This window comes from Bos indicus, chromosome 20 (genome assembly GCF_029378745.1).
Source record: "Bos indicus isolate NIAB-ARS_2022 breed Sahiwal x Tharparkar chromosome 20, NIAB-ARS_B.indTharparkar_mat_pri_1.0, whole genome shotgun sequence".
NCBI lineage: Eukaryota > Metazoa > Chordata > Mammalia > Artiodactyla > Bovidae > Bos > Bos indicus.
Window position 1 is genome coordinate 3115000 of NC_091779.1, and position 141949 is coordinate 3256948.

General features: G+C 48.8%; 3 protein-coding genes and 1 non-coding gene across 6 annotated transcripts; 3 read left to right on the forward strand and 1 right to left on the reverse strand.

Moving 5' to 3' along the window:
* Positions 1-1419: 1419 nt before the first annotated feature.
* NPM1 (nucleophosmin 1) lies at positions 1420-14339 on the forward strand. 3 transcript variants are annotated; one of them, XM_070774517.1, is made up of 12 exons: positions 1443-1591; positions 3369-3448; positions 3846-3907; positions 4005-4124; positions 4417-4510; positions 4711-4817; positions 4913-4983; positions 8458-8512; positions 8865-8948; positions 9702-9803; positions 11565-11639; positions 13967-14339. In XM_070774517.1, exons 4-12 carry the CDS (start codon positions 4059-4061, stop codon positions 14003-14005), a joined length of 693 nt encoding a protein of 230 aa, XP_070630618.1. In that variant the 5' UTR covers positions 1443-1591; positions 3369-3448; positions 3846-3907; positions 4005-4058; the 3' UTR covers positions 14006-14339. The 3 variants fall into 3 exon arrangements, with proteins under 3 accessions (XP_019838602.1, XP_070630617.1, XP_070630618.1); XM_019983043.2 differs by lacking the exon at positions 3846-3907 and having other exon boundaries at positions 1420-1591; XM_070774516.1 differs by lacking the exons at positions 3846-3907; positions 11565-11639; positions 13967-14339 and adding an exon at positions 10809-11132 and having other exon boundaries at positions 1420-1591.
* An 8173-nt stretch (positions 14340-22512) lies between these two features.
* Positions 22513-59673, forward strand: FGF18 (fibroblast growth factor 18). Its single transcript, XM_019983099.2, has 5 exons — positions 22513-23040; positions 23212-23248; positions 38058-38238; positions 50899-51005; positions 57883-59673. Exons 1-5 carry the CDS (start codon positions 23009-23011, stop codon positions 58147-58149), a joined length of 624 nt encoding a protein of 207 aa, XP_019838658.2. The 5' UTR covers positions 22513-23008; the 3' UTR covers positions 58150-59673.
* LOC109575028 (small ribosomal subunit protein uS8) lies at positions 48265-48724 on the reverse strand. The gene has a single exon (XM_070774515.1). It carries the CDS (start codon positions 48696-48698, stop codon positions 48306-48308), a length of 393 nt encoding a protein of 130 aa, XP_070630616.1. The 5' UTR covers positions 48699-48724; the 3' UTR covers positions 48265-48305.
* Positions 59674-135799: 76126 nt separating the features above from the next.
* Positions 135800-135904, forward strand: LOC139178099 (U6 spliceosomal RNA). Its single transcript, XR_011562523.1, has one exon. It is a non-coding gene; the product is annotated as a U6 spliceosomal RNA (small nuclear RNA).
* Positions 135905-141949: the final 6045 nt, after the last annotated feature.

A 141949-nucleotide genomic window follows, 5' to 3' on the forward strand; every position in this document is an offset into this window, starting at 1 on the left:
AAAAAGAGGGTAGGGAATTACTGCCACTGCTTTTATTCCTTACAGCACTTCTTTATTATTTGATCTGTTGACATAAAAAAGACAACTAGGGGAATCCTAGGCAAGTGTCCAGGGGCTGCGGTTGCGGGAGCGGTGGTCCTCAGTTTGTCAAAGCGTAGCTTGAGATGCTCATATCCAGGCTTACTTCCAAAGAGACTAATTAATAGGCATTTCTTACAAGTCTGATGCCTTCTTTACAGGTCAGAATCTTCTCAGGAATGTTAAAGACTAACAAGTGCACTGCCTCAGACCCTCATACAATGAGGGTCTCATATATGCACCCTCATATAATCTTGCGAGCTGTTTTAGATGGATGTTACTATTGAACTTGGAGCTAGAGAACCCTCACTTGTTTGGGCACCGGCTAGTTTCCTTGTTTGAGAAGTGGGGATAGTCACACATATCTCACAGAACCTTACAGACTCGACGTGTCCGAGTCTTTGCGACCCTTTGGACTGCAGCTCGCCAGGCTCCTTTATCCCTGGGATTTCCCACAGAAAAGCACTAGAATGGGTTTCCATTTCCTACGCCAAGGGATCGTTCCGGCGTCTCCTGAGTTGCAGGCAGATTCTTAACCCTGAGCCTTCAGGGAATAGCAGTTTAAAACCTTCCATCTGGAGAAATCACTCAGGCTTGGTTCCTGCCCTGCTCGTGAGGAATAGGCCGATTTGTCCCTTTTTGCCTCCAAAGGACATAATGAGGAAGGACAACTAAGGAGATGTTTCTTCAGAAAGGACAGGGCGATTAAAAACAGTTGAATAAGAGTGACCAGCAGCTACATCTTTTCTCTCCAACAGATAATATTCCATAGTTTACTCTATGTGGAACCGCAAGCTTTAACTTTGGGGAAACAATGAATTCTGAGCCCAGGTCTTCAGGCAAGTCAAATAAAAACCCGCAGTGGTTATGCCTGTGTGGAGGCCTACGAGGCACGAGGGGATGGAGAAAGGTGAATGGAGCCGCTCTCCGACCCACAACCAGCTCGCCGTCCAATACTTCTCGCCCTCCAGTACCTAACACAGCTCAGCGTTGCCGGCGCCATTTTGCTGGGTGGGCTGCGCAGGCTTTTGGCGCAAGGCCCGCGCGCCAGAGCGGGAGAGGACGTGGAGGCTTGAAGGAGGGGATCGCGCACTACCCGGGGAAGCACGCCTGCGCACCGGCCACAGCTGCTGCGGAGGGGTGGGGCCGGGGTACAAGTGCGCCTGCTCGGTGGGAGCCCGCGGAGTACCTGAAGGAGGTGGGGGGCGAGGTAGAAAGGAGTGAGGTTGAAGAGCGCTTGCGCGCGAGAGCGACCGGGAGGGGCGGGTGCATCGGAGCACGCGCGCGGAAACGGGACTTGAGGAACTCTCGCGAGATCTCCTGGGTGCTATATATGGACGCGGGGAGCCCGCGTCCTTTCCCTGGTGTGATTCCGTCCTGCGCGGCTGCTGGTTCCAATAGTAGTCGTTTAATTCCGTCCGGCTTCTCTCCCACATAAGTGCGTGCAGCCAACCCATGGAGGATTCAATGGACATGGACATGAGCCCCTTGAGGCCCCAGAACTATCTTTTCGGTAACTGCTGGGGGCTTGGAGCGAGGCCGCGGAGGGCCTGGAGGCTTTGATGGGGGGGTGGAATCATGTTGAGGCCTGGGTTGGCGGAGAAAATTAAGCAGGCTGGAGGTCTGAGGGAGTCGGAAGCGAGCTGCCAGGATCCTTCAGCCTGAGGGATGGGGATCCAGGAGAGTCGAGCCGGCAGCACGGAGAGGGTGGGAAGGAGGAGCGGCCTGAAGGCTGGGGCATGAGCGGTCGGGGCCTAGGGCCTGAAGTAACTTGGGAGCGACCGGTTGAGAGTTTGGCGTTAGCTGGCGTGGTAGAACTCCGGCTACAGTTATTCTGGGGGCTTTGTGAGTTGATAGGCTTCTGATTCCGGGCGGGTGCCTGATGCTGGTCTCCGGGTTTGTGGTGCAGGAGGTTGTATGGTTTCGGGGTGTGAGGCCTGAGCCTCCTTTCCTAACGAGAAGATGGATTGAGCATGGCGTTGTCATCGGGCCTCAGGGTCAGGAGCTGTGGGGCCAAGACTCGGTCCCGTTGCCTCGGCCGGTTGCACGGGGAGGGGAGGCGCGGCCCGGCCGGTCTTGAGGAGGCCGCGACCGCGGGGAGCACGTGGTTGCCACGTGGTTGGGAGGAGGGGGTGTGGGAGCTACATCCGGGGCTTTCTGGTGTCTTGTCGCCCCCGAGCCCGGCGACTCAGGGCTTAATTGAGGCTGGTGGGCGGGAAATGTTAGGTGAAGTGGTTGGTACAGACAGGACTCTGGAGGTCTTTGTTCAGTGCTTAACATCTATGTTGGTAGTACTCGTTTAGAGAATCATTTTTCTAATTTCACCGCGCCCACTTTACAGATGTGGTACTGAACTTAGAAGCGGCTTAAGGAAAATTAGACGACGCTTGCTTCCAGAACTATTGCATTACAAATGATTTGGGGCGGTAGAGGGAGACCAGCGAAGGCAGCCTTCTGTAAGGTTTTGGGTATTTCCCTCTCATGCACAGTGTAGCATACTAAAGGTCTTGGTTTTTCAGTCTCACTAAACTTAATTGTTGAAGCCATTTCCTTGTGTCAGGCTTTGAGGCATCTCTTCCAGTAACTATTAGATGGTAATTATTTAATTCTGATGGTATTTCAAATAACTGCCTATTCATGAATGGTAGTAGTAACATGCACTATATACGTTAAGGCTTTTATTCCTAGCATTTTGAAAAACTAGCTTTTCGGATCTATTTCTATCAAAATTTTTATGTTAACTCTATTGGAAATATCCTTAACATATTTCCATGTTTTAATTGCTAAGCAGAATTTAATGTACATAATTTCTGACACCTCAAAAGTGGAATGTTGACCCCTATAAGGAGTTTAATTCTACACTTGTAGTTTTTATGCTACAAATACAAGCTGTGGATGTAGGTGTTTGTGTAACTCTTGGCACTTCTAAATTTGGTTGGCACTTTTCTTGGGAATTTTGGTAGGTAATCAACTTTTTTAAATAGTGGGATTTTATCAGCATTGTTAGGATGGGTTTCAATTCCAGCTTTACTAAATTTTTGATCCTATTTCTGAGACTATGTAGTTGAGAATTAAATAGTGTAGGGGGAAAGTGAAATTTATAACGCTCTGTATGGATTTTATTTGATGTTGATAAACTTGTGTTCAAGAAATCCAGGGAGTGGTACCTCTTCCCTTTTGGTAGCTAGAATAGTAAAAATTCCTTTATGAGTTAATTCTTTAGTTACACACACTGAAGTTTCAGTGTTATTTTTCTCCTTGTTACAGTTGGTTTTGATCTTAATTTACAGGTTGTGAACTAAAGGCTGACAGAGATTATCACTTCAAGGTGGATAATGATGAAAATGAGCACCAGTTATCTTTAAGAACGGTACTTAAACTTTTAAAAATAAATTACATAACCTTTCTTGATTTCAGCCTCTTAGTTGTTATTACTTAAGTGTGCCTTAATACTTTATAGTAGTGTTTTTCTGAGTTATTGTACATACTTGATTTTCTAAATGTGTGTGACAGGAAACTTGGCCTCTTTACCACTTACTTGGCAATTGTAAAGTCCAGTCACACTGTTCAGCTTTGCTTATTTGTGTACTTCGCTTCTTCAGTTGGATTAAAAAGCCTTTTAAGAGAGTGATAGATACAGATATTACTTTGTTCCCCACAGACAGCCTAAACCTAACTTGTAAGTGTCTAGTAAGTGTTAGGTGACTTATACTTTGCATGTGTGATGACATAAACATCTGTGTTATCAAATGTGTTTTTCTGTTTAGATTTACTGAATCTTAGTCACATAAAACTTGAAGACAGCATTGTGCCCAAGTCAGTTTCTCTGGTCAGTGGTAATAATGAAAGGTTGTAATTGTCTGCTTTTAAAAACAACTAGCTTGAGGGGCTTATAGAAAGTTGAAGCACTGTTTTTCTCTTTACAGGTCAGTTTAGGGGCTGGAGCAAAGGATGAGTTACATGTTGTTGAAGCAGAGGCGATGAATTATGAAGGCAGTCCAATTAAAGTAACACTGGCAACTTTGAAAATGTCTGTACAGCCAACGGTAAGGGCGCGTTAGGACTTTTAGTCTAATTTTGTCTGATTAGATTTTATTCCAATTCTGCCGCATTAAGGTGGATATCATTTAGGTTACTCTTCTGTCACTGGGGTGACTGATAACTCTTGAACATGATGGTAGCTGCTTGTTCATGAAAAAACAGGCTCACTGATTTGTTCATTTGGCTGATGGGTTTGCTTGTTCAGAAACATTTTAAAGTTATGAACAGATTTCATACCAAACATGTAACCTTTTATTTTTTTTCCACAATATTTAATGGTTTATAATTTCTTTTTAGGTTTCTCTTGGGGGCTTTGAAATTACACCACCTGTGGTCTTACGGTTGAAGTGTGGTTCAGGGCCTGTGCATATCAGTGGACAGCACTTAGTAGGTATGTTACACTATTTATTCTTTTTAATGCAGTTGCTTTGTTCCCAATTTGGACTTTATAAAGTATGTTTAGTTCTGGTGCTACTGTCTGTAATAGGTTCAAGTGGGAACCTAGTAATTTATAACTAGAAAAGCAGTGTTTTTTTCCCTGAGTTCTTGCTGTTGAGTTTTAGTAGTGGCTAATAAAGAAATTTATTTTAGCCGTGGAGGAAGATGCAGAGTCAGAAGAGGAGGAGGAGGAGGAGGTGAAACTCCTGAGTATATCTGGAAAGCGTTCTGCCCCTGGAAGTGGTAGCAAGGTTCCCCAGGTATGGATGTAATTTACTACACAGAATGTATTCTTTCCTTTAGTTCAGTAGTTTGGATGAACACTTATGAGTGTATGTCCAATTGTTTTTTAAAGAAAAAAGTGAAGCTTGCTGCTGATGAAGATGAAGATGATGATGACGATGACGATGATGATGATGATGAAGAGTAAGTAGTAAGCCCTTAGAAACTTGACCTAGTCGTATGGGAGTGGTTATGAAAACCATTTATCAAAATCATCATGTGGGATTAAGTAACTGTTTTACACAAGAGGTGAATGGTCAGTGGTTGTCAGTTTGTGTTAAAGGATGAGGTATGTAGCATTTTCTAAATATATTTGACTAGGTTCTTTTTTTTTCCCTGAGGAGGATTTAGTGGATACATTACTGTATGCTGAGTCTGCTGTATTTTATTATTGTACAGTAATAAATGGGTTAGGCCTAAAAAGAATCTGAATAGCTCCAGCTGTATACATTTTGTAAGTTGTCACATGATGATTTTTTTCTCCATAAAGTATTTTGGCCCATGGTTGTCTGGTCCTTAGGAGAGAATTAGATTCTAAAAGGGAGAAGGGTTTTATTGGAGAGTTTAATGATTGTAAACAAGATTTGATATGTTTGTTAACTAGGTTGGACTATGGTAAAGTTACAAACATGCTATGGAATAAAATGCTAGTCATAATCAGTCTTTCCTAATAGCAATATAAAAACTTGTTACTATTGTATGTTTAATTGCCTGTCAGCTTTGTTCTTGAGTTCTCATGTTGGTGCATATATACTGAAACCAACTGAAATTGGAATCTAAGATAGACTCTGAGAGAACATGCACTAATGAAAAATTATATCTGCAAATCAGATTTTCAGTAACCTCAACTAGCCAAGCTGGTAGTTATTTAAAAAGGTCTTTGAGCATGATAATGAAAGCAGAAAATAGGAAATTTTAAATTAAATGCTTAAGTTCTAAGTTACCTGCATATCACACAACAAACACAGTATAGTTGGTGTTTGTTGTTACTTGATTATTCTTGGGCTTTCAGGACTTCCTGTCTTTAAAAGGGGTAATTCCTGATGTAACTACCGTGTAAGTAGTTGGTCTTCTTGTCTTCCATGTCTCCTTTAAGTTTTCCTTAGTTAGTTGATCAGGGAGGAATGAATAGTGTAGATGGTAACCGGGTCCAAATCAGGAAGATTTTTAGTAAAAGGGGGAAAAAGTATATAGTCAGATACATGAGTAAGTAGAGGCAGTTAATAGATCCATTGAGGGTACCAAGTTTTAGATTCTGTTGGTTAGGAGACAGTGATCAATGGGTCCTGTTTTGGGGGTGGAAAGGGTATGGTGTGGGGTTGGTTGACTTGCTGTTGATGTAAGCAAGAAAAGCTGAAGACCATTTAGTACATTAAAAGTTTAATATGGCCAACACAACACTGTTAACTATATTCCAGTATAAAAAGTTTAAAAGTTACGGTTTACAAATGCGGCCTTGGTAGACTATTGTTACTCTGAGGGGCCCAGGGAACTGTAACGGGTAACACTACTCTAAGGACAGTTTTTGGGGCCCGGAAAGTGTTAGGTACTCAAGCCTGGTTGACCTGGGCCCCTGGTTAACCAGGGGCCCAGGTTGGGCAAGAGTGGCCATTCTCCAAGTGGCCCGTGCTTAGGGCGGGGTCCTGATGCTCCTTGGGCTGTACTTCCAAGTTTTGGGTTTTCCCACAGGAGCCAGGTCAAGTGAGCGGGTGGTGGAGACTGTTCTGGTTCTGCATTGAGGTGGCAATGGGAAAAGTGGGGTTCTCCAGAAAAAAACACTGTCTCCACCTGTTTTATTAGGCAATATTCTGATAAGTGAAACTGCTTACAGTACTGGTAGTAGCTGTAGACAAATCATTGTCATCTTAGTTTTCATTATGGGATAGCACATGTAGTTTTTGTGTGCTAGGGCCTAAATTGATAAAAGTCACTGATAAAAGTCACTTAAAAGATTTTATATGCTTTTAGTGTAAAATGGTACTTCATGCAATTAACACAGCAGATGTTTTTCTCTGGTATTGGAAAAGAGGTGTTTCTTTGGTTGAACGTAGATAAAGTAGTCTTATTTTTGAGACTATATATATAATACGCAGTTTGTGAGGTAATTAAAATTTCAAGCAATTCCACTATTTCCTGTTTCAGACTTGTGGACTTCTCTAATAATTGGATTCCACCCCCCACCCCCTAGCTTGCACATTTAGAATGTACAATTCGGTAGTTTATGGTATATGCCCAGTTGGGCAGCCAGTTTCAGAACATTTCATCACCTCAGGATGGTATAACCCCTCATTTTCTCCAGCTCTAGTCAACCACTAATACACTTTTTTTTTTTAGATTTGTCTGTTTTGGATATTTCATATAAGTAGAATCATAATATGTGCCCTTTTCTGCTGGTTGGTTTCACTGAGCCTCAGTGTTTTTAAGATTCACCTTTGTAGCTGTGCCAGTACTTGTTTTATATTATTGAGCTATAAGAACTTTTGTATGTTTTGGAAACAATCCCTTAGAATTTACAAATGTTTTCTCCCATCCCATGTATTGTCTTCTCTGTGTGACAGTCCTTTACAGACAAGTTTTTTACTTTCATAAAGTCCAGTTAATTTTATTATTTGTGATTTTGGTGTCAAACCTAAGAAACCATTCCAGTTTTATAGTTTTGGCCCATGTTTGATCTTTTATCCATTTTGAATTTTGTATGTACTGTAAGGCAGGGGCCAGTTACTGTGAATACCCAGCAGTCCTAGCACCATTCGTGAAAGGTCTTACCCCACTGACTGGTCTTTACCCCCTTTTGAAAATAGTTAACTGTGCTTACATAGTTTTGCTTCTGGACCCTTCAGCTCCATGTCTGTCCTACCACTAGTAAAACATTCTGATTTCTGTTGCTTTGTACTTTTTATACCTTAGTTTGTAATTACTTAACATGAATGCTTCAACATTGTTCTTTCTCAGGTTCATTTTGGCTTCCTTGAGCTTCAATGTTAGTTTTAAGATCAGTTTCTATGGAGAAGCCACCTAGGATTCTTTTAGGGATTGTGTTAAATCTGTAAATTAATTTGGGGAGTTGCCATCTTAGTATTTACTGGTCCATGAATGTGGGATGTTGCTATTTTAATTTCTTTAACCCTATTTACATTTTTCAAAATCTATTTTCAGTTGTAAAAAATAACACTCTACCATCTTAACTATTTTAAGTGTGCAGTTTAGTAGTTTTAATCATAATGACATTTTGTTTAACAGCTTCAGCTCATCTTGTAATACTAAAAACTGTAACCGCTGAATAAAAAGTCCCCATTTCCACCTTTCCCCTGGCAGCCACCCATCTTCTGGTTTCTGTAGAGTGATTGCTTTAGGTAAACCTCAAATTAGTGGAATCACAGAGTATTTGTCTTGTGACTGTCTTGACTGTCTCACTGAGTGTAATGTCCGTAAGGTTCATCCATGTGCTGCGTTTGACAGGATTTCCCTTAAGGATTGTGCTTTTAGTTCTTTTGTCGACCCTCAAAAGTTTGATTTGCTTTGATTGACTAAACTTGTAGGTTCATCCACTTTTCTAGATAAGCTTTCTAGATTTGTTGAGTACATTGAGTAAGTAATAAGCACTTACTTCATTTGTAGTGATGATGATGACGATTTTGATGAGGAAGTTGAAGAAAAAGCTCCAGTAAAGAAAGTAAGTAAGATACAGTAATTTAAGATTGTTTGAAATAGTTAATAACAAAAGGTGGGGATTTTTTCATGCCATTGTTTGATGGTTATCAAAAATTGTCATAGAAGATGCTGATCTCCTACTTAAAATTGCTCTTGAGTAGGGCTATTTTGGAAACATTCCTAATAGTGAAGAATTAACTTGTTTTCTTTGTGTAATAGTAGCCTTCTCCCCATTAGCCCTTTTGTGAAAATGATTATTTTATCTTAACCCGACTGCTGCTTTTACATGGTTTGGGCAGTTTAATTTGCAGTAAGTCTGTTCTGTAGGGAGGGGCATTGATTAAGATTAATGTGATGAATTTAATTAATTGCAGTCTGTACGAGATACTCCAGCCAAAAATGCACAAAAATCGAACCAAAATGGAAAAGACTCAAAACCGTCAACACCAAGATCAAAAGTAAGTGGTAACATACATACTGATGCAAGCTTCATTGAAGTAGTTAGGTTCTACTGCTCTCAATGAAATTTGGTAGGTCTTTGGAGAAGGACTTTAGGGTGTCAAGAGAGCTAAAATGTGCTTATTTTGTTGGCATTCATCCTATACTGGACAGTTGACCCTTGAACAACAGTTTTAAACCGCATGGGTCCATTTATCACGGATTTAAGTGGTAAACACTACAGTAATGCACACCCGTGGTTGGTTCAGCCTGGACGCAGAGGGATCGCAGGTGTGGAGGGCTGACAGTAAGCTAGTAATACGCGTATTTCTGACCGTGGTGAGTGCTGGGGTCATCTGTTGACATTCACAGGTCAGCTGTATATTGCGGCTGGCTTTCTCAGAAGGGAGAAAGCCAACAAAGATTTCTGTGATACTGTGTTTTTTAAGGGTTCTTGCTTATATATAAAAGGTATATTTATCACATAAGGCAGTTTCTCACAGCTGGCTGCATATTGGGAGATTTTCTCTTAAGTTCTGTGGAATGGGCCCCAGGCATAAAACTGTAATACCTTCTATTCATTCTTGGGTGCCTTCTAGTTTCTTATTCGTTTCGTAAGGAATAATTTAAGGGCAAAAATAATTGTTCAGATGAAATAATTTATACTGGTAACTCAACTCTGGTGTATACACACTTTTTTACAGTAAAGGATTTAAGAATTTTATTTATTGAGAAAATCCAGATACTGTGTTGAAATTTACTTTTTCTTCCAGGGTCAAGAATCCTTCAAAAAACAGGAAAAAACACCGAAAACACCTAAAGGACCTAGCTCTGTAGAAGACATTAAAGCAAAAATGCAAGCAAGTATAGAAAAAGTGAGTAAAATAATATTCCTTAAACTTTCTGGGGATTGGAACACGACTGTTTCTCATTTTTTAATCCTAATATACCTGCCCTTTTGTGGTGTGAAATTTTCTCAAAAATGGCTTACTAGTTTATAATCTCTGGTGATTTTTTTTTTTGTATATTTAAATTTACATATGCTTTATTTTCCATTATAAAAGAAATACAAGTAAGTTGATTGTAAGATATATTCTGACTTTAGATGTTAAATTAGACCATGTCCCATTGCCTGTTCTCTGTTCATAACATGCCACAGTACCAGCAGAGGGCGTATGAGTCTTCTAAAATTGCGAACAGCTGGGAATGTAGTCTGGCTGTTACTGTTTTTTTTTTTTCAATTACTCACTTTTGACTAGTCAGAAACATTCTTCAACAAATGAATTATTTCTTTTTGCCTTTTGCACCAAGGTGTCACCAGTCAGTACATATGATACTTGAATATTTGAATGACAAACATGTTTACATTTAGTTATCTTTTGTCTTAAATAGTGGCCACATGTGAGAAAAAGATTAGCTTTTGTTCTACTTGCTTGATTTGGAGTTGGGCGAATCTACATTTCATGGACTTTAGTGAACTCTGGAGTATGGCGTAATTGATTTAAATGCCTTGAAACATTTGAGAGGAACCTTTAAAATTCTATGAACAATATTAATATTCTTAGACCTCAATTATTGAAAATAAATGTAGAATTGAGAGGAAAAGTTAATGACTCCTTTTCCCTTGATTTCTCTATGCCTTCTAGGTTCTGCAAGGCTTCGGTAGATTTCCTTTCCTTATGCAGTTATGAGTCAGTTGGAAAACTAACATTTTAGAACCAGAATGTATTTCTTGACTTTGTTTCAGTACTGCTGTAAACCTTTTAGCCTTCCTGGTATCACTGCTGTGTTTTTATCCTTTGCATACAGTGCTAGACTGACAATTTAGATATCCTCCCCCTCAATTTTAATATGGTCCTATCTCCTTGGTTTAATTGCAGGCTCATTGAACAGCCCTGGGCACTACTGATAAATTAAGCCCAAAGATGGGGAGAGGAAAAGGAGAGACACATATAGTCCAAACTGAGTATCATCAACAATCCAGACTGAAGTCTTCTATTTTAATCTCAATCCCCTTTCCTGATTGGCCGCCCACCCACACCCCTTCCAACACCCCTTCCAGGCTGGAAGCAATCAATTGATCTCCTAAAACACTTTGCCTGCTGTGATTCAGTGAACCTTATACTTTGCTTTCTATTTGTGCAGTTGCCTCACCTCTGACCATGTATTTCCCTAGCTGCTCAATAAATATTTGAATCAAATAACAGATGTGGCAGTAATTTAAAAGTGTAAATTAAAGTGAGGTTTATTTTATAGGTGATGAGGCAGTTAAGAACTCACCACACCTGAAACTCCTTTATCTTTCTAAACTGCATGGAAGATTTCAGGTTAACAGTTGTTGCCACTTGTGTATATGATACTCACAGGGGCTGTATGTTTTTTAGAGTGGCTGGGAGTGGGTGGGTGGAAGTCAGAAACTTATTCTGTATGGAAGACCTAGGTCCTAATACACTCTGCAAGTGTCTTTCTAGGCTTTTTTAAAAAAGGATTTATTCAGTATTAAAAGATTTGAAAGGACAAGGAATGATCACAAATAATCCCATGTAATAAATAGCACGCAAATCTTTGAGGAATTTCATAATGATCTCCCTCAAAAAATGCTTCTATACTTAGCCTTAATGCTTTTGTCTCCATAGGGTGGTTCCCTTCCCAAAGTGGAAGCCAAGTTTATCAATTATGTGAAGAATTGTTTCCGGATGACTGACCAGGAGGTAACTGAATTTTCTGGAGACATGACCAAATCCAGAATTTTTATTGTGATTTATTATGGTTGTTTAGTCTCTTTAGGTATTGGCTTCTTTTAAAAGGTTCCTAACCACAGACAACACTTCAGATTAAATACATGGAAACTCTTAAGAATTTAGTTGGCAAAAACTGAGAAGATAACTTTTTTAGTACATTTTTCCCAGCTTTTATATAGTTGGTAAATTATTTCTTGGTTACTGAACTCAGTTTGCTTTTGGTACTGTGTTGGCTAAGGAATGAGCTGTGGTTTTCCTTGCTGCTCCATTTGGCTCCTTGGGGCAGTCTGGTCTTTTTGCTTTCTTACGAGTTGGCAGAGATGATTTTCTCCATAGATGTTATGGGAAGTACATGTTGCTGAAATAGACCTAAGTGTAAAATCTGGAAGCAGGGAGCCAAATTGTACTCAATATATTGATTTAGATTTTGTATTTCTTAATATGAAGGTATTTTGTCAGTAAAAGAAAAATCATGCATTTATTTTTACTGTCTTCTGGTTGACGACTCAGGTTGTAAAGGAAAATGTAAAAGCTGTTAGGGTTGCTAGGCATTGTGTACATACAGGACATGGTCTGTGTTGTTTTTGTCAGGACTCCCTAAATCTCCTGTGTTCAGCTTTATTCAGTAAATTAAGAAATTTGTTATTAGAGCTCTTTTTCTGCCATAATATTTAGTACTTAGATCACTTAATGGCAACACTTTACGTGAGTTGAGCCTTCATTGCCATGGCCTTGAGATAATCAGATTGAATCTTTTTGATTCTTTTGGTTGCTATTCTGTCTTTATGTATATTTGAATTCCAGAATGCCAGTGTATATTCTGAATAGCGGGCATTTTAGTAAAAATAAAAGCCCTTTTAAAATGGTGCAGTAGATAATTATTAATTCAGTGTTGAAAATCATGGCAAGTGAGATATATAAATTATCATCTGTAACTGGTAAGCATAAGAAATACATAATTTAAGCTAATACCAAAGGAAGTGGTAAAATACAATTTTTGATTAAGAAAAATGCACATGAAGATAAGAATTGAAATCGCAAAGGCCTTCCAAATAGTATAATACCAGTCTTGTAGCTGAAATGACTGAACTCACTGCTATCAGAAGTATTTTCTGACTTCAAAACTGAAAGCATATTTTGAAGTGCCAAGATGAAATCCTGTAATAATGAAAAATATAACTCACTTCACTATTAATGGAAATTACCAAAACACTGATGGCATCACATTTTTATTGCATAGTTGCAGATACGAATAATCAGTGTATAAAATACCTTCCATTGCTTGTGCAGGTTTTCTTTCGAGTTGTTTGTGAGAATTAAGCTAATAAAATCTAGATGGGACCTGAGAAATAGCAACCTTTTGCAGAAACTCTTGAATTAGACTTAAGAAAATGTACTACCTTTTGAGGAAATAATTGCAGATAAAAGTTTTGCTGAATGTTTGTATAAAGGTGCAAACAATGTTTGGTCAAAGTTGAAGCATGAATTATTCAGAGGTCAGTATTCTCTATAAAGCAGGTCAAGGAACATCTGATAACCTTTTGACTTTTTCAAATACTATGAAATAGTTTGATATTTGTATTTAACTTAATGATTAGAGAATGACATGATATTCAGTTCCTGTTGATTTGAAGCACTGCAGTATTAGTTTTTAGGAATGGAAAGACAAGTCATGGAAGATGGTTTTATGTGTTTAAACTGGAAGAGCTTGTCTGAGTAACTAACAGAACATGTTATATATACTGCCTCATATGCCTTCTCATTAATAAAATTGGATGTGACCACTCTAGAAACTTCCAGTGTACCAAGATAAAAGCCTAACTAAGGAATTTGTAAGCAAATTCTGTAAAACAAGGAACTATTAAGATACATAGAGATAAAGGAGGCTATAACTGGTATATTTATATAGCTTATTTCAGGTAAATGTAATTTTTTAGTATGTGTCCCATGTACGGGTGCATGTTTTTCTCTGAATTTGGCTCTAAAGCAGGTGGCATTGAGGCAACATTGACCAAACTAGTCTTGATTTCCTTAGCTAAATGTCTAAGCTGTTAAGTGTATATTAGTATGAAAGTGAGTTTGCCTACAAGAATCATAAGATTTTATGTTCAAATTGAAGTATTTGAAATTAAATTATAAGTTTCCTTGAAATCAGTTATTAATTAACTAGAGTGAACCTTTTTGGTGGTGGAATGAAAAATAGGTATTTTGAATTGTACAAAGAGACGAGGTTTAATTTATTGGTGTCTATGAAGTGTTGTGGTTTTTCAACCACATTTCTTTTTTTTTTTTTCCAGGCTATTCAAGATCTCTGGCAGTGGAGGAAGTCTCTTTAAGAAAATAGTTTAAACAGTTTGTTAAAAATTTTCCGTCTTATTTCATTTCTGTAACAGTTGATATCTGGCTGTCCTTTTTATAATGCAGAGTGAGAACTTTCCCTACCGTGTCTGATAAATGTTGTCCACGTTCCATTGCCAAGAATGTGTTGTCCAAAATGCCTGTTTAGTTTTTAAAGATGGAACTCCACCCTTTGCTTGGTTTTAAGTATGTATGGAATGTTATGATAGGAATAGTAGTAGTGGTGGTCAGACAGATGGAAATGGTGGGGAGACAAAAATATACATGTGAAATAAACTCAGTATTTTAATAAAGTAGCCCTGTTTCTCTTTCTATTATCTTCTTTATACTTTGTTAAAGAAATACATTTACATAATCAAATGTTCCTCAGACCTTCCTACCACCCAACCTAGCCTTTCACTCCCAAAGAAAATCTGGCATGTTAAATAGCCTGCAGCGGCCTTCTCAGCCTGGCTTCTCCTGTGTGAACCGGAACAGAAAATGCTTTCTGTGGCTATCTTTTCAGTTTATCCAAAATAGTACATAACATATTTGAGATTCTTGGGGGAGGATACTTTATTGCATGTAGTGGTTACACTAGAGCATTTTGGGACTAATCCTTAGAACCCCTTTAACTGTCTTAGCAAGATTCAGTTGCATGACAGGGCGGGATTCCCCTTCTACCTGTTTTGCCGCCGTCTATCCTCCAATAGCTTCTAAGATTGCTTTATTGATGCTGCTCTGGAGTTTTATGTCTTGCAGTCTTCTGGACCCTGGGTGGACTGTGGGTCTAGTCTCGAGACTCAGGTGTTTTCTTGGGAGGTTTAAGCCTCCTACTAAACTCCCATCCATTCTTAGGCCTTCCGTATGATTCTTTGTTTATCCTCATTCCTTTTTGTTTAAACTTGGAGAGAGACTTTATTTTCTGTCTTCAAATTTGTGTTTTCTTTTTTTAATTTCCAAATGTTCTTCCTTGGTTCTTGCGATGTAGTATCTAGAGTCTGAAAAAGACCTTTCTTATCCATGCACTGTTTACTCATTACCCCGCTCACTCCCAGCCTATTAATTTTATATTTTATATTGATTAGAAGGGTGGTACTTGATGACTGGGTTCTAGTTCCAGATTATTTTGGTGGAGGTCTGAAGATACTAGCTTTTGGTAGTTTTCCAGAGTAGATTAATTTTGGAGGGTGGGAAAAAATACTGGGGTAGTACTGTCTTGTCTAATCTGTTTCCAAGTGTTAGGTTTCTCTTCTAGTCATTTACGTTGTGATTTTCTTCATCAGTTATTCAATTATATCCGAATAAGCTGTGTCTGCCCTTGTAGCTCCTCTCTGTCTTTATTTTAATGGAGGCATGAGATGGTAAGTGTTCAGTGTTCTCTATTGAAGTCACATCCATTTTAAAAGATGTTTAGGTACTTCAGATTTAAAAGATGGTCTGCTTTAAATTGATAGTAAAATCCCAAATCACTTAGCCATCCTATGTTGAAAAATTGCTGGTGTAGTGTTTTTTTATTACTGTTTATAGGAGTGTTAGGTAATTACTGGTATTAGTTAACATGTTCAGAAGTAGAAGTATGCTTGCTGATAGTAATGTCTGAAATTTTTATTGAGTTATGTTGTGTAGAAGTTAAACATTTGGTTTACCTGATGGGCACTTCTGTGGCAGGGAACCTAAAGAACTTCCCGCCATTCTGAGGGAAAGCGATTGGCCTTACTGATTGTTCTGTTCTTAGCTTATTCTGAGGGAGGGCAGTTGGCCTTATTGTTCTGTTCTTAGCTTATTAAATACAGCTAATCAGATCTAGAAGGCTGCTTTTTTTTGAAAGGACAGGAATTAAAGATTCCCTGTGCCTCAGAAGTCTGATAGTGCTATTAGATATCAGCCAATTAAACATAATAGTAATCTGGAAGTTAAATTACTGCTCCTCCCAGGCTTAGGAAATCGCTTTTAAAGACACTGACTTCCCTTTGTTCTGTATAAACTACTCAGTGAAATTGGTCATAAATCATTATTGGTATAAATGCTAAAAATAAGTATAGTTGAGGGAAATCCTATGGACAAGAGTTTGGTGGGCTCCTTTGTCCATGGGGTCGCAGAGTCAGACACAGCTGAGTATATGCAGCCAACTATAGAAAACAACTTAATTTTTTTACTTTTAAATCTCTATTGTACTGCCTCTACCTAATTTTGAAAAACATTTAATGTTTTCATTTATCAATTTGGAGAATGATGGTTGATGTCTTAGTGTACCTGAAAGTAACAAGTGTTCTGAATTCAAATTTTTTGTAACTTGAGTATTTTGAAAAACTTTAAAAAAATGTTTTGTTGACGTATAGTTGATTTAGAATGTTGTTACTCTGCTGTACAGCAGAATGATTGCGTTTATACACATATAGACAATTCTTTTAAAACATGTTTCCATTATGATTAATCCCAGGAATATAGTAAATATAGGACCTTGTTTATACATTCTATGTGTATTTTGCATTTTCTAACACCAAATTCCTAGTCCATCCCTCCCCTACCTGCCTTCCAAGCAACCACGGCTGTTCTGCTTCTGTTTCACAGATAGGACCATTTGTGCTGTATTTTAGATTCCACATAGAAGTGCTACATGGCATTTGTCTTTCTCTTTCTGACTTAGTATGGTAATCTGTAGTTGGGTCCATGTTGGTGCAAATGGCATTATTTCATTCTTTTTTTTAAATGGCTGAGTAATGCCCAATTCTCTCCTCACCCTCTCCAGTGTTTATAGACTTTAATGATGTCTACTGAATTCAGGTTTAAATACTTTTTCTTTATCTCAGACCTTTATCTCTTCCACAGAGCTTTGGTTCCTTATCTTAAAAGTGGCATTTAGAGATCACAGCCTGGGTGGGAGTTGATGGTTCATTAATACTGAGCTGATATTGTATAGCAGACCTAACCTGGATGATCAGATCAGACCCTTTGCAAAAAGAACATTTTTGAGTATTAGGAGGGCAAAGATAACACTTGTCTTCAGGAAGCTTCTCTTTTTGATACCTTTTCATTTTTATATCTTTAGGTCATGGGTGAGAACTCTACAGTTACCTTCAAACCTGAACCAGAGGACAAAATAGGTTAATAAGGGAGGCTATTCAAGACCTGTTCAAATTACTGGATCATACATATGATAATAAAATGAGGTTTATAGTCCTGTGTAAAACTTACAAAAGCTATTTCGTTAATGGGGAGGGGGTTGTGTATACATTGTCAGGATAGGGCTGTTTTTGTTTGAAATTATCTAAGAAAAGGTTAAGAGTCACAAAATTAAAGGTTAGTGGTCTGGGCTGTGGAGATACAGGGTTAAAGTTACTGCAGAAAGTCTAAGGCTACCTTCTAGCCAGATCTTAACAAAAGAACCAGTTGCTTCCTGACTCATGAACTTGGCAGTAGACATCCCATTTTAATGCTGTGAAAGTTCCAAGAGCTGATCTAGAGAAAATTTTACAGCTGCATCTGTGCTAAGGGTCTACTTTTCTCACTGAGCTACTTGATCCTCTTGAAGACTTGAGGCTGTATTTGTCCTATTTTCTTAGGCTGAAAGTTCTCTCATCTTTGTCTCCAAAATATATTCTATAGACTCCCTGAATTTTTTGATTCTTAGGTTTGGAAAGGTGGAAAATGAATTCTCTGTCCCAAAGCATCTAAGTGCTTACGATTAAACAGCAGGCAGAACACTTAACTGCCCTCCAGGGGTTCCTTTCCATTGGGCGAGCAGCCTACATACATTCTCAACTACCCTTGAGACAACCAGTGAAGTTTTGCCGATGAGATCTGCTCAGAAAGTTGCAAACTTGCTAGCCTAGAGCTGGGAATTTGAATGTACATGTGTGTGTCCAACTCCCCAACACCAAACCAGCACACGGCCACCTGGTCTCAGCTACCGTAACTAGCTGGACTAGTAACAGCACTTTCATTGGCCTCCTTAAGGCCACTGTCATTACGATGTATCCGTGCTGCATTAAGCTTGTTAAGAACAGACTGGACTTTGGCCCTTACTTACCAAGCCTTTGTTAAATTGACAAACAAATGGGCATATCCACATTGAGTACTGAAAATGTTAAGTTGTGTCCAACTCTGCAACTTTATGGACTGTAGCCTGCCAGGCTTCTCTGTCCATGGAGTTCTCCAGGCAAGAAACTGGAGTGGGATGCCCTTTTCTTCTCCAGGGGATCTTACTGACCCAGGGATTGAACCCTGGTCCCCCGCATTGCAGGCAGATTCTTTACCATCTGAGCCACCAGGGAAGCCACCGAGTCCTAGCTGGCAATAAAAAGGAACAGTACTAATAACAGCGACCAGATGGGACTTGCAGGTAGTTCAGAGGCTAAGACTCTACTTTGCAATGCAGAGGGCCCGGGTTTGATGACTGATCAGGGAACTGGGGTACCACAGCTGCACGGTGCAGCCAAAAAAGACAGGAGTGAGGATGAATCTCAGGCATGCTGAGCAAAAGAAGCCAGACAGCCAGACACAGAAGAGCAGGTACTGTGTATGGATGCATTTATGTGAAACTGGAATCTAGTGCCAGCAGATGAATGGTAACTTGAGACTAGGGATGGGTGTGGGGAGATGGCTCAAGAAAGGTGTTTACAGATGTATAAACATCTGTTGAACTCCAAGCATTTAAAAGTTGTACATAAATAGTGCCTTAAAAGGCCTTTTGAAGGCTTGTCGACTTAAAGCCACTGCCTAAAAGTTGAGAGATGTTACATTCGTTGGGAATTTTTAGGACTTCAAGCCTGGGAGACAGCGTCTCAAGTGACAGAACTGTTCGGAGGAGGTGGGTGGAGGAGTCAGGTTATACAGAAGTTTGCAACAAAGCAGGTAGTCTGAAAGTCAAAAGTGTTTCTGTGAATTAAAACCAGATACCTCAAGGAATTTAGCGCTTTTCTATATATGGGGAAATGCAAGAGTCTGGGCTCATTGAAATCATGCCTTACATACACATCTGGGCTATCTGGGGCCAGTAACCTGCCTTTTTCAAGCTCACTGTAGGGAGTTGGCTACAGCCTGATGGCTGCTGGATCGTAATTGTTGTTCTTCGTGGTTGCTTAAGGGGCTCAAATTCACATTTGGAGGGCCAAAGTCGCTCATCACTGTGACATCCTGGTTTACTGATCGGGCAGGAAATACTCCACTTCTCAGGCTTCTGATAGGTACCTACCCCCTTTTCACCCTCTTGGAACTCTTGGCTAACTTGCACCCATCCTTTTCCCACTTGAAGTTTCCCTGGAATACTTTGCATGGCTGGCTTTCCCACCTTTGGGTCTTAGCCGAAGTATTGCTAATTGGTGCTCTCTATCCCATTGTTTTCCTTCAAAGTGCTGTTAAGCTTGAATTTATCTCTTGGCTTATTTGCTTATTGCTTGTCTTGGTAGAAGTGAAGTCCTTTTTAAAGCAAAGGCTTTGTCTGCCTTCTCCCAGGGCCTGATGCAATAAATAGTGATTGAATAAATTGGAGAGAAGTGACTACCTAACTAGTGACCCATATTGCTACATGAACATGTCAAATTTGAATAGAAAAAGCTCATTTAAGATTCATTTGTATGGTAAATCAGTAGGTTTGAAGGTGTGAATGATGGGGAAAGGGAAGAATGTAAAAATATGATCTGGAGTAGGAAAATTCTTTTCAATAAATTGAGAATGATCCTGCTTTCCTGCTTCGTGAACAAAAAATAATGAGATAGTAACCTGAAAACCCTGATCAGGATTATTAAATAATAACTAAAACCTTTGAAACCTTCATTGTGAGCCAGACCAAGTGATCTCATTTGGTAACTCACAGCAACCCAACACTTGTTGCTGTTCTTAGATGTGGAAGATGTGGCTTGTAGATGAGGAAGCTTGTAGGAATTTATAAGTGTTGGAGGCAATACTCAAAGCCAGGACCTCTAACTCTTGAGTTTATGCTCTTACTCAGAACGTCTCTTCAAGTCAGTCCTATTTGTAAGTGTTAGTTGCTCAGTCGTGCCTGGCTCTTTCCGACCCCATGGACTGCAGCCCACCAGGCTCCTCTGTCCATGAGATTTTCCAGGTAAGGACATACTGGGGTGGGTTTCCATTTCCTTCTCCAGGGGATCGTCCCAACCCAGGGATCGAACCCAGATCTGCACTGCAGGCAGATTCTTTACTGACTGAGCCACAAGGGAAGCCCAATCCTATTTGGGTGACAACTTTGTGAAATCAACAAACACTATGTGAGCCTTAAAAAAAAACTGCAAGCATTTTAGAATATGAGTGATGATGTACTCATTTCATTCAAAAGTAATAGAAAATAGTATCGAAGTGTCGATTCTTAGCCAGGAGATGCTTCAAACACCCCACTTCAGCAGGCAGTAGGCCAAAACTACCTCTTAACTGGTCTCTCAGAGGTCTTAATAAAGTAAGATCAAGCACATGGTGATGTCACAGGACCCATTTCTGTCCATCTCTTTTGTGGTTGGTCATCGCATGCTATCTTGGGATTTACCAGCTCTAGCAATGAGAATGTCTTAAGTAAATTCAGCCCAGTGCTTCAAACAAGAACTTTCTGCATCACTCATCATCTGGCTTTGAAAGGGTTTTCTGCACTTGTGTTCAGTGCTGAAGCAGAGGCTGTTTAAGATAGCCTCAGCTTTGGGCTTCCCTGGTGGCTCAGTGGTGAAGAATCCGCCTGCCAGTGTAGGAGACACGGGTTTGATCCCTGATCTGGGAAGATCCCAGATGTTTTGGAGCAATTAAGCCCTTGTGCCACAACGACTGAGCCTGTGCTCTAGAGCTGGGGAGCTGCAGCTGCTGAGCCTGTGTGCCTAGACCCGGAGCTCCGCAACAAGAGAAGACACTGCTGTGAGGAGCCTGCACACCTCAACTAGAGGGTAGCCCCTGTGTGCTGCTACAAGAGAAAGCTGCAGCAGCAGCAAAGACCCAGCTGAGCCAAAAAGAAACCCATATAAAAAAAAAAGAGTATCTTAAAAAAAAAAAAGCCTCAGCTTTGAAAGGGAACTTAAAGCAGCTTGCAGGGAGGCAGGGAGGCCTGATAACCAGAACAACTGTTGATATTTATATAGGAAGTATTACTGTTGGACAGCGCCTGTGGCAACCCCCTCCAGTGTTATTGCCTGGAGAATCCCTTGGACAGAGGAGCTTGGCAGGCTACAGTCCATGGGGTTGCAAAGAGTAGGACATTACTGAGTGATTAGCACACCTCAGTTTCACTGTAAGTGAAAACCACAGTGAACATAGAAAACCATCAACCATGGCACAACCATGGCTCATAATCAATGACACAAGGAAATTTTTAACCAAATAGTCTGGATTTTTGGGCTTATTCAGTTGCTTTCCTACTATGACTTAGTAGAGCCTGGCTGTCTGGAGCTTCAGACCGTGCGAGGCACTTGTGTGTGATAAGAACATCTACGTTCTGAGGTTGGGAAGGACATGAGTGATGCCTCTGAGGAAGCAGAGGGGCTAAGAAGAGATGCTCTCAGAAGGGACCTGGTTAAGAGAGTCAAACTGCTTAGTATGCAAAGAATAGCAAATCTCAGCCTAGAGGCCAGAAGAGGGCCTGGAGTGGTCGCTGACCAGAGTCCTGCTGGCTCCTCCCGGGCCTGTATAGCCTGCCCGGGCTGGGCTGCAGTGAAACCTTGGGGACGCTAGGTGGCAGCCGTGCGTTTCCAAAGGTGGCTCGCCCATCAGAGAGCCCAGCTCCGAACCAACCCCGGAGCCCTGGAAGGGGGTGGGTGGGGGGCGTAAGAGAAACCCTCAATGCCCCCTCCCTTTCAACGGCAGGGACGGAGATTAGAAGGGAGTTCACTCAGGATGGCCAGCCTTCCCAGAGGGATCTGGGACACGCCACGATCCTCTGTGGACTCACAGGGTGGGTAAAAGAGACCCCCCCTTACGTGGAGCCGCCCCGAGGGTTGGGCCTGACCCGCCCTCTCCCTGCTCCCCACTCAGGCTCTGGTGGGTTTGAGTGCGAGGACGAATGTGGGTGAGGAAGGACATTGTGCACCTAACTGAGTTCTGGGGGACCGCAGCCCTGGCAGTTCTGGCAGCCTTTGCGCCGTGGCGCGGGTCATTGCGCCCAGGCGCGGAATTTCGACGGCTCCCAGCGCTCATCAGCTCCAGCCTCGCGGGCTCTGCCCCTTCGGAGCTGCTGGTGCCGTCGCCGAGAGTCTGAGCGCCTCCCTCCAAGCCGGAGCGCCAGGAGAAGAGGAGGCGGCAGTGGAGAGGCCGCGGCAGGCCCGCAAGCCGGCAGGGCCGCCTTTGATGTGGGCGCGGCGCACCCAGGCGAGCTGAGCGCCCGTCCGGCCGCGCCCCGAGGGGGGAGCCCCTGGGCCCCGCATCCTCATTGTGCCGGCTCGGGCCCGGGCCCGCCCCCGGCCCCCCGCCCCCTCGCCGCCCGCGCGTAGAAAACGCCCCGGCCGCCGCCAGTGGTGGGAGGCGGCGATGCGCACGGCCGGAGAGACGCGGAGGAGGAGACATGAGCCGGCAGGCGCCCAGACGGAGCGGCCGTGACGCGTTCGTGCTGCCGCCGCGCGCCCCGGCCCCGGAGCGCTGACCCCTGGCCCCGCGCAGCCCCACGCCCCGCCTGGAGAGTGCGCCCCAGCTTCCAGACCCTCCGCGCATGCTGCCCCCGGAGTGAGTCGGGCAGCCAGCCTCCCGCGGACGCCCGGACGGCCGGCCGGCCGGCAGAGAGCCAGGTTCCTCGCACCGGCGGGTGCCTCCTGCCCAGCGGCGGCCGCCTCGCAGCCCCCGCGCCAGCCCGGAGGGCGCAGCGCTCGGGAGGAGCCGCGCGGGGCGCTGATGCCGCAGGGCGCGCCGCGGAGCGCCCCGGAGCAGCAGAGTCTGCAGCAGCAGCAGCCGGCGAGGAGGGAGCAGCAGCAGCGGCGGCGGCGGCGGCGGCGGCGGCGGAGGCGCCCGGTCCCGGCCGCGCGAAGGGGACATGTGCAGGCTGGGCTAGGAGCCGCCGCCTCCCCCCCCGCCCAGCGATGTATTCAGCGCCCTCCGCCTGCACTTGCCTGTAAGCGCCCGCGCTCGGGGCTGCCCACCCTGACCGGACGTCTGTCCGTGTGCCTGTGGCTCTGCCCGCCCCGCCGTTCTTTTGACTTTGCGGCTGCGTATCTGTCTGTCTGTGCGCGCGTTTCCCTCCCTCCAGTCCCAATGACCTCCTCTCCCTCTCTCTCCCCCGCAGGTGTTTACACTTCCTGCTGCTGTGCTTCCAGGTACAGGTACGTGGGCTCCTGACTCTGACCTTCCCTCTGCACCCACCTGCCCCTGCCTCTCGGTACGCGTCGGTCCCCTTCCCCCGGGCCGCGCCCCCTCCCTGGGCCCCACCCCTCCTGGGCGTGGAACGGTGCACCTGTTCCCAGGGCCCCGAAGGGCGGCTCCGCGTGCGCCCAGCGCGGGCGGGGAACCGGCCAAGGGCAAGGGGTTCTGTTGCTGGACTCAGGCTGGCGCGGACCCAGTCCGCTTCGGCTGGGAGGAGACCCTCGTAGCCGGAGGGCTTAGTCGCCACAGTGTGCCGGGCTCCGAGCCCCTCGGCCCCGGTGAGGAGTTAGGACGGAGGGATTTTCTCTGCCAACCGTCCCTTCACCATCTCCGCTCGCTCTTCCAAACAAAAAGGCTCCTTTCAACCGAGTAGATTCCGAGTCCAGGGAGAAAGCTTCAGTTGTAAATTACTCTGTGGTTTCAGAGGCGTTTGCAGCATTGAGAGAGAGAGAGATGTGGAGCTAGGAGGGGAGACGGGGGAGAGGGCGCAGAGCGGGGCACCTGAGCCGAGGGACCCTTGCCTGCTAGGCGGCTCCGGAACGGCCCGCGCTTCGCACACCCTCGCCCAAGGTGGTGCAGCCCTCGGCTGCTTCCTCGCCTCGCTCCCCGCTCGCTCACTCTCCTGAATCAGAAGAGGGCTTGGCGCTCAGCCTGGAAAGCACTTGCTAAAATCTGATCTGTTACTTCAGCAGCTTTCAGACTCGGGAAGGTCTTGGCACGCAGACAGTTGGAACGCTGGTGCTTCCAAAGCCGTGGAAATGAAGGAAGAGGGTTGGGGTGGGGGGGCGGTGGCGGGAGGGAAAGAGAAGAGGGACTGAAGGAGCCGACTTCAGCCGATTAGAACCAGACCAGGCTGCTTTAGCTTGGGGTGGGGGGTGCGCAGAGGAAAAGGGACTAGGAAGTGCCAGCTGCCCTAGCCCCCCACCCACCTGAGCTCTGAGGGAGGGGCCCTCGAAGGAGCTGGCCTGGGGCCAGAAGAGACTGTCTGCCCCTGTCCCCTCTGGCCTGAAGGCAGGTGTCCTCCTAGGGCTAGAGAGTATGCTTAGGCCATGGTTTTCTGGATTCTTGAGGTGCCCTGGGGAAGCCCCGAGCAGGGAAAACGGTGGTTCTTCCAGGTGTGGGTGTTTTGTGCCGTTGGGCCAGCGGTCTCTTGCAGAGGGTGGTGGCTGTAGCTGTAGTGGCTGTGGTGAAGGGTCTGCTTGTCTCCCCTCCCCCCCAGGAGAGAGTTGTTACCATCAAGATGGACTTTGAGCTGCGGGCAGCTAGTTGGGACTGCAGGCAGGAAGCATGGATGGACAGACTGATGGGTTCTTTCCTTCTGTTGGCCAGGCTGGGGTCCCCGGTGACTCTTTGAATCAATACAACTGGAGTCAGTAACTTAAGACTGGCTGTTTGCCAAGCAGATGTGACCCTATGTGGTGGCGGGGGCGGGGTGGGGAATAGCTGGTGTCAGAGAGAGAGGCCAGCGCCTGGCATGGCCTGCCTGGTTTGCAGCTGAGTCCCCAGGCAGAGGGCAAGCCCCAGGGTCACTACAGGGAACTGCTTGTCCGACCTGGGTGAGAGCCCTTCCCCAGTGTCCTGAGCCTGGGGGCGGGGACAATGAAATGGGCATGAAGTAGAGAGAGATGGTTTCAGACCTTGTTGCCCAAGCCTCTTGTCTGCTGCCTCTTGGTCCTTGAAGCGGGGTCCAGGAGGGGATGCTCTGTGGTCTTTGTGTTTGCTGGGAGAATGTAAGGGAGGGAAGCTGCACTCTGCATCCCGCCTTCACGTCCTGGCTAGAGCTAGAGCCAGCCTTTGCGGGGAAGAAGCTGGGGTGGCCCGTCTGGGTTAAGTCTTCAAGCAGGTGAGGGAGCCTTCCTCCTCTCCCCTCCCCTCACTGCCCTACCTCTCCCCTTTGCAGTCTTTCCCTTTCTAAACTGCCTTAGGTCTGACTAATGTTTTTAACTCGTGGTCCATGTACCCTTGGGATGTCTAAGGATGGGATTATGGGGAAGGGGTTTGAAACAGTGTTCAAAATGGTGCCCAAATATGCAGTGTCTGAGAGAGTGTTCTCAGCTCCCCATGGATTTTGGAAAGCACCCATGATGGCTGAAAGATAAAGCAACACTACCCTAGGGAGTTACAGACAAGGTTGGCAGGTGCAAATCCTCCTGTATGCTCTAGGGCCAAGATGGAGTGGTCTTAGAGGTGAAGTTGAGGGTGGGTCCCCCACAGGAGCCTGCAGGAGTCTGGAGGCTGCTCCCCGCTGCAGTGTTGGCCACCACCAAGAGAGCAGCTATTTCCTGGACAGTGGGCATTTGGAGGGTGGTTGTGAGTGTACCCTTGGTGAGCAGGACCCAGTGAGGCTCCCCGCATGGTGGGAAGGCTCAGGAATCTGCCACCCTGTGGATGGGCCTGAACCCCAGCTCCATCTTTCCCTATACATGGACCTTTGTGAGACTTAGTTTTATTGTGGGGGGCCCTGAGGATGAGATGGCCTACGATAAGGTGTGGAAGAGGTTTTGCAAATTCTCATCACCCAGGAGGGCACGTGGCTCTGTCGGAAACTCTATATACTTAACGCCCTTCCCTCCCAGCCCTAGTGTTTTGGAGAACTGGTCCTTTATTAGCAATGGAGTTTCTGGGCTCCTGCCTCTTCCCATCTATTAGCCACCAAGCCCCCAGCGGGCCCCCTGCCCCCAGCCACATTTCCATGAGCACAGTCAATGCCAGACACTGCCCCCACCCTGCGACGTGGTGAGCCCCACCCTCCCCCACCGGCAACCCCCAGGAGCTAGAAGCTGGGAATTTAATAAAATCCTTTCTCCACACGACTTGGGACACCATGGATAGCTCAAATCGGAAGAATTTTAAAAATTTCCAAGGGGAGCAAGCGGCGTGACCAGTAAATTGCTTTTCTGCACTTGGCTGAGCGCTGACAATGACACCGGGCTGGGCCTTTCACGAAGCTCGGCTGGCACCTGCCTGACATTGTTCCTGCCGCTGGGCTCCGCTAGGTCCTGGCCTTCCCTAGACAGGCCGTGAGGCCGGAGCCCCCGGTCCCGCCTCCCACAGCGCTGCTTCCTCCCTCACCACGCTCGTTCAAGTCTGGAAGTGTCCTTCCAGGCCTTGGCCTGACCACCCCTACACCTGGCCCCCTCAGTGCGGTTTAGAAGCTTTCTTCCAGTTCACTAGGATGGCGAAGCCAGAGACAGAGTTCTCTGGAACCTCGAAAGAATGGAAAGCAGTCCTGTTGGGTTGCACTTTCAATTTCTCAAGAAGCAGCCTCATGCATCCGTTCGTCTGACCAGTCAGGTGTCCCTTCCTCACATGTTGGCCGCAAGCCTGGTTCTTGCTGGCCCTGGAGCAAGACCAGTCGCTTCCTGGCCTCATGGAGCCCCTGGTCTAGAGAGGGAGTGTACCAGATTCATAGGAGCTCCTTCAGCGCCCTCCTTTCTAGGATGTGAAGTGCTGAGAGTCAGGGAGTGGCCTCCTGGCTGACAGAGGGGGAAACCAAGGCGGGGGAGAAATGACCTGCCTTTGTTGAGCAAGTTTTGCTTATAAGAATTTCCAAGTGGCTCTTGCATCAGGAAGTTTGTTTCATTCTTGCTACCATGTGACAAGGGAGACCGAAGTAGGTGAGAATGATATTCCCATCTCCCAGATGGAGAAACTGAGGCCCAGAGTGGGGAAGCAGTTTGTTCAAGGCCACGGCTAAGCTTCAACTCTCTGAAATCAGGATCTCATATTCTTTCCAGCATACCAGGCAGACTTTTCGAGAAATACTGAAAGAATGCTGATGGGGACACTGAGTCTCCAAAGACATGCTAGGGGTCCTTAATGAGAGATCTGGTGATGGGTTGGATCTCCATGATAGGATCCCTGTAGTTGGGATCAGAGCTGGTGGGGGCCTGGGGGCTGTCTGTGGTTGAGAGCATCTGATCTGGTGTCTTCAGGCCCTGTTTGTCCTGGAATGTTCTGGTCTGAAAGGGTTTCTAAGCTAGAGGTGGGAGTTTTGTAGGGGGCACAGGGCTGGTGGGTTCAGCCCTTTCCCCACATGGAAGGGGAGAGGGGCACCCTGCCAGCCTTCCTGCAGCCCAGGAGTGTCACCTGCTCTGAGGCAAGGAGGTGGATTTTTAAAATTTCCTGTGGTTGGCACCGCCAGGGTCCAGCAAGCTCTGGGTAGCATGTCAGGGCCACAGCATTGCCTCTTCCCTGCCCTGGAGACTGTGAGGGCACAGTGGGGCCCCAGAAGGAGGTGGGAGGGGACAGGGAGGAGACTTTCTGCCCTCAGCTGGCCCTGATCAGAGATGTTCTTGGTGTGGGAAAGCAGGGTGCAGGCACGTCAGGCTGACACCTGACTGGGAGCTACGGACTCGTTATGTGAAGGACGGTTTCTCACAGCACCTAGGCTGTGCCTCACAGGCAGCCTGAGATTAGGAATTCTCAGATGAAGGGAGTGAGGCTCAGGGGCATGAAGTAACCTGCCCTCGGTTGCATGGTAGGAGAGTGAGGCAGAGTGGGATTCACCTCTAGCTTGGCCACTCTAGGACCCAGGCTTATGAAACAGCACTTTAGAGGCTCCGAGTCTGCCAGGTTCAGAGAGTCGCTCTGCCTTGTCTTTGCTGTGTGCTCTTGGGCAAGTTACTTAACCTCTCTGGGTCTCAGCTTTTGCGTGGATAAAATGGGAAGGAAACAACCAGTAAAACAGTTCCTCCTCCCTAAGGATGTGGAGCAGGGGGTAGTGCAGAGCCCAGGGCTCTGAAATCTTACCTGCATTTCACAACTTTGCTCTGGAGGACTCCCTCCACCACCCTGTGAGTGGCGTAAGCTCCACTTGCCCATGTCACTCTAGCTCCTGGTGACTGGGGAGAAGGAAGGGGTTGATTGTTTTCTTTCTGAGGGCAGGAGTTGTGTGATGGACATCTGTGTGCTCCCTATCTTGTGCTGGGTTGCACTTGCCCCTCACTCACAGGAACCCGTGGCCAAGCACTTAGAGGAGGGTAATGCCACGGGCCCTGCCAGTGAGGCTGAGGAGAGCCACCGGGCCTCAGGCAGGGCCGGCGCCTGCTGTTGGCTCCTTGGGTCTGAGCACTGGGATTTGTTCGGGAACATCGAAGGGTAAGCGGGCACTCAGGCTTTAGGCAGACTTGCTGATTGTGGCTGGGAGGTGACTGGCTCTTGTTTGCTCTGACATCCAAATGGCATAAGGCCTCAAGTCCATTTAAAATACTGCTTTGCTGAGGATGGGACCAGAGAAAAGCCCCCCATGGGCCACAGAGCAGAAACGTGCTGAGGATGCTTGGATTGCAGTCCTGGCTCCGTCCATGGCTCACTGGTGGACCTCCCTCACTGTGCCTCAGTTTATCCACCTGGGGGTCAGTGAATTGAGCTAGGCAGCTTCTGTGAAGCTTGAATATGTGGGCCTTGACATAGGAGAAGTCTTGGTTTGAATCCTATCTGTGCTGCTGAGCAGCTCTTTGGCGAATTTCTTAGCCTTCCACAGTTGGCATTCAGTTTTCCCCATCTGTGTAATGGAGCCATGGAAGGTACCTGCTTCCTAAGGGTCATGGTGAGGAGGACTAACTAGGACAGTGCACACAGAGCAGCTACACTCAGTAAATAACTGAGTCATTGTAATTGTTCCATGGATTATATGCTCTGTGTGTGCTGACATGCTGCACAGTGCTGGAGAAAGCCAGAAGGACCTGCTCCTTGCATCGGTGATATCAGGCCCCCTCTTGTTTAGGTCTGAATTGTATCCTCATTGCATCTCTCACTGGAGGCTCTTATCTCCTCATCAGCTGAGAAATAGGAATAGTAATACCACTCCTTGGGAATAGTCACTGAAGCCATATCATGAACCTGGTATGCAGTGGGCATTCAATTATGGTGCTTCTCATTGGCAATCATGGCTGACCCTGGACTGGGTTTTGAGCAGGATGAAGAAGATATCTAAGGCTTCGGCATTTTTCCTGAATGTTCTCTGTGAAGAGACGGCAGGTGCCTTGGGCAGAGTGGCTTTTTACCACTCTCGCCGTCCCACCTCTGCCCCAGAACCCCTTCGCGCTTTGTCCCTGCTCTATGACCAGTGCATTCTCTGCTGGGGCTCACAGGGATGAATAGGAGCTCAGGCTCTGGACTCAACCTACCTGGGTCATACCCCACCTTGGCCACTTGGAAGCTGCATGATTGAGGGAATTCTTGGCTTCTTTGTGGCTCAGCTTTAATATGAGCATCAGGGTGGGAGCCCCCCTGGGGTTGCATTGTGGTCCCCTGGGGGAAGCTCTTGCTGCAGCACCCGGCTCGTTGCCAGCGCTCAGTGACTGCGAGCTGCGGTGACGCGTTTGACTCTGGTGTGCCCCGAGTCCTGCCTGTCTGCCAGCCCCTGGTTCCTGAAGGCAGAGGAGGCCTGGCACAGACCGACCATGTGGCACTAAGTCAGGTCAGCGAGTAGAGGGCTGTGGGGAGCAGCTTCCCTGAGGGCCGGGCACCTGGATTGAACCCCTCAACCCTGTACCAGCTGGGGGCCACAGGGTATTCAGGACCTGTCCCAACACTCAGGAACTTGAGCGAAACCTGTGCAGAGGGTGTTCTGATGAAGGGCCTTGAAACTAGATTCAGGGTAAAGGGATAATCTGGCCAGGGAAGGAATTCCATTTGAATCTTGAAAAAAGAACAAGCTGGGTGAAGAGTCTGAGCCTGCCTGTGTGTGTGTGTGTATGTGCATCCGTGTACACACAGAACAGCCTTTGCAGGAACATGGAGCATTTCTGCAAGGGGCAGGGAACAGCCTGCTGTGCTCAGGGGACTCCACACTGGTTGGAGTGGCTGGTGCATCAAGTTCAGGAATGGGGCTGATGGAAAAGGCCATGATGGGCCTTGAATGCCGGAATAAAGGGCTTATTTATTACCTCTTTGACATGCAGGACCATTCTCCCCACCCAAGGGCTTCCAGGAAAAGGGACTGGAAGGAACGAGAAAGGGAGGAAAGAAGAGAGCGTGGGTCCGTAGGAGTCCTGCCCCCTCCCACAAGCTGGCTCCAGGGTTGACTGGCTGTGGCACCCATATTGACGATCTGTACAGAGAGGCTGATGTATGGGGAGGAGGCGCCCCCGGTCAGCGCCTTGGGTGGCAGCACCCCCTCCCGTGGTGATGCTCAGCCCTGCCAATCAATACATTGACAACCCCGGGAGCTTAATGGACAGGCTGGGGGTGGGGAAGTACCCTTTGGAGGGTCACTCTGTCCTGACTGGGATGGATGTGGTGAGTGTGATGGCAGAGAGGGAGGAGCCCAGAGCTGCAGGGTGGGTGGGGCCTGGGTCTGAGTGAGCCACGCTGAGCTTCAGGGGTGGCCCGGCCTTTCCCCTCCGCTTCCTGTCCAGGGGTGGCCACCGGGGAACCTGATGGGCTCTGAAGCAGAGACAGGACCTGGTCTTGGCATGTCCATGTTGGTCCACCTTGGGCAGATCCCTCGGCCTCTCTGTGTCTCCCTGCATCATGGGGATGGTGATCACGCTAACCTGCTCAGGTCCTGTGAGCAGTGAGGAAGCGGGACCTGCAAAGTGCTTAGCTCAGGCCCTGGCCCTGGGCACGTGCCCACTAGGTGGGTGCCAGCATTTGCTTCGCTCTCAAGGACAACAATAATCCACAGAGCTCTATGACTGGCATCAGATCCTGGGCAGGAGGCCTGGCTTGCTCTCGAGGAAGAGTTTGGGAGCTGCCTTTCAGCTTGGAGAGGGTGCTGACTCTACCAGGGACCACTCCTGGAGGGGAGTGCAGGGCTTGGGGTTGAATCCAGAATTTGGAGAAGCTCTGAAAGCCCTCAGCACAGCCGGCCCAACGCTGCTCCTAGAGCAGGAGGCAGGCGGTGGTGGAATGTGGCCGGAAGTCTGGGGGCTGCCTCTCCTGGGACCGGGGAGACCCTCCCTTTCTGGGCAGGCTGCCTGGAGACAGGGGCATGGGTTTTGTGAGGCCTCAGGAATGGGGACCTGGGCGGGAGGGGGCAGTCTGAGCCCATCCTCCTCTCTTAGGTAGGATGGGGAGCTCAAGGCCTTCGGTGCTTCCATGTTTAATCCTCCACCTCAGTCCCTGCCCCACTGGCTTGTGGCAAGAGTCAACTGCTTTCCTGAATGGGGGAGAGGTGGGTGACAGAGAGAAGGGAAAAGCAGAGAGAAGCAGGCCAGGCTGAAGAGGAGGGGAGCGTGCATCCTAAGCTGAGCTGGATCCAAATCTTGATCCTTTTTTGCACCAATTCTGTGCAATGTAACCTATCTGAGCCTCAGTTTCCTAATCTGGGAAATGGGGATAATGATCATACCAACTCATAGGGCTGCTCTGGGGACAACATGAGATAATTTACTTAAAGTTGTTCTTAGCACAGAGGACATGCTCCATAAGTTGTGGCTGTTTAGACAAAAGAAAAAGAAAAAAGGTACCTAATGATTACTGGTGTTTTTCTGAGATAAATAATTATAAGCAGTCTCATTCTGCTGATGAGAAAACTGAGGGTTAAAGAAATGGAATAAGTTGGTGATTTGCGATGGAGCCAGGTCACACTTGAGGTCAGTGAGTGTTAGTTTCCTTGGTAAACGTGTATGGTGTGGGTGTCCAGATGTCACATGTGTATATAGGAGACGTGGCCGATATGGGTGGGAGGTGGGCCCAGGAAAAGATAGGACATTCCTGCAAACATGCCTTCAGAGCCATGAGGGATTGGGGAGATGGAAACCCGGAAGCTGGCCTGGTGTGGGGGGCTCACGCCAACATCTGTTCACGCATGTTACTTTCCCTCCAAGGTGCCTAAGGGAGGAGGCTTGGAAGGTGGGTGGGGGCTGGATGGTGAAGGACTACGTGTGGGTGCTGTGCTATGGGTAGGGGGGAGCCAGGTGGATTCTGGAATAGGGGAGCTGCCCACCGTGAGACTGCAGGCACAGATAGCAAGCTCTGTTCCACCAAGCACCACCGTGTCCATGCCAGGTTCTGGGGCACAGCTGCGGGGGGACAATTGAACCCATTTGGCCATTGCTGCCCCATGCAGTTCTTGGGTCTGGGCATGAGTATTCCCATCACAGCCCAAGCCCTCAGGTGAGGGAGGGGGCCCCCAGGAGGCAATCGTGGTCTCAGTCAGGCTTCAGGGGGACCCCCACCGCAGGCTCCCCTGTTGTGGGAAAAGCCGCCTTGACCCAGAAGGCAGGTATGTGGTGGGCGGGAGAAGGAGAGTCTCTTGTAAGGCACCATTCTCTGCTCCAGCAGACCCCTGCCTGTCCAGCCCTGCTCACCTCGTGAGAGCTGTGGCCTTTTGATTCCTGTCACACTGCAGCCTTTCAGCACCCCTGGCGGTTATGCACCTGGACAGGTGTTAGCCAGGCAGAGAGCAGCTCGGACTGCTCTAGGAAGGCCTGGAAGATGGGCCCCCCTTGGGCAGTGAGGCCAAGTAGCAGGAAAGGGGAGGGAGAGGACGCTCCTGAGCGATGCTGCTCTGCTGAGCTCCCAGGGAGACCCGGAGAGGTGGACAGGTGCTGGGCCCTCCTCCACAGGAGGCTGAAGAAGTGTGATGAGGTACCGTGTCTTGAGGTCTTCTTAGCAAAGAGCCTGGAACAGAGGAGAGCTTAGCAATTGATGGCTTCAAAAACCTTCTCTTGGCACTCAGCTCATCTGGTTAGTAAGTGGTGGGCTGATTTTGGCTGCCAGGACCCCCTCATCCTAGCCGCAGTTGTATGGCAAACGTTTGCCAGGTGCAAAGGTGGAGATTCAGGGGTACACCAGGTAAACTGGACTGTGGGGACAACGAACAGTGCGTTATAGTAGTGCCCACAGGCCATAACCCAACCTGAGGCCAGAGGAGAGGAAACCGGTACCTTCCAGAGGAGGTACCTGAGGGCAGGGGCCAGCCAGGCAGAGGGCACTGGGTGCCTTTTTTTTTTTTACTTTTTATTTTGTATTGTAGACCCAGGTGGCACAGCGGTAGAGAATCTGCCTGCAATGCAGGAGACACAGGTTGGATCCATGGGTCGGGAAGATCCTCTGGAAAAGGAAATGGCAACCCCCTCTAGTATTCTTGCCTGGAGAATCCCATGGACAGAAGAGCCTGGTGGGCTACAGTCCATGGGATCGCGAAAGAGTCGGACACGACTGAGCGCACACACAAGGCTTTATCCAGGGCTTTTGTTTTGTGTTGGCGTGTATCTGATTGACAGCGCTGTGATAGTTTCGGGTGGACAGCAAAGGGACTCAGCCATGAAGGATCTGGCCCGTGCAAAGGCCTGCAGCCCCCAGAGGTCCCACCCAGGAAGCCCAGGGCGCTCCCCACCTTTCCAAACGGACGGACTCTGTCTCCATGTCGGAGGCCACCCGGTGACCTCCCTCGGGATTGACCTGGCCCCAGAGTGCGGTGCAAATGGTGGGAGCTGGGCAAGATGGATTGTCCCCACACCCTGGGAATGGCCCCCGCATAGCCTTGCTGACCCTGGGTCAGCCGGCCGCCTCTGCCCAGTGGGCCAGGAGGAAAATCGTTAACTGGAGGCTGCTTCCGGGCGGGACAGCGCCCCTCAGGGACCGGGGGTGAGGAGATTGGTTTGACCTCTGGTCAATAAGGTCTCCTGTGAGCAGGAGGAGATCTGGAGAAGAGGGGAGGAGGCCTGGCCCTGGGGGAGGGGACAGGGCCGGCCCACATTGGAACGTCATTCCGCAGGCCCCTCAGGTGTGGGCCTCGGGGGCACACAAGCTCTGTTCTCCCTGAGCACCAGGGTGTCACAGGAAGTGGGTCCCAGGTATGAGAACTGGCTCTGAATGGGCTGGCCACTGAAGGTCGTGCAAGTGAATCGTGTGCACGCGTGGTGTGCCGGCGAACAGACCCTGCGCCCTTGGGCAGTGCAGTTCAGAGCAACCAACTCACGTTTTCTGAGCCTTGGTTTCCACATGTGCTAAATGGGGTGATAAGCATTCCCGTGTCCTGGGGCTGAAGGGACGATCAAAAGCACTGACGTCTTCCCAGACTGTCATCTGAGCAGCTCAAGTGCCTTGTCCCTAAGGACGTGAGAGTGTGACCTTCTTGTGTCTGCGGGGTTTCACCAAGAGCCTCTTGAAGGTATCCCTGGTATCCTCCCAGTAGTTTTTTATTCTAATATCTATCTCCTGGGCTATGCTGGGTCTTAGTTGTGGCACAGGTGATCTTTGGTCTTCACTGCAGCATATGGCATCTTTAGTTACGGCTTGTGGGGTCTAGTTCCCTGAGCAGGGATCAAACTCAGGCCTCCTGTATTGGGAACGTGAGTCTCAGCCACTAGACCACCAGGGAGGCCCCCCTCAGTAATTATCTATGCCTGCTGAGCACTTGACTCTGTACCAGGCAACTATTCATGGCAGCCCATGAGGTGGGTATCGTTGGCACCTCTCAGTAACTTGCCTGGGGACCCCTAGCTCAGGAGTGGCTAGCCCTGCGTTTTGAACCTGGGTCCTGCTCCCGACGGCACTGGTGGGGCAGGCGGGGCCCAGTAAGGGGAGCTGAAAGCAGCAGTCTGGGGACCGTACAACTTGGGGCTGCCTCTGCCAAGGCCTGCTCTGTGCCCTGTTGGTCCAGCTTCAGAGCCTCAGTGTCCTCACGTGTCATGTGGGATAGTGTTCCCACCATGAGGAGGATAGTGAAGGTTAAATGACGTGGTTCAGCTGAAGTGCCTGCGAGGCTCAGGCTGGGGTGGGAGGATGCGCACAGGTCAGCCAGGGCACAGAGACCTTGGCTTGGGCATGAGCAAGTAAGTGTGTTAGTCACTCAGTCGCGTCTGACTCTTTGCGACCCCACGGAATGTAGCCCACAGAATTCCTCTGTCCATGGAGTTCTCCAGGCAAGAATACTGGAGTGGGTAGCCATTCCCTTCTCCAGGCATCTTCCTGACTCAGCGATTGAACCCAGGTCTCCTGCATCACAGACAAATTCTTTACCATCTGAGCCACCTGGGGAGCCTGGGCTGGGGTGTAGAAATAAGGAAAACACAGCTCCTGCCCTGAGGAGCTCCACAGCTGAGGACATGCTCATGCAGTCCTGACTCCAAGAGCTCTTCCATGGGCTGAATGGCGTCCTGCTCACATAGGAATGGGATCCTGAAAGCCTAGCATGCCTAGAACAAACCTGGAATGCTGTCTGGACTTCAAGAATTACTCAGCTTTCTGGTTAATGGGCTGGGACAGGCATACAATTATCAGGGCACAGGGAAATCTAGTGGCGCTGGTGGTAAAAAAAACCTGCCTGCCGATGCAGATGTAAGAGAATGTGAGCTTGATCCCTGGGTTGGGAAAATCCCTGGAGAAGGGCATGGCAACCCATTCCAGTATTCTTGCCCGGAGAATCCCGTGGACAGGGGAGCCTGATGGGCTACAGTTCATAGGGTCACAAAGAGTCGGACATGGCTGAAGTCACTTAGCACGCACGCACGGAAACCTCATTCAATGTTACATGGGATGACAGGACCCCAGATCTTTTCAGTGTTAACTTGTTCATTCATTCATTCATTTGACAAATGTTTGAGTTTCTACTGTGCTGAGTGCTGGGGATATGGCAGCAAACAAGTCAGGGAGACAGACAAAAACCAGAGAAGTAGATGTCATGTCAGGTTGATGAATAGAAAGAAAAACGAAGCATGGTAGAAAGATGAAGAGCGGCTAAAGTGGGGGCTGCCCCAGAAGCAGTCACGGAAGTCCTGTCTCAGGCTGTGACATTTGAGCAGAGACTCCAGTGAATTAGAGGAACCAGAGGACAAAAATCTGGGCAAGAGCAGTGAAGCAGAGGGAAGAGCAAGTGCAAAGGCCCTGAGGCACCTGTTGGGTTTTCTGTGTGGAATGCTCAGAGGCAAACTCAGGCAGCCAGTGTAACTGGGGGGATGATGGAGGTGGAAAAGTGGTCAGGGGCTCATCTTGCAGGGCCTTGAGGCCACGATGGGGACCTTTATAAAAATGTGATGGGAAGGGACTTCCCTGGCAGCCCAGTGGTTAAGGCTTTGCCTTCCAAGGCAGAGGGTGAGCGTTCCCTAGTTAGGGAGCTAAGATCCTCTATGCCTCATAGCCCAAAAAATAAAAACATAAAACAGAAGCAATATTATAACAAATTCAATGAAAGGCTTTTAAAAAATAGTCCAAAAAAAAAAATCTAAGCTTGATGGGAAGCCCTGGAGAGTTTAGGAGAGGATTACACAAGGTGATTGGATTTGCTGGGAGATGGACTTCAGGCGGGAGAAAGTGGAAGCAGAAAGCTGGTGAGGAGGTGGGTGCAAGTTGTTCAGGTCTCACCTGGACCACGTTCAAGAAAGGAAGACCAGAGAGACACTGTTGGCTCAGCCAGAGGTGGATTCCTGGAGAGTGTGGTCAGACGTGAACTAAACTTCTAGTTGTTGTTTAGTTGCTAAATCATGTCTGACTGTTTGCAACCCACTGGGCTCCTCTGTCTATCGTATTTCTCAGGCAAGAATTCTGGAGTGGGTGGCCATTTTCTCTTCCAGGAGATCTTCCCGACCCAGGGATCGAATGCATGTCTCCTGCATTGGCAGGAGCATTCTTTACCACTGAGCCACCAGGGAAGCCTATAAAAGTGGATGGATTTTTTATGTGTGTGTGTATGCATAGGCTATCTCTGCAAAGTATTAGTCGTTCAGTCTTGTCTGACTCTGTGACCCCATGGTCTGTCCATGGAATTCTCCAGGCAAGACTTCTGGAGTGGGTTGCCATTTGCTTCTCCTGGGGATCTTCCCGACCCAAGGATCAAACTGGGGTCTCCTGCATAGCAGGCAGATTCTATATCATCTGAGCTAACAGGGAAGCCCTAAACTTCTAGGGTACAGGGAATTTGATGGGAGATGCTAAGCAAAAGCTTCTCTACGGGGGGTTCGGGGTGTGGGCAAATGCTTGGTGGTAGGGCCAAGCATAAAGACCATTACAGTATGAAGAGGAGAACCCCTCCCGCATCAGCTCCTGGGGGGAGAAGTGGCAGTGGGGTGTAGCTCATTCATTCCCGGGAAGCCACTTGCCAGGTCTCTCTCCTTTCCCACTGAGGACCTAAACAGCAATGACATGCCCCTAATCCCTGTCCCATCTCTGTGGTCATTTTGGTACTTTTCTTTCCGTTGGCTCACTTTACCCTCACGGCCATCCTGGGTTGCAGTCAGGATGGGGGCTCTGCTCCACTCTTTTACTGGGGAGATATCTGAGGCAGAACAAACTGTGTTCTCAAGGTCACATGGGCAACTCTGGTCAATATTTCTTACTTTAATTTGGGGCTGTGGCAGAAAGAAAGCAAACTTTGCTTGCTGTCAAACAAATGTGTTTTCAAATAGACCTAGACCTGATTCTTAGGTTTGCAACTTCCTGGCTGGGCCACCTCGGACAACTTGCCTCAGCTCTCTGAGCCTCAGTTGCCCCATCTATGAAATGGGGGATAACAGGGCAACTGAGCTTCCCTGGTGGCTCAGCAATAAAGAATCCACCTGCCAACGTAGGAGACACAGGTTTGATTCTCTGGGTCAGGAAGATCCCCTGGAGAAGGAAATGGCAACCCACTCCACTATTCCTGCCTGGGAAATCCTATGGACAGAGGAGCCTGATGGGTTATAGTCCTTGGGGTCGCAAAGAGTCAGCCACGACGGAGCGACGGAGCAACGGCAAACAGGGCAGTTATGAGCATGTGCTGGCGCTTGGCCCAGAGCTGCCATCACGGAGGCCCTCGCTCTCTGCTGTGAACTGGCTCCTGCACGCAGGGGGTCTGGGCTTCCAGGGTGGCTCACTGTCACCCCTTTCCCCGCCCAGGTGCTGGCGGCCGAGGAGAACGTGGACTTCCGCATCCACGTGGAGAACCAGACGCGGGCTCGGGACGATGTGAGCCGCAAGCAGCTGCGGCTGTACCAGCTCTACAGCCGGACCAGCGGGAAGCACATCCAGGTCCTGGGCCGCAGGATCAGTGCCCGCGGCGAGGACGGGGACAAGTATGGTAAGTGTCGGCCCCTTCCTGTCCCACTGTGTGCACATCCTTCCTGCTCGCCGAGACCTCAGGTTCGAATCCCAGCGCTCCCAGATCCTGGCTGTGTGGTCCTGCCCCCAGTGCTGAGTCTTTCTGGGCCTCAGTTTTCTCATCTGTGGAACAGGGATGCAGAAGCACATCCCTGAGAGCCTTGTTGGGAGTAGTAACTGAAGACATGAGTAAAGCCTACTCTTGCTGGTCAATGCCCCATAGATATGAGCTGTCATGGGTGACTGTGGCTTGCCTGGGGCTGGCGTCTAACAGGTTGCTGCTGCTCCCCAAGTGTCATTTCACCTGTCCACGTTCAGATGCTTGGGTGGGAGCCTCTGGGGAATGCTTTTTGGAGGTTTGTGGTGGTGATGGACATCGGCCTGGTGCAAGCGTGTGTGTGCATGAGTGCATATGTGTGTGAGAGTGTACGTATTTGCGTGGAGAGGTATGTGCGTGTGTGCTCTGTGGGCTCAAGTTTGCTCTCTTATGAAACATGGATGCTCATACCACCTGGGGCTGCCCTTGACCTGCCTTTGACCCTGGAACGACCCAGCTCCCCTGAGGTGTTCAGAAACCGTCACCTGCCCCAGGCTGCCTCTGAAGGGGGCCGGAAGGAGTGAAGCACCCCTACTCCCTTCCGTCCACAGGCCCCTAGCCCGCAGAGATCCTCAGCCGTGAGGGAGGCACCCAAGACTCCTCCCACCCGGCCCCTGAGCGAGTGCCGACCGCGCCCTCACCGCTTCCTACCTTCCCGGGCCCGGGTTCTGGAAGGTGTCCCAGGTCCCAGCCACGGGCCCGGGGGCTGTGGGCGGCCGCGCCTGCCAGCCTGGGCTGTTCTGAGACGAGGCTCTGCCTGCCCGCCGGTCCCTGCCCATTGCAGTCAAGACAGGACAACAAGACAAATAATTTCTTGGATCTCTTTATCTTGGACACCATTTATTCTCCCTGTGCCCCGGGGCAGGACTGACCTCATGGTGGGCCCGAGTCTGGCAGCTGCGCTGTCACTGGGGGCTGGGCTGGCCGGCCGGGCTGGGCCGTGCTGGGCTCCGGCTCCTCCAGGCCAGCTGCCTCCTCCCTCTCCTGCCCCATCGCTCGTTACTGCCTCGTCTCCCTCCTCTCTCTTCCCCCTGCTTCCTTTCTCGGTCTGGCTGCTTCTCCTTTCATCTGGCATCTCTGTCTCTTGAGTCCACCCCCCTCCCCCTGGCTGCTCCTGTCCATCACTCTGTCTCCCCCATCCCCACCATCTCAGGCTCTCTCCCTGCTTCCCTCCCTCTGACCAGGGTCCTCGCCCTCCTCCCCACCTCTCCCAGGCCCTCTGCTGGCCGCCTCTCTGCAGCCTCGGCTCTCTGCTCCCCCCACTCTGTGGACGCCTGGCTGTGCTGGGCAGACCCAGGTGCTGGTTTTCCCTGGGATCTGCCGTCCAGTTGCTGCCAGGGAAGGGGCAGCTGGCTGGCTGGGGCGGGAGGGAAGTGTCCTCCTGGGGAGTCCCCGGAGTTCTCTCTGGCCCCTCCAGGCTGGGAGAGTACAGGGGGGTCAGGCTCTGGTCTGAGCCATCTGTCCAGGCTCTGAGATCGGGGTCCGGAGCTCGGGAGGGAGAGGAGGTAGGCAATGGCCGGCCCCTCTCTCCAGAAGCCACTTGCCCTCTTGTTTCCTCCGCCTGAACTTGAGGCTCAGTGGTCTCACCAGTGTGGCCTGAGCATCTGTGGGGCTCAGCGGTCTCCCTTCTGTGCATTACAAGGGATGGACTCGCCTCGCCTCTTAAACATTCGTGTGCACCCGAATCGCTGAGAGGTCTTGTTGAAAGGCTCGTGTTGATGTGGAGGGTCTGGCCTGAACTCTGGGTGTCTGACAAGTAGCCTGGAGGTGCTGGGGGCCCACACCTGGTATACACAGGGCCTTGCCCATCCTGGCTTCTCCTCCAGCTCCACGAAGTCTAGATTTAATGATTCTGTCAAGGAACATGTTTATCACTCCTGCAGTCTCCCAGCACCCAGGGCAGCAAGGGGCCTTGCTGGCCGCCGAGACTGCTCCATTTAAATGTCGCATTAGTAACGCAGATGAGGGGCTGGGACCCCATCTGTGAGCCCTGAGAGAGGAAGTGAGACAATGGAGCCAACTGAGGCTTCCAATCTAGATAATCAATACAAATATTATTGGGAGGGTGATTTATGTGGCCAGGTCGAGGAGGAGGATGGGGCTACATTAGCCTGTCCTGCCTGTGGGGGAGGGGTAGCCAGTGGTCCTCAGTCAGGCCAGGCGGCCCAGGATGTCACAGAACCTGCTCTCTCCTCCTCAGGGCTCCGTCCAGCTGAAAGGATGGTGTCTTCTGAGACTTGCATTCATACACAGTTAGAATAGAGTCTGGGAGTTCCAGCAAACACCAATTATAAACAATCCCTATAAATGCGTGGAATCTGGGATCCCTGCAGACCCTCGGAATCTCAGATTGGAGTCTCTGAAACACTCAGAATCTCAGATTCGACGGCATCCTGAGGTGCTAGACCCCTTAGGCAGGTCAAGACGCTGGCCTCCCTTTGCGTGGACGCCTACCCCAGAGCTCTTGGGCAGCTTTACCGCAGTGAGCAGTCTTTGGTGAAATCCTCACAGATGAGCCGGGCTTCTACACCAGGCTGTTCTGCAGGAGGGTCTCCCCATGGCTCCCTGAAACTCTCCCAGAGCACCGGAGGCCCCAAGCGTGGCTGTTCCAGGAATGCGGAGCTTTCATAGCTTTGGGTTCCGCTCTGGAGGGAGAAGTATGTGGGCCGGGGGCTAGTGACATAGGTCATGTGGTGACGCCTGGCCAGCCAGGAACTGGGCAAGCGCCGTCCTGCCCACCTAGGGTTATTGTGTCAGTCCCAACCCTTCCTGCCTTTGGTCCTGTTCACCTCAGTCTGGCCAGTCGTCAGGAGACAGGACCCCTGGGTTCTAGTGGCAGCTCTGTCACTGAGCAGCCTCCAGTGCCCGGGGCAAGCATGTCTGGCTGGCTCTGGGCTGAGTTCCTTCACCAGCCAAGCAAAGATGAGAAGGCCCCGCTGCCTCCAAGGTCGATGCCCTTAAGCTGGAACGTGGAGGCGTCAAGGCACACTAGCTGCAGGAAGCAGGACTGCTGGGTCGTGCGACCTGAGACTTCGCAGAGGAGCACCCGGGGTCAGCTGAGCCAGCCCGCAGGGAAGGGTAGGAGCCCCAGCGTTGGTTACGGTGGTGTAGGAGCCACTCTGCTTCTGTAAGGCTTTTGGTTGCCTACTTTCATGTGATAAAGGTGGCTTTTCCACCTGATTAAGAAAAAACACCTCAAACGCCCAAGTTTTCTTTTTTAAAATTTGTTTTTAATTGGAGGTTAATTGCTTTACAATAGTGTGTTGGCATCTGCCATACATCACCACGAATCAGCCATAGGCTTTGCAGGAGACCGGACTCCCAGGACAGACAGTACTCAGAGCAGCCCTGAGAAGGCCTCTGGAGGGCCTGTGAAAGCCAGGGAGGTGGTCTTCTGAGAGGGTGAGCATGTGGACTCTGGAATCGGAGGGAACTGGAATCTCAGCGCCACCACTTAGGAGCTGGAGGCCTTAGGTGGGAGTTAGCCTTTCTGAGCCCATTTATTCTTTTATAAAATGGGGTTGTTGAAATGAAAGGGTATCTTCTGCTCAAAGATGTTACGATTATTTAAGCCAGAACACTCAGTATGGTTGTCTGGGGGCAGGGGGATGCCGTTGTGGGCTCGGGTGAAGGCTCCCCTCCGGGGAACGGTTCATGGGCTTCCGGAAGGGGTGCTGCCTCTCTCCCCTCAGTGGGCCCTGGCACGTCTGCTGCAGATAGAAGAGGCTCCCGCAGTGTGGCTCCAAGCAGCAGTGGGGGCTGGCCGTGCTCTGCTGGTTGTCTCAGGTGGAAGCGTATTTGGACCCTTCTGTTGGGTGCGGTCTGGTCTCTCGGTTCACACCTGGGTCCCTCCCTCACTCGGGTGGCAGTACGGCCGTGAGTGAGACTACCTGGTCTTAGCCTTCAACGAGCTCCAAAGCCCCTGCTCCTTCCTAGGGGCTGACTCTAAAAGCCGGGGCCTCTTGCTCTCTGTGTCCCTCGGGCCCTTCCCACCCCCTCCCTGCATTGCAGGGTGGCAGAGGACAGGGCATGGAGTTGGTACGCTGTGGATTGGCTCCAGCTTGGCAGGGATCAGTGCTTCCAGCTGTGTCACCGCTGCCCAGGGTCACGGGGACTCAGCCTGCTCAGCACGGGCTCTGCCCCACTGGGCAGCCTTCCTGAGTTCCCCTACTCCCCTCCAAGAATGTGAGCTCCTTGAAAGCAGTGACCTTTCTTCCTGTCCTCGTGTCTACTACATGGCCTGGCAGAAAGCAGGCCCCCTTTAAAGGTTCCTGGATGAGTGACTAAAATAATTACGGGGCAGCACAGAGCCCAGTCAGGGGCTGACATGCGTGACTCATCTGGGAAAGCATGTGGGGTCTTGCAGGACTTTTGCCTAGTGGGTGATGGAAGTGGGCGGGGGCCCTCTGGTCCCCGTTTCCCTCCTCCTGGTACCTGCTGCAGGGCTGGGCTTGAGCGAGGAGCCAGGTCCTTTGGGCTGGCTGGTGTGGGCAAGGCAGCAGTGACCCCCTTCTCTCTGAGTTTGACACCTCATAGTCCATTCTCCATACTGTGGTCCAAAATGTGAGCCTCGGTCACTCATTCAAAGGTGGTCATGTTGTTTAGAAATCCACACCCTCAGCAGGAAGGCCTGACCTGGCTCCTCCCTGACCACAGGCTCCATCACCCCAGTCCTTGCTGGCTCCGCTCCAGCCCCAGCTTCCTGCTGCCCCTCGCATGTGCCACGTGTCTGCAGTTAAGGGCCTTTGCTGGGCCCTCAGCCTGGGGCTGCCCTTCTTCCAGATGTTCCCATGGCGTTTGCTCCCTCACCTCGTTCATTCAGTCGTCACCTTATCAGAGAATTCCTGTCTGTGTCCTCGTGTGCCTGTGTTTCTCTTCCTAGCACTTATTGCTGCCTGTGGTTCTGCTGCGTGTGTAGTTATTCGCTCTCCGTGTCTCCTGCTCCAGTGCACACTCTGAGGCCAGGTGGCTTCTGTCTACTGTCCTCACTGTATCCCTTGCGCAGTGAAACTGTGTTAGTCGCTCCGTCATGTCAGACTCTCTGCAACCCCATGGACTGTAGCCCGCCAGGCTCCTCTGTCCATGGGATTCTCCAGGCAAGAATACTGGAGTGGGTTGCCATTTCCTTCTCCAGGGGATCTTCCCGACCCAGGAATGGAAGCCACGTCTCCCACATTGCAGGCGGATGCTTTACCACAGACCCACCTGGGAAGCATCCCCCTTGCACACAGCCAACCACAAACCAGTGTGCAATACATGTTTGAGCCAGTGAGTGCATGGGTGACCCGTGAGCCTCCAGGAGTGTGGATGAGACCACTCCTCTGGGGCAAGCGCCTGGCACAGTGTAGGTACTTGGGGAATCGGTGGTCCCCTCATTCTCCTCTCCTGTCCTCCCTTCCAGCCAGCCTTGCATCTTGCAGCCAGGATACCATGAGCAACAGAACCAGCTTTTCTGAGAGATGTTCCCAGCTGGAAGGAGCATTAATATATCCGTCTAATACCCCTGCCCTCTGAGCTTATGTCCCACGACTTCTGTCCTCAGTGAGGAGTGGCCACCCACACCTTGGTGACTCTGCATCTCAACCAGCCACATGAGAGCTACAGCTAGGATTAAATATAGCTCCTGATCGATCCTATTGATTCTCTCCCTCTTCCTTTCTGGCAAACCCACATGGCCTGCGAGCCTCCTTGGGTGACTTTAGGAGAAGGGGAGCCATGGGCACCTTTGGAGAAAAACCATAACGTGTGTGCGTGTGTGCGCGCGCGTGTGTGTGTGAATAGCGATACTGAAACCTCTCCAGAGAGGAATCCTTCCTCCTGCCCCACTTCTTTCCCTTCCCCTCCACCTGGTTCAGAGGGGAGGAAGGGGGTACTGGTTCAGTGTGACCTCCCAGCGCCTTCTGTGGCAAGGATGTTTCCTTGCCGGAGGGTGATTCCTGGAGAGGGGCCCGTGGCACCTGCCCTGGCACTGCAGCAGCCAGCGGCGGCGGGTCAACCTGTGCAGGCCCGGGGGCGCTGCTCTGCCCAGCCTCTCATCGGCTCCCGGCTCCCTGCTTGCTTTCTCAGGTCTTGGAGGTTTAACTCTGAAACCTGTGGGAGAGGGGGAAGGAAACCAAGTCTCCTGCCTGGTGTCCTCCAGTTACATTTTTCTGGGTCTCCTGTGTCCCTCTGTGTATGTCTCTCTGGATCTCTGTCTTTCCCTGCTGTTTCCAACCCTTCCAAACAAAAGGCTTCCAAAAGAGGTCCTGGATCGCCCGCAGGGAAGCCCAGCTGGGAAATCACTCTGGAATCAGTCAATCCATCCACCTACCAAAGTCACTTCTCATCTCTCTGCCGTCGCCAGCCTGCCTGGTGTCTGTCTGCTCTGCCTGAATCAGAATTTCTCTGTCTGTGTCAGACCAGCTCCGGAGTTACTCTGCCTGTGTTCAAATCCTGGTCCTACTGAATGACTTTGGCAAGTAACCTCTGAAGCTCTGCTCAGAGCCTCAGTTTCTTCATCAGTAAAATGGGTGTAATAGTTCCTACCTCATAAGGTTGTTGTGAGGATCTAATGAGACTTTCCATATTCAGACTCTAAGCACAGTGCCTGATGGATGGTAAATGCTCAAATAAGTATTAGCTTTTTAAAACCATCATTGTTACTCCATGCATTTCAACAAAACTGGGAGAAAAAGACAGCTTTTTGTTTTTTTTTTAATAGAAAGGGCTTTCTCTCCAGCTCCTTTTTATTCCACTTTCTCTTTTTCCTTTTCTGCGTTCCTATCTGGATGCTGGAGAAGGGATTGGGCTCTTCAAGCTCCTGGCCTGTATGGGCAGGCGCTGGGCTCCTGCTCTGAGCCGAGACTGACTCTGTGGCCTCCTCTGCAGGAGAGATCCCTCAGTCGCTTGGCTCCTGGCGCATACAGACTCTCCTTCTGGTCAGAATGAGGTCAGAAGCCATTTGCTGCCTCTCTGGCTGTGGCTTGAACCCAGACTTGGGTGCTCCTATGGGCCATCTCCCAGAATCAGCTAGAAGCTATCTTCCTCAGGGTGACTGCTGGTACCCTTCCCTGCCTCGAGGTCATTTGGAAATGGAGCTGCCGAGGGATGGGCCCCAACCTTTGGCTCTTTGGGCGTCTCGACCCACAGACTTCTGCCCCAGGAAGGTGAAGTCAAGGCAGAGACCCTCCTTGTTCGTTCACTAACTTCCCCAGGAAAGGGACTGCCATGGAGGAAAAGTTTGACCTAAGGGGGAGACAGGCTAAGACCCAGACTTCTAGGTTAGCCTGCCTGGGTTTTAACTCCACCACTGCGTGATCTTGGGGCTCCATTTTCTCACCTGTAAAATGGGGAAATAAAAAAAATAGTTCTAATCTCCTGGGATTGTCATAAGGACTGAGATAACGTGTATAGGGTAGAATGGTGACCAACATCTGATAGGCTGTAAATAAATATAAGTTACCGTTGCTTCCCAGAGGGGCAGTACTGAAAGGAAGTCATCTAGTCCTGGCCCAGAGAGGGATAGGACGTTCTCCCTTTGTCAGAATATCTGATAGCAACTCTGAGGCTGGGGGTGGGTTAGTGGGGGAGCTCAGAGTTCTAGTGAGAGGCAGGAGTAACACTGGTGGGGAGCAGAGTTGCTAAAGGCATTGATCGTGGGATCAGACACTGAATTTGAACTTCTACTCTGCTTTTACCAGCTGTATGCCCTTGAGCAAGTCTCTTTACCGCCCTGAATCTTGTTTGCTTTAACTTTTAAATGGCATTATGCATACTTGGGGCTTCCCTGGGGCCCAGATGGTAAAGAATCTGCTTGCACTGCACGGGACCTGAGATGTCACCTCCTTCCCTGGTCACACCACCCTCCCAGTCCAGCTCCTGCCATCCCCTGCTCCATTCTCCTCCAAGCTCTCCTCCAAGTGGTCTCCTCATATTTGCTACCTTTTCTGTGTCTGTCTCTGTCCACCAGAAGGTAAGCTCCATGAGGGCAGGCCCTTACCAGTCTCATCCACCACTGTGGTTTCCGGCACCTAGCCTACACTTGGCTTATGGTAAATGACCAATAAGTTAACTTTAGTAAGTATATAAAGGGCTTGATGAGGTAAGTATGAATAGTGTGTGAGAGTGTTAGTCACTCAGTCATGTCTGGCTTTTTGTGACCCCATGGACTGTAGCCTCCTCTCTGAGGAGGTGACATCTGAGTTGAGATGTCAATCTAGGAGATGAGGAGCCGCTGTGGGAAACTCTGGGCAAAGCGATCGCCAGGCAGAAGGCCCTGAGGCAGGAGTGTGCTGGGTGAGTCAGAGCAGGAGGAGCAAGGAGGCTTTTGTGGCTGGAGGACTGTGAGGGAGAGTGGGAGACGGGGGCGGACAGTAGCGGCCAGACCGGGTGCCTCTTAGGGGTCCCCTTGCAGAGTCTGGATTGTTAGTGAGGTGGCACAGTGGTGAAGAATCCGCCTGGCAATGCGAGAGACACGGTTTTGATCCCTGGGTCGGGAAGAGCCCCTGGAGGAGGAAATGACAATCCATTCTAGTATTCTTGCCTGGAAAATCCCATGGAGAGAGGAGCCTGGTGGGCTGCAGTCCCTGGGGCTGCAAAGAGTGGGACACGACTGAGCACGCACGCATGGAGTTCCATAGGAGGCTTTAGCAGGGGAGAGGCACAGTTCTCTGTGCATTTTGTAAGTATCCTTCTGGCTGATCTGTAGAGGAGAGACTGCTGGGGGCAAGCGTAGCAGAGAGTGGAGGAGGGGATGCCAGGCTGGTGAGTGGCAAGATGATATCATTGATGCCTCCTGCCTGGCCTGGGACCGACCTGAGAATCAAACTGAGTGGAGACGAGTTTTCTGGCTCCTGAGAGGTGCGTCTTGTGGGCTTAGGTCTTGGGTCATGAGACGGGGAAGTGTGATGCTGAGGACCAGGCAGGCTCTGGGGCAAACCTGGTCTGGGTGGGTGGAGTCTCTCTTTCTCTTTTTCTGAGAACTGCTGCTGCTATTACTCCCCAAAGACTTTACATAATCTTGGCCCGGCTCCCTCCTCATTATGTCATGTGCTGAGTGGAGTCTAGGTCACTCCGTGGCTTGCTACGGTCGGGGAAGAACAGACTTCTGGCTCCCCAGGGCGCAGCGGCTGGTGCAGACCATCCCCTTGCTGGGGTGGGGGCAGCTGGGCTGGCGGGGGTGGGGTGCCGTCCAGCCCCAGCCCCAGGCCCCTGGATGGCTCACGCAGAGGCCAGGGCTTCCTCAGATGGGCTGTGGCTAATGAGAAGCGGGGGCTGTGTTTTAAGCCAAGTCTCCCTGGAGCTGGGGGCCCTCCTCTGGGACCCAGGCCCCAACAGGAAGAGAGCCAGCCAGACTGGATGTCAACCCGCCCCCACCCCCCCAACCTGGGAAGGGTTGCTTCTCTGAACCTCAGTTTCCTACCCTGTAAAAGGAGGATGAAGGTACCTAACCTTACGGGGGATGTGTGACTTTGGCAGGGTCACAGGGGAGTTGGATCCAGGGTGCAGAGGTGTTCTGAAGACAGGGCCCCAGGCTGGAGCCGGGAGAGGGCAGACAGAGTCCTCTCGGATGTGCTTGGGGCTGCCTGGCCTCAGCCCTGTGGCCTCACCCGCTTTTTATGATTTCCAATCCCTACCCCTCTCCAATCCCAGAGACAATCAGAACAGTCAGGCCCCACTCCTATTGCATAGGTAAGGAAACTAGGGGCTCAGACAGGTGTGTGGCTTACTCCAGGTCACCCCTCCAGGATGGTAAGGCTCTGTAAATCCCTGCCTAGGGCATTTTCTGATGCACTCACAGTGTGGGGTACCCGAGACCCTGGAGGATGCTGAGAAAGTTCAGGACAGAAGGCCTGCCTTGGGGAAGCAAGTTCTGCTTCCCCTCTGCCCTTTTATACATACCAGATTTCTTTTTTTTTTTTTAAGGAAGCATCAGAGTCCTCTGAGGCATTTTATTTGTATGTATTACATCCCTAGAAAAAGAATCCAAGGATTTTCCCTCCTGTATGTTTTCGTCTTGCTTCTTCATGGTCCATGATGCCAGCTGAGGTTGTCAGTACAATGAAACCAAACTGACGGGATGGGAGCAGGTTATTCTGCCATTTTTCTAGATCTTTGAGTTGCACATCAAATCTAGGGCTGATCACTCCACACTTATTTAGCCTGCCTGTGAGGTTCACAACAATTTTCCCAGCCCTGTGATCATCAATGATTTCAAATTCGCCAATGTAACCATGCTTCATCATCACTGTTAGAAACCTGACGATGACTTTGGAGCACGGCCTAATAAGGACCTGGCGTTTGCCTCTCTTTTCGGCATTGTTGATACTCTTGAGAGCATCGGCCAGGACATTCATGCGCACCATTCTGGCGGCACGGAAAGATGGCGGAAAGAGCCATACCAGATTTCTTTTCCACTACTTTTTGGGGGTTTTTTTTGGGTAAATGGGTTTATTTTGCAGTTATCAAGAAACTTAAGGAACAGTTACTGAGTTTCTCCTACCCAGCCTCTGAGAACAGCATCATTTTATTTAACCCTCACGTTGGCTGTTAAAGATGAGGGGCAACCACCCCCATTTTACAGATAAAGAAACTGAGGCCCAGGGTCACACACTGGCAAGTGGAGCTAGGGAGTCCTATCCATACATGTGCATTTCAAAGCTCTCACCTTTCCCCTTACACACGCTGCCTTTGTCAGAAGCTCCTGGGGGTCGGGGACTCTCCTGACCCCTAACAACCCCCATCCCAGGTGGGGCCTGAGTTTGTGAGGAGATGCTGAAAGCAAGTCTCAGAAGTGCTGTGGTGATTGACCCTTGGTTCCCAGGGACTAAGCTAACAAGAGAGTTACAGGGAGTTTGGATTTAGGGAAGCAGGGAGCATGAAGGGTGTTCACTAATATTCTCAACTCAGTGTTTACTAGGGGTGGGGGAAGGTGGAGAGAAGAATGTGCCCCCACCTTTGTTCCTAGAATTACTAAATTCTTGTTAGATCTTTAAATTTTATGTAAATTCTTCTTTTTTTCCTTGGAAAGGTGGGTATCACATTTTAATTAGTAGTGGTGTCAAAGGAGGGCTAGATTAATTATTGGAAATCCTGAGTTCCAGATGGTTTTAATTTTCACAGCAGGGCACCAGGGTATATATTTAAAAATTTTTTTTATTAAAATCATACCTCTTATATTTTAGGGGCACTGAGGTACACTGTTTGTGGCTCCAAGGATACTGTATTTAGAACTATGATTTTGTTATGGAGAAGCAAGCCCCTTGTCACTGAAATTAAAATTTTGTGGGTGAGGGAGGGGCAGGTGTTGGGAAGCAAAGGGTCAGGGGAGGGAGGGTGAGAATGGGGAGTCAGAGGCAAAGAAGGGGGATGGAGGTGGTAGGGAAATCCAGGCTCTGGGATTCAAATTCAGAGAGGGCATGTGACCTGCCAAAGTCACACAGCATCCTACCAGGGAGAAAATGTGAAGTGGCCAAGGGACAGGGAGGGGTCTTACAGTATGCCTAATCAAGAGACAGTCACCCTTCGGCCACTAGATGTTCTTGTTCAGTCAGGCTTTGGGGGTCAGCTCTGACTACCCCATCCAGGATCATCTGGACACCCCATGTTTTTGTGGAGTATGGGGATTTAACATGAGGTCTCCCATTCCAGACCAGAGGGTACTGGGTTCTGATTGGGACTTCCGGGCTCCTGAGAGTTAGTTATCCTTTAGCCTTGGTGGCCTTTTTTTTCCTATCCACACTGTGTGGCATGTGACATGTGGGATCTTAGTTCCCTAACCAGGGATTGAACCCGTAGCCCCCTCATTGGAAGCATGGAGTGTTAACCACCGAACCGCTAGGGAAGTCCCCAAGTCTTAATGGCTTTGACTGAGGAAAGTGAAATATTATATTGATAGCCTCCTTTCCCTGGGGCCTTGAATTACCCTTTCCAGACGTTTCCCCATTTCAAGTGGCCAGGGCACTCCCTCTCTCATATCCCCATCAGGAAGGGGACACCCAGATGTTTGCCCTGGAGGAAGGGGCTTCTGACCTAAATTTTGGAGGAAGTAGCTTAGCATTCCACAAGGCAAGACACATGTGTATGTATTGTGTGTGTGTGTGTGTGTGTGTGTGTGTGTGTGTGTGCGCACGTGCACATTGTAATGCCTGTGTGAGCTCATAGGCATCTGAATGTCTGACCCTTCAGTCCAGAGACTGCTCTTCTTTGGGGTTATTTGTGTGGTTGTGTGTCCTGAATTGGGGAAGGGAATTGAGGGGCAGGGGAAGGTGGGTGATGAGGGCAGGAGAAGTCACACTGGTATTTAGCACCAGGAGCGATCTAGGTCCCCAGTGGAGTCCAGAGAGTCCAGAGGTTGGGAACAGGTGTCAGAGAGCCTTTCTCCCTGCCTGAGGGGCACATGCTCCAGAGAGACCTGTGGGAAGCACCCCCCGCCCCCACACTTGATTCTGGGGGCAGTGGGAGGTCCAAGGGCAAGGTCAGGGTCAGGGGTCATGTTGCTGAGTCTTCAGGCCAGCCACTGCCCCTGGTAAAAAATGTGTCTTGTTCTCCTTCTGCCTTTCGAAGCCCAGCTCCTAGTGGAGACAGATACCTTCGGTAGTCAAGTCCGGATCAAGGGCAAGGAGACGGAGTTCTACCTGTGTATGAACCGGAAAGGCAAGCTTGTGGGGAAGGTAAGTGGTGGTCTGGGACTTGGGTGGGTCCCCCAGCAACCCAGGGCAGCTGGAGCAGTGCCTCCTGGGCCCCATCAGCCCTAAACGGGAAAGAGGTCCCATGAATGTGTATGTGTGTGTGAGACAGAGATTCCCATTGTGAGATCTCTTCATCACCCCCACTTCTCTGTCCCCTCACCTGTAGCCTGCCAGATTGCGGCTGTGACTTTGGGGAGCACATGGGGCCCCGATCTCTCCTAGTGGACGTGGAGCTCTGGCTTGCTTGGCAGTGGGAGAGCCCCCAGGGGGTCTGAGGCTCCCAGTCTGAATGTACCTGACGTCTGGCAGCAGGGAACCAGCGGGCCAGGGCCTGGGGCTGCAGCGCTGTTTTAATAATCACAGGGGGTTTATGACTCCCCACAGCCACACCTCTGGAACCCAGCAGCCTCTTCGGCCTTGTGATTCTAGCATTTCAGAAAGGTTTTATTACTTTGGAACAGGCATGTAACATATTAGGGCGGGGGTAGGATATGGGTGGGGTGGACCCACGTGCCAGGGATTCTGAGCCTCCACTGATGCTGCATTTTGATGCTGCTGCCCCTTTTGGCCGGAGTGTCCTTGTTTGTGAAGTTCACACACTTGCTTCCTTTGGGTGCTCCTGTGGAAGGTGTTACAGGCAGTAGCTCTATAGTGGATTCATGCTCCAAGTTCCCTTCTCTCTGCAAGGACCCTACTCACCCCCTGTCCAACTTGTATAATGAGGGGGTGGCTTCTGCTGGCCAGTTGGAGTGGAGGGTAGAGGGTAGACCCAGATTCCAAAGAGGATGGCTTCTTCTCCTTGAGGCAAGGCCCTCTGTGACGACCTGCATTTATTACACCTTGTTAGGGTGGGGGAAGGAAGCATGACTTTAGTTTCTGTTTAAGCCATGGCTTTGACTCCCAGAATCCCCCAATTCTTATCCCTCTTCCCCCCTCCCCTCCATATCCTGGGGAGAGGATGACAGGCCAGAGACCTGAGCCAGGAGAGTGTCTCTGATTATTTGTTAATAACAAGGGTACCAATAGCCTCTGTTAATTGAGCACCTACTTTCTGCCAGGCACTAAGCAAAAAATGCTTCAAAATAATACCATAAGGTGGGTCGGGGAAGAACAGACTTCCACCATTCCCATTTCATAGATGAAAAAGCTGAGGCTTGGCCGTGTCCGGGCACTCTTCCCAGGTCACGGGCTAGAGCTTGGCGGGCTTCAAAGCCCAATTTAGAAGGCAAGGATTCCAGCTGGAGCTTCTCAAAGAGCAACAGAATAGTAATCCGTAGCGCGCCCCGGGATGCCTAGGAGTGGTTTTAATTAGTGATTCACTTTCCGCGGACTCACTCACCGCGTCTGTCCGCGGCCGGCCGGCCGGCCAGCGAGGGGTCCGGGGCAGGGGCGGCAGGCGGGCCGGGCGCCGGGTCCCCTGGCCTGGCTGTGCGTTTCCTGCGGCGGCGCGGCCAGCCCCGCGTCGGGCGCTTTGTTCTCCTGCCCGCCTGGGCCGCCTCCCAGGCCGAACCTGCTTGCAGTTGTGGGCTCGCCTTTCTCCCCTCACCCCCCTTTTTTCCCCTGTTTAAAGGAGGGGCCGTGCCCAGTGCCCGCGTGCCCCTCCCTCCCCGTCTGCGTGGTTCCCGGCATCTTGACCCCAGGAGGGCCGTCCTGGGGTCAAAAGAACAGCCCCGTCCCCTCGGGCCGCTGCCCGCCGCCCGCCCGCCCGCCGGCTGGCCGCTGAGTCACCGCTTCCACAGGAGCCGGCTCCGATTTCCTGCCCCCTCGCCCTCTCTCCCGTCATTAATATTGGGGACGGTTCAGCTGGCGGCGAGGCCCGCCCCGCGCTCCACTTCCCTCCACCCTTGCTACAGGCAAGGTGCCCCTCCACCTTACTGCAGGGTCCCCCCCACCCCCCACCCCCAAGTTTCCCCTCCCGGCTCCCGGGCTGGCCACGGAGGCTCCACGGGCGTCCGGCTACCCATCCACCTATCCCGACTCGGCCGGGTGGGTCCCCCTGTTGGCCCCTACCCAGCCCAGCGCCCACTCTCTGGGTCCTGCAGTTGGGAGCCCCGGGTCCTTGGCTGGCAGTTCTGTCACAGGTCGGCAGCCGATCAGACCTGGGGTTACTCTTGATGGCTGGTCTGTGTCTGGTCCTGCCCTAACTCCTGCCTCTGTTCTGCCCTCGTACCTTCTCCAGAATAGTGCTCCTCCGCTGCCTCAGGCTCCACCTCCAGGCCTTTCCCCTCTGCCCACTCTCAGCTTTTTCTAAAGCTCGCCCCTCCTCTCCACCGGCAGCTTAACCAGAACCAGTCCTCAGGCCCTCACCTTCTACCCAAGAAAGGCTACACTCCTTGGAGAGAGCCTGCCTGCCCTCGTGTTGCTATGTCCCAGACACACGGCACTGCCAGCCTCCACTCCTTGGATGCGGCCTTCAGGCTGTGTGCATGCGGTTCCCTCTGCCAGGACACCCTTTCCCTCGACCATCCACCGAGTCTTGGCTCCTCCCTTCATGATCTCTGGCTTCCCTGACTGCCCAGTCAGCACACCCACCCTGGAGCCCACGGCTACTCACACAGCCCTCTCTCTGCAGTCTGCTCACCTGGGTTGACACTGGCTGTTTTCCTGCTTGCATCCCCCACCAGGCTAATGGCTCTGAGGGCCAATTCTGGATCCATCCATCATGCTTCTTATACCTGCTCAAAGGATACCAAAGAAACAGAAATGTGGTGCTTACCTTTTGAGAATTGACTCAACCTACAGCCAGAATTAGCCACATCAGGCCTGGGAATCTTAAGTGCTGTGACCACACTGAGCCTCAGTGTCCTCTCCTGTAAAATGGGAAGATAATCCTGACACTGAGTAGGCACTTACTTGTTAAACATGAGCTACATTCCCCTTGAAAGTCAGGTTCTTCACCTGTGGGAACCCTTGACCTCAGTTCAGGCTCTGGCTCCTTTGGCTCAACAGGATAGCTTACTTGGATGGCTTTGACCCTGGGTGTCAATCTTCTACGTATCTGGCCACAGCTGGACACATCACTGAACCCCCAAGAGAGCCTCTGCCGATGCTCCAGACCCTTGGCCTTGCTCCTCTCTGCTGCATCGTACTGATCGCATGCCAGAGCTCTTCTCCCAAGCCCCTGAGAGAGAAGAAGCCCCCTTGTCCTTGCCACCTCTCTGGACCCCACCTCCACCTGACCCAGGAGATAGTACTTCCTTTCATTCCATAAAAGAGTTGTTGAATGTCAAGCACTGTGTGCTAAGCAGTTGTTCCCCATCTCTGGAGATTCAACCCAGGTGGATTTTTCTCATCTGTCTCCTCCTGTGTGATCATTGGTGTGTCCCCTTTGGGGTAACATGGGGCCCCAAACCCATTCAGAGCAGGGGGTCCCTTGTACACTGCATGTTTATGAAGATTGCTTTGGTTGAATGTGACTGAAACCTAATTCAAAATGCCTTTAAGCAAAAGTCTTGTTTTTTTTTTTTTTTTTTTTGTCTAGGTCACTAAAAACATCCAGGGGGTAGTTCTGATTTCAAGGAAGACTAGATCTAGGGGCCAAGTGATGTCATCAGGATTCAGTCTTCAGATCAAACAGAAGGAATAGGACTCCAGTTTGGAAAGAAGGAGGTTGGAGGTGGTAGATTTCCAGAGATGATCAAATTCTACTAAATCACCAAGGTTCTGGGATGGGCCGTTCCGTTACTCTCTAAATATTGGTGATCTGCCTTGCCTGAACCAATTGAGTCAGCATTTTGGGGGGTGAGGCCCATGCACATGTGTTTTTTAAAAAATCTCTGCAGGCCATAAGCAGGGTCATAGAGGTGGTGAGGAGAAAGGCAAGGGTCAGGCTCCAGGGTGGCCTACCTGTGAGCTTCTTATCCACTGAGTCTGAGTTCAGGTGGGAACTCGTGATGGTTCCTATGGCTCCTCCCAAGGGCTCCTGACCTCTGGGGTGTCAGAACCTCAGCCTGAACCCCAGATCCTCAACCCAGGCAAGAGCATATGTGCCAGGCCCTGTGCTGGCCCTTGAACCTCCAATCACTGCTTCCTGAGCATGGCAGCTCTGTGGTCCTGGGGGACCTGAGGTGTTTTGATGGGCAGCACCCACTCTTCCATACCCTTTCTCCCATGGGCCTGTCTGGGATTAGACAGCAGAGAAGTGAGCTGCAGTGGCAAGTGCAGCTTCAAATCCTGGCTTTGCCGCCTAACAGCTCCATGATCTGGGGAAAGCCATTCTTGTGTATTTGAATTGTTTTCTCCTACCAGGTAGAGTCTCCCTTGGCAAGTTAAGAGGATTAAATGAGACAGTGGATGTGGAAATATGTGGGCTCTAGTTGGCAATCAGTAAATGCTGAATGAATGAGTAAATGGATGAGTAGGGACACCAAGGTGGGCAGGCTGAGAGCTTGGGCCCTCACTGTTCTCAGCACATCTCCCAGGAGGGGCCTCTCACAACTCACAGCTGCCTCTGGGACATTCGTAAGGGATCCAGGAGGCAGAGTCCATTTTCTTTTGGAGGAAAACCAATTAATGTGTCACTCCCTCCATCTGTGTCCCAGCAGAACTCTCATCCATTTAACCACAAATTCTCCGGGTGCCCCTGTCCTGAGCTAAGACCTATGTCGAAGCCATGAGAGCAAGCGAGAAGCAGTCTTGACCTCCTGAAGCTCCTGGGCTGATGAGGAGCAGGCAGATACAGAACTACTCTGTTGGGCAGGCAGGAGAAGGAGTGGGTGTGGAGGGGATTCAGAAGATGGAGTATGTGAGTTGAATAAAGCATGCTGCTAAATGGGAGAAAGGAATGGCAACCCTCTCCAGTATTCTTGCCTGGAAAATCCCATGGACAGAGCAGCCTGGTAGGCTACATGGGGTCGCAAAGAGTTGGACACAACTGAGCAACGAACACACACAATGCTCAAACGGAGTCTTGAAGGAAGAGGAGGAAATACCCTGGGAGCTAGACGGCAGTCAGGGAAGGCTTCCTGGAGGAGGTGGTTACTGAACTGACTCTTGAATGTTGAAAGCAGTTTTCTAGGCAGATATTCTAAGATGGGGAACCAGCCATGGTATAGGCTTTATTCAGTTTTCTCTGACTGTTCCATCAAAACCATCCAAGGGACCTGGACTCAAGTTGGATAGGCAGCTTCTAGAATTATCCATGGGGAGCCCAGAGCCCACTCCTTTTTATCTCCCTTGCACATATGCCCCAGCTTCCCTCACAATAGGCCCTCTCTGCTCACTCAACCCATAATGTCCTCTGGGTCCTGCGTGCTTCTCCCAGGCCCACCCCCTGTATACTCTGCAGCCTCCTCGAAAGATCTCTCCTCCAGAGAATGTTTTCTTACCCTGCCTGTCCCTTTCTGCAAAGTTCAGCACTTTGTCTGCAGGGCCCAAGCTTGCCCTCCGCTCAAAGGTGAACGTTCCTGGAAGCTCCAGCCCGTTTTCCACTTCAAACAAAAGGCTGGAACTTGCACCTCAGTCTCCACACACAGCCAGACCGCTGGGCTTCCAACTTGGCTGGGCACCCGTCTGTAACGAGGAGTGGGCCCGGCCTAAATTTGGAGATGTTAGTTGGAAACTCGAGTGCTGCTAATTCAGGCCTTCCAACTCTGTGTGTTTCCCACTCTGCCACACCGAGCAATTCGGCTTTTTCAAGGAGGAGATTCAAAGTCCGCTTTCCACCACCTTTTGTTCAGATCCAAGGAGGGAGGTCAGACCTTCGGAACCACCTGCTCTTCAGAAATAATGTGAAAAGTTCCTACTGTGTGCCTGGCTCATTTATAAGCATCATTCCTCATAACATCTCTATGACGCAGGAGTCATTTTCCGTGTTTGGTCCAGGCAAGGAATCCAAAGTTTAGAGAATGAAATTAACTAGCCTGAGGTCACATAAGGAAGTGTGAGTTGATTCAGCGTCTGACTATGAATCTAGTGCTCCTTGCCTGGCATAGTGTCCCAGGGAGTTCACCGGGGACCCTAAAATCTTAGAACCATGGGTATAGGCTTTGAAGTTTGGTCATGCCAAAGCCCTTATTTTCAGAGGCTTCCACCCCTCTTCACAACAAACATTAAGATGTACCACATTAAATGTAATTTATGTTTAACTCTGTAACAGTGGAGTTGAATGGCTGTTGAGTAGGCAGTTAACTTGGTCCCCGGTTTCGTGCACATGAGTTGGGACTTCTTTCTGTTGCATGTGATAGAACACAGTCTCAACTGTTTTAAAGGAAATGAGATATTATTGGCCCACATAACAGTGAGGTAACTTGAGCTTCAGATATAGCTGGGTAGGTCCAAAAACTGAAAGATGTGAGGAGGACTTGGTTTCTTTCATTCTCTTCCTCTTGGCTTTCTTCCTCCAAGCTGACCTTGTTGTCAGGCAGCATTTCCCCTCATGGGGGTACAGTGACTGCCTTTGCTTCAGCCTTACCTATTTCCCAAGTTTAAACTGGCCTATGTTTGGGGGGATTATTTATAACAGGATCTTGAGGGCTGCTGATTGGATGACTCAGGCCACGTGCTGTGCTCTGCACCAATCACAGGAAATTATATTTTGATTGGTCAGATCTGAATCTTCTGTTCTAGTAGAGCTGAGGTGGAAGCCCCTGGCTCCATCGTGGGAGTGGAAAAGAAAGGGATCCCTGAATGGTAATGGGAGGCTGGTACCTAATTGGTGAGCAGGGAAGGATGCAGGGGCCGCCAAGGCAAGTCCACTCTAGGGATCCGGGGAGTGAAACTGCTGAGGCCAATGCCTGGGGCCAGGCCCTTTCTACTTTGCCGTCTCAAGCCTTGGCCCCCGTCCCTGCCTTCTCAACACAGCTCTGCCCCTTGCATCTGCCCTTCCTCTCTCACCTGCTCCTTCCCTCTCTTCCTGCAGCCTGATGGCACCAGCAAAGAGTGTGTGTTCATTGAGAAGGTCCTGGAGAACAACTACACAGCCCTGATGTCGGCCAAGTACTCCGGCTGGTACGTGGGCTTCACCAAGAAGGGGCGGCCGCGGAAGGGCCCCAAGACCCGCGAGAACCAGCAGGATGTGCACTTCATGAAACGCTACCCCAAGGGACAGGCCGAACTGCAGAAGCCCTTCAAGTACACCACGGTGACCAAGCGGTCCCGGCGGATCCGCCCCACGCACCCCGGCTAGGCGGCCCTGCCGCGCCCCCCCAGGCCGCCCCAGCCCACACTCACACTCACGGAGAACTGCAATCAGAGGAATATTTTTACATGAAAAATAAGGAAGAATTTCTATTTTTGTACATTGTGTTTAAGAGAAGACAAAAACTGAACCAAAATTCTTGGGGGAAGGGGAGCGATAAGGATTTTATTGTTGACTTGAAACCCGCTGACAAAAGACTCACGCCAAGGGACTGTTGTCAATGCACAGGTGCTTGTGTCTCTCTAGGAACAGACAACTCGAAACTCGTCCCCAGAGGAGGACTTGAATGAGGAAAACGACACTCTGAGAAACCAAAGTCCTTTTTCCCAAAGGTTCTTAAAGCAAAAAAAAAAAAAAAAAAAAAGGCAAAAACACAAAAAAGAAAAACAAAGAGAAAGTAGTGTTCCCCCCACCCAGCCAACTCCCCCTCTTTCCCAATCCCCTGTCCCTGCCCCAGAGTCCAACAAAAATCGCTCTCTGGTTTGCAATCATTTATTTATTGTCCGCTGCAAGCTGCCCTGAGACACCGCGCAGGGAAGGCGTGCCCCTCAGAATTCTCGGCGCCTCGACTTTCGACGACAGACGGCCTCGTCCAATCACGGTGACCCTGCATTACTCACAGTTCTGGAGGATGCTGCTATCGACCTTCCGTGACTCACGTGACCTAGTACACCAATGAATAAGGGAATATTTTAAAACCAGCTATATTATATATATTATATATATATAAGCTATTTATTTCACCTCTCTGTATATTGCAGTTTCATGAACCAAGTATTACTGCCTCAACAATTAAAAACAATTGACAAATTATTTAAAAAATCAAGAGGCGAGTGGTGGCCGGGGGCAGGGCTCAGGTGCCCTTCCATGTTTGTTCTTGGTCTGAGGTCGTTGGGCTGAGAGCTGGGGCCTCGCTCATTCATTTATCATTCATTCATTCCACACGGCCGTGCTCCAGGCACTGGTCTAAGCACTGAGGATGCAGCCTTAAACAAAGCAGATGGTAACCCTTGCTTCCAGAAAGATTACATTCTAGTGAGTCATGATTCAGTGGTTGACTCAGTCATACGTTCACATACATGTGCTCTCACGCACATTTATGTCCCAAGGGTATTCAAGGCCTTGTTGTTGTTCAGGCACTAAGTCATGTTGGACTCTTTGCGACCCATGGACTGCAGCATGCCAGACTTCCCTGTCCTTCCCTGTCTCCCAGAGTTTGTGCAAACTCATGACCATTGAATTGGTGATGCCATTCAACCATCTCATCCTCTGTCACCCCCTTCTCCTCCTGCCCTCAATCTTCCCCAGCATCAGGGTCTTTTTTCAAGGCCCTGGGGATTTATAAAAAAACATAAAAAAATCACAGCCTGCTGGGAACTTCACTTACAGTTATTCTCTTGATAGCAATGATTCATTGCTTCATGCATTGATTAATTAATTGAATCACTGATTCAACATATATTTATTAAACCCTTACTAAGTGCCAGCCACTCTTAGGTACTGAGAATTCATCAAAACAGATCAAAAAAAAAATCATGAATATGCAGTAAGGCTTATTGATTGAGTCATTTGGGGAGCTGACCCCTGGGTTGTGCCAGGCACAGACTGAACAAGGCACGGGTGGTCCCCACTCTCCTTTCGGTGGTGGAGGGGGTCTGATGCCCAGGTTGGGAGGGGACCTGGTGTTTCTTCCGCAGACCCTCAGGGGCTGGAGCATGAGGAGTGTGTCTGGCCTAAGAAACCTCTGGGGACTTTGGCTTCAAGGTCTTTTTTTCCCAGGGCCTGCCCTAGGGTTTGGGGGAGAGGTCGCCTTGGTCCTGGGGTGGAAAGTGGATTGGGCTTCAGGTTGACTGAGGGTCTCTTCTAGGGTCCTGCTGCTGTCACCTGCCTCGGTTGAAAATGCCCCTTGCCAGGAACGGCCAGAAGAGGTCCCCAGTGAGGCCCTACGGAGAGGGCAGGGGCAGGGGCAGGGGGTGAGGTGGGTGCGGGCAGCAGCATCTTCTCTGCAGAGGGCTCCTGGACAGAGGGAGCCAGGCTTCTTTTAGCTCCCTCTGTGACCCCCTCAGAACTCAGGCCAAACACCGCTCTTGGTTCTGTCTCTTCACCCCTGCACCCTCGCCTTCCTGCCCTTCGCAGTGCATCTTCCTGAGGGCTTTGTGAAGCCCTTTCAGGGGCCTTATCGCACTGTGACTTCAGGATGATTTGTGAGGAAGGGACTATCATTATCCTCAGGGTACGGGTGAGGAGACTCAGAGAAGTTTAGCTGCTTTCCCAAGGTCACAGAATAAGTGGTGGAGTGGGTATCCAAACCCTAGACACTCTTCGATTGCAGTACTTGCTACTTGGTGAGAGCTTACTGGATGTCAGACCCCCTGCTGGGTGCTTCGTGTCCACTTCCCTGGCATCCAGCAAAATCTTGTGTTGGACAGTTGGACTGATGAACAGACTGGGGCTCAGAGAGAACTCTTGACATGCCCAAGGCCTCCGTGAGCAAGTGATGAATCTGAGATCCTTGATGATAATAATGGTGACTGTGGTGGTCATTTATTGGGCACCTATTATGTGCCAGTTCCCTTCACCCTCTCTATTTTATTTCACTGAAGCCATAACCCTGTGAGTTGAACATGTCCTGTCTTTTGTGTCGGAAGTTTCAGAGAAGTGAAATGACCTGCCCAAAGCAATCCAAGCTAGAAAATAGTGCCATGGGTATTCAATCAGTCCATTGAATCAATCACTCATGCATCTGATAAATACATACTGTTTACTGTGAGCCAGATGCTGTCTCAGGGTCTGGAGATACCGTAGTTAGCTGAGCAGAGTCCCCGCCTCACAGAGCTTACGGTCCCTTGGGGGAAGATACAGCAAACTGAATAAATATAAACGCTTTCAGGTGATAGTAAAACATAAGGAAAAAGAAAATAGGGTGAGGAGATAGACGTGATGGAGCTGCTATTTTAGATAGAAAGGAAAGGGAAGGGAAGGGCTCTGGCGGAGGAGTCCCGTGCAGGCACCGAGGGTAAGAGCGAGCCAGGCAGAGGCAACAGAGAGGGCTCAGGGCTAGAAGCCTGTCAGGGAAATAATTTGAGGGGCCCGTGGGCTCATTGCAGAATCAATGGAGGGGAGAAGCTGAGTGTTGCAGGGGCTAAACCACCACTCCTTCCCTGGTGGCTCAGCAATGAAGAATCTGCCTGCCAATGCAGGAGACCTGGGTTCGATCTCTAGGTTGGGAAGATCCCACTCCAGTATTCTTGCCTGGGAAATCCCATGGACAGAGGAGTCTGGTGGACTGCAGGTCACAAAAGAGTCGGACGTGACTTAGCAACTGAACAGCAACAACAAAACCGCCCCTTGAGCTTTTTTATTTGGCGTGAGATGGGGAGCCACGTGTGATGTGTCTGACACTGTCAAGGGTCTGCTCTGGCTCCTGTGTGGGGAAGGACGGGCAGACTGCAGCCGGGGGTGCCTGAGGCCAGGATGAACCTGCACTGCACTGCCTTCTGCTGCTGACTGTGGCCTGCCTCCCCCAAAGCGCATCCTTCTGCTGCTGACTGTGGCCTGCCTGCCCTCCCAGCGCATCCTCAGGCCTCCATCCTCATCCCACAGGCTGCCCACACCACCCACATCCACCAACTTGCCTTGACTCCATCCCAGGTGCCCAGGGCTGGTGGTGATTTCCCCTCCTTAGTCCTCCAGAGACTTGGAGGATCTGGAGCCCTGGATTGAGTCACGCCCCATGTCTGGGCCTGACTTTGGAAGATGCAGACAGAGATTTCTGGATATTTCCCGAGCTGTGAGAAACATGCTAATCAGTGCAGAGGGCTGCTGAGAAGATTCCTCAGCCAAAGAGGATGTCTTAGGATGCTTCCCTGAGGAAAGCGTTGAATGAGTATTTCCACAGTCCAGCTGCACAGAGCCCACCACTTCTGAGTAATAATAACCACCACTTCTGAAGCATCTTCTATGTACCAAGCACGAGCTTATTGAATCTACCCAACCAGCCTTTGGGGTGGGCATTTTTAGCCTCACTTTATAAAGCAGGCTCAGAGAGGTGAAGTCACTTGCCTGAGGGCACACAGACAGTAAGTAGAGGAGCTAGGATTTGAACCCAGGGCCGTCTGTTTCTATGGTTTGATGACAGCCTGAGTGGCTGGAGCACTCTGCTCTCAGCTCCCTGATCCTGCCTGGGTGTCCATCATCTTCCAGCTCCCAGAGGGTGGAGGCAAATATAAACAACATTTTCAGGTGCCTAATGACAGCCTGTCCCTGGCCCTCTGGATCCTCCCCAGGATGCCAGTGTCCCAGAGGTCACGAGGGTGGGGGACCTAAGGTACCAGAGTTGGTTTTCACTTGGCTACTTTGCCAGCTGTGTGATCCTGGGCATGTCATGTCTTCCATGAGCAGTGTCCTTCATTAATCCAACCATTCTTACCTGGCAGGGCCCATGTGATGTTCAAAAGAGATAGGAGAGCAAATAATTGGGGATTATTCCTGTAATAAGAGCTGGAAGGCACCCATGCAAGTGCTTTATCCTCAGTCTTTTCTCTCTGTCTCTCTTCAGCCTCATCACCACTGTTTTTCCCTTTGGTCAAGACCCAGGGAATATGTGGGATCTTAGTTCCCTGACCGGGAATCAAACCTGTGCCCCCAGTGGAAGGATGGAGTTTTAACCACTGAACCGTCTGCAAAGTCCCAACCTCATCACTTTAGAGAGGAAAGAACCATGACTCAGGCAGAGGAAGTGACTTGCTCCAGAGCACCCAACAAGTTAATGAGAGAGCCCATTAGAATAGTGATGGTGCTGATGGTGAACCTCATGAGTTGTAGCAAAGGGACGTGAGTCAGAGCTCTTCCAGGGAGCTTGACGCTCAAGGGCTCCTTCAGTGGCCAGTCAGGTCCCCCTTAGCATCTTTTCAAAATTTGCTTCTCTGACCCAGAGAAGAAGAGGGCAGAAGGAAAGGGCTGAGGTCTCTTGATCCCAGACCCTCACCCTCTGGTCCTCACCCCTCCAGTGGTACTGTGCGCCTGAGCACCAGAAGTGAATACAGATGGACCCTTGCCTGGTGTTTCAGGAGGCCGGTAGGGGCAGTAACAGTGGGCTCAGTCCCCACATAGGGAGGGAAGCGGGTTTGGGGATGGCAGTGTGCTCTCCGCCTGCCCGCCCCACCCTTTGATTTTTGTTGTTGTTCAGTCTCTGAAGTCATGTCCAGCTCTTTGCAACCCCATGGATGTAGCACACCAGGCTCCTCTGTCCTCCACTGTCTCCCAGAGTTTGCTCAAATTCATGCCCATTGAGTTGGTGATGCTATCTTAACCATCCCATCCTCTGCTGCCCTCTTCTCCTTTTGCCTTCAATCTTTTCCTAGCATCAGGGTCTTTTCCAGTGAGTCAGCTCTTTGCATCAGGTGGCCAAAGTATTGGAGCTTCAGCTTTAGCATCAGTCCTTCCAATGAATATTCAGGACTGATTTCCTTTAGGATTGACTGGTTTGATCTTGTTGCAGTCCAAGGGACAGTCAAGAGTCCTCTCCAGCATCACCATTTGAATGCATCAGTTCTTTGGTGCTCAGCTTTCTGTATGGTCCAACTCTCCATCCATGCATGACTGCTGGAAAAACCACGCTAGGCATTGTTTGGATTCAGTCTCCTCCCCCTGTGGCCACCCCTCCCCTGACTACTGGGATGGGAGGGGGAAGTGATGTCTGTCAGGCACCTACTCTGGACCAATGCTTATGATCACAGTGACGTGCACACAGACTGTTCAGGATGGTTCCTGGTGCAGAGTAAGCTCTTGGTACCTTAGCTGTTACTATCATCATATTTGACTGGCACAAAGACCTTGCAAGACAGATATTAGGAGGGCCCTTTTGTAGATAGGGAAACTGAGGCCCCTAGAAAAATGCCATTGGCCCCAAGTTTAATGGTAGAAAGTGACAGAGCCAGATTTGAATCCAGGCTTCTCTGTTCCTACTTTCCACTTCCCCACCATTCCTCCTCTCCTTGCTTTTGTTGGGGATGGAGAGGGGAATAAGGCACCAAAACTTGGGGCAAGAAAAGTAAAGTGTTCCTACTGGGTGAGTGGGGACGACATGAACACAGGAGAGGCTGGGTCTGGGGTCTTCCTGCTGCCCAGGTGGGCTGAGGAGGGGGCGGGGGGTGAAGCCCCAGCTGAGCACAGGAACGAGATGCTCTCCTGACTGCCTGTCCAGGATGGAGCCTAACAAACCTGGGCTAGGATGCTGGGGGCTCGAAAGCCCCATGAACAGGCAGAGCCCTTCCTGCACAGCCCCAAGATTGGGGCTTCCAAAGAAACAGTAGTGAGTCTAATGCCAAAGATGTGAAGGCTGCCCCCCAACCATGCAATTAGCAGTGAGTGGGTCTGTTACAAGCATTAGGTGAGGGGTTGGGGACCAGACGGCGGCGAGGCTCACCCTTGCCACCCTGCCCCGGGACAGCCTGGCCCCTGGCTGAAACTCCCAGCTCTGGCAAGGAGAGGAGACGGCAGGTAGCCTGCTGGTGACTAGCCTCCTGCAGAGTGGGCCAGTAATGAACCAGGCATTCCTCCCCTCCTGAGGGCAGCTTCACGGACCTAATGAGCACCTGTAAGAATTTCTCCCCAGCTCCTCCACTCAGTGAATATTCCAATCTACCAGACTGACCACTGCAGCTGCAGGCCCCACTGTGGCCCCTAGGGTGGATCAGAGGTGCTGCTGATTTTAAATGACTCTCATAGACTGATGTTTCAATCATATGGGGCTGATTGTCACCTACTGATCACCAATATTGATCACCTATTGATTACTCCAATTCTCTTTAGTCTCATCCGAGTCCTCTGAGATAGTTAATTTTATCTGCTTCCTACAGATGAGAAAACTGAGGCCCTGAGAAGGTCAAGGTCAGGAAGTCAAAGCTTGGTTAAGGTCATCCATCAGACTGCTGGAATCCTGCACATGACTCTTGTTACCATATAACAGTCCCCCAGGGAGCTGGTCTTAACCTGTTCTATCCACAGACAGCAAATCAAAGAGGCAAAGTGACATGCTCAAAGTCACTCAGTTATTAAGCAGTGAAGCCAGGGTTTGAAAGTAGGTCCACTGGGTTTTAGAATCTTACCTCTCTCTCCTGCTGAATCTCTACTTCTGTCTCTGTGTTATTCTGGGTTCTTTGGCTAGAACTGACAGAAACACATGAAATCTGACTTAAGCTTATAAGGAAATTTCTTGGCTGGTGTAACAGAAAAATGCACAGGGACTGGCTTCAGGTAAAGCTGGTGCTCAGTCTCCTTTCCCAGTTTCTGCAACGTTGGCTTCATTCTCAAGAAGATTTTTCCTGTAGTTACTTATATCTAATTGGCTTAATGACTTCAGGGAAGAGGGAACATACCTTTTTGTGTGTGTGCATGCTCAGTCACTCAGTCATGTCTGACTCTTTGCTACCCTATTGACTGTAGCCCTCCAGGCCCTTCAGTCCATGGGGTTCGCCAGGCGAAAATACTGGAGTCGGTTGCCACGTCCCCCTCCAGGTTCCTCTCCCTGCTTCACTCCAGCTCTTCCAGTCCACACAGTAACCAGGGATCGAACTCTCTGTCTCCTCCGTTGCAGGCAGGTTCTTTACCGCTGAGCCACCTGGGAAGCCCTACCTTTTTCAGGGGCTTTGTAAAAGTCCCAGGGTTGATTCTGGATCAGTTCTCTCTCTTGCATGTTCTTGAACCAACCACTGTGATCAGGGAGAGAGAATATTTGAGTGACAAGGTCTAGTCATGGGCAAGTCCTTGGACCTGGGGTGGGGAAGCCATCGGCCAGTTCTATCAACAGTATCATCTGAAAGGAGCAGAGGGGTGGTTTCCCAAAGGAATATGGAAATGTTATTATTAATATCAGAAGAAAGGGGCAAAAGCAAGAACGGTTTGCTCCAGTGTTCTCTGTTTGGGTGTGCATCAGAGTCCGCAGAAGGGCTTGTTCAGCCAGTCTTCACCCCTACGTGTTCTGCTGTGAGAGGTGCGGGGTAGGCCCAAGAACGGGCAAGTTCCCAGCTGGCACTGCTGCTGGTCTGGGAGCTGCACTTAGGGAATCACTGGTCTGCACCTTTCTCTTACCCTCGCTCTGATCCCGTCTTATCCGAGTGCGTAAGGGCGTGTGTACCCATCCAGGCCTTCAGTATGGGGATGTATACAACTGTGCTATGTGAAGGCTTTCTGAGAGGCCCATGGGTACAATAATCATATGGGAATCGACTCTCCCAGGTGGAGCTAGTGGTAAACAACCCACCTACCAATGCAGAGATGGAGGAAGTGAAGGTTCGATCCCTGAGTTGGCATCTCCCCTGGAGGAGGAAATGGCAACCCGCTCCAGTATTCTTGCCTGGAGAATCCCTGGACAGAGGAGCCTGGCGGGCTACGGTCCATGGGGTCGCGCAGAGTCAGACACGACTGACGCAGCTTAGCACACACAACACGCAACTTTCCCAAGTGCTCTTTCCTAAACTGATCTGCCGGAGAACTTCCCCATGGTCCCTGGCTCCCTTCCTGCCCCTCCTCAACTTTACTGTAGAGAGGTGCACCTCTCACCCTCCCGGCATTGCAGGCGTTGCCTGGGGTGTAGAAAGTTCCAGCTCATGGAATGAAGGGATGCCCTCAGTGTGGGGAGCTCCCCTTAATCATGGTGCCGTGAATCTAAGGCCTCCGGCTTTCCCTTGTCTTTGCCCTATTCTGTAAGGGCAAAATGTGTATCCTGTTTCGGTCCAGATTGGATTATTCTGAATTCAGGTACTGTGGGGTGGTGGGAGTACTGACAATTTTCTTCAATTACCTTGCTTCTTTTATTCCCCAAATATTATCTATAATGCATTTACTACTAAGCGATGGTCTTATGAAAACAAAAGATGTATCAGTGGTGGTGAGAGTAATTTATTTGACTTAAGGGACACCAGCTCACAGCTGAATTCTGTGCTTTACCTCTCCATCTGTCTACCTACCTACCTACCTATCAAACCGTCTTGGAATGGCAATATTCAAGTCTTTGAAAAGAACGTTCTTTGAAATGCCAGTCTGGGTCCTGCTGCATCGTCACCATTCTCTGAGATGAGAAGGAGCCAGGAACGTTTCTCATCTTCTCCTTTGGTTCACGTTTCTGTGGGATGTTTTGCCAATTTCAAGACGAAGTAGCCGAAATGTTCCAAAATTACTTCCTACAGGTCATATCTGAGTAAAACGCAGCAGAGGAAAGTTAGTGTTTTGTCTTTCTTGAACATTTACTAAGACTTGCAGGGGAAATATTTTCATTTAACTTTTGAATAAAGATGACTGGCTACCATAAACCCATCATTTTTCACTTGTTCACTTGGGTGTAAATCTTCTATTTGCTGTCACTTGTCACTACTCATTTATTCATTCTTCTTGTGTATTTATTAGAATTAGATGAATGTAATTTGTAAGACATGGTTTTTACCGAAAAGATATCTTCTCAAAGTTATTTAAGGGAATTCATAGCAAAAAAGTGTGAAGACCCTGATTCAGTTCAATTTGTGCATCTGTGCTTGCTATACTGAGGCATAGGTGTATAGTCTCATTCTGAAAACTCCCCAGGACACTGGTTGCCTGCTTGCCTTCTGCAGCTGGGAGCACAAAGGTGCCTCAGCATGGTCTCATGAGGGGGGACCTCAACAGGCAACCTTTGGGGAGCTCACAGTTGAAGTGAACAGCTGGACTCTAAAACAGTAAATGGAGATTTAACTGCAAGGAGAAAGTGGGGAAGGGCAGTCCAGGCAAAAGGAACATCAATGTGACAGCAGAGAGAAGCAAAAAGATATAAAGATATATGGAATATAACCTGGCCGAAACTAGGGAGTGTGAGGTAGAGTGATGGGAGATGCAGCTGGGAAGGGGAGAGACAGTCAAGGCCATGGCTTTCATAGCCCCCATTAAAAAAAATGTCCACTCATATATATATATACACATATATGCATGTATACTAAGGCACTTCAGTTGTGTCCGACTCTTTGCAACTCTACTGACTGTAGCCCACCAAGCTCCTCTGTCAATAGGATTCTGCCAGCAAGGAAACTGGAGTGGGTTGCTGTGCTCTCCCGGACCCAGGGATTGAACCCATGACTTTTGTGTCTCCTGCATCGGCGGTGGGTTCTTTACCACTAGCACCACCTGGGAAGCTATATATATGTACATGTATATGTATATGTATCTGTGTGTGTATCTATGTATATATACATGTGCGTGTATATGTGTGTGCATATATATGTATATATATAAAAGGTTTCTCTATTTGGCCGCCTCGGGTCTCAGTTGCATCCTGCAGGATCTTTGGTTGTGGCGAAAGAGCTCCTTAGCTGTGGTGTGTGGATTTAGTTGTCCATGGCTTGTGGAATCTTAGATCCCCGATGGGGGCTGAGCTGGTGTCCCCTGCATTGGCAGGCAGATTCTTAACCACTGGATCACCGGGGACAGCCCCACAGCCCCCATTTGGCACAGCACTCTTGCACGGTGCGCGTATCTCCAAGTTCACACACACCCTGGTCTGTACACACAGGAACAGTCGCACTCCAACACTCTGCCAAATGCACACCACTAAGCTGGCACAAGGCCATGCCTCCCTGCTGCCTTCCCCGCTTCTTCCTTCCCGCTTCCTTCCTTTTCTGAGTACCTACTCTATACTGGGCTCCTTGGAGATGAGAACTGTGATCTCTGCCCCCAGTCTTATTGAGGAGACAGTTAACAGTGACCACACACTGTGGTTAGGACACAACAGGCGAGGAGAGTACAAAGAGGGAGTCAGTCAGCGAGGATGTCCTGGAGGAGGAGGCCTGGAAGCTGAGAGCTGAAAAAAGGAGGAAGCGCCGGCAAGAATAGAAGAGGGTGGGAGGGGTGGAACCTTCTAGGTAGAAGAAGCAGCATGTGCAAAGATCTGGCTAAGAGAGCAAAGCCTCCAGGAAAACACAGAGAGGGACCCCAGGGAGGATTCGTTATTTCAACTTGGTTGGAAAAAATGGGGGAGGGGATGTTACTCCAGGACTCTCCTCAGGTTTCTGTTTTGCTGGGGAGGCGGGGCCCTGGGCTGATGGACAAGGATGAAGGTGTTGGGTACCACACCTTCCTCAAGAACCCCCAGGGGGCTGCTTTAGATTCACATGTGATTCTGTTCCTCATGGGAAAGCAGTCATTGAGGATCATTCCCAACCAGGGTGACTTCAGGACAAGTGTGTGGGGACACTTTTGGTTGTCACAATTGGACGGCAGCTATGGGCCTCTAGTGGGTAGACACCAAGGATGTTGCTAAACATCATACAATGTACAGAACAGACCCCACAACGAAGAGTCATCTGGACAAAGTGTCAGTTGTACTGAGATTGGAAAACCTTGGCCCAGATCCATTTTTTTCAGCAAAGTGGCAAAATGGTTATTTTTCTAGTGCTATCAATTCTTCTGCAGTGATTGACTGGGATTCTTCTGTAAACAGGAACTTTTCTCCATCAGCTATTCAGTTACCCCAGGAGATTCACACAGAAAGACAAGTACCTGATTTTTTATTTACCAGCTTTCAGAATACTTCATTAACTAGCATTCTCCAAAGATGACCAAAGCATTTTTTTTTAGTACCGCTGTGAGAATTTTAAGAAACTTAATGTCTTTCTTTCCTTGTTTTTAAAAAATATTTATTATTTGGCTGTGCTGTGTCTTAGTTGCAACATGTGAACTCAGTTGCAGCATGTGGGATCTAGTTTCCTGACCGGGGATCGAACCCAGACCCCCTGCATTGGGAGCATGGAGTCTTAGCCACCACATCACCAGGAAAGTCCCAAGAAACTGAATGTCTTTCGATGCATGGCCATGATCAGTCTTTGTGAAGGGCAGATCCCTTCATCTTTGGCCAGTGAGGACTCCTTGGGGTGACTCCTGCGTCTTTCTGTCATTGCCTTACTGTTCTGATCGCTGTTTTGCTTCTGGGTATGACAAGGTGTCCCTGGGTTATCTCGTACATTTTAAAGTTCTTAGAACAGTGTCTTGGACTTGTGAGTGTTCATCTAGCTCAGTGATTATTGTAAGGACAGAAATCAGTTCCTCCAAGTTGCTTCCTCACAACCCCCAGTGATTTCTAACACTTGCTTTCTGTACCTCCAGGCAGTTTAGGGCAGGTCCTGAGTGTGATGAAGATTCAGGTTAGCCAGAGAGGGTTGCAAACAGTGGCTTTGTTGGGCAGAGGGACTTGCCATCCAAGAGAGCACGTCGATTAGAAGCTAGGGCAAATGGGCAGAAGAGAGGGGCAAATTAGCTAATTCAAGGAGTCAAGCCCTGGCTTTTGTTTTCACTGTCAATTGTAATCCTGCCATAACCTTTGACCTAAGCCTTGGGGGCAATTAGTGCCTGCAGGAGAGTGGTGGTAGGTTTGAACTTCTGCCTCCCTCCTCAGGCTGAGTCAATACCTTTGTATTCCATTACACGTAATTGAGGCGAAGGGGCTTATTTAAGCTAACAAATGATTATTTCCCACAATAGAACCTCCATGCTAGTTAGTGAATTGGCTCTTCTAGGCAGCCTATGTTTTGTCTGCAACCAAAGCCTGTATTTCACTGATGGCTTTGTCTTCTTTCCTCCTGCTTTCTTGCTTCTCTCCCCTGCTCCTCCCCTTGTCCCTCACAATTCAATTGAGTAAATTCAATGTAACTAGCATTCACACTTAGATTTAGGCATTAGACAGGCCAGGCCCTTAGATCTCAGTCTGGGTCTGGGCCACCCCAGATGGATCTGACAGCCTATTGGCAAAGACAGACACATAAACAGATAAATTTTAAATTATACTCTGGTATGGTAACTTTAAATTAATTCAGCAAGTCTAGACAAGGAAGATAGATGATGTGGAGGGGACCTTGTGCAGAAGAGTTGAGAAGGGAGACGAGACTAGAGACATCTGTATCATTAGACATGAGGCTTCCATGGACCAAAGAGGGATTTTATCCAAGTGATTTGAAGGTAGTTATTTAATAGAATGTGGCAGATTTCTCATTACAGATCACAGATTTGGTTTGGGTTCCCTGCTTGCCTATGGGGTCACGTACTTCACAGAAGTCTTATGCCAGTCTTATCCTCAATGGGGTGAGTCTTGATTCATCAATGCTTGTCATACTAATCATATTCCCCTAGCCAGTGATTGGCTTAAGACAGGGGTATATGATTCTATTCTGACCAATGAGCTATGAGGGATGGTCTGTGGCGGCGGCGGCGGCGGTGGTGGTGGTTGGACATATTTCTATGGAAGTTTCTTAACCTTAAAAATGGACACAGGGAAATCATAATCCCCTCTCTGGGTCTAGATTTTGGTGAGGACGTGATGGTTGGAGCAATTGTAGCCTTTTTGCAACCATGAGGAGAACCAGTTGTTATACTGAGGGCAATAGAACAAAGAAGAAAGGAACCTGGATCCTCAATGCCAGTTAAGCTCCTAAATAAAGCAACATGAGGCCTTTCTGCCTTGAGATTCTCACTGTCTGAGATAACAAAATTTTCTTACATATAAGTCTCTTTCAGTTGGGTCTTCTGTTATGTGTTGCTGAAAGTTTCCCAACTAATAACACAGAAGAGAAGGTAGAATTTGAAGAACGAGTCATGAGAAAGAAAAAAGCATTTCAGGAAGGTGACACTGCCCAGACAAAGATACTGAGAAAATAGGAAATGTACATTGTAAGTGCACGGATGGCCCAGTTCTGAGAGGTAAAGTCAGATAGGGTTTAGCCAGGTTAGGCAGCAGCACATTTCCCTCTTTCTGCCTCCCTCTGTTCCCTCATGCTTCCTTCCTCTTCTTCAGCTAGTCTTCTCTCCAAAGGTACATAGGAGTGAGATGCAGGTAGCTGTAATCTTAGCCTATATATAAAGTTTACTGAGTATTCACTCTGCCCCAGACCTTGTGCTGGGCTGAATGGTTCCCTCTGAAACAGGTATCTAGTCTTGGGATAGAGACAAAAATGTAAACCTGTTTCTAAACATGTGGTTAGTTTTAGATGATTTGTGGGCTAATGTTTGTTTTTTATTTGAACAGCTATGAGTTTATTTTAATGATCAAATTCTATACATGGCAGAAATTTACATTTTCCTTTCAAATGTATCTAAGCATAGGGAAGAAGAGTTCATTTAAGGAAAGCTAGTTGGTGATGTTATAGGTGGTACGTGCCTCTGATAAAACTTGTGCAGTGATAAAACCTGTATGTGTGTGTGCATGTGCATGTGTTCGTCTGCTCAGTTTTTTCCCCAGTCATTTGAGAATAGACTTTTATTCTTTCAGAAACTTCTGTTTCTGTAATTTATGTAGTTCTACTGGGAGATGCCATATACATGTATGACATGTATCCCTATTTGTACCATACCATATTCAATTAGTCCAGTATCTTCTCTGAGAATTTGTCAAAGCAAGAAAAGCCTCTCTATAGTGGCAGAAGTTATGAGGCGTGTGATTTGAGAACTGTTGGCTATTCCTTGCCCTGCCAAGGACCCTGACCTGGAGTGAGGGAGGCAGGCAAAGAGAAGGAGAAATAGGAGATACAGTTCATTCTTATTGTTCATGGTAGTTATGTTCTGTAAGTGACCACAAACTGAACTAGTAAATATCCAACTATTGCTCCTCGGGGAAATACAGGTTTAGGTTCCTGTGAGCCCCTGGTCACATTCTCATCAACGATCAATGCAGTGTTGTTGTTCAGTCACTCAGTCATGTCCAAGTCTTTGAGATCCCATGAACTGAGGCATGCCAGGCTTTGCTGCCCCTCACCATCTCCTGGAGTTGGATCAAATTCATGTCCATTGAGTCAGTAATGCCAGCCAACCATCTGATTCTCTGTCATCCCCTTCTCCTCCTGCCCTCAATGTTTCCCAGCATCACGGTCTTTTCCAATGAGTCATCTCTTTGCATCAGGTGGCCAGAGTATTAGAGATTCAGCTTCAGCATCAGTCCCTCCAATGAATAGTCAGGACTGATTTCCTTTAGGATGGACTGGTTGGATGTCTTTGCAGTCCAAGGGACTCTCAAGAGTCTCCTCCAGCACCACAGTTCAAAAGCATCAATTCTTCACACTCAGCCTTCTTTATGGTCCAATTCTCACATCTGTACATGACTACTGGAAAAAACATAGCTTTGACTAGATGGACTTTTGTTGGCAAAGTGATGTCTGTACTTTTGAATATGCTGTCTAGGTTGGTCATAGCTTTTCTTCCAAGGAGCAAGTGTCCTCTAATTTCATGGCTGCAGGCACCATCTGCAGTGTTTGGAGCCCAAGGAAGTAAACTTGTCACTCGTTCCACTTTTTCCTCATCTATTTGCTATGAAAGTGATGGACCCGGATGCCATGATCTTAGTTTTTTGAATGTTGAGTTTTAAGCCAACTATTTCACTCTCCTCTTTCACCTTTATCAAGAGACTCTTTAGTTCTTCTTCACTTTCTGCTTTTAGGGTGGTATCATCTATGTATCTGAGGTTGTTGATATTTCTCCCAACAATCTTGATTCCAGCTTGTGATTCACCACCCCTGTATTTCACATGATATATTCTGCATGTAAGTTAAATAAGCAGGATGACAGTATACAGCCTTGACGTACACCTTTCCCAATCTGGAACTGGTCCATTGTTCCACGTAAGGTCTAACTGTTGCTTCTTGTCCTGTATGCAGGTTTCTGAGGAGACAGATAAGGTGATCTGGACCTTGTGTTACTTGTGTTCCTGTTTAAAGACAATTTACTTAACGTACATTGTTGACTCACTAACATTAAGCTCACAGCCAGCAACGCTCTAACTCACTTCTGAAGGAACCTTATCTAACACACATGTTTTCTCCATAAGACACATCACAGCATTCTTGCACTTAGGATCCCTAGAGAGCACTTCATGTGCTTGGAGTCATTTTCAACAGTGAAATCGTCAACAAAAATCACTAAAATGAGAAAAAATATGGCATTAAATAGACTTAAAAGAAAGATGATTTTTTCATAATATGAGAGCTGAGACCAGAAGGCAGAATGTCATCTAGTTTGACCTTAGCAAACCTTAGGAACACATGACTCAAATTTCTCACCACTCTGTGCATGTCCACAAATGACTATGAAATGCTACAAATATTGATCTGGGTTGCAAATAAATTTAACAAGTAAACAAATTTTCAAACACAGAATCCATGAAAAATGAGGTTTACTATAACACACAGAGAGAGAGAGAGAGAGAGAGAGAGAGAGAGAGAGACAGAGATGAGAGAGGGGGGGAGGGAGAGTGGGGGAGAGAGAGACTGCTTTTCTTTCTCTGCTGGGATTTGAGTCACAGGCTTTAGCTCCTTCTCTGCTCTTCTTATGGTTTGAATGTTCAGTTTTGTTTGTGTGAGATATTTCAAGCTTCCCTGGTGGTTCAGGGGTAAAGAACCCGCCTGCCAATGCAGGAGACATGAATTTGATCCCTTGGTCATGAAGATCCCTTGGAGAAGGAAATGGCAACCCATTCCAGTATTCTTGCCTGGGAAATCCCATGGACAGAGGAGCTTGGTGGGCTACAGTCCATGGGGTCACAAAAGAGTCAGGCATGACTTAGTGACTAAACAGCAGCAGTAATAACAATGAGATATTTCGGGATCCTTTCTATATCCTCCCCCGCTTTTTGTTTTAACCGAAGCTGATGCAATTGGAGTTCTGTTGCTTCCAACCAAGAGTTCAGAGTTAGTATATAAAGCTCTTGGCACATAGTAGGTCCTCAGTGAATGTGAGTCCTTCCCTCATGGAATACAGGGTTGACTAAAGGTAACCAATGAGTGTATGTTGTAGGGAGCAACAGTGGTTAAGAAAAAAAGGCTTTATAATAATAACAAAAAATTGAGAGTGACATATTTCCAACTCTTCCCTTTATCCCTACCAGCAGCAGTCACTTCTTGCCATGTTCCAGTACAGATGGAAAAGTCACCGAATTACAAACCCAGTTGCAAGCTATTTTTGGTGGAGTTGTGGTGTGTGTGTGTGTGTGTGTATAATGTACGCATTGGGATTCTTGGCCACAGCCTCTGTTTGTATCAGCTGTCAGCAAATCAGAGGCGCCATACACGTTTGTCATAATTCATTACATTAATTAACCACGTTTGAGAACTGGGCACAGGCCAGAGGGGATGCGGGGGAGGGAGGCCTCCACATTGTTGTGTCTGAACCTCCCGGGTCAGAATTTCCATGGTTTGATGGGCTGCCATCGCCTGCACATGTGTCCCCTGACATGCGGACCTTGATGAAATCATCATGTTTACATCTTTGAATATTCTCTGCAGATGATGCCCATGGCGGGAAGCCAGAGGCAGAGAGCATCCCAGAACTTGGCTCTGGAGGCCCATCTCTGTACCCAAAAGGAGTCTGGTATTACCCTGATGTCCGATACCAGATTGGGCACCCTCTGCTAGCCCACCCCTCTCTGGCCAGTTCTCTAGGCAGGCTGCCTGCGCTAAGCCTTCTGCAGGACAAAGGGTACCGGGCATACCACCCCCACTTAAGGCATGGTGGGGGAAGATGTCCTTTCTCCATGTCCCCCATTTCAGCAAGTGCCAGCTGCCAGGCTCAGAACTTGCAGATAATTCCTGACTCTTCTGCCATATCCAGTCTCCCCCCACATCCTGTTCATTCCCTTTATTCCCCTTCTCAGGTCCCTGGGCTTCAGTACTATCTCACCACTGCTCCATCTGGGCTCCCATCACCTCTCATTGGGACCACAGCAACAGCCCTGTCTCTGCTTCCTTTTTCCCTGTCTCTTGCTTCCATCTTTACTGCAGGCTGCAGCCAGAGGGAGTTTCTATGATGTACATAGCATATCACTCCTCTGTTCCCATTCCTCCACGCTTCTCATTGACCTTGGGATTCTTTGTGATGGCTTACAAGGCCTTTCCTGACCTGGCCCTGCCAATCACTGACTCCTGACTATTTTCAAGCCTTATTCTCCAGCCTCTCTAAAGTTCTTCCAGTAAGCTTTTTTTGGCCTAAGTTAATTTCTTCTGTACGCAACCACAGACCAGGACTCCTGAATCATCAAAGTTTATATTTGTTCTGTATGTCAGATGAAGGGCAATTTTGTTAATATTTTTTCAACAAAAATGTTCTCTGTCCTTACCATGTGCTCCGTAACTGGGCCTCTGATTGGTATTTAGCAACTAAATTTTTAATGACATCATTTAAACTACTGGATTGAACCTGACCTGAAGCCGGTGCCAAACATTTCCCAGTTTTGTTTTTGTTTTGTTTTGGCCATGCCATGCAGCTTGCAGGATCTTAGTTCCCACACCAGGGATTGAACTCAGGCCAGACAGTGAAAGTGCTGATTCCCAACCACTGGACCACAGGGGAATTCCGCTCTTAGTTTTTTAGTCAACAGATTCTCCTTATATTTGAATCAAAATTTCCGTAGCTTTCAACTTGACACAGACATTGAATTACAAGCTATTTTTGGACGGGATGATGCCTGCTTCATCCCGACTCTCATTATTTGCTAGGTGGACTTTGTATTAGCCAGGCCTATTATCAGTCTCTTTTCTTCCTTGGTGTGATTACCCTCTGCACATCACTTACAGTTTGTAAAGCATTTTCACGTCCATTGTCTCATTTAAACGTGCCCACGATCCTGGGAGGTATGTATGTGAGAGTGAAAGAAAGTGTTAATCACTCAGTCATGTCCGACTCTTTGCGACCCCTTGAACTGTAGCCTGCCAGGCTCCTCTGTCCATGGGATTTTACAGGCAAGAATACTGGAATGGGTAGCCATTCCCTTCTCCAGGGGATCTTCCCAACATGGGGACTGAACCTGGGTCTCCTGCATGGCAGGCAGATTGTTTACCATATGTATCCAATTTACAGATGAGAGAACTGAGGTTCAGAGAAGTAACAGGCTCACCCAAGCTCACATGGTTAGTGAGAAGCAGGGCTAGCTTTAAAATCTTGTCCGCTGATTCAGAACTTGCATGTTTTCTTATACCTGTACATTCATTCATTCATTCATTCAAGAACAACAAAAATCACTGAATGCCAGACATCAGATCAAAAATGACTATGTCAGAGATTGTGCTAGACTTTGGAAATACACCAGTGAACGAGACAGGGTCCTTGTCCTTGAGGAACTTCCTGACTAGCAAGAGACACAGACGGTAGCAGTGATCTGTGATGGGGCGCCTCTCTATTCTGAGCCTGAATGGCTGATCAACAAGCCACCACTGGAGGGGACAAGCCTCTATCATATCCAATCTCTTTGTTTCCCTGGGTAAAGTTCAAACTCCAGGCTTAGATGGAGTCGGATAGAAGAGACACAATAGACTGTGTACAATGGGGAACAGGCGATTCTGCAAGAGAAAACTGAGACACTAAAAGGAAGGGGAAATAGGAACAAGAAATGTCCACTAAAATTCAGGACGCTTGAGTCACTGGATTCCAAGGTGCCTGAGTGATGGTCAAGAGTTACCATTGCCATGTCCTGGCTTTTAGTAAGTGATTTCCCAATTTGGGACACTAGGGTTTTTTTCCCCTTAAGTTCTTTTGACTTATTTTGGAACCATCTTCTATGAATAAAAGTGTTGTTAAGCCCTGTAGGGAGAAGGTAGAGGTTGGTGAGCAGGGCCAATGCATTTTTAAAATCTTCTTCTGCCGTAATGTAAATACCTCCTATGTACTTTCTCAACCCAAGGCAGACATGACTAATTGAGCCTGGCATTCTTTCTCACTGAGCCTAGCTAGATAAACCCCAGGAATCTTACTGTACCCACAACCAACTGACCAGAGTCATGTGGTGACACCTATCTGCCAGTCCTGTTTTGGAGACTATGGGACCTCGGGAAAATCCCTTTCCTGGCGCCTCAGTTTCCCCATCTGTTTCAATGACTGTCAGGTGCCTCCTGATTCTGACAACGAGGGGTGGGAGTTCTTCCCAGTGGGGAGTCATTTCCATAGGGCAGGCCTCCAGGCTCCAGGTGAAGTTCGCCCCTCTCTTTCCTCATCCTCCTGGCACCTTCAGGACTGAGAAGCGGGTGAGAATCATATCATGTGCTGGGACACAGACTAAAGATTTCCCTCATGGTCGATGCATGTAATGCTGCTGGAGAACACCTGAGACTCAGGGATGTGGAGTCAAGGAGCAAATCGGCAAGGATGGTCACCATTTATTGAGCACCTACTGTGTATTCCTGGCCCCACCTCTAATTTCCAGCACAGCCTTCCGAGTTAATGTTATCCCTCTTTTTTATTTTAGTTTTTACTAGCGTGTAGTTGATCTACAATGCTGTGTTTTTTTCAGGTGTACAGCAAAGCAATTCATTTTTTTTTTCAGATTATTTCCATTATAGGTTTTTACAAGATACTGAATATTGTTCCCTGTATTATAGAGTAAATCGTCGTGCTTATCTATGTTATGTATAGTAGTTTGTATCTGTGGTGGTGAGCCCTTTGTTTTATAAATGGATTGATTTGTGTTGTTTAGATCGATTTATATGTCATATAACATTTGTCTGACTTGCTTCACTAAGTATAATATTCTTTAGGCCCATCTGTGTTGCTGCAAATGGCCCTAGTTTATTCTTTTTTGGACTGAGGAATGTTGCATCCCACATCTTCTTAGGTCACTCTTCTGTTGATGGGCGCTTGGGTTGTTTCCATGTCTTAGCCATTGTAAATAGTGTTGCTATGAACATTAAGGTGTGTGTATATTTTCAAATTAGAGCTTTTCTCCAGATAAATGCCCAGAATTTGGAGTGTAGGATCATATGGTAGGTCTGTTTTTAGTTTTTTAAGGGCCCTTGATGCTATTATTCTCCATAGTGGCTGCACCAATCACCAACAACGTAGGTGGGAATCCACATCCTTTCTTTGTTTGTAGACTTTGTGATGATGGGCCATTCTGACCATTGTGTGACATGATACCTTACTGTGGTTTTGATTTGCATTTCTTTAATAATTAGCCATGTTAAGAATTTTTTCATGTGCTGATTGGCCATTATCTGTGTCTTTTATGGAGAAATGTCCTCTGCCCACTTTCTGATTGGATTTTTTTTTTTTTAATATATTGTCATTCTTATCTTACAGTCAAGAGTGCTGATCTCTGAGAGTAACACACTCCCCCAGTGGCAAAGTCAGGATTAGAGCTCAGGTTCTGTGTCCATTGCTCTTTCACCAGTTCCACCTTCTTCCAGCTGGAGAGGCCCTAAGGGTGTGATTTGTAGTCCTTTGGGGGCTTTGCCAGGCCCAGCACCCACCCTGGTCCGGCTCCCCTGGGGGGCACTTTGTCTGTGCACCCAGTGCTGGCGCTCTGCCCAGCTCCCCATCTCTCCTGGCGTCGTGTTCCCTGGGCCTATTGGCCTATGTCTGCACTCTCTCTGGAGGGCTGCCCAGAACTGGAGAAGCTCCACAGAGGTGCCCAGGGAGGGCCATGCCTGAGGACTTCCATTCTCCTTCCACTCTGCCTTTTGACCAGTGACTGGCTGATATTGCAGTCTGAAAGCCCAGTGCCCATGTCTGAAATCTGTGCAAACTCAGAGGGGTAATGTCCACCCCAGAGTCTCACTGCAGGATCAGGCTGAAGCCTCAGCCACACCATTGCACCAGCTTGCACCCTTGCTTGGCTGCCTTCCCTTCCCTGTTGACCTTCTCCAACTCTCTGACTGAAAGTAGTGCTTTAATAAATCACTTGCTTTCAAATACTCAACTCAAAGTCTGCTTTGGGCAACCTGACCTCAGATACCTTCCTTCCCTCCATTTCTTAGGATATTACTCAATCATCATAACTGAGATTTATAGAATTCATTGCAAAGCATTTTTGAGAGATGATCTTACATAGTTCTCTCTGCCTGGAATGCCTTCCCACTGCCCACTTCATTGCTGGACCCAGTTTGGTCCTCATTTTCTCTAGGAAGCTTCTCTGCTCAGCTGCGTGGGGTGATGTTCTCCTTTGTCTCCCCTGTGGCGGAGACCCGCTAGATACACATCAATCCTGGCTCCTCACTTTCCAGCCTCTCGTGCAGTTAAGTGGGGCAGTGTGACTAGTTCTAGCCGATGGAACAAGGACAAGCCAGGTACATGAATTCCGGGCCAGGTCATAAAATGTTCCATGCAGTCCTCCACAACGCCTCTCTCCTGCTTATTGGCTAACATCCAGTAGAGGATTCCAGTAGAAGGCTCCAAGGAGGCCTGGCTCTCCTAATAATTACACGGAGCAGAAGCCCCTGCCAATGTATTGCAACATGTGATGTCTTTTTAAGTCACTAAGATGCAGGGGTTGTTTGTTAAAGCAGCTTGCATTGAACGTCCTGACTAATTCACCCAGCCTCCTGTAACTCATCTCTTGTGACAACAATCATGCTATCTTATAACCGATTGCTTATCTGTCTCACTGAACGGGTTGGAAGCTCCTTGAGAGCAGATACAAGATTCACCTCTCCATCCACAGTGCCCAGGACAAGAACAGTTTCCAGATTTGTTTGTCCAATGACTGCATGAAGCATAAGTCTAGTCTGTAGAATCCAGAGTCACAGCGGCTGGGTTGGAATCCTCCCTTTTGTTGCTTGGATCACCTTGGGCGATACCCTCTTGGATCTTAGCTTCCTAATCCGTAAAGTGGTGGTAATATTAGTACCTACTTCACAGAATTGTCATGAGGATTAAATGTGGGCATGTGTTTAGCCAGAGCCTGGCAAGTAGTAAGCAGGCCGTAAGTATTATCATAGCTATTACCCCCAATGACACTGAAATTCAGAAAGGTGGTTTGAGCGACCCAAGTGAGGGGCAGAAATGGTCCTTGCATTCAGACATTCCTCTTTCTGCTATGCTTTGAGGAGTAAGTGGGGAGCTTGCCTGTCATCTTGGGCTTTTCTCCTGAAGTCTTGGGTGGCAGCCAGTGTCCCCAACAGGAGTGGTGACCTGGGGGGTTTTAACATCTTCAGGCAAAGGGCCTGAGTGACTTCCCTGGAGAGAATCATGCCCTTGGATGAAAGACCCCTCAGGATGGAGATGTGGCCTGGAACCAGGGCCCCTACTGGAGGAGCCGGGGTGCACCTGGGGGCGTCCCTTATTGCGAGAGACAGGCATGGGTTTACTCCGGAGCCGACCGGCCGCCAGCTTCCTCCATTTTCCAGGCCCTTCGCCCTTCTCCTTTCAACTTCTCTCTCTCCTCCTCCAGAAAAATACTCAGCAGTTTTCGAGCTGCTTTGGCAGTCTCTGAGCTTGAATTTCAAGACCTGCGGCCTCCGAGGATGGGAGCCCAGAGGAAGGTTTTTAGCTCTGTGAGACCCAGACGGCAGGAAGCGCGGGGGTTTCCTGAGGGCGGGGCGGGGGAGGGGCACGCCAGGGTTTCCCCGGGCTGAACGGGAGGGGCCCCAGCTGGAGGCCCGGCCTGGCCCAGCTGGAGCGAGAAGGCCCACGTGGAAGGCTGAGGAGTTCCAGGGGAGCCTGGCCCCCAGGGGTGCGGGCCCCCGGCTGTCCTGGGGGCTGCGGGGCCAGAGGCGGCCTGTGCTGTGTGTGCTGAGCTCAGTCCCTTTCCTGGTCTCCCTCCCCCGTCTGATGCACCATGCTCTTGCTCACCTCTGCCATTTGCCTTCCTTTTACCACCTGGTGCCCTCTACTTGCCTTTGCAGATCCCCCTCTTGTCTGTGAGGTTCTCACAGCTGACCCATCGGCCTCCGACAGCCTTATGTGGGCTCTCTCTCAGCGACTGCCTGTGGGGAGCGTGTCTTGTCCTAACCCCAGAATGCCTCTAGACAGCATCTGTGACTCTTCACCTTCAAGCGAGTATATCAGTGAATGAATGAATCAGTGAGGATGGATGAATGAATGAGTGAGAACAAAGGAATGAATGAATGAACAGAAAATGGCTGCCTGTGCTACTGAATGAATGAGTCAGTGAGATCACCAGGGGCTGAATGAACTTGCCCCAGTGGGAGTGAGTGGGGAGCTAGGGGTTTCTGGCGTGACCCCAGGGGAAGAGGCAGCAGTTACAGGGAAGGAAGCCTTGATGGCCAGGGAAGGGGGCTGCCGCTGTTCAGTATCCAGGGAGGACCCAGTTGGCCAAGAAGTCCCTTCCCCTCGCACAGCCCTCTGTCTTCTCTCCGGGCTGTGATGCCCCCTTAGGCTCCCATCCCTGGCCACACTCAGAGGAGAACCCTCCTGGCCCCCGCCCTTGTGTTTTCTTGGCAAGATCCTCCTTGGAGGCTGTTTCTTTTGGATGAAGCCTCTCTCTGGCCCCTCCTCCCCTCCCCAAGTCCCCATAAAATGTTCAAAGTATTTTCTTTTACTCAATAAAACAAACAAAGGCGAGAGCAGCCTTGAGCCCTGAATCTGCAACCCTTGGCTTCGCTCGGCCCGGGCTCGCAAACCACCTCCACGCTGGAGTCTCTGGGGACCCTCCCATGCGCTCCACTTCCCAGATGGGAAAGCAAGGCTCAGAAGGATCAAGAGCAGCTTGCGGAGACTTGACCTGGGACCTTATGACTCAGCTCAGGGGAGAGTCATCCCCCTCTCAGGCGGCCATCTCTGTCTCACTTTGATTCCAGCGATGTCAGCTGGCTGGGTGCTAGGCATCTTCTGCACTGAGGGTCCGCAGTTCTCTCTGCAAGAGGCTGCCATGTAGCTCTGGGCATCCCTGCTGAACGTCTGCCCCACACAGGCAGGAGGGTGGCAGGGCTGACTGAGACGTGGGCTGGGAATCCCACCTGGGGTTCCACAAGGATGGATGAGACCTGGGTGGGTGCATGGGGCAGGCAGACCCATGGGGAGGAATGCAAATTGACTTAGCACACTTGCTATGCCAGGCGTTTATTATAGTAGGCCGTATGCTGGGTGGGCCTTCCCAGGTGGCGCTGGTGGTAAAGAATCCACCTGCCAGTACTGGAGATGTAAGAGACACAGGTTTGAATCCCTGGGTCGCGAAGATCCCCTGGAGAAGGAAATGGCAACCTGCTCCAGTATTCTTGCCTGGAGAATCCCATGGACAGAAGATCCTAGCGGGCTATGGTCCATAGGGCCGCAAAGAGTCAGACAAGACTGAAGTGACTCAGCACACACACCCTGGGTATGATTATCACCATTCTGCAGGTGAGGAAACCAAGGCCATAGAAGTGACATGCCTTGTCCCAGATAATGCAGGGGGAAGTGATGGAGACAGGATTTGAACCCAGCATTTGTCAGACCCCAAAGCCAGGGTCTAACGTGTGCTCCTGGTTGGGTGAGAGCTTGAGGTGGGAAGGGGGACAGGTACCGGTGTGGACTACAGAGTGCCAGGCCCGGAGCAGGGCTCACCCAGCTCCTGGCGTCATGCTTTCCTGTGACTGAAGGCCAAGCTTGCCCAGGCAGATGGATTCTTTCTCTTCTTGCGGGTTTGGACTCTCCTTGCTCGATCACTTCCTCCAGAAGCTTAAGCACTGTCTTTGGTCTTCCATGGAGATAGATGCTCTCCAGCCCACGCGTTTGGGCCGGTCTCCCTTCTGCCTGCTTTGGCCCTCCAGCCCTGCGGTGTGTGGAGCCAGCTCCTCCGGAAAGGGGGTTCCCTCTAGACAACCCTGCCCTCCATCTCCCCCTCCATCACTGGCCCTGGCTGGCCCCCTGGGCCCCGGCTTGAGAACAGACACCTCTCTGCCAAACACGGAATGGGAAGGGCCGAGCTGCGGCAGCCTGGCCAGGAGTCCCAGCCAGGGAACGGGGTCAAGAGCGGAGGGGATGGCTGGGGCCGCCGAGGGGCCGGGACCAAGGCACAGGGGGCCTGGGGCTGCAGCCGGGGGTGGGGGTGGGCGGCCTGGAGGTCAAGGGGGAAGCAGGGGGGCTCTCTATCCCCAGCTCAGCCTTGGCATGAGACTCAGGAGTCTTGTAGCCAGAGGGGCACACAGTGGGAAATTGCCTTGCCCCCGGCTCTCTTCTTAAAGGGGCCAGATCTCTTAAAGCAGCATGCTGGGCTGGGCAGGGTCGACGGGAGGCCTCAGCCCTGGGGTCAGAGCGCAGTGTCCTCCCTTGGGCAGTGACGTCCTCTTAGAGATGTCTTGGCTTCCTGCTTCCTCACTGTAATGGCGTCCAGCTGGGCCTGTTCCCATTTGAGGGGCCAGGGGCCTGGGGCCCTCATTTACCTTGCCCTTTGAAGCCAGTCCTGGGCCAGGTCCAGAGAAACGCCTCAGCAATTAGTAAGGAGCAGATGACTCCGCGAAGGGAGCTGTGAGCTGGGACCCCAGAGGCCCACTAGGGCCCGTCCCTGACTCAGTTTCTTCTGCGTCTCCCAGGCCCACTTTATCCACGTGGTCCAAAGAGATTCCAGCATCTCCCCCCGCCCCCCACCCCGAGAGCTCCTTCCCTTCTGGTGATGTCACCTCCACTCAACTCCTAAGCTCCCAGCCCCACAGCACATCTAATGTCCATGATGTGCTTTCCATGCTTCCTAAGTGGACATCATAGCTCAGTGTTTAAGGGCCCAGACAGGCTGAGTGCAAATCTGCACTCTGTCCATTCCCAGCTCTCAGGTTCTTCATCCATAAGTGGAACCATCAGTAGCACTGTGTCAGAGGCCTGTGGAAAGGATTCGCTCAGTTAACACAGCTAAAGGGATGAGAACAGGTACAACAGATAGTAGCCAGGACTGAACTTGGGTTCAGCAGGTGTCAAAGCCTGCTTTCTCTCTGTCACCGTGTGCCTCGGGGTCTCACGCTCCCTGGGAGCCTGTGGCTGGGGAGAGCTGGGCTCGGGGCTAGTCTCCTCCTCCATCCCTCTAGTCTGACTTCATGGATTCCAAGAATGATGGACAGCCATGCGGGGTAGAATGACCCTGAAACCCCACGGCCCCTTCCCCTCCCCAGGGCTCAGCGTCCCTGTCTGCAGGTGACAAGACAGCATGAGTCTCAGTTGAGCTCTAATGTATGAGAAAGGCTTTAGGACGCACAGTGGGTGAGGCCTCCCCAGGTTGGAGGACAAGAAGCAGGCCTTCGGAGCCAGGAAAGTGAGCTGGCTGGGTCCACAGCCTCGGGCCTTGGCCTCAGCCGGCAGCTGGGCTTGGACGCCTGCTCGTGGCCACCCCCTCTCACTGGCCTTGAGGGATTTCCCTGCTCCAGGCTGACCCCTTCCCGGCTGAGAACGCCTCTGCTGCCCACCCAGGAACTGCCATGCCTGGGTGCCTGTGTGTGAACGTGGCCGGGTTCTCGCAGGTGCTGAGATGGACCCGCTCCTGAGCTCATGCTTGGCTCCATGCACACAGCTCCTGCGGAGTCAGCCTGGGCCATCAGCTCAGCCATCCTTCCCGGAGCCTCTGCAGTCCTGGCTGCCCCCTCAGGCAGATTCCCGGTGAATGGTGCTCCTGAGACTGCCACGGGCCCAGGCTGCGTCATTCCCACCCTCCCTGAGCCCTGGGACTGGCTGGGCAGGGCTCCAGCCCTGGAAACTTTGCCTGCTGCTTCTTTTTTTCTTCCTTCTCCTTCGAAACTTCCCTCTCTGATTCAGTGAAAATGTCCTCTGCTCCCCACTGCCTGGCTTGGCCAGTTGACCTCGTAGGGTAGAGAGCCCTGGATCTGGAGTCTGAGCTCTGGTCTGTTCTGCCTTGGCTGCCCTGTGTGGCCTTGGGAGAGTCCCTTCCCTTCTGCGAACCTCAATGTTTCCATCTGTAAAATGGGCCTGGAGGATGGTGGTGAGGGTGAATCTAGCCACAGAAGAACTGCCTTTGTGCCCTCCCCTGTCTGTCCTCTGGCACCCTGGCGGGCACTGTGCTTTCTTTGTAGAGAGGTTTACGCAGGGGTCCAAGTTGGACTTCTCTACTCTGCCCTCCCCACCAAAGTAGCTTACAGGTCCCAGGCCCAGCTATGGCAGCGTTGGGTTGAGACTCATCTGCAGTCCCAAGAAGGTACACATCTAAGATCTAGGTCCCAACTGTCCTGCCTTCCTTACCCTCCAACCCCCAGGCTAGAGGCTAAGGCACCCCTCCATGTGGGGCTCCACCGCTAGAGGGCGCCCACCACTCCCCAAACCGATTAAAACCAAACCAAAATGCTTACCCCAATGGAACGTAACGATAACAGCCAATGCTCATTGAGGATTTACCCGTGTCAGGTGTCGCGCCAGTCCCGACAGACCCCTAGGAGGCGGATAGTGCCATCATCACCACTTAACAGATGGTGAACTGTGCTCTGGAAAAGTAGAGTGACTGACCCAAGGTCACCCAGCTCAGCTGTGTCCAACTCTTTGAGACCCCGTGGACTGTAGCCCGCCAGGCTCCTCTGCCCATGGAATTTTCCAGGCAAGAATACTGGACTGGGCGGCCATTCTCTACTCCTGGTAACCTTTTGGACCCAGAGATTAAACCTACATCTCTTGCATTTCCTGAATTGGCAAGCAGAGTCTTTGTCCCTGCACCACCTTGGAAGCCCCAACGAAACTAGGACCTGTATCCATATCCAACTGGCATCGATCTCAGGCCCAAAGCTGAAGGCTCAGTAACCCTTAGAGTCAGTCCAGGGTGAAGGATGATGACTGGGATGGGAACTAGAGATGGGAGCTAGGATGAGGTGCTCAGAGACCACCAAAAGGAATGGTTTGAAGAAACTTGAAGAAAAAAACATCCAGCAGATGTTTTAATAATTGTACTAGAGACAACACGAAGAAGGCCATGGCACCCCACTCCAATACTCTTGCCTGGAAAATCCCATGGACGGAAGAGCCTGGTAGGCTGCAGTCCACGGGGTCGCGAAGAGTTGGAGACGACTGAGCGACTTCACTTTCACTTTTCACTTTTATGCATTGGAGAAGGAAATGGCAACCCACTCCAGTGTTCTTGCCTGAAGAATCCCAGGGACGGGGAGCCTGGTGGGCTGCCGTCTGTGGGGTCACACAGAGTTGGACACAACTGAAGCGACTTAGCAGCAGCAGGAGCAGCAGCAGAGACAACATCTTTGAAGCGTCTGCCATGAGCCAGACACAAGTGTCAAGTGTTCTACATACATAAGCTTGCCCTGTACTTAAAATTATCCCATGGGATGTGTTCTAGTGTGATTCCCATTTTATGGATGGGGAAACTGAGGCTTGATGAAAGCAACTGTCTTGCCCAAGCTTACTCATTTGAACTCAGACCTCTTGGCCGAGTTTGTGACTCAGCTTCCACACAGTGCTGTAAAAGTGTAGTTTAGAAATTTGTCTAGAATGAATTTTACCCAGAATCTCAATATTTAAGAGATATAAGTGAGTAGAAACAGAGGAAGCAAGGACCCAGAAGCCTGAGGCCCCCCAGGTCACAGCTGGAAGATCCTGGTCAGATGGATCCCTCTCTGGTCCCAAAGAGGAGCAGGGGTGGCTGAGGGCAGAGAGCTGGTTAAGGGCAGATGAGGAGAAGACTTCAGGCCTCCTGGGCCCCAGTCCAATTCTCATTCTATGCGCTGCCCTGACGTTAAGACAAGTAGAAGAATCTGTGTAGGTCCAGGCCTGGGATGACTGGGGGTGGTGCTTCCGACCTTGACCCCAGTGACTGGGCAATCAATGGGTCTTCCTCCTGGTGAGGAGACCCCGGCCCTGGTAGAGACCTCTGGGTCCCATAGGCTGTTATAGGTCATGGCAGCCAAGAGGTGGCTTGTAAGGTAGATACTGGGCCCCTATAAGCTCCAGCAGTTTTCCCCTAAGCCATCCCAAACAAGCAGCCCCCATCCCACCTCTAACCTGAGTGCAGCCTGGAAGTTCTCCTGGGTAAGATGCTGGAGCAACTTGTGGTCATGTGCGTCGACTTAATGGTCTTACAGCAGTTTGTCCCGCACAAAAGCACCAGGGTGGGATATGGTCCCTGCTGTGTGTGAGGCTTTCTTTCTGCATAATGGGATAACTTCCCAATACCAGGCCCCACCTTGGTCCACCTTATTACATGTACGAATTGGACCTTTGGAACTTTCTGACTTCTGCCGTGATGCTGGAGTAACCAAGTTCAGCTGCAGTGTGGACCTCACCTCCCTGCAGCTGGGGGGACTTGTTTGGTGGGTCAGGCTGGGGCTGTGGGCATCAGAACTAATCATGTGTGCACTGCTGGGGACCAGGCTGGTGCTGAGCATGATCACAGTGAACCCTTACAGCAACCCTGGGAGGGAGGAACAGTTGCGCTTTCACCCCGTTTATGCAGATGAGAATGTAGAGCTCAGTCTAGTTAGAGATGCGAAGGCAGATCAGGGAAGAACAATGCAGAGCAGCGCAGGGGTCACCAATCCACGTCACGCAGGCCAGATGGGCAGGGTTAATCCGCGATGGGGCCAAGGGTGAGGCAATAGGGAATGGTGGGGACTGTGGTGAACTTCAGAGACACACCCGAGTGGGGTGGTGGTGGCTGCTCTCAGCACGAGTCACTTGTTGCCATGTGGACCCGATGTGGTCACAGTCCCTAGTTTTTAAAACCAAAGCAGATATTTTGATATGTGTGTCAATTCTTCCATTTTCTCAAACTTGGAAAAATGTTTTAAAACTAATTTTTACACATCTGGGGCGGGGGGAAAGCATGAATCAGATTGTTAAAAGTTTGTGTGTGTGTGTGTGTGTGTGTGTTTTTTAAAAAAACCTGGGTAGGCCAAACAAGCCTGGAGATCAAATCCAACCTGGTAAAATGTTAGAGGGGTCTGTGGGATCCTTGAGGCAGGACCCCTAAGTCAGCCCAGGATGTCCCCTACAGAAAGAAAAGCTGAGCTGAGGGTGAGGAGAGATCAGGGAAGGGTAACAGTCGAGGAGAAAGGGAAACTTGGGCAGTGGGATGGCCCGAGAAAGGGTGGAGGAGGGAGACGCCGAGAGTCGCCACCGTGTGCTGAGCCACTCCACACATCTTCCGAGGGAAGCTGCCATCTCTGCAGCTCCCAAAAGCAGAAGGAGAAGCATGCAAGAGATTACTTTCATTGGGGCACAGGGTCAACAAACCCTAAGGATACAAGATTTCCTGTCATCCTATTTATTTTGGGGGGCCATGCTGTGTGGCATGAGGGATCTTAGTTCCCCAACCAGGGATCCAACCCGGGTCCCCTGCATTGGGAGCTTGAAGTCTTAACCACTGGGCCACCAGGGAAGTCCCTGTCCTTATATTTAAACTGAGTATTGTTCTTTGAAGGGATATCCTTCAGGCATGGGTCAAAGCCCTATATTGGAGGCACTTTGGGGAACAAAGGAGAGGGGACTGTGTCCACACTTGGGGAAAATAGGGTGGAGAGGGGCCACAGGACAGCTGGCGGCGGGCTTTTGGAGGAGGAGACAGAAAACATTGAGGGAGGATCTCCTCTGAAGCCATCGGAAGGGCACCGTGTTTCCGGCAGCCGCGCCTGGGGTGGGGCTGGGCTGATGGCATCTGAGATCGTGGGGAGGGGCGCCCCTGACCCAGGTCACACACGGTGAGAATGGGATTTGGTTGAAGCTGTTGGAAGGGCTCCAAACAGTGTGCTGCAACAGAGCGCCACTCTATGCCCCAGTCCAACATCTGCAAGGAAGTGGTTTGACCCAGATTAAGATGGCAAATATTTTCATCTCATGAGTCAATCCTCACTGATTGGCTGCGGCTTTGCATTAATAAGAATTTCAGGCTGTGTTGGTTCCGCCAGGAAGAATACGAAGATAGATTAATGATGCCTGCCCAGGGTTCAGAAGAGGGAACAGTTTCTATTCCTGGCTTGTTGCTCATGCACTTCCAAAGGAGAAAAAGTTCTTATCTTTGTTTTCTTGACTCCGTTCCCCTCCCTTCATGGCTTGAGGCACTTCTGCTCAGATGGTCTCATGTGACTTCCTCCCCTCTGGAACCTGGCTTCCACGTCTGTAAGAGGGCAATGCAATGCGGGTAGTGGTAACAGTACCCACCCTACGGATCTTGCAAGATGCTGTAAAAGTGAAACAACCTCTTCGTTATATGATTTCATTCTCGTAAATCCTTGTCTACGAGGTTAGACTCAATTCCCCAGTTTTAAGTATTGTGACTTTATAATGCATTTTAATATCTGGTAGAGTAAGGCCTCTCTTATCCTAATCATTTCTTTTTAATTTTTTTTCATGCTATGCCGCGTGTGAGCTCTTAGTTCCCCAACCAGGGATTGGACCTGCACCTCCCGTATTGAACTGTGGAGTCTTAACCACTGTACTGCCATAAAAGTTCCCCCGATTATTTTTTTCTTTTGCCAACTATTTCATGGCTTTTCTCTCACCATTACCCTTCCAAACAAACTCTAGGATCATTTCATAAAGTTGTGATAAGAGGTAAGATTGTCTTCGGTTTTTCTATAATTTTTATGGAGTCTGATGCTTAAGAGTGTGGGCTGTGAAAGCTAACAGTTGGGGTGCAAATCCTGGCCTCATGTTTGGCGATTTGGGGCAAAGACTTATCCTGTCTAGCTTCCATGTCGTCATTTGTGAATGGAGCTCATAGTGGTACCAACTTCATCAGTTTTTACTGATGATTAAATAGTTCGTGGGCAGTATCGCCCGGCCCGTGGCAAGCATGCAGTAGCCGAGAGCTAGCGTTCCTGTCATCGGCTGTGGCCTTTCCCCTCTGCCACCTGCCCAAGCCTGCTGTGGTGCACATGTGGTGACAATGGCCGAGGGTGGGGCTCGTGTGCAGGTGGTACCTGGAGAAGCCAGGAGCTGGTGACTGACTCCAGACTACACAGCACAGGTCTGTGGCACAGGCTGCCACCTAGGACATCAGAATAAATGACATATGTCTCTGATTTCTGGGGCCACAGTGTCAGGAGGAGGCGGACACAACACCCTAGTCACTGTACAGACTGGTAGAAGGTTCCGTCTGTTCAGACAGACGGATGACACCCTGCAGGGTGGCCAGAGTGCTGGCAAGACTTCCAGGCAGAAGGAGGTGATGAGAAAGCTGAGTGCATTCCAGAAGTTGGGCGTGGCCAGAGCAGCTGCATCCGAAGACAAGTTTGGGGACCCCTGTACACATGTACACTTGGAGCGTCAGGCTAGGTGACTTAGGGCTTATTCTGAGGGTAATGGGGAGTCAGTAAAAAAGTCATAAAAGGCACAGAGGGAGGCTGACACCTGGTGACAGCTGTGTTGGGGAAACGAGACCTTTAGGGAGACCCTTGCGGAAACTCCCTCTGGACGCCCTTTGGCGCGGCCCGCTTCCGCACCAGCCTTGGGGTCTTCGATGCAGCCGCTCACCTGCTCCGCCTCCTTCTCCCCTCGGCCCCTCCTCCCTCCTCGCTCCTTCTCTTGCTTTCTGCCTCCCGTTTACACCACCCTCCCCCCTTTTGGGTCCTGTTGCCTGGTCCTGACAAATCTTCACCAACAACATTTTCCAGCTTCATTTTCCCTTAAAAACGCCACCTCATGTATTTGGACACATGAGTACAACTTGGATGGAGGCAAAAACAAAAGACATCTGAGCAGCCAAAATAGAAGTCATCAAGGTCATCGTCCCTACACACTGGTGATTCTGCCCACTCGGGATTCTCACTGAGTGCTGAACTCTTCCTTTACACATGATTCGAACATTATTCCTTACCAAGTTTCCTAATATCACATTTTGAAGCAACACATTACTAGTGCCTCCTAGAATTTTAATATATCATTACTCACCATTTACCACATTTTATGCTCTTCATTTATTTTTTCGTATTGTTATTTTTTCTGATTTTAAACACAACAGACACACTGTAAATATTCTGAGAAAATGCAGACTTGTAAAAGATGATGAGATGGTTAATTTTGTCAACTTGGTTTGGCCACAGTGCCAAATATTATTTTGGATGTTTCTTTGAGGGTGTTTTGGAGGTTAGCATTTAAATTATATCCAGGTGATTGATGGTGGTCTTGAGTTCCACTCTGTCCCTTCTGACTTTCTGCCCGCAGGATCCGTGTGGTGCTGATAGAGGATTGCTAAAGCTCCCAACTGCAGTGGTGAATTCATCTAGTTCTCTTGCCATCCTATCCGCTTTTGTCTCACATACTTTGGTGTTATATTCTGAGGCACATACACATTAAGGATTGTTATTTATTTTTGGAGTATTGACCCCTTTTTCATTGTGTAGTGAATGTCCTTCCCTCTTTGTCCTTTTAAATTGGTGGACTTTGAGTAAAGCAGAGTGCCCTCCGTAATGCAGGTGAGCCTCACTCAATCATTTGAAGGGCTGAATAGGTCTGAAAAGACTGACCTATCCAGAGCAAGAGGGAATTCTGCAGTAAATGGCCTTTGGGCTTGAACTGTGACATTTGCTCTTATCTGGGCCTCCAGCCTGCTGTCCCATCCTGCAGATTTTGAGGATACATAGATGACCTTGGACAGGGTGATGTCTTTTTAGGTACAACACCAGTGTATGATGTATGATAGAAATAATTGTTAAGTTCAACTTCATTAAAATTAAGAACTTCTGCTATGGGACAATGTCAACAGAATGAGAAGACAAGTCACAGTCTGGGAGAAAATCTTTGTAAAACCACATCTGATAAAGGACTGTTAGCCAAAATACCGGGTTGGTCAAAAAGTTCCTTTGGTTTTTAAGTAGAAATAAAAACACATTTTTCATTTCCACCAAGCACTTTATTGAACAACATATTCATCGTTTTGTTCCACTACCTTCTGCCATTTTTCAGGCAACTTCATAATTCTTTCCAAAACGTTCTATCTTTTTGAGCAAAGAACTATTCCAGGTGCCTTTTACAGTCTTCTAGAGAATGGAAATTTTTTCCATTAAGAGAATTTTATAAAGACCAAAATAAATGGAAATCTGAAGGTGCAATGTCTGGTGAATATGGTAGATGAATCAGAACTTCCCAGCCAAGCTGCAGCAGTTTTTGCCTGGTCATCAAAGAAACATGTAGTCTTGCGCTATCCTAATGGAAGATTATACATTTTCTGTTGACTAATTCTGGATGCTTTTCATCAGTCGAGTGCTACCTTCAATTGGTCTAATTGGGAGCAGTACTTGTTGGAATTGATCACTTGTTTTCCAGAAGGAGCTCATAATAGAGGATTCCCTTCCAATCCCACTGTATACACAACATCACCTTCTTTGGATGAAAGCTGGCCTTTGGTGTGGTTGCTGGTGGTTCGATTCACTTGCCCCACAAATTCTTCTGTTCCACATTATTGCACATATCCACTTTTCACTGCCTGTCACAATTTGTTTTTAAAATAGAACATTTTAATTTTGTTTCAGTAGAGAATCACATACAGAAATATGGTCAAGAAGGTTTTTTTTCACTTAACTTATGTGAAACCCAAACATCAAGCAATTAGCATATGCAAGCTGGTGCAAATGATTTTCAGTGCTTCCTTTGGATATTTTGGGTATGTTGGCTATCGCCCATGTGGTATAATGTTGTTTGTTCTCAATTAATGTCTCAATTTGATGGCTATCAGCTTCAGCTGGTCTACCCAACTGTGGCGCATCGTCCAGTGAGAAATCTCCAGCAGGGAACTTCACAAACTTTTGACATGTTCAATCAGTCACGGCACTTTCTCCACACAACACACAAATCTTTTTTTTTTTTTTTTGCATTTCAGTTGCATTTTTACCTTTCTTGAAATAATGAAGAATAATATGTTGAAAATGTTGCTTTTTTCTTCCATCTTCAATATACAAAAATTTACTGGTTTTGGCAAGTTTTTAAAAAAATTCACGCTGCTATGACAGCTGCCACAATACAATCTAACAAAATTGTTCTGAATGAAGTTAAAGATAACTAAGTGCTATTTGAGCCATCTCCTGGAAAAATCAAATGAACTCTTTGGCCAACCCAGTGAATGAAGGACTCTTCAAAGTCAATGACAAGAAAATGAACAACCTAATTAAAAAATGAGCAAAAGACCTACTGAACAGACATCTCACCATGGAGGATATACAGATGGCAAGTAAACATATGAAAGCAGATGAAAAGATATTCAGCATCACATGCTGTTGAACATGAATGCATGTTCAACATCACATATTGCAAATTAAGATGACAATGAGATAACGCTACACACCTATGAGAATGGCAGAGTCCAAAATACTGACATTACCAAATACCGCTGAGGATGTAATGCAGCAGGAAACCTATTTCATCGCTGGTAAGAATGCAAACTGGTACAGCCGCAGTGGGACACAGTTTGGCAGTTTCTTATAAAACTAACCGTACTCTTCCCATGTGAGCCAGCGGTCCTGCTCCTTGATATTTACCCAAACGAATGGAAAACTGTGCTCACGTGTAAACCTGCATATGGATGTTTACAGAAACTTGATTCGTGATGGCCGAGACTTGAAGGTGACCGAGATGTCCTTCAGTAGGTGAATGGATGAATGAATACACTGGGCTACATCCAGACACTTTCTAAAGAGAAATGGGCTATCAGGCCATGAAAAGACAGGGAGGAACCTTACATGTATATTACTAGATGAAAGGAGTTAATCTGAAAAGGCTATACACTGTGTTATCCCAACTATATGGCATACCGGAAAGGCAAAACTAATAAAACAATAAAAAACTTAGTGATTTCCATGAGTTAGGATGAGAGGGATGAATAGGTGGAGCACAGAGGATTTTCAGGGCAGTGAAGCTATTTTTTATGATGCTATAGTGGTGGATACGTGTCATTGTGTGTGTGTGTTTATGATCAGTTGTGTCCAACTCTTTGCAACCCCATGGACTGTAGCCCGCCAGGCTCCTCTGTCCGTGGAATTTTCCAGGCAAGAATACTGGTGCAAGTTGCCATTTCCTTCCTCAAGTCTTCCTGACCCAGGGATTGAACCCACGTCTCTTGCATCTCCCGCAATGGCAGGCGGGTTCTTTACCAGCTGAGCCACTACATGTCATTATGGGCTGTGTTGTGCTTAGTCACTCAGTCGTGTCTGACTCTTTGCGACCCCATGGACTGTAGCCCGCCAGGCTCCTCTGTCCATGGGGATTCTCCAGGCAAGAATACTGGAGTGGGTTGCCATGCCCTCCTCCAGGACATGTCATTATACATCCAAACCCATAGAGTTCACCAAAAGTGAACCTAATGTAAATTATGGACTTTGAGTGGTAATGATGTGTCAATATAGGTCCGTTATTTTAACAAATTGGTGGCTCTAGAGTAGGATGTTAGTAGTGGGGGAGCTTGTGCCTGTGTGGGCACAGGCACATATAAGAACTCTGTATTTTCCACTCAGTTTTGCTGTAAACCTAAAATTGCTATTAAAATAAAGTTTGTTGATTAAAAAAAAATCATCCCATGAAAAGAACAACTATCAAGAGCAACATATCCTTTTGGAGTATTTTACAAAATGTCTGTCTATATTATATATACATTTACTATGTCTGCAAGGAGATCCAACCAGTCCATTCTGAAGAAGATCAGCCCTGGGATTTCTTTGGAAGGAATGATGCTAAAGCTGAAACTCCAGTACTTTGGCCACCTCATGCGAAGAGTTGACTCATTGGAAAAGACTGATGCTGGGAGGGATTGAGGGCAGGAGGAGAAGGGGACGACAGAGGATGAGATGGCTGGATGGCATCACTGACTCGACGGACGTGGGTCTGGGTGAACTCCTGGAGTTGGTGATGGACAGGGAGGCCTGGCGTGCTGTGATTCATGGGGTCGCAAAGAGTCGGACACGACTGAGCGACTGAACTGAATTGATTATGTCTGCAACTTTGCTTTGTAAATTTTTTGTTTTAGATCTCTTTCATTGACACAAACATCTGTCTTTGTCTTCAATGAATGTTGTTTGATAGTTGTTTGTATTATTTTACATTTCTTACTATAAATGCCATAACAAAATGTCTCTCTTTATGTTTTTGCCCAAGTTTTACTTTTTTTTTTTTGAATTTTCAAATTTTAATTAATAACTTGTTTCACCTCATAGACTAAAGAAATGATCAAAAAGAAATTGTGAGTAACAATCTATAATAACATAGTTCACTCTAACTTGACCCCCCCTTTTCACCCTACAGTTAGTAATATTACAGTTAAAATAACTATATTCTTCTATATTTTTTCTGTTAAGCTCATCTCATAAATTTACAATGCTATTATCAGTTTGCAAGACTAATATAAATTCACTCTATTTTTCTACAATGAAAATTAATTTAGAAGCATATGATGTCATGATGAAAACACAAACATATTAGTAGCAAGGACTTGATCAGTTAAGAATTATTTTTCCTGTAAAACATTCTGAAGCCAAGTTAAATATCCATTCTTATAACATACCTATAATATGAGACTAAGGAATGAGGTTACATATAGACATACATTGATTTGTCTTTTTATTTATTTATTTATGTTTTTAAAAGTAGGCATTTGTAAATAAAAAAAGAGGGACAATATACCTTTAATCGACCTTGATATGTTCAATCAAACTTGTGGATTTTTTTGTAACCAAGTTTTACTTTAAGATAAATTCCATATGTTAACTTGTTCAATTGTCTTCCAAAAATGTTAGTTCAGTTTACAATCCCACTAACACTAAATGACAAGGCCTGTTTTCTCATACTCTCAGTACTAATACCAACCTTGTTAATCTTTATCAAAAGATGAGGCAAATTTTAAAATTTTCTTCATTTCATGATTGCTGGTGAGGTGAAAATTTTTCTTTATTCTTTCTTTTTTTAAAAAAATAATTTTATTTTTTCATGCATCACACAGCACATGGGAACTTCTTTTCCCAACCAGGAATCAAACCAGTGCCCACTCCAGTGGGAGCACTGAGTCTTAACCGCTGGAGCACCAGCCAAGTCCAGAAGAATTTTTTCTTATATTCAATTTTGGTTCTCTGTATTGCCTTTAAATGCCATTTCACATTACATGTTCTCTCAGTGTCATTTCTTCATGATGTATCTCTTCTAAATATCTCCCTGGAGCCCAGGGGAGCAATAAAGGCATAGTAAGTGAGTGAGTAGAGGAATGAATGAGGAAGCAAGACCACCAATTCATATCTCAGAGGTAGCACATGGCATGGAGAAATTCTCCATTTGGTTCCATGATTCAAAAAGGAATCTCTTTGTGCATCTGGCCAGAGGAGGTCTTGGCAGAGGGACATACCCTATTGAGCGGAGAACTCGAGTTTTCTCAGGTGAGCAAGGGCCAGGTGTTGGGACCAAGAATACCCTCCCGCCTAAGGCAAGAATGTGGAACTTAGCTTCTCATGCAAGAACGCTCCCATTTCAGTCATTCAAGTGTCCGACAGGGCAAATAACACCACATTTATGCACTTAATAAGGCAGATGTGTTTTGGAGGAATTTATCTGCAAAAATCGTAGAGCTGGACACTGGTGAGATTTAATGAAAAAAGATAAAGAACAATAACCGAGGTATAGCTCCCTGTGCTATGGGGTAGATTCCTGTTGGTTATTTTACATATCTGCCATGTGTGTGCTCAGTCGCTCAGCTGTGTCCAGATCTTTGCGGACCCATTGACTGTAGCTCACCAGGCTTCTTGGTCCAGGGATTTTCCAGGCAAGAATAGTGAAGTGGGTTGCAGGGGATCTTTCAGACCCAGGGATTGAATTCACGTCTCTTGCATCCTCTGCATTAGCAGGTGGATTCTTTACCACTAGTGCCACCTGGGAAGCTCTATTTTATATATAGTAGTGTGTATATTTTCGGTTTTCCTTGTGGCTCAGGTGGTAAAGAATTCGCCTGCAGTGTGGGAGACCTGACTTCGATCCCTGGGTTGGGAAGATCCCCTGGAGAAGGGAAAGGCTACCCACTCCAGTATTCTGGCCTGGAGAATTCTATGGACTGTGTAGAGTAGGACATGACTGAGCGACTTTCACAGTGTGTATATTTTAATCCCAAACTCCTAATATAGGGAACTATACCTAATATCTTCTCAGGGGTAAAGAATCTGCCTACCAATGCAGGAGGCGTAAGAGACAGTGGGTTCAGTCTCTGGGTGGGGAAGATCCCCTGGTGTAGGAAATGGCAACCTACTTCATGGAAAATTCCATGGACAGAGGACCCGCAGGCTACAGTCCATGAGTCACAAAGAGTCGGACACGCTGAGTGGGCACACACACACACACACACACTCAATATCTTATAACAAATTGTAATGGAAGAGGATGTTTAAAAAGGTATATATATATGTATCACTTGATGTGCACTAGAAACTAACAGCACACTGTAAATGTAATAACATTTCAATAAAACTTGAAAAAAAATAACCCAAGTAAATCCACCTTTGAATATTGCTGCTGCTGCTAAGTCGCTTCAGTCGTGTCCGACTCTGTGCAACCCCATAGACGGCAGCCCACCAGGCTCCCGCGTCCCTGGGATTCTCCAGGCAAGAATACTGGAGTTGGGTTGGATATTACTCTCCAATTACTGCTGGGTGCGGTATGGAGAAGGCAATGGCACCCCACTCCAGTACTCTTGCCTGGAAAATCCCATGGATGGAGGAGCCTGGTAGGCTGCAGTCCATGGGGTCGCTAAGAGTCGGACACGACTGAGCGACTTCACTTTCACTTTTCACTTTCATGCATTGGAGAAGGAAATGGCAACCCACTCCAATATTCTTGCCTAGAGAATCCCAGGGACGGGGGAGCCTGGTGGGCTGCCGTCTATGGGGTTGCACAGAGTTGGACACGACTGAAATGACTTAGCAGCAGCAGCAGCGGTATGGAGAATAGGCCACACCCACTAGTGTTCAAGCCATTCAGAATGTTCAGGGTCCAGGCTAATTCAGCCAACCAGAGAGCAGCATTCTCTGATGCAGTGTCCGGGGGCCCAGCTAGTTGATTTCTGCCAGTGACAGAAATTTAGCGGTCCGACTGGAGAAGTGGTTGATGGGGTGGGGGGAAATTTTCAAGAATTACAAGTCAATTGAAAAAGTAAAGTCCATATAATTACTCACATAATAATTAACATTTACTGAGCCCTTACACATCAGTCAGGTTCAAAATGCCCTCAGGGAGGTTAAGTAGCCTGCCTAAGGTCAGGAAGTAGTGTTAAGTCTGTGTCCCTGACTGCTCCACCACTCTGTGCAATAATAATTATCATCGCTGATATTTAATGATTACTTCCTGTGTGCCACCTATTGAGCCTTTAGACGTGAAATGCACAGAAGAACTCTATGAGATGGGTACTCTTACCACTTCATTTTCTGTATGACTGATCAAATAATAATAAAAAAAATCTCAAACCTATCCTAAATACATCTCCTGTTGGGAGAGACTTTGACAAAGGTGGAAAATGTGAATCTGAATCCTTTGTGTAAAAATTAAACCAAAAAACCAAAAGCCCAAACCCAAAGTCTAGTCCATGTAATTACTTAACAAATGTTCATTGACGGAATGAATAAGTGGGGGACCGAGACCCAATAACAGAAGACCCAACGGAGAGCCACCAAGAATGATAGATGACAAGGCACAGTAGGATCAGATAAACATTGGCTGGATGCCTGAAGGAAAGGACAAACGAGGACTGTGCCTAATTATAATCCAAGGCAGAAGACGTGATAAATGGATTGGGGGATTGTAGGACTTGGGCATGCCACATCGTTTGGCCTGTCCCCACCTCCCACATGGTCTTCAAAACGTTCAGGATCAGTTCTGGTACCCTCTGGGTGGCCCCAAGACAGAGGGGGCTCATATTTACATACAGGGGCTCCAGCTCCATCAGGTGGGCACAGGAACCTAGAATCACAGCAGGTGTCCCACACAGAGCTGGCTCCGCTGGTTGTCATGGATACACCCCTATGTGGACAGCTGCACACACACAACACACACTTCTTTGAGGATCCTGTAGAATTCCTAAACAAGGAATGCATTCCTACATGCCTTTTGTTATTGTTGATGGTGCGATGGCCTGGTCGCCCACTCGCATTTACTGGGTACCTACGGTGTGCCCTGCACTGTGCTGAGCCAGGGGCCTGTCCTTGGGGGCCCCAGGAGGGAGAGGCTCCGACTGAGGAAGCAGGAGGACTCAGGTGAAGGGGTTAAAGTGTCAGGAAATCCATGGTGGTGCTGATGGGCCCGTTGGGGAGAGCTTGTCAGAAAAACTACGGGGAGCTGGCTCCAGTTCAGACATCTTCCAGGAACACAGAAAACAACCACATTTTACTAATTATAGCGAAGGAAAACATGCTGCGATTACAGCTAAATTACGTTAGGACAGAGCTGGCTGGCTCCGCTGGGGCTCTATCTCTCGGGCTCGGGTTTCAGCCAGGCTGGGCGGTGATGAGACAGGCCCGCAGGCCCGCGAGGCCTTGGCCGTGGAAGACCCCGCAGCCCCGTTCTCCGTGGGGTCACGACCCTGGCGTGACTGTGGGAGTCCTCGGGCCAGTCCCTGTGCATGAGCCACATCGTCTCCGCCCCGAAAGGGGCTTCCCCGGGCGCCTGGGCTGGACCGGAGTGCTGAGAGGGCCGCTGAGGCATCCGGTGCCGCTCTCCTTCCCTCCCAGACCAGAGGGTCAGAGAGCTTCTGCACGACGAGGAAGCTCCGGGCCAAGGCTTTAATCATTTAGAAGGTAACTCGAGTGGGTTGTTTTCCTAAACCTCCTCTCCTGGTGCAGCCACCGGCTCTGTCTTTTCCTTCCAGCCCCCATGGTCTGCACCTGCCAGGGAGGTCTTGGCACCTGTTTGGGGAAGGGAGGGTTGGACCCCCTGCCCCTATAGTTGGTGTAATTATTCCCAGAGGGCCAATGTCTGACTCACGTCTTACTGGTAGGAAGGAGGGAAAGAAGGAAGGACAGAAGGAAGGAGGGAGGGAGAGGGGAGGAGGGAGAAAAAGAGGGAAGGGGCAGGCAGGCATCAGTGTAGGACAGATGGGCATTTGCTGAAGGCCAGGCATTGTCCATACAGTATCTCCCTGAGTCTTTACAGTAACCTGGAGGATGAGAACCCAGCCTGGTGCTCCCACGGGCTCTAGAAGTGTGCACACACAGCAGGTACTCAGTAAACATTTCAGTAATTTCCCAGATGAGCAAGTGAGGGCAGGAAGCTAGGTCGTATTGCTATTTGTAGGTGGGGTTCCTGGAGCTCGGCTGGGACGGTGACAACCATAATATCACAGGGCTGGGGTTCCAGTGCAGCTGTTTGGCTCCATAGCCCATTCACTCACTCCCACACAGGCTGCTCACCTTTGGACGCTAATGAAAGTGACCACTCTAGTAACCACAGGGCCCCCAGTTATGATGGCATCTTTATCTGCAGCCTCAATCTTGTTGAGCCTGGGGCTTAACCAAGGGTATGCTTTAATTCTGTCAGACACTGTGCTTTATTTATTTATTGTGTTGGCCAGGCCACATGGCATATGGAATCTTAGTCCCCCTGATCAGGACTCGAACCTGCACCCCTGCGTTGAAAGCAGAGCCTTAACCACTGGACCAGTAGGGAAGTCCCCAGATCCTGAGTTTAAGAAGCACGGTCTCATTTAATCTTCACTCCACAATTTGGAGATGGGGTCACCCTGAACGTCCTCAGTTTTTTAGATGAGGACCCTGGGGCTCAGAGAAGTAAGTAAAGTGACTCACTCAGTCTCACACAGCTGCTCTGTGGGGGTATGGGGTTCCATCCTGGTCTGTGGGTTGCACCAAGCACCACGCTGTTGGGCAGAGTCCCCGTGGGCCTGGTCTCTGGCTACCTCCTCCAGGCCTGATGGATGGCCAGGCTCAGAGGCCGGGGTGGGAGGCCCTCACCCCTCTGAGGACAGACCCTGCAGCTGTTCTCCAGGCCTTCTGACTGGGAGGACAGTGTTCGGCCAGGGCCCCTGGGCTCAGCTCAGGGAAAACACACCCGCCTCTGCTGCTGCCTGTGGAGCTGGATCCATCCCAGATCCAGGGGCAGCAGGAGGTGTGGCCTTGGGCATGGGGAGCAGCTGGGCTGTGGTCTGGTGGCCACTGTGTTCTGGCCAGTTATGCTGGTGTTTACAATCCACATTTTTAATAATCTGATGTTATACTTGGCCCTAGATCCCTTCTGCAGGGCCTAAGGCTTGACTCCAAGATGGTCTTCTAGTTCCTTCCAACTCCTGCCCTGAAATGAGCAGGGAAGAGAGAGAAAGAGACCTAGAGGGAGATGGGGGGCTGGGAGACAGATGTAGGAGCAGAGAGGGGAGGGAAAGCCACCTGACATTTAGGGAGCTCCTACGGTTTACCAAGAGTATTTTTAACATTAGTTTTAGATGATTTCCACAGCCTCCCAGTATGGTGTGTTTTCTGTGCTCATTCTGTGCATAAAACTGAGGCCCGATGTCTGAAGCTACCTGTCCAAGGTCACACATCCAGGGTGGGTGAGCCTGGATTTCACCTCGGCTGGGTCCTGCCCCAGCGCCTGGGTCTTTCCCAGGATGCTTGCACCCGGAAATGCTGCTTGCTCAGGAGGACTCACCTTTTCCAGGGGCCGAGCAAGCTTTCAATCCAGGTTCAGGGGAGAATAGAGATGAATGACTATGCTCAGGGCAGGAAAGCCCAGACCTTGAGCTGGCCCTTTCTTCCCCTTTCCCATTCTCTCCTTAGCAGTCTGCCCCCTCCTCAGCCTGGGGTGGTGGCATGACTCAGCCGTGCAGTTAAAGGTGGAGCTTTCAGCCAGCCTGCTGCCTGCCAGCCCCTCAGGGCCTACTGAGTCAGGAACTGCAAAGCCAGGTGTCCCTTTTTAGGGAAAGGTCCAGTGTGGAACCATGCCTAGCTGAAGCCGTGAAAGGACTCTGATCTCCAGGCCCCCGCCTCTGCCCCTCTTGTCTGGCTTCTCTCTGAAGTAGCAGGATGGACAGTGAAGTCAGATCATAGCACTGTGTGTTCTAGCTGCACAATTATAACTCTAACAAGTACGTGGTATTGTGCTAAAGGGCTTCCTCATGGCTCCTTGGTAAAGAGCCTGCCTGCCAATGCAGGATACGCCAGATACTCTGGTTCAATCCCTGGGTCAGGAAGACCCCCTGGGAAAGGAAATGGCAACCCACTATGGTATTCTTGCTGGGAAAATCCTATGGACAGGGGAGCCTGGCAGGCTACAGTCCATGAGGTCACAAAGAGTTGGACATGACTAAGCCACTAAACCTCAAAATTGCTCTAATAACTCAGAAAAAAGCATAACTAGTAATTGCAGGATATTTATTATGTTCACAGATGGCTGAATACTTTCTGCTACTCTCTGAGAATTCTCAAATGGTCCTTTGAAGTAGCCAAGATTATTGTTCCCATCATACAGATTTGGGATTTGTCATTACAAATTACACAGCCAGCAAGTGGCAGAGGCCCCATTCTTAATGGCCCTGTCATAGTGCTTTCTAGGACTTTGGCTCTTAGCCTCAGTTCCTTCATCTGTAAAATGGGTCTGCCAATTCCAATCTTAAAGAACTGGTGTGATGATGCAATGAGCAAATTAAGGCAAAATGTTTAGGATATGTATTTTGCTGTTTTTTGTTTAGTTGCTAAGTGTGTCCAACTCTTTGCGACCCTGTGGACTGTAGCCTGTCAGGCTCCCCTGTCCATGGGATTTCCCATGCAAGAATACTGATGTGGGTTGCCATTTTCTTTTCCAGGGGGTCTTTCTGACCCAGGGATTGAACCTGTGTCTCTTGCATTGGCAGGCAGATTCTTTACCACTGAGCCACCTGGGAAGCCCATTTAAAACATAAGGGGTGCCCAAAAGATAGTTGCCTCAATTTGTCAGTCCTTCAACAAGTGTTGAGTGGGTTCCTACCTGAGCCAGGAACACACAGGTGAAGTCTTGCTGCTTTCTGGAGCTGCGAGGTCTGTGGTGAAGACAAGCAGTAAGCAAATCACGACACATAATTGATGAGATGATTTCAAGTGTGCCCCGTGCTGCCAGAGAAACGCATCAGGTAAGGCCTGGAAATGCAGGAGGACGACGCCTGGGCAACTAAGGTCGGGAAGTCTCTATGCCCCAGGGCACTACAAAAGTCCTCAGGGTTGAGCAGAGAGGATACTGGAGGGGCAGAGGGATTCTCCTCCAGCTTCTCTGCAGCAGTCAGGTAAGCCCTGGGTGGTCTGGTTCTAGAAGTTCAAACTGACCCAGCTGAAAATGTCCCAGTTCTACAGGCAAGCATCAGCTGCCTGCAGCTGGGAGCTTGCTCAGCAGACCAGGGGTGGGGACTGGTGTCTGAGGTCTATGGAGGCCAAAGCATAGTCGGGCCTACCTCTTATGGCCTGGCTGGTGGATCTGGCCTAGTCCTGCCTATTGTTGAGATGACTGGAGTCAGGCCACTGGTTCAAATCTATCTCTGGTGTTTATTTCCTGTGAATGACCTCACTTCATGGAGCCTCAGTTTACCTGATTTATGAAATGGAGACCTTAATAGCCACCTTTCTGTTTTTGAGGATTTGATGGGAGAATGAATGAGCTGTTATCATATTTTACTAAAAATCTCTTGACAGCATATTAGTTTCCAGCTTGTACTATTTGACAAGTTTATTTAATTCCACATCACAAACTCCTGCAAAAGGTGCCTTTGTTATCCCCATGTTACAGATGGGGAGACAAAAGCTCAGGAAAAGTTGGGGAACTTGGTCAAGATCACAGAACTGTGATCTTGTCTATGAAGGAAGAGTAAAACACAGCAGGATACTGCAAATGAGCAGAGACTGCAACTACAGTTTACGGGGCCCCTTCTAGGCGCCAGGCAATTTGTGCACAGATCTAGATCTGCTGGCTTCAGAGGTGGCTTCTCTATTCTGACTTCAGAGTTTCTGCAGGGTGGTGCTGGCAATTTGGAGACATCAGTTCCATTTGGCCTTGGCCTCGTAATCGTGTAGGGCCTTAAACATAGACAGAGGTTCAACAGTCTCTTCAAATATGATTACACATACTGTTAGGATTGCCAGATTTAGGAAATAAAGATGTCTTTAGAAACACACACACACACAAAAAAAGAAACACAACAAATATTTTTTTAGTGTAAATATGTTCCAAATATTCTAGTTTCTTCTAACTGTTAAGCATGGATATATCTATACTAAAACGTTGTTTGCTGTTTATCTGAAACTTGAATTTTACTGGGTATCCTGTATTCAATCTGGTCACCCTATATACTGCCCCAGAACCATCCTGATGGGATTAAAAGAAAAGAGGTTTCATCTCACCATTTATTGCACTGCCTTGCCTATAATACTATATGGACTGATAATTTTTAAAAGTCCTTAAATTATCTTGAGGCTATCTTGCATTTTGTGGGCTTAAAAATCTTCAGTTTGTTCAATGCTTATATTTAAAGCAGCCTACAGATTAACAATAAGGTCCTACTGAATAACAGGGAGCTATATTCAATATGCTGTGATAAGCCATAATGCAAAAGAATATGAAAAAGAACATATGTAACATACATATAACATATGTATATCTGAATCACTTTCTTGTACAGAAATTAACACATTTAAGTCAATTATACTTCAATAAAACACATAAAGAATAAAACATGCTATGCAATATTTTGTAAACTTAAGTTGATATTTGGGTGGGCAAACTACGGCCTGTGTGCCAAAACCAGTCCAAAATAAAATATATTTTATTTATACAAATAAAGTTTTATTGGCACACAACCCCATGCATTTGTTTACAGATTGTCTATTGTCACACCGCAATGGCAGAGCAGAACTATGGGACAAGACCATAGGGCCACAAACCCAAGATATTTATTTATTTATTTTTAAATTTTTTATTATTATTATTTTTTTTTTACTTTACAATATTGTATTGGTTTTGTCATACATCATTATCTGCCCCTTTATAGAAATTTGCTGATCCCTTTGCTGTTATTATTCCTATTGAGAGTTTGCATCCTCAGCAGGAGCAACATACAGGTGTTCCTTGCATGTGGAGGCGGTGGAGGGGTGACTGGAGTTTGGAGATGTCATTTCTGAGCCTCTCGACATCTTGCCTGACCCATGGTGGGAGTCCAGTGGGGGTGAGCCCTCCCCCACCTTTTCCCTCAAATTTCCTCCACCTCCTTCTCTTAGAAAGGGAGCTCCCTAGTAAGCCCCCCTCCACTCTCATGGAGGTCTGCTCTGCAAATTCAAAGCAGGTTTCTTCTGCATTTTGAGCCCTGTCTGCTTTTCACAAATTTCACCTGGCCAAAAATAGTCATGTGCCTAATCCCCTGATTCAAATGTTCAGCCCAGGGGGGAGGTCTGTACCCTGATTTTTTGCAGCCCTCCTTCTCTATGGTTGACAACCCCATCTGCCTGTCAGTTGGGGTGCAGAATTTGTCAAGTTCGCATCCTCGGGGCTTAGGGTTCAGCTGGGTTTAATCGCAGCCCTCTTTGGAGAGGGCCAGTGCCAGATTGGAAACAGGAGAAGTGCTGGGTCCGGCAGCCGCATGTGAGAGTTCATCCACTGTCTACTGCTTCATACCTGCCTCTCTTCCCCAGACCTGCAGGGACGATAAGTCACCTCTCCTGTCTGAACACCTGAGAGGAATTCTTCCTTTCTTCCTCCATCTCTCCATCCATGTGTCCATCTCAGAGCCAGTTTCCCAGGGAAACTGACCAAAGACAAACTCTATCTTCATATTCAAATAGGACTTCCCTGGCGGTACAGTGGGTAGGAATCTTGCCAATGTGGGGGACACGGATCCCCTCTCTGGTCTGGAAAGATCGCACATGCCTCAGAGCAGCTAAGCTTGTGCAGCACAGCTGTGGAGCCTGTGCGACAAGAGAAGCAGGCAGTGAGAAGCCCACACACCACGACAGAGGAGACCCCACTGGCTGCAAGGAGAGGAGAGCCTGCGTGCAGCAACGAAGACTCAGCACCGCCAAAAATAAATAAATAGATAGAATTTTAAAAATCTGACATTATAAAAAAATTCAAATAAACCGTTGTCAAGACCTGTAAAGGGTCTGAGATATTACCTACTTGTAAGTTAACAGATTGGCCTGCAGGGCTTCATGGAGGCTGGCAGAAGACACAGGCCTCCCGGCTCAAAGAACAATCAAAGTACATTGATGCAGCAGGCAGCGTGAATTTCACTGATGTGGGCAGATGTGGAAAGGCCAGGCGAATGCTGTACATGCAGTCGGTTTGTGCCACAGCTGAGCAGCCTGAAGTAGGGGGAATTAGATTGTTTTAGTGGGCAGAAATCTTGCCTGACTTTTGCCCTGGAGGAAGACATTTTCTTTGTTCTACTGGATAGTAGACAAGCGTCCACTGCTGTGGAGGGACCATCTATCTTCCAGGACTGAAAACATAGTTCAGAGCCTCGCCTCCCAAGATATGCAGAAAAGTGGGAGTTGATTCCCATCTGCTGCCAATTTGTTAACCCTAACTAACTATGTGAGCTTTCCTAATGATTGCTTTTGTGCATAAAATGAACAGTGCTCATAACTGTCACGAGTTATTGCAGGCTTTTAAGCTGGTAATAATACATTGCTCTTTGACCAATAAGACATTAATCCTCCAAGGCAATTTTCACTCGGAGTTATATTTAGAATCATTGCCTATGTTCGGAAGCAAAGGTTTAGATATTAACAATGGTGTGTCTTCTAAGTATTACTGATGTCGTTACAGTGATTGGACACGTTGGGAAACCTACATGATTACATGACCATTTGTCACACACAATTTAGGGATGCCAAAAGTGACCGTGAAGTTGGCATTTGGTTACTGGCTTTACAAAGCAGAGACCAAGGCTGAAGCCAAATAGTACATTTGGGTTGAATTCTGAGGCCGAAGTTGAATGTTGAGGCATCTCAAATTATAACACAGAGTACCATTATAGTACCACTGCATTCATTCAGAATAAACTGGAATGTGGAATTGGGAAGGGGACAGAGGGCTGTAGAAGTTGATGAGTGGAGGTCACTTAACACAAAATCTCTGGTAAGCATGGATATGCTTCCTGGCAGAGATGAAATTTAAGGTCAGGCTCTGCAGAATGAGTCGGAATTAACTGGGTGGGGGTGGGGAAACAGCGTTTCAGCCCAAAGGACCAGGATGTGCTAAACCTCAGAGTGAGAGAGAAAGCGAATGCCTGGTGTTTTCTGGAAACCCAAAGAAGCTCAGAGGGGAGCATAAACAGCAAGTGGTGTGTGTGTGTGGGAGGGGAGGAGTGTACTGAGGGGTACAGAGGGAGACAGGGCTCAAGGTCAAGGTGAATTGTGCAGGCCTGCAAGGGCTTAGGTCCACTCCGAACATGGCGAGGGCCACGGCAGGACTGCAGGTAGAGTTGAAAGTCAAGGCTGCGCTTTAGAAGGATTCCCCCGGACAGGAATTGTGAAGAATGGATCACAGGGGGCTGGTTGGAAGCAGGACAACTAGGGAGTGGGGCTTCCAGAGGAAGGGGCAGAGCAAGCCTCCCGCCCCATGCCTGGGAGGAGCTGAGTGGAGGTCAAGAGGGAGCTTCCTCAAGCCCTACTGACCCCCTTCTCTCTGCTGAGGCTTGAGCAACACACTCTCACTCCTTTGATAGAACAGGTAATGGTTCCAGATCCCATTTCCCTGCCTGCCCCTCAGCTCTGCCTCAGATTCTTTCCAGATCTTTCCTTTGCTGATATTTCTGGGTTAGGATGCCTGAACTGATTGGCCAGAGTTAGAAGAAGGGAGATGCCAAGTTAAAAGCCCCCCAGGTGATTCTTCACACAGCTTTGAGCTAGTCCATATCCTGGAAGACTTTTACTGGTCTCCCTATTGTGAAATTCAACCTAGTGTACTTATATCAGGACTAAATTAATATCCAAATACATCTTAACTCAGAAAGACTCCAAGAGTAAACACCGGTTTTGTAGAAAAAAGGGAGAATGACACCAAATTGAGTCCTTGGTACGCACCAGGCACTGGCTCAACACGCATGGTCTCCTCTCGGATTCCACTGATTCACAGCGCCTGGCTAGGCAAGACAAAATCAAGGTTAAGTGACTTGAGCAAAGTCACCCAGCGAAGGGCAGAGCCTGGGTTCACCTCTGAGGGTCTAATTCCGACATCAGATGCTGAGCGATTATGGGAAGCAGTCTAAGCCAGGGGATGCAGGGCGGTGTTCAGTACGGTGAGTGACAGGACAGAGTCTGGCCTAGCAGAGCAGCCGTCGGGTGCCAACAGCCCCCTGAACGGAAGTCCTAGCTAAATATTAGCTCTACAGGGAGGCAGGCACCAGTGAGGCCTTCCAAGCCCTTAGCTGTGTGCCAAGCATAGTGGTGGCCTCCCTGCTCAAAGCCTGGGGCAGAGACTGGTGAAGTGTGCTCCAAATCTGTCTCCTCTTGTCCCCCGAACTCACAGCTGGACTACCTTTCCACACTCCCTTGCAGCTAAGTGAGGCCGTGAAGAGGTGCAGGTCCTGGAGCGTGTGGGAGAGACGGGGCCACAGCCGTGCAGCGCCCTGCAGGATCCTTTGTGTCTCTGGCTTCTTTTATTTCCTGGCCATTTGCAGATGACTCAAAAGACTCAAGCCCTAGGAGATGCTAGAGCCACAGGATGGAAAATCCTGGGTCCCTGGGTGACTCCGTGAAGCAGAACCATCAACCCCTCACTATCATGGGACTTGACGTGCATGAGAAATAAGTTTGTCTTTGGTTAAGCCATAGGCCATTTGGGGGCTTTTTATTTGTTATTTTTATTTTAAATTTTATTTTATTATTTTTCCTGAAGTATAGTTGCCACACAATATTACATGTACAGGTATACCATAGAGTGAGCCATTATTTTTTAAAGTTATACTCCATTTGTGGTTATTGTAAAACATTGGTTATATTCCCCGAGTTGCACAATACATACTTGTAGCTTATTTTATGCCTAATAGTTTGTACCGCTTACTCCCCTACACCTATATTGTCCTTTCCCCCACTTAAAAAAAAATAATTGTATTAATTAATTTGCTTCCTTGCCCACCCCCCACACAGCCCAGCTTCCGTGTTCACTTGGTAAATGGATCAGAACAGTATTTCCCAGCGTGAAACCTGCTGCCTCTAGAACCTAAAGGGTCTTACCAGGCCCTGAACTCCCATCTTCACGGTGGGAGCTGTGAGATGCATAAGTGGTTCTTTAGTCTCAAGGGCGTTGACTCAGCATGCTCCCAGACGACTGGGCCCTTAAACTAGCACTCACATGGCGGGTCCCCACATCTTCATACACTTTCTCTTCCGCTCTCTGTTTAGCAGGTTTCTCACCAAAGTCTCCAGTATACTCACCACTTCTCCTTTGCCTGGTCTGATGAACGGCCGGTAACTTTCTGATACCATGGTCTGATGCTTGGCCACGCCATCTGCATCAGGGTTGCTGTAGTGACTGCTTTCCCCAACCTCTCAAAACACCAGTGAGGTTTCTGGGCTCGCCCCACTGCTGCGTGGCTGGGAGTCCTCTGAGGGGGTGAGAGCAGGCCTGGGCAGAGGGGAAACGGGTGGCCTTGCACTGGACTCGAAGGCCTCCCAATCCCATGGCCATCTCTGGGGTACTTGGAATTGAACCAAGGAGGCCGGTGTTTGGATGGGGGCTGCCCCGAGAGGAGTGTAGCCTTTGGCGAGTCTGAGGGCTGGTCCTGGGGAGGGGCTCGGTTCTGTGCCCTCCTCAGGTGGCCCTGTGGGCAGCTGGGGAGTGAGCACCGTGGGGCTGAAGGGGGAGATCTCCACGGTGCATCACGGATTCCTCTGAGCCTTCTCAACCTTCCACGCTTCTCAAGGTCCCTGCCGTTCACGTTATTCCTCAGTGTGTTTGGCTTCCTCCCTTATCTTTCTATATATGTATGTGCATGCTAAGTCACTTCAGTCGTGTCCGACTCTGTGACCCCACAGACCGTAGCCCACTAGGCTCCTCTGTCCATGGATTCTCCAGGCAAGAATACTGGAGTGGTTTGCCATGCCCTCCTCCAGGGGATCTTCCCCACCCAGAGATCGAACCCATGTCTTTTTATGTTTCCTGCATTGTCAGGTGGGTTCTTTACCACTAGTACCACCTGGCAAGCCCCTTCCGCCATATATATAGATAGATATAGATATAGATAGATGAAGTTCTCTGGAAGAATAAAGAAAATTGTAATACTGGTTGGGATCTAGGTCACTGGGAAATTTGGGTGTGAAGATGGTTGACTTCTCATGTATACATTCTTAGTGTTGTACCACATGCATTAATTTTTATATAGTACACACATTTATGAAATAAATTAATAAAAATCCTAGGAAAATGAAGCACTACAAAACATATGATGTCATTTCCAAGGCAGTTCACAAAATCATCATGAATCACATTTTTCCTAGTCGTCAAAGTGTTAAATAACAATTCTAGCTCCTATAATATTTTTACCAAAGGATACTCTTTTCTTTCGAAAGACTTTGCTCAAAAGCCTCGGATTCTGTACTTTGCTGGCAGGACCTAGTTTAGTGTCTCGTTTTGTCCACGCAACACCGTGACGTAGGTCTTAACATTACCCCGGTTTTCTAGGTAGGGAGCCTGAGGCCCAGAGAGGTTCAGTGGCGGTGGAGCTTGCTAATGAAACTGCCCCTTCATCTGTCCCCACTGTCCCCTCCAGAGGCTAGACTGGGGTTCTCAAAGACGATTTGCTAAGAGGAGACTGAGATATGAACGGGGAGAATGACCTGAGGGGAAGCCAAGGTACAGCCGGGCCTTGAACCAGCGTTTCTGACTCCCAGGCCAGGCCTGCGTCCCACAGAGTCAGGGCCCTGTGCGGGCTCAGGAGGCCTTGAAAGGAGCGGCCTGGTGGGCCGGGAGGCCAGTGGCCCTGGAGTCAGGAGGTCATCACCCTGCCCTGCCCTGCCCTCAGTTGCTCACCCCAACCAAGGGGTCAGGGGGGAAGGGGCTTTATGGCTGAGGGGATTTATGGCAGAGACAACAGTTTGTTCTCTGAGCTGCACAGCCTGAGCCACCCAGGGAGCAGTTTTACACACATCCCTGCAGCCCCCAAATGGGGTTTCCAGCTGGAGCTCTGGGGCCCACCCCTGGGCTGGAGCCTGAGATGGCCCCATTTCCCATCTGTGCAGGAGCCCTACGGGGTCTGTCTGCTCCTGTGAACCCTCCATGAACCCCAGGGAAAGAAGGAGCGGCTTGGAGGGTCCCCTGGTCAGAGCCAAACTCCACCCAGGAGCTCAGAGTAGGTGGAGGTCAGGATCCCAGCCAGGGGAGAAACGAGTCTTTTGGGATCCCCTTGCTGTTCCCTGATAGAAGTCTGTTTATGGCCCTGAGACCCCTCAGTTCAAAGCGATTGTCACCTGCTCAGTCCTTCCGACTCAATCCTCTACCCTCGGTTTTTGGTTCCTTAATCTTCAGCTGATCCTATCTCCCCTTCTTCTCACTGTGCCCCACAGAGGCCCCCGGAACCACCAAGCCACGGTAACCAAGCTTGAACTGTCGACTTCCCTTCCCCGTCTCCCATCTCCTTGTTCTCAGCCGTGATACCTCCGCTTATCTCTGCTCTCAAGCCAGAAACATGGGGTTCTCTCTGATGCCATTATCTTTCAGTCACCAAGTTCTGCCAATGCTGCTTTAAAACATCTCTCAAATCCATAAGCTTCAGAATCCCCTCTTCCTCAGGGAGCTCAACATTTTTTCCTCTTAAGGAACTCATTGGATGAGGCTCACCCATATTATGGAAGGTAACCTGCTTTACTGAAAATTTACCATTAATCTAAATGTTAATCTCATTTAAAAACATCTTCACACTGCATCTTGACTACTGTTTGACAAAATACCTGGGCACCATGGCCTAGCCAACTTGACACATGACATTAACCATTGCAGCATGTATATAGTTTTGAATATGTGGAAAGTGGGTGGCTGAGAGTGGGTGATTGGACATGTGGATGAGATGATGGATAGTATGTGGTTTGTTATGTGTTTGGATGGGAGGATGAATTAATGAATGAATAATGGGATGGTTGGTTAAATTAATAGGTAGGGGACAGACAGACAGGTGGATGTGTAATTGACTGAGTCTGGGTGTGGGCCATAGGTGGTCAAATGGTTGATTGACTAGTTGGACGTTATATAGTGAATCTGTTGCTGGACGCATATATACATGCACTGATGGACGGCTGGGTGAATGCATGTATGAACGGATGATTGAATTAACGGATAATTGAATGGTAAAGTATATAGATTAGATATAAGTATAAATGGGTGGAAGGGTGGATAAGTGAGTGGATGTATATGTGAATAGATGTATTGGACAGTAGGGTTCTTTGGGCAAATGTTAAATTGGGAAAATCTAGAGGTGACAAGACCTTTATTATGGAAGAAAGACTTGGTAGGAGGAAAGCAACATATCACGTACCATTTGTGTGATTTATACGAGCTCCTTCATTCCTCTGAGCCTCTGTTTCTTTATCTTAAAAAAGAGAAATAAAATTCTATCTACCTGGCAGGGTGCTGTGAGGCTCAAGTGAGGTGTGCGTGCAAGTGTCTGGCACAGTGCCCTGAATATTGTTAAGCTTTCAAATGTGTCAGTTTAATGCATTCCTCTGCTTCTCCCCGTCTTTCTCCCTTATGGGTGGTAGGTTATGATTTACAGGGCAGATTCATACTGGGGTCTCTTCCGAATCCTCCCACCCCAGCTTCAACATACACACCTCCCTGACACTGCTGATGTGACCCCCTGAGCCCCACACTGAGGCACTGAATAGACTTCGACCTCTCTCGGCTCAAAAGGGACACCCCTGGCTGAGTCTCTTGCTCCAACTGGAATGATTTCTTTGTCCTCAATGGACCAAAGACATCTGGGCCTGGCTACTGCTTCTCCCTGAATCTTCTCATGATACTTAAAAATGATGAGAAACACATTTGGTCCCCTTGCAGTGGCAATCCATGCTTTCTTCAGGACAGATGAGAGGCATGTCCAAGGCCACACACACAGTCACACACACGCACACACAAACACACCAAGTTTCTATCGGGGTGGGATGAAGTTCATGATATAGCTTGGGAGTCTGAGAAACCCAGGTTTGAATCTTGGCTCTGCCATCTTTTGGGCTGTATGATTTTGGAGATGTCACTTTCCTTTATTGAAACTCAGAGCCCTTCTCTATAAAATGGGAATAATATTGCTCAAGTCCTTTGTGTAAAGCAGTGAAATAATTATGACAAGTTGTCTGGAATATAATAAGCATTACATAAACACAAGTTCCCATTTCCATCCTCACTGGGAAAAGTCTGGTTGGGAAAGAAAGACCTAAGTTGTGCCAACTTGAGTTCCATCTGTGTATTTAGAACCCTAGGTGTAATTTATGTACCATTAACTGCATCCATTTAAAGTGAATAATTTGAGTTTTGACAAATATGTGCACCAGTGAGGCCTTCCCAGGTGGTGCTAGTGGCAAATAACCCACTTGCCGATGCAGGAGACTTAAGAGACACAGGTTCAATCCCTGGGTCGGGAAGATCCCCTGGACGAGGGCATGGCAACCCGCTCCAGTACTCTTGCCTAGAGAATCCCATGGACAAAGGAGCCTGGAGGGCTACAGTCCACAAGGTCACAAAGAGCCAGACACGACCGAGCGACTTAGCACACACACATGCACAAGTGAAACCTTCGCCACAATCAAAACACGAAACACCTTCATACCCGCCTCTGCAGCCCGTGCCTCCCCCAGCTCCATTCCCAGGCAACCGCCGGTCTGCTTTCTGCTTCTGTGGATTAACTTGCATTCTCTAGAATTTTATATAAATGGAACCCCACATGTGCCCTCTGTATGTCTGACTCCTTTCACTTTGATTAATGATTTGGGGGTGTGTCCACGTAGTTGCATATATCAGTAATCCATTCCTTTACATTGTTGATTTGTTCTCCATAGTATGCCACTTTTTATTTGTCATTAACATAATGTTTTAATTATGTTAATGTTTTAATTACTTAATGTTTAATTAATTTACTCACTCATTCAAATGCTTATTTATTACTACTACTTTGTCCATTCATTCATTAATTCATTCCACAAATATGTACAGTGTGCCTACTCCGTGCCAGGTGTTCCTCTGGTATAGCACGGGAGCATATTAATAGAATGTGTCTATGTTAAAGGTATCTATTATATATACTTATAATTACAATGTATATTTATTAGAGGAATTGGAGCTACAGCAGAGAGGACCTGTACTGAGAGAAGGAGATTATATTTTTTAATATAAGCAAATAAATATACAAAACAACAGGCTGTGGTAAATGATATGAAGAGAAACAAAGCAAGTTTTGGAGGCAGGTGTTTACGGAGGTGTGAGCTACTTTTCGTAAAGTGGTTGGAGCAGCTGCTTTGGAGGCAGCTCTGCAGATTTGGGGATATGGAGAAGGGGAGTCAGAAGGGCAGAGGTGTTTGCATACATACGTATCTGGGATATTAAAGAGAAGCAAATCTACTGTCTGGACCAAAGACCGGTGTTGGAAGTAGTTGACATCCAGAGAGCATATTTAGAGGAGGGACACTGATGAGATCCACCCCAAAGAAAGTTTTGTAGAGAGAAGACAGAAACTCGAGGTGCTCTGATATTTAGAGGCAGCAGGATGAAGGGTAATCATCTGAGGCAGCAGACAAAGAGTGGCCAGAGGGCAGGAGTGGAACCAGGGAAAGTGAGCCCAAAAGCTAAGTGCAAAGGAGGTGTGAAGAAGGAGAGAGAGCATCCCTTGGGCACAGGGCAGCTGGGGGATTGAGGTGGAGGAGGAGGGGGAGGAGAAGCAGGGGGAAGAGGTGGAGGAAAGGGGGGCTGCACGTTGCCCACGGGAGGCCTTTGTGTTACCGAAATGCAGTGCTCATGGAAGGTGGGGATGGTGCAGGCAGGGTTGGGAGAAAGGGACGCGAGGAGATGGAGAGAGTAAGCACAGTCTTTTGAGGCATTCTACCGGGAGGGGAGAAGGAAAGTAGGGTGATCGCTGCTGGGGCTGTGGGAGTCAACGAGTTTATTGTTTTTAAGCTAGGGACTATGTGACATAGTTTTACACTAATGGATGGAGTTGCTATTTACTGAAGACTTTTTCTCTTCAGGCCTGATGCTACATACCCTATTTTTCTCAATTTTTTCTAGAATGTTGTCCCTCCCTCAGCTTTAAGTAACTGCTTTATATGGAGGAGAGGGGTGTCTGAGTGGATCCCAAGGGCCAGAGCGTGGGCTGGGAAGAAGAAGAGACGGGCAGAGGGGAAAGATCCCCGCTTGCCTGGATGGCTTTCTCCTCCTTCACCTCGGAAGGGCCTGCTGGCACCAAGGAGAAGGCAGGCCAAGTCTCCCCAGCTCCTGGCTGAACTGGGAAAAGCATCCCCTCGGCCCTGCTGAGGGAGGCCTGGGCCTGGGAATGGGCTGAGGCAGGAAGCGAGCCCCTCTGCGGTCACTCGGCCTCACTCCGGGGATGAAGCGAGCCCGGCACCTGCTCTGAGGTCACCGCCCTGCCCACAGGCCTCGGGCCAGCCCCTCCTCAAGTCCGCTTCCGCCAGCCTGCAGGCCTTGGGGACTGGGAGGGTCTGGACAAGCAGCCAGGGCGGGGGGCTTCCCTGTCTTTGGACAAGATCTCACTTGGACACAGCTTTTTCCTTTCCTTCGGAGACTGCTCAGGAAGATGGGTGTGGAGTCTACAGATGGTGTGAACCTGATTCTAGGAGATTTCTGAGGGAAGACCAAGGCGACTGACTTGTCCGGGGTTAGGCAGGATTTTCCTGCATTTAGCACTGAGAGTCTGACATCCTGTGAAACCCTTCAGTCCCAGGCAAACCACCGTAGAAATAAACAGTGGATGCGGCTGAAAGTCAAGGGCAAGGACTGACTTACTCAGCCCAGAAGAGGCAGTATGAGAGTGACTAAGAGCCCAGCCGCAGCCCTGACATCAGCGATTCCTAGCTGTGAGACCTGGCTAACAGTTCCTCAGTGCATCCATCTGTACAATGGAGATAATTACAGTTCCTATCTCTTAGTGTTGTTGTGAAAATTATACATAGAGCACTAAAAACTGCCCGACTAATAATAAATACTCAATAGATGCTAGTATTTGGGAATAATTTGTAACATTAGTGCCCCAAGTAGGTACTCAGCAAATGTTTGTTTGATTGGTCTATCTATCTATGGATCGATTGATCTTCTATTTACTTAATTTGTAAGTGAATGCAAGAGTGTACACAACACATTTGGGGAAGCCGGGTGAAAGGCAGACTGATTCTATTTAGCAGGAATCAGAGGCAGCCTCACAGCGAAGGTAGTGTGCAGGCTGGGTATCACAGGTTGGGCAGGAGTTTTCCAGTTAAACAAGGGTGAGGGAAAGAATGCCAGCAGAGTAGCCTGTGCAAAGGCACAGAGGTGTGAGAGCAACCGAGCAAGTTGTTTCACCCCAGGCACAAGCTGTTTAGACACAGCTCAGCAACTCTGTTACCAAAGCAACCAAATCCCGCAGAGATGGGTTTCCGCAGAGATTCTCCTCCACCCACGGCTGCAGATGGGCCTCCCCCTGCCTGGCCTTCTCCAATGGGTGCCCCAGCAGGCGACGCAGCACCTGGTATATAGGATGTGTGCAGCAAATACTTACTGCTCGTCGGCTTTGTACTTGCTGCTGTGTTAAGGGCATCGTGTGTATTCTTCTCATTTAATCTTTACTTCGGGGACATCCCTGGTGGTCCGGTGGCTAAGATTCTGCACTCCCAATGCAGGGACCCCCGGTTCGATCCCTTGTCAGGAAACTAGATCCCCCATGCTGCAACTAAGAGTTCACATGCCTCAACGAAAGATCCTTCATGCTGCAATGAAAGATCCCTTTTGCTGCAACTTAAAAAAAAAACCCTGCATGCCTCAAACTGGGAGATCCCACACACTGCAACTAAGACCCCACACAGTCAAATAAATAAGTTAAAACTATTTAAAATAACTATTTCAAATGAACAAAAACATCACTTTAAAAATCTTTACTTTGACTATCTCCCATTTTAAAGATGAGGAAATTGAGGTATGAAATAAACACGTTGCTTGAACAAGGTCCAAGAGCTGGTAGGTGAAATGCGGGCATTTAAAACCAAGGAGTGTCTGCCCCCTCCCCTGCCCCCTGGTTAAGCTTTAACCGCTCCCTTACATATTTCTTTAGCATTTGGCAAATGGCATCTCTGGCTCCAGTTCTAAGAACAGGAGGAGGTTGGCTGAACTCTGGGATCTCTGCATTTACTCTGGTGGGGAGCTACCTCTGCTCAGCTCAACTCAATAAACAAGAGTCGCTCCCTGCTCCACTGGGCGGCCTTGCACTGGGAAGACAGGTAAGCGGTACAGCCAGGCTGCTTGTGTTCCCACCCTGGCTCCATGCTTCCTGGCAGTGTGGCCCTGGGCTTGCCACTGATCCTCTGTAGCCTCGGTTTCCCCTCCTCCACAATGGGGGATTAAGTGAGTTGGCTCATATAAGGCACTTGGAGCAGTCAGGGCACGTGGTGAGCCCTCAGGGTATGCTAGCTGTTCTTATAGCAAACTTTATCATTATAGGCTTCCTGGTGGCTCAGCTGGTAAAGAATCTGCCTGCAATCCGGGAGACCTGGGTTTGATCTCTGAGTAGGAAAGATCTCCTGGAGAAGGGAAAGGCTACCCCCTCCAGTATTCTTGCCTGGAGAATTCCGTGGACTGTATAGTCCATGGGGTCGCCAAGAGTCGGACACGACTGAATGACTTTCACTTCACTTATCATTGCAGAGCCCCAGATCCCATGTGGGCATCAGACAGCATGGACACAGGATGGAATAACATGTGACCCTGCCCTGGAGGAGCTCAGGGGACAGGAACAACAGCTCAGAGAAGTGGAGGACCCACCTTTAGGAGTCAATGGCAGGTGTGCTTTTCTTTAAAATTTTTATTTATTTATGTATTTATTTTTGGCTGTGCTGGGCCTTCATTGCTGCTTGGGCTTTTCTCTAGTTGCAGAGATCCGGGGCTACTCTCCAGTTGCCACATCAACTTTCTCACTGTGGTGGCTTCTAGTGCTGTAGAGCACAGGCTTTCAGGTGCACAGGCTTCAGTAATGGCAACACGTGGGCTCAGTAGTTGAGGCTCCTGGGCTCTAGAGCAGAGGCTCAGTGGTTGTGGTTCCTGGGCTCTAGAGTGGAGGCTCAGTGGTTGAGGCTCCTGGGCTCTAGAGCACAGGCTCAGTGGTTGTGGCTCTGGGCTCTAGAGCACAGGCTCAGTGGTTGTGGCTCCTGGGCTCTAGAGCACAGGCTCAGTGGTCGTGGCTCCTGGGCTCTAGAGCAGAGGCTCAGTGGTTGTGGTTCCTGGGCTCTAGAGAGAGGCTCAGTGGTTGTGGCTCCTGGGCTCTAGAACAGAGGCTCAGTGGTTGTGGCTCCTGGGCTCTAGAACAGAGGCTCAGTGGTTGTGGTTCCTGGGCTCTAGAGAGAGGCTCAGTGGTTGTGGTTCCTGGGCTCTAGAGAGAGGCTCAGTGGTTGTGGCTCCTGGGCTCTAGAGCAGAGGCTCAGTGGTTGTGGCTCCTGGGCTCTAGAACAGAGGCTCAGTGGTTGTGGCTCCTGGGCTCTAGAACAGAGGCTCAGTGGTTGTGGCTCCTGGGCTCTAGAGCACAGGCTCAGTGGTTGTGGCACACAGGCTCAGTTGCTTCACAACATGTGGGATCTTTCTATATCAGGGTTTGAACCCGTGTCTCCTGCAATAACAGGCAGATTCTTTACCACTGAGGAGCCCTGGCAGGCGGATTCTATTTAATTTACACGGATGTGAGACAACACTTGGGGCAAGAGAGCAGAGTAGGAAGAAAAGTTGTGGATGATCAAGCTCATGGAGTTCAATCCAGGCAGAGAAGACAGCACCCCAAATAAAATGACCAACTATCCTGCAGTTGCAGGCAAACTAGGACATCTGGTCACCCTAGCCCCAGAGGAGACCGAAGCTGTGGCCAGAGGTAGGAGAAAACCAGGACAGTGAGAGGGAGATGGGTGACCAGCACTTATGCTGTGAGCCCCCTGGATTCGGTGACGCAGTCATCATCAGGGGACTAAATGAGAGCAGCTGCTGGGAAGCCAGGGCTGAAAGTTTGGTTGAAGCAAGTTGAGAGTGAAAGCGTGGTGTGGAGGTGAGAGGATAGACAACTGAAAATTTCTGAAACAGTTAGTTGAGAAAGGGAATGAAATCCAAGACAGGAACATTAAAAAATGCTGACAACAAAGAACCCAGCAAAGGAGAAAATAGAGATTCAGGACACAGTGCATTGATGGGTGTCAGATCACCAGGGGAGACGGGATGGGAGAGCCCAGCTGGGGAGACCAGCCTTTGGGAGCAGCTGGACCATCATCTCCATGGTGAGGGGAAAGAAGGAGAGTGGGGAATACAGGGGCGTGGCTGGGGGAGGCAGGGACTCCCATCTGTAGGCTTCCATCTCCCTTATGAAGATCAAGACACTCTCATATCTTACGGGAAACAGGATAGGGCTTGGGCAAGGGTGAGGCTGAAGGAGGAAGGGTGATCAGAGGGTGGAGGAGCAGGAAGGAGCGATGAAATAGCTGTTGTGGAAGGAGGGAGGGCAAGCAGGCTGGAGTGGAGGGTCAGCCTGCTGGCAGCGGGGCACCTGGTGCAGGGGAGGGACTGTGGCTCCAGAGACCATCTGCCTGGCTGGGTGAGCTCCTTCAGATGAGTTCAAAGCAGGAGCAGTAGGGTGTGTAGGGTGGGTGGACCTAATCCAGGCTCATGGCTCAGGGTGATGGAGGCGGAGAAGGCTGGAAGGGGAGAGTATGTCGTGATGACACAGATGTGCCATGGGATCTGGGCTGGAGAAGAGGTGCAGGAACTCAGCTAAGTGGGGGACAGAGCTGCTAGAATCAATGGATGAGTTGAGAACTGCTCAGAGGGAGCAGACGGGGGGCAAATGAACCTCAAAGACAGACGGATGTAGTTGGAGAATGCAAGGTTTGACTTCTTGTATTTCTGGTAACAAATTATGACAGCTGATTTGGAGCAGAGGGGCATTGGTGACAAGGATGTCCATGGTCAGGGAGGCCAAGGACTCGGTTGGGACGTCTGTGGGGGTGTCCAAGGGACCAGGGCAGGAGCAAGACACAGGTTGATAAGGGAGCCCTCAGTGAGTGAAGAGCAAAGGAGAGGCTGGTGGACTATTGTGATGGGGGTGAGGTGTAACCTATCGGCCTGAACCCCAAGGAGTGGGTGATTGAGGAAGGAGGGAGCAGGAAGTTCAGAAAGTGGCCATGGGGAGCAAGGCGGCGCCACCTCCACTTCCTTTCTCTGAGGTGTGAAAGGAAACCCAGCCTCCCCTGGGGGGCATGGTGGGAGGACACCCTCAAGGAAGGGCCAGCTCTGCCGGAGTGAGGGGCCTGAGGCTCTCCGGGTGTGAGGGAGTGCGCTGCTAACGGAGTGCTTGATCTGGAGGGCACCCCAAAAAGGCTCTAAACGGAGGACAGCTGGCACGCTGGGCCCGGGGAGAGACTGTGCAGCCTACGGGGGTGAGGATTCAGAGGGACGGGCCATCCTTCAGGACGTGGCGCTTTGCCCTCAGGTGTCTTGGAGAAGGGTGGACACCTGGGCTCAGAGGGATTCGACTGAGGCCCGGAGGTGGGACCAGAAGCTCCAGGGTGCTGGTGACGGTGGTGGTGGGTAGCTAAGTGGTGCTCCAGAGAGGAGGAAGAGGGACTTTTATGCCTCCTTCTGGGCAGAGGGCTTGTGTCCCAGGGCTGGGTCCGCTAGGACCAGTCCCAGCTGTCTCTGAAAGGGTGCCACCCCCTTGTCAGCCTCTGACCCCTGGGTCAGGGGCCCATCTCCTTGGGAGCTGGGAGTTAGTGGCCAGCCTGAGCCAGCTGCCTGAAAAGGAGGAGGCCCCTGCAATGACCGGCTCTTTTACACCCCAAGGAAAAACAAGGCCCATCTGCAAAAACCCAGAGGTGTGAGCTGGGGGCTTGGCAAACAGGCTGTGAATGAGGAGGCTCCCCGTCAGTGCTCCCGCTGAGACGGTGTGGGAAGGCCGGCCAGCCTCCAGCCTGCAACCTGGCGCCCCTCCCTCCGTGGGGCCTCGCAGGGCCTCTGGAGAGCAGCGTGGAGCTGGGAGGGCCTCGGAAGCACCTGGAAGAGCAGGCAGCTTGGGATTCTCAGCAGAGGGCGGCCTGAGAATGAGCTCTGTGCGGGGTGCCGCAGACCCCCACCACCCCTGAGCACCCTGGGGTGAGCGGTCCCCACTGGAGGCCTCAGTTTCCCTGGCCATCCAGCTTCGGGTGTCCAGGGCTTGGGACGCTCCCTCTGGCTGGTGAGGGTGTTCAGACCCTCCCAATACGGGGCAGAAGGGCCCAGGCAGAGGGCCTAGTGCCTGCCCGCTCTCCAAAGCAGCTCAAGTTCCATTCCTGAATATCAATGAGCTGGCCCAGGAATGTCTGCCACACAGCTGGCTGCAGAGGCCGGGTGGGGTGGGAAGGGAGGAAAGGCCTGCCAGGCTCTCCCAGACCCACCTGCCCCGGCAGGCAGGGCAACCTGGGGCGGGACAGACCTTCCCAAGGCCCCAGTCACACCTCGAAGTCTCAAACAAACTCCCAGAGTCTGCTTTCCCACTCTGGGAAGAGGCTGAACTGAGATTCCACTCCTGTCGTCTTCAGCTCCAAATCTGTAATATTTACTCTCTGTTGCTGTAGGGGATGGAGGAACTGCAAATTTGGACAGCTCAGAGGCTGCTGAGCTGAGAGCTGCATTTGTTCATTTCTTTATCCTGCAAAGATGTATGTGCCAGGCTGGTGTTGGGTGCGGAGGATTCAGCTGTGAGCAGGCAGGGGAGGTTTTTGGGACCGGAGAGGAAAAGAATCATCTGATGTGAAACAATGCTCCTTAGTCATCTCTGACCCCAGTGGTTCATCTGAAAAGGCTGGTCAAGGCTGTGTTCCTCTACAGTTCAGAAGACTCCTCCAAATTAGCAAGAGCATTTATAAATGAATCACATCTCAAGATGGACCCCTGCAACTTCAGGAGAAATAAACCTCCAGAGAACTGGGACATCGGGGCTCTCAGATGTGCCAGTTCCTGGGACTGGTGCAGGGAGCAGGCAGGTTTCAAGATTGCTGGACAAGGTTTCTGCAGCACAGAGCTCACAGCCAGGTTGTCAAGGAGCAGGAGCAGGGAGGGGTCAGGTAGGAAAAGGGTCAGAGGTGGGAACTGGGCATTGGAGGAGGAGTAAGTATTCCTCAAGGGATAAAGCAGAGCAGGGCCTTTTGGGTAAAGGAATGGCAGCTTTGAAAGCCTGGCAGGGTGCTATAGCACCACTGGAATGCAGGCAGGGCACCTGAGGTTGGAAGGTGGGCCTAAACTCAGGGGGGAGGTGGGTGTGGCCAAGCAAGGACACTCTCTGCTTGACTCGAGGAATAGTCCAGCCTTGGCCCCCGCCCAGGCAACCATTCACATGTGTCTCCTTGTGTCTGGTGAACAGATCAGGGCTGCCCACGACGAAGGACGAGGTCTTGAAGCTGACCTGCCTGCCCCTCCATCGACACTAGGGTTGAGTCTAGGCCACGAACACCACCACCTGTAAAACGGAAGCTATAATAACGTGCCTGTGGCAGGGCGTCCAGGTGGCTGCTGGGTCACCTGCTTGGGCACAAAGCTGCCCCTGAAGCCCTCCCTACCCAGACAGCTTAGCCCCAGGACCAAGACTGAGTAACCTCAACACGTTTCTTCCCCTGTCTGTGCCTCAGGTTCTCTGCAGGCTCAGGAGTGCCCTTCAACATCGTCATTCTGATGTCCCAAAGCAGGTAGAGTTGGGTGGCCGCATAGAAGGTTGCTGCAGAACTAATTTAATTAATTGTGGCTGTCATTTCTGATCTCTAGCTCCTATGGGGGGTGAGGGTGGGGAGGGGAGGGAGATTGAGAGCCCTGAGGGCTGGTTGTAATGGTTTCACTGTGGGCCCAGCCCCTGAGGAAAGCCATGCAGCTTGAAGCTGACACCTGGACATCCATGATGTTTAGACCCTGAGTATTCGTTGGAAGGACTGATGCTAAAGCTGAAGCTCCAATACTTTGGCCTCCTGATGTGAAGTGTCAGCTCATTGGAAAAGACCCTGATGCTGGGAAAGACTGAAGGCAAAAGGAGAAGGGGGCGGCAGAGGATGAAATGATTAGGTAGCGTCATTGACTCAATGAACATGGATTTGAGAACACTGAGGGAGATAGTGGAGGACAGAGGAGCCTGGCGTGCTGCAGTCCACGGGGTCACAAAGTGTTGGACACGACTTAGTGACTGAACAACAACACTAGGCCTGGGATAGGGAACAGACGCAGGCTGTGGACCTTGGGTCCTGTTATCCAGGGAGACCAAAATTCACATTTCGCTCTGGGATCCATTCACCCGCCCATCCATGCATTCAGTGACTGAGCACAGACCCATTCCAACTGTGTGATCAATAATGGTCACTGAAGATGCTTAGAAATCACGGCACCAATGCTAGAAGGATCTCACTCTGGCAGTGGGGCCATTCCACTGAGCACCTCGGGAACTCCTTGCTTCCTGTGTGCACTCAGGGGAGCCCCTTCAATCCCATGAGCCTCAGTGTCCTCCTCTACGTGGTGGGGTTTCACAATCCCCACCCACAGTGCCATTGTGAGTTTCACAAGGTGAAGGCTGGAGAACACCTGGGCAGGGCACAAGGGACTCTGCATGGGGGCTGTCCTTAGACTGATGTGGCCTCCTGCCCGAGCCCCCAGCTAGCACGGTGGAGCTGTCCTTAGATTGATGTGGCCTCATGCCTGAGCCCCCAGCTAGCACGGTGGAACTGTCCTTAGACTGACTGTGGCCTCCCGCCTGAGCCTCCAGCTAGCATGGTGGCAGGACCAGCTGTGGGGACTGGAAGAAAGGGGGCAATGGGGTTAGGCTGAGCTGGGCATCTCCTAGCTGTGTGACAGCGGGTCGGCCCTTCAGCTTATCAGAATCCTCATTTGTAAATCAGTGATAATCAGTCCTACCTTGCAGGGTTGGGATGAAGAGGAACAGGACACGATGGGCAGTCTTGATGCATTAAGTTGGGGGCAAATAATGAAGGCTAGCCTCTTTCCCGTTGCTCATCTCCGATGGGCTGGGCTGGGGGTGTTATGAGTCCTGAGGGCTGTTGAAGAGAGAATCAGGAGGCGTCTCCAGTGGGGCCGGGAGTCCCTGAAAAGCTCCTGGGAAATCCCTGAGTGGCACAGTCAGGATGGAGGAATGGATGGAACAGACCAGATTCTGGTTCTCACGGAGCCCCTAGGCTGGGGGTGGGAGAGGGGTGAACAATACCAAATATACAGAGCAGGCTGCGGGAATTGATCTGAGGGAAAGCTCCGGGGAGACGTGCTGGCAGTTCAAGTGGCTGCTTGAGATGGAGAAGTCAGGGAAAGCCTCTCAGAGGAGGAGGCCTTTGAGTAGCGACTAGAAGGGCAAGGAGGAACCAGCTGTTCAAAAGTTGGACAAAGAGGCTAGAACAAGTGCCAAAGCTCTAGGGTTGCAAAGATTTTGGAGGTTTGAGAATGCAAAGGAGGCCGTGCCCATGGAGAGGGGTGGAGGGTTCATGCATGAAGGGAAGAGGGTAAGATACTCAGCTGGAAAGTCAGATCCAGGCCAGATCAGACGGCAGAAAAGTTTATGGAGATGGTGATGACTCATATTTCCCAACTGAGGAAACTGAGGACTCAGAAAGGTTAACCCACCTGCCCAAATGCAAGTTGGCAAGAGATGGCGCCCAGGTGGGTCTGCAGCGTCAGACCCCAGTGAGAGGCAAGGGGCAGAGCCCTCAGGAGCTCTGAGGTCCCCCCAGCCCCGCCCTCGCCCTCTTGAGGGGTGAGGAGGGAGGGGCCGGCCCAGCAGAGAGAACGCCGTGTCTGCGGGAGAGAGTCCGAAGAGGCAGCAGCCTAAACACACGGCAGACCCCGGCCAGCCCCGGCTGCCAGCACAACTGTTGTGTGCCTGCCAAGGAGCCAGATGCCGCTTCTGGAAAAAATATCTTCCTGGCTTGGCACTCTCTGGCCGGCCTGCCTGCCATGCGAGGGGCGGAGGGGCTGCTGAGTGTGGGCCGTTCAGCACCCCAGAACGGCACTGCTGTGCCTTTGAAGCCAGGGCAGGAACAGGGAGGGGAGGGGGCGCGGAGGATGCAAGCAAAATATTTTCGCTAAAAATATTCTGGTCCAGGAGAAGATCTTTTTTCTTTTTTTCCCCTACTCTTGCTGGAAAACCAAAGTCTTATTAAAACAACACCAGAATATTTCATGTTGATATCAATTAGGCAAAGGAGAAGGAATCTTGAATTTTCCTCCCAGCCAGTTTCACATAAAAGGAATATTCTCCCAGAGGCCAAAGGATGAAGGTTTTTAGTTTTTTTTTTTTTTTTATTCTGCAAAAAAAAATTCCTGCAATGTGGATGGAAAGTTCCTCATGTCTGAGCGCTCCCTGAGAAGTTGGGGCCCTGGGTCCTGAGGCTGAGTTCTCCCCCTATGTCAGGTGGGACAGGGCAGGTGGCTGGCCCCTTAAGAACCTGTCAGGGAGGGATGCGGCCAGGACTGCCGTGCATCGAGGTAGACCTGTAACCTACCAAGCCCGGCCAGTTGGACTACGGAGCTAAGATGGGCAGATACAGACAGAGCGCTTGGCCTCTGCCTCTGGCATCTCTCAGCTAAGCGTCTCAGGCAGCGTCAAGACAGGGAGTCTACTCTGGAGGGCCAGGTCTGGCCTGGCCCCTCTCCTTGGCTGAGGCCTTTCCTAACCATGATGGCACCACCATTTCTGCACACCTCTTATGTGTCAGGCACTGTAAAATATATATCAATACAGTACCTCCTTTAGTCCTCACAATGAATACAAGAGGGCCGGGGATTACTGTGTCCCCAGCGCCCCTGAGAAAACTGGGCTTGGTGTCACACAGCAATTAGGCTGCAGGGACAAAATTGGAAGCCAGATCCTTCCAATTCTATGGTCTGTGCTCTGTCCTCTGTCACAACCTGTCTCTTGATGGTTCATTGGCTTCCATCCCCTTGGCATCCCCAGATTTGTTCTTCTATCGAGTATTTGGTAAGGAAGTGAGGCTCTCCTGTGTTTGGTATTATCGCAGTCTTCCAACACCAAATCAGAAGTCTAGGGAGCAGCCCGTCAGCCATATTTTCTCCTCTTCTCAACTCTCTGTATTTCCCTTCAGTTCAGCTGAGTCACTCAGTTGTGTCCGACTCTTTGCGACCCCATGAATCGCAGCACGCCAGGCCTCCCTGTCCATCACCAACTCCCGGAGTCCACCCAAACTCATGTCCACCGAGTAGGTGATGCCATCCAACCATCTCATCCTCTGTTGTCCCCTTCTCCTCCTGCCCTCAATCCCTCCCAGTATCGGGGTCTTTTCAAATGAGTCAGCTCTTTGCATCAGGTGACCAAAGAATTTATTCCGGTATTCAATCATCCGTTTATCTATCCATCCACCCACATTCTACTCTTCCATCCATCAACCCACTTTCCATCCATCCACCCATCCATCCATCCTTCTACCCATATATTTATCCACTCATCCGTCTCACGTTTGTTAAGTGCCAGGCACCGGAGATATAGAAATGATTAGAACACAGCTCCTGCTCAAGTCCCATTCAAGTTTATCAAATATTGGAGGTGGAATATAACTTTAGAAAGTATCTAATTCCATCTTCTCTGTAATTCAGATAGGAAGGAATATCTTTATTTTATAGATGAGGAAACCGCAGTCCAGGGAAAACAATGAGACTTGCCAGGAACTTGTGCTTTGCAGCAGAAGCTTGAGAACCTTGAAGACAAAGCAGACTTGAGTTCTAGTCCTCTTTGCCCTGCTAGAACTTGATTTTGTGCAAGTAACTGAAACTCTGAGTGCAGAGGAGAGCAGTAAGTGAGGTCAGAGAGGGCTCCAGGTTATGCAAGGTTTTGTAGGCCATTGTTAAGAACTCTAGCATCTACTGCAAGGAAGAGGGCATCATTGCAGGGTTTTGACCAAGGTAGAGACACAGTTAATTTCAGTTTTAAAAGGACTGCTGTGACTCTTGTGTACAGAATACCCTGGCAAAGGTAAGAGTCCAAGCAGGGTGATGACGAGCTAGGAAGCTATTGTAATAATCCAGGCAAGAGAGGATGGATGGCATTGTGGCTTTATGGCTGAACAGCTGGAAGGATGGAGTTGCCATCACCTGAGAGGTGACAGGTGGAGTCACTTGCGGGGAGATCAGGAGTTCATGCCTGGACATGCTGAGTCTGAGATGAGCAGTAGTTATCTAAGTGTCGATGTTGAATAGGCAGTTAGGTACACCTCTGGGTCAGGAGCAGGTCTGGGTAGAGGTATAGATCTGGGAGTCATTGGTGTATGAATGATGTTTAAAGCCTTAAGATTGGAAAGATCACAAAGCAAAGAGAAGAGACAGAGGAGAGAAAAGGACCAAGGACTGAGCCTTGGGGCCTCCATTACTAAGAGATTTTATTAGTACATGGTGAGCTTGCAGGATACAGATGGGAATAAAATGTGGTTATAGGCCTTGCAGAGTGTGCATTCTAAAGAGGGCAACAGACACAGAAGGAATCAGCGGGTCCACTCAATTTGGTTTAGGAAAGGGCCCAAGGTCTGTGACAGCCTAGAGGCAGTGCCTCATCTAGCCCATGGAACACCCACAAACCTGGCCTGTTCTCATTCCACTCTGATGGGTGTTGCCTGGGCCTGAGTGATTGCTAGACCCCCTGAACTTATCCTGTTCCACGAAAGGGGGAAGGAGGAGTTATGAGTGGCCCAAACCCAGGGATTGAAAATGCCAGTCATTCTCTCCATAGTCCTAGATAAGTACTAACATCCTTGTTTTAAAGATGAGAAAACTGAAGCTCAGAAAGAGAAATCCCATGGGCCCCAGGCCTGACTTTAAAGAATATGCACTTAACACACAGAGATGGATGCTGAGGAAGGGGCTCAGAACCTTCACACTATGGTCTGGGTCTCTCTCCTGAGAGGGTGCCTGCAGGCCTGCCAGGATGCAAAGGCAGGTACTCTCAGGGGCCAGGCAGGGGACATCTATGAGGAATGTGGGCTGGGGCGGGGTGTGGCAACCACAAGCCTGGACTGAGGGGCAGCCACTCCTCAGCTCAGCCAGTTGTGGTCCCATGGAAAGGTGGGCCTAGGGTTGCCAGATCTGATTTCTAACCAGAAGCCGGAAACCTCGTCTTTTATGTGAAATTTCCCACTTTTTAAAGCAGACTTGGGTCCAAGCAAAACATGTCTGCATGCTGAGTTGACCTCATGGGCCACCGGCTCCAAGCTTTGGCCTTTCTGACTGGGTGGCTGAAAAGTAAGGGCTTTAGGACCACAAGGGCCTGGGTTGAAATCTCCAAACCCTCCCTTACGGGCTGTGTGATCTTGAGCAAGACAGTTCACCTCTCTGGCTTTTCATTTCCGCCTCCATCAGTCATCGCTGAGTCGGGTTGTGGGGGGTCCCGGGAGACACTGTGTACAGGGTGCCTAGGCCACTATTGGGTCCTCGCAGATGCTCCATGACAGGCGGTGAGGAGATGGTCTGTGTGTGTATGTTGGGGGTGGGGTTGGGTGAGATTTTATTGCCTGTCTTGGCTTTACTCAGTAGCCGCTGAGTGCTGGAGGGCCCGTGTGCCCCTCACACTTGCCCTGAAGGATGCCTTTCCCTTCCTGACTCCTCTTGCGGGCAGTCCCCATGGGCCACTTATGCCAGCCCTGGGCAGCAGTGGCCTTCAGCCCCCAGCCTTCCCCCGGAGCCCAGCTCCTCCCTCCCTCTGCTGCACAGGAGAGCCGTGGGGACGTCTGGATTCCTGAGGGGATGTTTTCCACATTTCTGGAAACCCACTGCGGTTTGGTTTGCTGTGGTAAAGGCCTTGGCAGGGGCTCAGCCCAGTGGAACGGCTGGTGGCTGGGAGGGGCCCGGATGGAGGAGACATTCATTGAGCGCCCACTGTGTACCAGGCCCCAGGGAGTCACAGATGCTTAAAACTGTCCCTGCCCTCCAAGAATCTCATTATCTTATTACGGATACAAACTCGAAACAGGAGAAGCTAAAAACAGACCTTCAGCCCAAGTGCTTGTCACTCAAGCCAGGAGCCTGCCGCCCCGCCCCCTTCTCGGCCCCACTCCGTCTCCACCTGGCTACCAGTTTGGGTCGCCATTTTCCCATCCATGGATGATGCCCACCGCCTCCTCCCGGACTCCCTGCCTCCAGCCTCCTTCAGTTCTTCTGCGCAGGGCCTGCTGAAAGGGCTTTCTAAAACACAAATCTGCTCCTGCAGCTTCCCTGCCGAAAGCCCTCGTGACCTCACGATGGCGTCCTAGCGTCCCATGCTGGCTCAGAGGCCTTTTGGCCTCTGCTCTTGCCGCCCTCAACAACTTGATCTCATAAGTTTCTCTCCACCTGAGTGTGTCCTCTATGCCGGAAGTCTTTAACTTAACTGTGTGCCCTCTGCTTTCTCTCAGCTCTGGGCCTTTGCACACATGGTTCTCCCTTCCTAGAATACGTCTCCACCGTCGCATTCACCAAGTGAACTCCTAGTTATTCCTCAGGGCTCAGCTTAAATGCCAGTTCCTTCAGGAAGTCTTCCACACCCACTCCCATCTGCTGGATTAGGTGTCTTCATTCTGTATCTCCAGTGTTTAGTTTACAGTGTGGCTCAGATGATAAAGAATGTGCCTGCAGTGTTGAAGACCTGAGTTCGATCCCTAGGTCAGGAAGATCCCCTGGGGAAGGAAATGGCAATCCACTCCAGTATTCTTGCCTGGAGAATCCCATGGACAGAGGAGCCTGGCAGACTACAGTCCCTGGGATCACAAAGAGTCCAACATGACTGAGCAACTAACACTTTCACTTTCATCAGATCAGTTCAGTTGCTCAGTCGTGTCCGACTCTTTGCGAGCCCATGAATCGCAGCATGCCAGGCCTCCCTGTCCATCACCAACTCCCGGAATTCACTCAGACTCACATCCATCTAGTCAGTGATGCCATCCAGCCATCTCATCCTCTGTCGTCCCCTTCTCCTCTTGCCCCCAATCTCTCCCAGCATCAGAGTCTTTTCCAATGAGTCAACTCTTTGCATGAGGTGGCCAAAGTACTGGAGTTTCAGCTTTCGTATCATTCCTTCCAAAGAAATCCCAGGGCTAATCTCCTTCAGAATGGACTGGTTGGATCTCCTTGCAGTCCAAGGGACTCTTAAGAGTCTTTTCCAACACCACAGTTCAAAAGCATCAATTCTTTGGCGCTCAGCCTTCTTCACAGTCCAACTCTCACATCCATACATGACCACAGGAAAAACCATAGCCTTGACTAGATGAACCTTTGTTGGCAAAGTAATGTCTCTGCTTTTGAATATGCTATCTAGGTTGGTCATAACTTTCCTTCCAAGGAGTAAGCGTCTCTAAATTTCATGGCTGCAGTCACCATCTGCAGTGATTTTGGAGCCCAGAAAAATAAAGTCTGACACTGTTTCCACTGTTTCCCCATCTATTTCCCATGAAGTGATGGGACCAGATGCCATGATCTTTGTTCACTTTCATTCCTAATCCTAAAGCTAATTCTGATCCTAATACCAAAGCCAATACTAGCATTTAAAACAGACTAAGACTAATAGCAACAGTTAGAACTGGACATGGAACAACAGACTGGTTCCAAATTGGGAATGGGAGTATGTTAAGGCTATATATTGTCATCCTGTTTATTTAACTTATATGCAGAGTACATCATGTGAAATGCCAGGCTGGATGAAGCACAAGCTGGAATCAAGATTGCCAGGAGAAATATCAATAACTTCAGATACTCAGATGACACCACCTTTATGGCAGAAAGTGAAGAAGAACTAAAGAGTCTTTTGATGAAAGTGGATAAGGAGAGTGAAAAAGCTGACTTAAAACTCAACATTCAGAAAACGAAGATCATGGCATCTGGTCCCATCACTTCATGGCAAATAGATGGGGAAACAGTGGAAACAGTGAGAGACTTTACATTTTGGGGCTCCAAAATCACTGCAGATGGTGACTGCAGTCATGAAATTGAAAGACACTTGTTCTTTGGAAGAAAAGCTATGACCAACCTAGACAGCATATTAAAAAGCAAAGACATTACTTTGCCAACAAAGGTCCATCTTGTCAAGGCTATAGTTTTTCCAGTAGTCATGTATGGATGTGAGAGTTGGATCATAAAGAAAGCTGAGCACCAAAGAATTGATGCTTTTAAACTGTGGTGTTGGAGAAGACTCTTGAGAGTCCTTTGAACTTCAAGGAGATCCAACCAGTCCATCCTAAAGGAAAGAAGTCCTTTTTTTTCTTTTTTAAAATCAATTTATTTATTTTGATTGGAGGCTGATTACAATATTGTAGTGGGTTTTGCCGTACATTGACATGAATTAGCATGGGTGTACATGTGTTCCCCATCCTGAACCCCTTCCCATCTGCCCCTCCTCATCCTATCCCTCAGGGTCATCCCAGTGAAACAGCCCTGAGCATCATGTCTCATCGAACCTGGGCTGGCAATCTATTTCACATATGGTAATATACATGTTTCAATGATATTTTTTCAAATCATCCCACCCTAGCTTTCTCCCATAGAATCCAAAAGACTGTTCTTTACATCTGTGTCTCTTTTGCTATCTCACATATAGGGTCATTGTTACCATCTTTCTAAATTCCATATATATGCATTAGTATACTGTATTGGTGTTTTTCTTTCTGGCTTACTTCACTCTGTATAATAGGCTCCAGTTTCATCCACCTCATTAGAACTGATTCAGATGCATTCTTTTTAATGGCTGAGTAATATTCCATTGTGTATATGTACCACAGCTTTCTTATCCATTCGTCTGCCGATGGACATCAAGGTTGCTTCCATATTCTGGCCATTGTAAACAGTGCTGCAATGAACATTGGGGTACACATGTCTCTTTCAATTCTGGTTTCTTCAGTGTGTATGCCCAGCAGTGGGATTGCTGGGTTGTATGGCAGTTCTCAGAGAAGGCAATGGCACCCCACTCCAGTACTCTTGCCTGGAAAATCTCATGGATGGAGGAGCCTGGAAGGCTGAAGTCCATAGGGTTGCTGAGGGTTGGACACGACTGCATGACTTCACTTTCACTTTTCACTTTCATGCATTGGAGAAGGAAATGGCAACCCACTCCAGTGTTCATGCCTGGAGAATCCCAGGGACGGGGGAGCCTGATGGGCTGCCGTCTATGGGGTCGCACAGAGTTGGACACGACTGAAGCAACTTAGCAGCGTGGCAGTTCTATTTCCATTTTTTTAAGGAAAGGATATTAGTCCTGAGTGTTCATTTGAAGGACTGATGTTGAAGCTGAAACTCCAATACTTTGGCCACCTGATGTGAACAGATGACTCATTGGAAAACACCCTGATGCTGGGAAGGATTGAAGGCAGGAGGAGAAGGGGATGACAGAAGATGAGATGGTTGGATGGTATCACTGACTCAATGGAGATGAGTTTAAGTAAACTCTGGGAGTTGGTGATGGACAGGGATGCCTGGCATGCTGCAGTCCATAGGGTCGCAAAGAGTTGGACACAACTGAATGACTAAACTGAACTGAACTGATTGTCCTTATTAATAAGGTTTTTATAAATACTATTGTAAATGTTTATAGTACTATATTAAGTAAATATGTTGTCATCTACCTAATCATCCCAATATTATTGAAGGTTTAAGTTGTTTCAACTTTCAAACTATTATAAATAATTAAATCAAAGTTAAAAATTTAAGGATTGTTTTTCTAAGATAGATGTTCAGAAATAGAATTACTAGGCCAAAGCTCTTGAAATTTCTGTTATATATTGTTGAATGAATGAATGTGTTAGTTGCTCAGTCGTGTCTGACTCTGCAGTCCCATGGACTGTAGCCCACCAGGCTCCTCTGTCCAGGGGATTCTCCAGGCAAGAATACTGGAGTGGGTTGCCATTCCATTCTCCAGGGGATCTCCCTATCCAGGGATTGAACCCAGGTCTCCTGTATTGCAGGCAGATTCTTTACTGTCTCAGCCACCAGGGAAGCCCAAATCTCATGTATATATTATATATATATGCATATATACATACATACATATATGTGTGTATATATATATATATAAATATAAAAATTCACAGTTCCACATCTAGTTATTGAGGACACTCATATTACGCTCATCAGCGTGGGATCTTATATACTTTTAACCTTTAAAACTGCTGTTAGTTTTACAACAGAGAATAGACATCTTCTTGCTTTAATTTGCCTTTGTTTGATTTCCAGTAAAGTGGAATTCCCACTTTTGTTTATTTTTAAATAAATAGAAATTTTTTAGCTATTTGTCATTTTTGGGTGAATTTTTTTTTCAAATTCTGAGACTTGCCTTTTTTTTTTTTTCATGTAGTTATATTATATTTGCCTTTCCTGCTGTTATTTCCTCAAATGCATTTAAGCATACACCGTCCTTGCCTTCCAGAGACTGGGTGAAGCTCCCTTTCTTGCCAAGGGTGAATGTCTACACTAAATATTCAAAGCCTATTGATTTGTGGTTTGAGCACAGTGACTAAGGCTGGTTATGACCTTTCCCAGAACCTTCTACAGCTCTTGCCATCTCCCTTACTCTGACTTCCTGCTTCTGAGCTAGGTGCTTATCTATGACAAAACCTTTTGACAAATGCCACAGCCCATCAGGGTCATTACTTCACAAAAGGTTCTTTTGAGTGTCTAAATTAGGGATTTTCCTTCAGTGTTGACCATTGAGTTTTTACAAATGATCGTCATAGATATGGACGTCACTTCCCCTTTCAGAAACTATGCTTAGCACATTAGGGAAAGCTCCAGCTGCTGACTTTTGCGCTTGGGAAACATAAATATCCTCTCTTCCTTCCCTTTCTCCTCTCCTCCCTCCTCCTGTCCTTCCTTTGGTGAATCTTGACAGCCTCCCAGGGTGCAGAGCTGACTTCTGCTCAAGTGATAACAGGCGAAATGATTCTCAAATCAGGCACTCTATGTATGGAGCCCAGGCAAGGTAGCCTGAAATCCACAACCACAACAGAAATCACCTCCCAGTTCTTACCTGATCAGTTCTCTCAGGTGTCACCTGTCGGTCTGCAGTGATGGGGACTTTAGTGCCCTATTATGGGACATAGATGGGTCACAGCCTTTTAGCTTTAAAAGACCTGGTCCTTAAACCTGGTTCTCCTGATGGGGTGGTTCTTTACATGGCGGTCCCACCCAGCACACAATTTTGGGGCTCTTAGTTTTAGTGAAAGTAGAGTTGATTTTTAACATTATATTAGTTTCAGGTGTACAGCACTGTGATTTAGTATTTTTACAGATTAAATTCCATTAAAAGTTATTACTAGATAATGGGTATAATTCCCCATGCTATACAAAATATAGCTTATCTGTTTTATACATGGCAGTTTGTATCACTTAATCCCATTGGGATTTCTTAAGTCTTTATATTCTTTCTAATGCTTTCTAAAATTCAACTCAGCCTAAATGCTAGGTGATCTTATAGTTTGTTTCATCCAGTCGTATGAAACAGAAGACAATTGGCCGTTTTTAGTTTATCAAAATAGCAATGTCACATGGTTCATTTTAATATTTTCAGAAATTATATACGGGATATAGAAACATGATAAGAAAATTGGAAAACATAAAGGAAATACACAAATACTATCCCTGGTAATATTTTGTTGCATAATCTTCCAATTGCTTCCATATGGTTCATGCACATATAAGTACTCCTACACACAGAGATTTAGTAGAAATAGAATCTATATGAATCTATATGAAACATCTTAATCTAATTAACAATGTATTATGAGCAACTTCCCATGTCAATAAAGCACTTCTTTATTATTTTTAGTTGTTGATGTTCAGTTGCTCAGTCATGTCTGACTCTCTGCGACCCCATGGACTGCAGCACACCAGGCTTCCCTGGCTTCAGCAGCACATATACTAAAATTGGAACAATGCCGAGAAGATTAGCATGGCCCCTGCACAAGGATGACGTGCAAATTATTTTTAGTAGCTTTATCATTTTCCATTGCGTGGTTGGACCATAATTAAACATAGCCAGTAATGCCAAGGATGAAGGGTAGGGCTGGGGATAGGAGAAGGTTGGAGTAGGAGGTCCAAAGCAGTATGAAATTACTGACACCAAGGCTGGAAAGACTTAAAAAAATATTTATTTATTTAATGTTTGGTTGTGCTGGGTCTTCACTGCTGAGCATGGACTTTCTCTAGTTGCAGCAAGCAGGGGTACTCTGTCATCGCAGTGGCTTCTCTTGTTGCAGAGCACAGTGTCTAGGGCATGTGGGCTTCAGTTGGAAAAACTTTTGAGATGCTTTATATTGTGAGAGGTCCTGGAGGGATTTGGGTGGATGAGAAAGAGCCTCTGGCTCTGGAAAGGGAACCAGATTGGAAGGCTTATAAGAGGTTGGAAGTCATAGTCATTTGCTCATTCACTCAATAATTATTTATTTAGCTTCTGAATTGTGCCAGACATTCTGATGGTGATACCACAGTGAACAAGATAGACTCTTGAATTGCCTGACTTTCAAGGAGTTAGTGAGGAGCCCCATGCTGCAACTATCGAGTAGCCACCCACACGTGGCAACTGGACAGGAGCCACCCTGCACATCACTGGTAGAGAGGAGTTGCCCCAACACAACTTGAGAGGAACCCCAAGTCCTCCGATGAAACTCGAGAGGAACCTTGAGTCTCTGGCTGCAACTCGTTGTATTGTAGGCTGGGGGAGCGGGAAGATCACAAATAAATAAAACCGTCGCACATTGAGAAAAGTACTAGGAAGGAAAATGAATAAGGCAATGTGGTGAAACATACAGAGGTGCCAGAAGTGGGAGTGTGAATCTTGGACAAGGTGAGCGGGTCCAGCATCTCTGAGAAGGAGATATTTGAGCTGTGATGAGAATGAATAAGGTGAGGAAAGTTCTAGGCAGAAGAACCAGCAAGTGCAAAGGCCAGGTGGAGTCAGTAAACATAATAGATGACTGGGAACATTTCATTCATTCACATGTTCACTTAGCTTGGATTGAGTTCCTCCTCTATTGTAGATAAGAATGTGGAAATCAGTTACTACTCCTCCCTCAAGGGAGAGAGTCATCTTTTAACTTCATTTATTTACTCATTCATTCACTGATTCAAACACTTTCTGAGGACCTATCATGGGCTAGACCTTAGACAATAAAAAGAAAACAAAGGTGAATAAGAATTAGTTCTTCTCTGGAATTAGGTTTGTGTGTGTGTGTGTGTGTGTGTGTGTGTGTGTGTGTGTTTGTGTGGGCAAAAACAAGGATGGGAAGAAGGTTCAACCAAAGAGAAGAGGTAGCCAGCCCAGGGTCCCACAGCTGGCAAACGTCAGAGATGGGACTAGAAGGAGAAGGAGACGTCCTGATTTCTAACCAGAGTTTTGTACGCTGTGTTTTCCTGTGACCCTCTCCTTTTCTACATAAGTCCTTTGTCAACTCAAAGTTTATGCATGCAGCTTCCCCCCATCCACACCTGGAAAAAGCATTACATTTATATCATTGCCGGCCTTAGGATTAAGTCTATAAATGGTTCTGCTCACAGTTCTCTCATGTTCACTGGATGTCATAAAAATGTCTCAGCACAAACGGAACCATTGCCTTTAACAGCTGGATGTTAATGACTGTACTTGCCAGCAGAGCTGTGTCTTAATACCCTCCAAATAACAAACTGGAAGTCCTTGTTGGATTGGTTGCATATGTGATGGGGCCAGTGGTCGGTGAGCATGGGGTACCATCCACACTTGGGGTGATCATGGACAGCCAGCATGAAGTGCAATTGGCCAATGGAAGGTTCAGGAATGTGAATAACAAGAACTTCAGGACATATATCCTCACCTGCTATCATCTGACTATGGAAAGACCCTTGATCTGGAATACCTTGACCTGAATTTAAATCTTACTTCTGCCTCTTGAAGCCTGGGTGACTTTGGGCATTTTGCTTAACCTCCTGGAACTGCTGTTTCATCATTTGTAAAATAAAGTGAAAGTAAAAGTCGCTCAGTCGTGTCTGACTCTTTGTGACCCCTTGGACTACACAGTCCACGGAATCCTCCAGACCAGAGTACTGGAGTGGGTAGTTGTTCCCCTCTCCAGGGGATCTTCCTAACCCAGGGATTGAACCCAGGTCTCCTGTATTGCAGGTGGATTCTTTACCAGTTGAGCCACAAGGAAAGCCCAAGAATACTGGAGTGGGTAGCCTATCCCTTTTCCAGTGCATCTTCCTGACCCAGGAATTGAACCAGGGTCTACTGCATTACAGGCAGATTCTTTACCAACTGAGCTATCAGGGGAGCCCATTTGTAAAATAGGCATGTGGCAAATAGGTGAAAAGCTCCAATACTTTGGCCACCTGATGCAAATCGCCAACTCATTGGAAAAGACCCTGGTGGTGGGAAAGATTGACGGCCAAAGGGTAAGAGGGTGGCAGAGGATGAGATGGTTGGATAGCATCACCAATCCATTGGATATGAACTTGGGCAAACTCTGGGAGATGGTGAAGGACAGGGAAGCCTGGCGTGCTGCAATTCATGGGGTTGAGAAGAGTCAGACATGACTTGGAGACTGAACAATAAAACACTGCTAATAACCCACCACATAGCTATTTACCCATTTTCTTTGCTATCAGAGAATTCATCCATGTGGGAATGTGCTTACCGTGTGGATACAACATATTTGATCTAAGCTAGTGATTGGCTGGGGAGAGGGCATGTGACCAAGTCTGACCAATCGGAAATCTGATTGGAGGTTTATGCAAAACATTTTCCTTCCCTTTCTTTCCTGCCTTGAATTCCTTTGTGCAAAGGTGTGCTGATTGTAGCTGAAGTAATCATTTTACAACCATGATATGATGAGCCTATAAATAAAAGCCCAGGCACTGGGGATAATCAGGGGAAGGATAGAAAGTTCCTTGATGATGACACTGAACTATTGCATTTGGGACTCATTGTTACAGAAGGTAATTAAGTCAATGTTAGTCTTCAGGTTCTCTGTTACTCGCACCTGAAGCATCCCTAACTGACACAAGAGATAATGAGAGCTATTTTCCAGAGTTCCTACAGGAATTAAATGACATATTGTATGTACTGCTCTTGGCATATTGTCATCATTCTCTTCCCAGATCCTCATTATATACAGTGTGATCTCTTACACAAGCCTTGAGAAAGCCACCTTGGAAGAGAGTGACCTGTTGGCAGTGTCGTATGTGGACAATTGATGGCCTCTAGAAACACTCAGAGGGGGAAAATACAGTAAAATATAATTCAGAATAACTGTCAATGTGCGTCACCTTTAGACCTGTCAGAACCCACCTCTTTAACGGCACATTTACCAAACAGATGTGTAATTCAGAGGTGTTCTTTTAATAGAGGCTTCTGCAGCTGTGGGGCACACTCAAGTAGGTGTCATCATTCATTCCAACGTCCAGTGCATCCAAGGGGGTTTGGTGGGTTACTAAGTCATGTCTGACTCTTTTGTGACCCCACCAGGCTCCTCTGTCCGTAAAATTTTCCAGGCAATAATACTGGAGTGCGTTGCCATTTCCTACTTCAGGGGATCTTCCTGACCCAGGGATCGAACCCTCATCTCTTATGCCTCTTGCATTGGCAGGTGGATTCTTTACCACTGGGATTCCCAGGTGTTGCTAGTGGTAAAGAACCTGCCTGCCAATGCAGGAGCGGGTAAGAGACATGGTTTTGATCCCTGGGTGGGGAAGATCCCCTGGAGGAGGGCATGGAAACCCACTCCAGAATTCTTCCTTGGAGAATCCCATGGACAGAGAAACCTGGAAGGCTACAGTCCATAGGGTCTCAAAGAGTCAGACGTGACCGGAGTGACTTAGCATGCACGCACACACCTGGGAAGCCCCCAAGGGGGTTAGTCTGAGTCAGTTAATATGATGTCACCCACCTAGGTTCAGGAGTGGCCATGAAGAGCAATTCTGGCTTATTAGATGAGAGAGGAAGCTGCGGGAGGCTCTCCAGAAGAGTTTCCTCTCTTTTAAGAGAAAGCCACAGAAAGTGAGGGTCTCCTACTTTCCCCTGATGCTGCGGTGTGGGGTTGAGACATCTGGAACCACTGTGGCTGTTACTACCCAGCTGAGGATGAAACCAACACGAAGACCCAGAGGATGACTGGAAGGAGTCCACTCTGATGACAACCCTGAACTGCTAAGCTAGCCAGTTCTGGAAACTGCCCTGCACCTGGACTTTTCATGAGCTAAACATGAGCTAAATATTTACTTATGGTTTATGAGTTGAGGTTTTGGGGTTTTGTTGCTGAAAGCATCTTGCCTGATACTCTGAGTTTAAGAGATTTTAGTTTACACAAAGAAAACCCAGATGTACGCCCAATTTTACAGAAGCAAGCTCTTGCAGGAAGTGAGGAAGGTTGTGCTACATTGATCGTTATGGATTGGCCAAGAGGCATCCCTGTGCCCCTGCTAGCAAGAGAGTTCAGCTCTGCTGACGCTGCAGACTGGTAAGGGAATTGAGGTATTAGTCAGGGCTCTCCAGAAAAACAAGAGGTAGAGAAAGAGAGAGATGCATTTTATGGAACTGGCTCACACGATTGTAGAAATTGGCAAGTTGAAAATTTGCAGAGTGGTCTGGCAAACTGCACACCAAGGGACAAGCTGACATTATAGTTTGAAAAGCTATCAGTTAGGCTATCAGTTATCAGTTAGGCTTAAGTCCCAGAAGACAGCCAGTGTTTCAGTTCAGATATGAAAGCCATTTGCTGTAGAATTCCTTGTTGCTCAGAGGAAGTCAGTCTTTTGGTTTTATTCAGGTCTTCAATGGATTGAATAAGGCCCACCCACATTGCGGAGGTCAATCTGCTTTGCTCAGAGTTCACTGACTTAAACCGTTAAATTCATTCAAAGACATCCCATGGGACTTCCCTGGTGGTTCAGTGATTAAGAATCCACCTTCCAATGCAGGTGATGTGGGTTCAATCCCTGGTGGGGAGCTAGGATTCCTCATGCCACATGGCAACTAAGCCTGTGCAGCACAACTAGAGAGGCCGGCTGCCACAGCTGGAGAAGCCTGGGCACCGTGACCAAGAGCTCACACGCCACAGCTGAGATCTGTTGGAGCCAAGTACACAAAGAAATGTTTAAAAAGACAAACACAAAACATCCTCATAAGTGTATCCAGAGAAATGTTTGACTACCTATCTTGGTACTGGGACCAAACCAAGTTGACACATGAAATTAACCATCGCATCTACTATAACAAGAGTGAACTTGATAGGCACCCAGCAGACAGATGCTCAGAAATGCACTTGGTCTCATGGCTGAGTAGCTCTCCCTTGACCAACAGTCCATAACAGCTGCCCCCACTCCAGCCTCCCCCTGCTTCCAGTCTTTGGTTTGATTACACCCCTGTTTAAAATTTCAGTGTCTTCCATCTACAGACAGAGTGGAGATCAGGCCTCTGAACCTGAGATTTGTGGCCCTTTGTGAGTAAGTCAGTGTGCCGTCCTGGTTCTTTCCACATGCAGGTCTGGCTGCCCTTCCTCTAAAATGCCTCCCTATTTCCCTGCCTCATTCTGCCCCCTCTGTTCATATTGTCTCCTCCCTTGGGAGCAGCGGATCTCAATGCTGAGTGCAATGAAATTCCCAGGGAGCTTAAAAAACTACAGATTCCTCAGGCCACACCCCAGTCAATGGAATCAGACTCTCTTGGAGTGAGGCGCTGAGTCTGTATTTTGAAAGTGCCCTGGGGTGACCCCAGTGAGCTCTGTGCTATAGTGTCCTCTTCCCTTACTGGGGAAATGCTGTCATTACTGATGAACCCCTCAGAAGCCCTGCCTTTAGACTGTCTTCCCCGAGAGCCCCTCAAAGCCACCTCTAGCCCTCGGTGACTCCCTGAACTGCCCTTAGAGGCCTCGATTCAGCCTATATTGTGTTGGACTCCCCTGTGTCTTGTGTCCTCAGAGGCTGTAAAGCCCAGTGTCCACCCTGATTCCCCTATGTGACTTGCTGCATGCCAGACTTGGTCACACTCCCTGCCACTGTGCACTCTGTGCCCTGCTTGGGG

Bases quoted from the DNA above. Each gene is read 5' to 3' on its own strand.
- LOC109575028 (XM_070774515.1), bottom strand. From the start codon at position 48,698: ATGGTGCGCATGAATGTCCTGGCCGATGCTCTCAAGAGTATCAACAAT.
- NPM1 (XM_019983043.2), top strand. From the start codon at position 1,534: ATGGAGGATTCAATGGACATGGACATGAGCCCCTTGAGGCCCCAGAAC. The intron at 3,449-4,004 runs GTACTTAAACTT...TTCTCTTTACAG, and splicing joins ACCAGTTATCTTTAAGAACG to GTCAGTTTAGGGGCTGGAGC. The intron at 4,511-4,710 runs GTATGTTACACT...AATTTATTTTAG, and splicing joins CAGTGGACAGCACTTAGTAG to CCGTGGAGGAAGATGCAGAG.
- FGF18 (XM_019983099.2), top strand. From the start codon at position 23,009: ATGTATTCAGCGCCCTCCGCCTGCACTTGCCT. The intron at 23,041-23,211 runs GTAAGCGCCCGC...TCTCCCCCGCAG, and splicing joins CCCTCCGCCTGCACTTGCCT to GTGTTTACACTTCCTGCTGC. The intron at 51,006-57,882 runs GTAAGTGGTGGT...CTCTTCCTGCAG, and splicing joins AAGGCAAGCTTGTGGGGAAG to CCTGATGGCACCAGCAAAGA.